This window comes from Ambystoma mexicanum, chromosome 2q, assembly GCF_040938575.1.
Source record: "Ambystoma mexicanum isolate Mex_15411 chromosome 2q, UKY_AmexF1_1, whole genome shotgun sequence".
Classification (NCBI taxonomy): domain Eukaryota; kingdom Metazoa; phylum Chordata; class Amphibia; order Caudata; family Ambystomatidae; genus Ambystoma; species Ambystoma mexicanum.
The window spans coordinates 980,567,158-980,711,336 of record NC_090924.1 but is presented as its reverse complement, the minus strand read 5'-3'; the positions used below and the strand labels follow the sequence as shown (position 1 = coordinate 980,711,336).

At 44.0% G+C, this 144,179-nt stretch overlaps 1 protein-coding gene and 1 non-coding gene across 3 annotated transcripts; one reads left to right on the top strand and one right to left on the bottom strand.

Annotated features, from left to right (window-relative positions):
• Positions 1–48,270: 48,270 nt before the first annotated feature.
• CCK (cholecystokinin) lies at positions 48,271–139,672 on the top strand. 2 transcript variants are annotated; one of them, XM_069648289.1, is made up of 3 exons: positions 48,271–48,401; positions 97,563–97,817; positions 139,299–139,672. In XM_069648289.1, exons 2-3 carry the CDS (start codon positions 97,565–97,567, stop codon positions 139,436–139,438), a joined length of 393 nt encoding a protein of 130 aa, XP_069504390.1. In that variant the 5' UTR covers positions 48,271–48,401; positions 97,563–97,564; the 3' UTR covers positions 139,439–139,672. The 2 variants fall into 2 exon arrangements, with proteins under 2 accessions (XP_069504390.1, XP_069504391.1); XM_069648290.1 differs by lacking the exon at positions 48,271–48,401 and adding an exon at positions 70,327–70,455.
• Positions 61,385–61,519, bottom strand: LOC138570366 (small nucleolar RNA SNORA49). Its single transcript, XR_011303449.1, has one exon. It is a non-coding gene; the product is annotated as a small nucleolar RNA SNORA49 (small nucleolar RNA).
• Positions 139,673–144,179: the final 4,507 nt, after the last annotated feature.

The window sequence follows — 144,179 nt, the reverse complement described above, 5'->3', positions numbered from 1 at the left end:
CAATTGATATAAAACCCAGCCGATATGCAAGCATATCGGGGAGGGTTTCCTTTAATTTGTGAGCAGCGCCTGCCATACGAGCATGGCAAGCGGCGCTCACAAACAAAAGTAAACTCTGCCTAGCATGCCAGCATGCCAGGCAATGTTTACTCACTTCGCACTGCAGAGTGCAAATGCGAACCACAAAAGGTGGTGTTTACACTTGTACGCCACTTTTTGCCCTTTACATTTGCATCCTGCAGTGCAAATGACACTATTTTGGTGGTAGGGAGCTGCTTAGGTTACAGTGTAAACATACTGGGCCCCTGTCGTCAAATTACATTTTTTATAGAAAATGGTCTCTCAGACTGCACAAGTAATGGTTCTGCTCCCTTGACCACTTGGCAGGGGTATTGCTATAAACACCACCAGTGGTTTATTAAATCAAACAGGCATGTTGTGTCCTGCATAACGACACTATGCTATGCCTTGTTATACCAGTGCAGGTGTATGAGGGGGTGCGCCTCAATTTACAGATCCCAACAATACCCCTAGAAGTGTAAGGGGTGCAGGGACAGGCTGCCCATAACCATGTGGTGCAATCTTTTTTGTTTCATAAACCACACGGGTTCCGGACACACTGCAAACCCACACCATCACGCACACTAGACAAGCCAGCCAACACCTTTTACACATTCCACACTCCAAACTCACAATCACACAAAAAGAAGCATTTACCCACTGGGCAAACAGGGATGGAACACTCTACCTCTCCCCATAAGCACTGCATCCTCCATCACCACTTTCAGAAAGAGCCTCAGAACATACCTTTGCCCTCCTCCACTGCTATCACTTGTCTATCCTAATCTTCCTATCCTTTCCTGAAAACATTTTGTAACTTCTTTTTTCAACTCCCACCTTTTCAATATTTGAACCATGTACGGCATTTTGAGACCTTCTGGATAGGACCAGCGCTAAACAAAAATTCAAATGAATAAATAAACCCCCATTCCTGATGGCTTTCAATGATGATAAGGGCAAGACAAGTCTGCACATATATATCACCCTGAGATCGGCTGTCTCCGAGTGTCAATGAGTGTGTGCATAATAACAGAAACAACACTCTGCTGAGGCTACCTTTTTCATATGGCACAAACAAACACGCCACTGCTAAACATATGACAGACCACATTACTAGCCACGTGCCACACAATAACCACAGCAGAGTCATCATCACACCGTCAAATATGCTATCACTAACAGCAATAACAACCACCATACACACACATCAGAAATACAAATATATCATGACATGAAACACTGCAATCACCACTTGGAGGCTATACCCACCAATGTGCCGTGGCACACAGCACATGTAACAAAACAACACTGCAGAAAACATCACATCACCACTGTGACTGAAAGTTTTATTAAAAGGTAAGAAGCTGGCAACCCTAAAGGATCTTTCAGAAAACATCATGGGGACCGCTATATAGGGACTGACACAACCGCTGAAACACAACATGGCTATCTTTAGCCACAGGCAAACTATCAGATCCATGTCTGTGGAATGGAACACAGCCCTTCCAAGGACATACAGAAGTGTTTAGAAGAGCTCGGTAAAAGATCCAAAGCCTTTGGAACTCAAAATAGGAAATTAGCAAGGAGGGCCATAAGTCTCATGCAATGGGCACCATCCTCTTGTTATGCATGCAGGCCCTGGCAGCCCCCTCAAGCCACGCAGTTCCGGGGCCTGATTCGCATTTACCACAGCAATACTTGCAAGAGAGGCATGCATAAGAGTACCAATGGCATCCAGGTGCTGGTGCTGCACATCCTTTGATGCAAGTGCATCCTGGCACAATGCCTGTACCTCAGTAAAGCTCTGCACAATGTCACACTGCAACTGGCTGACATTGACCGATATGTCCTTTAGGGAGGATCTGCTAGGAGCTGCTGGCCAGCTCCCAGTCTGCGTGCCTGCTGAATTAGAAACCCCCATGTGTGTGTGTGGCCTATCGCCATGAGAGGAAGATTGCCTGAACACAAGTATGCTGCCAGTTGAAACAAGATGTTGCATGGCACCTCGTGCACCTTTGCTTCTCAACACTGAGGACTCCAGTAAAGTGGGAGCCAATGGTGCGCCTTGCGATGCACCCTTCTGCCTCTCTGGATATCCTTGAGCATGGCATATTCATTTCTCCACTCATATGAGCCACAGCTGGTAAGGTTCCACAAGATGACATGTGTTGACCCATAGTACCATGGGTGGTCGGCAAGCTTGTCTGCGTAGCACACTTGGAGGCACCCTCAGATATAAATCTAAGACGTTCTTCCTTCTCCTTGGTGGAGAGCTCTGACTGATGCAGGGGGCTGTCGAATATGTCCTCCTCAACTGGTGCAACATCCTCTTTGGGGGAAGAGTCCCCAGGCCATTTGTCAATAGCCTGCAAGCTGTGTGGATTTTGGCCAGGAACTGTTTGGCGGCCACTGCTTCTTTTGCCGAATCCACATCTGAAAAAGATAAGTCAACTTAGATCAACAACGTTTCCATAGAGTCACATAAGGCAGAATGCATCAATTATTTACCCCATGAATGCAGCACTTCACGCATCATCCCTATAACCATAACATACTATAACTACACAGAACATGTCTAATGGGGAAATATCACCCAAAAATGACACATGAAAAGCAACATCCCAGTTATGTCAACCCTCCATTGCATATGTACTGTGTGCAAATGCAATTGATGGCTGTTTCCACCCTCTGCCATGTTGCTTTTAGTACTGACCGCAATCATTTCTTGCATCTTCAGTTCCAACATGATTTTTTATTGCAGGTATTATCCTTTTTGTGCCAACTGATAGAGTTAAGTTAGCTCTTAAGATCACTGATCTTAAAGAGTTAACTTAACTCAACCAGTTGGCGCAAAAAGGATAATACCTGCAAAAACAAAATATCTTCAACTATTGAACACTCAAAATAGTGGTATACACCTGTGCAGACAGCTGAAATATTACAATGTGTTAGACTCGCTAGTAGGTAGTTTATTGATGGTACCCTGTGCATGACAAACAGCAGTTCCAACATGGTGGACCACTAAGACGAAATACATTTGACAAAAAATTCTTCTGGCTTCCAAAATGTCTGGCACGTGCAATGCATTGGTTGCCTGGTTTTATCCCCTTTCTTAATTTATATTTTTTGCGCGCTCATGAGTTCCACAGTTTGTGGAATACAGCAATCACGTATGGATGTGCATAGGGACGAGAGCCCCACAGTATTTGGGATGCAGATCGATCTTTCACTTTTAAGACTCTGGCTGTGCCCACTTGTAATTGGGTTTACAACTGTTTCCACAACCACAGCAACCATGTCGGTGTGGACATTTTGCCCAGAGCAATACCAGAGGTTACGATTAATTGAGCACCTCTTTTGTTTTGCTTTAGTCACCCTGAGTGGGACGGGTATGCCCAGATGTGGGTCCTGTGCCTGCTAGGCCTAGACACCCAAGCTACTCCTCACTGATGAGGCCCAAAATGGTCAACCCGTGTTTGGGGATGCCTGTGGTCTTGTGTAGAAGGCATCGACCTAGCAGTTTGGGCTGGACTGCCCCTTTATAGGCTGGGACCAAGCCTGATTTGAATTTGTTTATAGTTGAGGAACTTCTTTTTGGTGATATCTTTAAATTGTACCTTCGCGACCTAGTTCTATTTCTGTTCAATTATCTTTGACTTGGGTATATACGAAAAATATTTATTACCAAGATGGCTTTTTCAATTCGTACCACTATATGTAACACGTGAATCAGATATCAGAAGTGTTTAGGACGCAGAGGTAAGAACCACCATACCATAATACACCCACAACATTGATTTTCATCACATTGTTTGCAAACAAAAACCTAAATAGCTAATTGTAACAACCATAGGACCAAATTGTGTATGAATGATAGTACGTGTGTACTAAAATGGTTTAAAAAACATTTCTATAATAATTTAGACAAGTTCGCTATTTTTCAGTATGAGCATTAGTTTCTCACGAATACATTGGTCACTTTATTCATGTAATTGTAATTGACAATACAGACACATAATGTAAACACATTATTAAAGAAAAGAAAATTATGCTGAAGAATACGGGGCATTTCAATGCGATTCGTAGGATATTTTGAATTAACACATATTGGGATTGAACATATCCATAGTAGGGACAGACACGGCAAAAGAGCCGAAAACATGGCTGCCATACATGCACAACAACTGAAAGGAAGGTAGGACAAATACACCGAAACAAGCTCAATAGCAACAAGGGAACCCTCAACGAGGACGCTAGTTCACACGACGCTTGAAGCAGAAGAACTATACTTTTGAGGATAAGCCTTTAAACGTGAGGAAAGCCCACCTTAAAACAGGGGCTTGTATTTTTCTGTCCCACGGCCATAAGAACATGCAGTGATGCATGCCCGTGTTTAATTTTTATGCTAGAATTCGCAATGCTATTGAATCTTAACTTTGAATGATAACTATAGTGTTTTAGTGACTGAACAATATGTATCCAACGCGTTGTGGCGCAATTGCCGGGTTCATCCTGGACCGCATAGTATTTTTGAACCAAGCATCCATAAGCATGAAACTTAACTACCAAATTGTGTGATTTGTTCAATTTATGGATATCAAAAGATACAGAAGCAAGATGTAACAACCTCTAAATTACTAATCTGTGAGTAGGCACGCCTGGCCAATTTTACAAGACAGCACTGATATATAAGTAAAAAAATATATATTTTCGTGCAATCAAGGATAAGTGACATACCATATTGTGCTTATTTTCCATATAGGAGGGATTGAGCCCTAGAATTTAATTAAGGGCACGACAAAGCCACTTACCTTGGACACTATTACCTAAAGGGTAAGATCTATACAGATATATATATATATTATTTCACAAATTGACCCTTGCAAATGCTAGGATCCAGGAACAATAAGAAATGTAAACAACCTATGTACACACAGGTTATATAGTCACCTACTCTTCCACCACCCCGCCACTCTCCTCACCCCAGGTTCCATGATGCATATACATAGGAACATCACCTCGAATCACCATATGCCACATTACAATTTGTCAATTTTTTCATTGTATATATTTATATGCTATCACAATGAGTCACTAATACGCACATGTTGCTGTATGTAGACAAACCAAAGATGTTGTTTATTTGTGTTTGTTTTTGTAGGAAGTTAAACCAATCCTGTATTTACTATTATTATATTTTTCCTTTTTTGTTGGCAACCAAAATAGCCTGGATTTGAAAAAGGCAAAGTTCTGCCGAAACACGTGTCACCCACCAAGGGTTAAAAGCAAAAATAAACACTTTACGCACAAATAAGATCTGGAATCTTTATTGCGAGAAATGAACATAGCACAAATATGAATTTGACAGATACTGGCGCATAAGAAGGTGTAAGCACACCCCAATCAAGTGATTTGCATTTGGTCTTTCCCCTTTTGTAATAGTCTGGCAAGTGAAGAACAATGGTCTGGAGGGTTGCCTAGAGCAATGCCAGCGGTTACGATTAATGTGACGTCACACAGTGATCTAACCATAAATAATAGTGCAAGAAGTCGGCATGCACAAACCAAATGCGGGTTGCTCAGGGATGATGCCGAAAAGGCCACCCATCCATTTCAGGTACGAATGCTTAAGAGCATCTATACTCTGTGTTCCCACACCCATGGTTACATCCTTGTCTGACACTAGTACAAAGGATCTTGCCATATTTGCTTGCCAAGGATTAACCTCTATACGTATCTTACATGCCCTATTATGAATCATATAATACTCACAATATGGATACTGAAAGGCTATCTGCCGCATATCCCTAATCATGCTACTTTCTTGCTTTTTGCACGACGATAAACTGAGCCCAGAACATAACATGCTTACAAGCATCGCCACATTCTACGACCACTTCAACAGCTAGAGGTAAGTTTAAAGCAATTGATTCTGAATTAGTTACTTTAGGTCCAGTTAGAACTCCTAATAAGTTTGTTTTGATAACCCTCAATAGATATTAAAGAAGGATCTAGCACAACAATCCAAACCAACTATCAGTATCACTCGAGCACTGCCCACAGTATCAAGGGTAAGTGCCTTTTATGATTATTCAATCAGGGTATTTAACCCAGTATAGTTATCATCTTTCTGACAATCTGACTTGCTTATTCGGACCCACAGGACAGTACAACACACCGCCGTTGGTGAGCTCAATTTATGTTATTGTATTAAATGCTAATGATAGAGCACCGGATTAGTTAATTTCCACAATTCTTACAGATATTCTCACTTCCGCATTTTATGACACGGATAGATCTCTTATTGCAACTTACTTAACTTATCACTCAGGTACCCTGGAGCACAATGCATGGGTGCAAGGCCAACTAAATTGGCTCATTAACCCTTTGACAAACTACTTTTCAGGGATTTTGGGTGCTTCAACCAACTCATCATACTAATTAATTGCAAATGGATACTTATGAAAACAATTAAGGTGGGGGTAATAAATAACTCAGAGACAAGCTTAGAAAATTGGCAAATTCATGCTGGTTCATTGTTTCTAATATACGTTTTCCCCAAGTCTCTACCTGCCTCTTCTCTTTTCCCCAACCATGACCGTGGTATGTATTCATAACACTCAATCATACTAATGTCACTGTTAACATACATTGGTCCAACTGTTTTTACCTTGTTGTTGTGTAACTATCAGCCTTGAGAAAGACTCTGTGTCGAAACACGTGTTGTCTGATAATTTTTCTTTAAAACATGTTCCATAAAAAATAAGAACTTTGTTGAATAATAATTTGATTAACATATTCATAAATAACTGTGAACAAATGCGACCAACGAGCACCAATCTGTCATAACCTATACACTTTTCTGCATTTGGGAGTAGAGCCCCATGGTTCTAGTTGTGCTGCATGCCTTACAAACTGCTTCTCAGGACTACATCGAACAGATAGGCGCTCATACTCAACCACTTGTTTCTGTATATTTGGAAAAGTGCCTGCTGGAAGTGTACTTTGTTCATCTGCATTGTTTTGCGGATCAACATTCAGTACACTTTCAGGTTTTTCTAAATTTCTGGGACTCCAGCTCCTTTCAACAACCGAATACTACAAATATCTGAAGGATTTCTCTATTAGCCAGGCATGGACACTCAAACAGTTGTCAATCGACAATGCTCTCGCTGGCAAAAAGCTCTGGCTTGCTGGTGTTGGACAGTGTGACAGTCCTGTTTTTTCTGCTAAATACTGCACTTACCACTTACAAGACATGTGAACCAAAAGAATAGTGAGTTTGGTGGTTGTGCAAGTAACTGAATGCACATCTTCTGTTGGCATGAAAAAATATGGTTTCATCAAATCCATTCAACTTCTGAAATCAAGAGCACTGCACATAGACCTGATAGCCACTGGCAGGCACGTTTCAGTTGCCAAGGGCATGCAAGAGCAGTTCCCGGACATAAAGCAACAATATGATGTATGGCACACTAAATCAATTTTGAAAACAATTACAGCTGCTGGAAGAAAAGCCCACAAAAAACATTTACATTGGTCACAGTTTGTAAGCAACCATTTTTGGTGGAGCTCAAAAACTTGTCAAGTATCTGTTGATATTCTACTTGAAATATGGCGTTCACTGATGCACCATTGTTCTAACGTACACAAATGAAGTGCAGATGGACCATTGAGCAAGGAGGGGAAGTGTAAGAAAGGGTGGTGGGTTTGAGGCTCCCCGCCTCACACAGCACTTCAGAAGATTGTTTGCGGCAAAACACTTTCAAAAGACATGAGGGGACTCACCCAATTCTGCCACACTGGAGATTTAGAGGTGTTCCACAATATGTGCCCTAAAGTACAGGCCTAAAAGGTTAATTTTTTTTTTTTTTAATTATTTGTGTTTACCAAAACTGTTTGGTTTTACAAAAAGAAAGTACACTCCGAAATTGCGTAAATTTGGACTCCCTCATTGTCCGGATTGATTATTATTCACTTTGTTCACTAAAGGTTACATTTCAGCATTGATGGTGTGGAGGCCAAAACAAGACTGGCTGTACTTGCACACAATGAGAACATTGGAAAGGAAAAAGAATAAACTGCAGGAATGTTCGGAATGCCTCATTACAACAAGGACTATACCAAAAGACGCGAACAGTGGGTGGCAAAGTCAATCTACCAGCAGATGGATTTTGAATTCATGAAAGATCTGACATTGAATGTGCTGGCCCTATGAGCAAAGAAGGGTAACTTCAAATTCCTGGCCCAAGTGCCCAAATGTACAGAACAAAGAAAACACTGCACACCTGTTGTTGTGGAATACCCATAATACTAAGTTATGTTTTTAGTAGTATTATGTTTAATAAAATGCCACAGCCTTTTTATTGTCAAAACAAGTTTCTATGTATTGTGTTATGTATTAACAGTATGGAATGCATGCCCCATAGGGCTAGCGGTTCCTGTAAGACTATTTTATTTAGCATTTTTATGCAGCGCCACTGCATGGGTTTAATGCATTGCTATAATGTGGTACAGCAAGGCATGTGTTGCCAGTGTGACATGGATATGTATATGAAGACAGGCTATTCAGTCAAAAACGATTTCTACATCTAAAATGCAAACAATTTTTTTTACATGTAAAATGCACATTTTATTTTTCTTTTCTCATCTGAAATGCCTCTGTTGCAGTAGACACATTAGAGAATTAATGAATTAACACCATTAACAGTACTAACATAATTCTAACTTTTAATATTGTAATGTGTTCTCCAGTGCAAAATGAGACAGGCTGAAACTCACACTAGACTGTGTGCTGATTTTTTTTCTCTCTCTGTGCTCTGTCCACAGTATTTGCAGGATGCAAAATATGCACCAGGAAATGAGTAGATACAGTTTCTAAACTGTATAAGCCAAGCCATTGTTCAAGAGAAGGAGGGTAGGACATGATAGAATTTTATTGGTTGAACTCGTTTTGTAGGCTGTAACAGAGTTTTCCTGAAGAATCTGGGGGGGAAAGAAAGTTAGAAGACATTTTGCACAGCTCAGAGAAAGACTTGGCTGGTGTGGCTGGGGAGTTTCCTGATTGAGAAGAAGGTCCCAGTGCACTGCTGCACAGACTGGGAAATTCCAGTCAATAAGCCCTGGCTTGAGTGACGGCAGATGCACATCCTCGCTGGGGTGCTTTAAGAGGGAGCACTGAGCCATTTCCAGAAGGCGACCAGCTTGAAGAATTCGCATGCAGAACAAGCTTGGTAATTACCTTGCAGAGTGCGGGGTGGTGTGTGTGTGTGCGAAACCTATTCAGGCAGAGTAGAAGAGGAAATTCCTGGATTTAATCAACATGTTTAATGTTGCAAATTGAATATTCTCTTTCTGCATCTCTTCTCATTTTGTTACAGATAATGCTGTTGCTGTGCAATTTCCATTTGTTTCTGTAAAAAGGGTAAGATGGTGTTGAAATGCAATTATTTATAATACACAAAAATATATGAAATCAGATGTGTAGTGTATTTTTGTTTTTCTCTTTTCTTAGTGCATCTACCATTATAACACTTGTAATATGGGGAAGAGTTTTAAGCAGTGCATTTGTCATTTTTCATGTCGATAAAACAACAGAAAGAATAAGGTAGCTAAAAAAATAAATAATACTTGGCAGTAGCTGTGTGCACGGTTCCATTCAGTGTATAAGTGTGTGTGTGGCTTCTGAATGGAACATAACAATATAGTCTGCTGGAGGTAAATGAGTCAGCAGAAAGAGAGACTTCTGGATATAGTTCACTAATGTAAATAAACTAGTGATATACCACATGTTAGCTCGCTGGTGTAGATAAATCAGTGAGAACAGCCCAAGGTGGCACTCCATATGAAAATGTGGTGTTTCTGAAATGTAGGCCTGAGGTCTCTCTAGTGATCACACAAACAATCCAAACAAAAATAAGGGGTTCTGGATATTGGGGCCACATATAAAACAAAGGAATTATGCTCACCAGAAATACCACCAACAACGCATACCACCAACAAAAGGTATACTAACTAAATATATCTGTGTACTGAAATAATGCATATCCACTATATTTCTATAATACCAAACACAATCTGAATGCAATGAGTGATTATTAGTGAATTATTTTATTTTTGGCGGTAAGAAAATACTGCTAGGCCCCAAATCTACACAAAATACCCAACATATTTATGGTGCGTTGGCCGGGAAAGTGATCACAGAGAACATATTGGGCGTGGCAAGTGTTCCTCACACTGCCATCTGTACATAAAAGGGAATCCATTTCATAATAGCAGTGTTTCACTAAACATGAATTTCAGAATGTCACAAAGGGAAACCACATTCTCAGACCTAGTGCAATATTTAGAGCCAAAGTTATTTGCACAAGGGACGTGGTCATCGAATAGTACCTCAGAATGGCATGACCGCATTCAGGGTGAGGTGCAGAAAGAAAAACTAGACAATGTTTTTGCAGAAGGCAGCATAATTCAGGTCTGCCTTACAAGGTTATTGAATGCAGCCGATAAAAATGCAGAGAAAGATTGTCTAATACGGCTATGCGCCAAGATCTGGTTTATTTTGAATAGGTCCCTGCGAATGCAGGAAAATGATACCCAGCTAATTAACAGGTTAAAGACGGGGCAAGTAAGAAAGAAGAGTTGGATGTATGCCAAAAAGAAATGCAGTTAAAATGCAGAGATTTTGATGCTCAATTGTCCAAAAGCAAGAAAGAGTTTAAGGACAGTGAGCAAGAATTGGTACACTTAAAAGCATTAGTGGACCACATTAGACAAGATAGAGATGAGGTGGTTTCAGAGATGCAAGTTATACAAAAAGAAAATTTTGAAAAAGAAAGTGACCTCCAAAATGTAGAACTTTAGGTGATTAAAATGCTTCAAGAAAGAGACAAGCGAAATACGGAATTTAATGAATGCCAAACGCAAATGTGCGACATGCAGGAGGTAATTAATAAAATGAGTGATGAAAACAACTATTTGCAAAACGAAGCAGACAGGCTCCTTAAAAAGTGTAAGGACTTAGAACAGCAAATGTGCATTCCCAGGTCCCAGGAGAGGCGACAGGGTACTACATTCAATGGAGTGGAGGTGAATTCTATTTCTACCCAAAGAGCTAGTGGTCCAGTGACTGGGCCGGTGACTGAACTTGGTTGCAGTGCCCTTGGGGGATTTGATACTCCCATTGGGGGCCGCCACCAATCCCATAAACCTGGAACCAGGGTTGAGTCACCAGGTAGTGCAATTCCATGCATTGCAACAAGTAGCCCCATAAAGATAATGAAATCTATTAAAGCCCTGATCAAACCATTTAAAAAAGGAGGGGAATGCTGCATTGAGGATCACTTAAAAGCGGTTCATGACATCTTTAAAGCCCTCCAGATTCCTATCGAACAGTACAGGCAGTATTTTCATTTAACTTTAGATGCTCCAACGGCCAGCATCATAAGGGATTAAATGAACAGCAGAATTTGACATGGGCGGAGTTTGAAAAAGAAATTAGGCGTCATTTTTCTCCTTTCCAGTCATTACAGGAGGCAAAGAAAGTTGCTTACACAATCACTGCTGGGCCTAATACATCCCCTCGCCAGTTTTTACAAGACTTAAAAAGAGCATTTTCTCGCTTTGATGTATCTTTTGACCCCAATTCTAATGAATTTAAAACTGCCTACTTCTATGGGCTACAGAAAGACATCATATCTCAATTGGTCTGTGAATTTGATCATGACAAGTCCATTGAGTGGATTGTGCATCAAAGCACAAAACTATATGAGGTACTCTATGGTCAGGGTAGAGAAAGTGATAAAATGAAAGATACTAGACCTAAATTTAAAGAACCCTCAGCAACAGTGATGGAAATCAGGTCAGCCAAAATGTCCCTTGAGTCTGCTCAAAGTCTAGGTAAAAATAATTTGGCACCTGAACAAAGGATTAATCAACAAAGGTCATCACACTCTACACCAATGTTTCAATCACATGATCCTAGTAATAGGGAGAGCTACATCAGCCCTAGGTATTTAGGAGATAGGCCCCGGGCAGGCTATCGGCCTGATATGTCCAATATGAACAATAACCAGAGACAAAATCAAGATCAAAGAAATGATGGTCCCTACCAGACATTGGGGACATAGAGCAAATTTGATCCCAACACCATGATATATGGTAATCAGGATAGACCCCGATATGTGGATCGATTTGCTGATAATGGGAATCAACATAGGAGCCAGTACCCACAACATGAGAGACAGGACATGTGACAGAACATGAATTACACCCCACGGCAGTACAATGATTCCCCACCAGGGGACTATAATCAAAGCATGGGCGCACCCCGCTCCCCTCCACAAATGAATCAAGAGTTCAGAGACCATCCCAATAGAAATCCCTCACCTGAGAGCTATCAGAATAGATCCAATCAGGGAGAAAAAAACCAATATCGATCTAGGCCATAGAGAGAGGATTCTAGAGAGATGGAAAGATTCCAGTGTCTCGAGGCCCAAGTGAAGATGTTGGCTGAACAAATACGAAGGCTCTGTACAGTACAAAAACAGCCATCAAAGGAGGGGGCAGATGGCCATATCAATGACCGGGGAGCTTCTGAAAAGTGACTAAGTACTCAGGATACCTACAGCGCCGAAAAGACAGATTGCTCTGATGTAATTTTGCATAATGACTCTGAGATGTCTAATGATTTAAAAATGAAAATGCCAGTAAGTGAACATGTAACAGAAAGTGCAAATACTTCTGAAAGAGAGGTACGGTTTAACCTAGAGCTAAACTAAACATTGAAGATTTGTACAAATGAAATAAGAAAACCTGAAACTCCAAAAGAACTAGGAGACAGATTTAAGAAAAATGACTCATGCATGGGGAATACCAGTAAACAGGGAGTAAGTGGGGATGCTATCATTTCTTCCCTGAACACTCAGAACAATGACCAAACACAGGCAGAAAAAGGAAATACTCAAAAGGAGGGTACAGGTCAATCACCTGAAGAATTCTTTGAGCCACATATTTTTGAAGAGGCTGAAAGGGCTGGTACCACACTAAATGATCACAAATGCACAGAATTAAACAATGACAGATTGCTGAATGATGTTGTTACACATGTTCAGTTGGAAGGTTGTAGTGTGGCCCCTGATGATACCTGGATGGATAGGCGAACAGTGGCCACACTCCAAAAAACCTCTGAACATGGAGAAATGAATAAAGTCTATCGCACAGAAATGGACAAAAAGGAGGGAAAAATGTCTTTCCATTTACCAATGTGTTTAGCCAAAAGTGAAAAAGGCCTGAGAAAGGTGAGCCCCGGAATCAGTAAGAATTCACACTTCTTATGTGTGTTAGAGGAAGTTGAAGACAGGTATTATGCTCCCATCACTGTAGAAGAAAAATGCCAAACATTTGCAATGATTGACACTGGCGCACATGCCACAATTATGTCTAAGGAGCTGGTAAAGAGTATCAATGAAGGGAGATCCCCACAGAATCAGATCACGGTGAAGGAAAATCAAGGTCCAGTGCATAACTTTAACGGGGAGGAGGTTCCCATTATAGGTATAACTGAGGTTGACATAAAAATAGGAAAACACAGAATGAAACAAGAGGTATTGATCACATCTCTTTGTGAAATTCCATTTCTGATGGGGACAGATTGCCTGAAAAGATTGTTTCCTCTCATAGATGGGGTAAATGGAGTGCTGTGGTCCTTAACCAAAAAACCATTGAGACCTAAGAAACTAAAATCACAAAACAGCAACATAAATGAATGTCACACCGTTGCCATAACAAATGATGCAGTGGAGGTATAGCTCCAGAATAGTTGCATACCTAGTGTCACTGTTATATTAATGTGTCCAGACAAAATTCAGAGCGACAATGAAAAACTACCTGTACAAATATACTTGGACCCAAGGAAAAAATGGCAGACTGCCATAGATGAGCACACCTTATGTTTTTATTTAAAGGAAAAGACATGCAAACAGGATACTGCTCCTAAAGCAGGTTCAGAAAAACACATTACCACTCTTGCTGAAATACACATGGAAGAAGAGCAACCATGGGTTCATGTTGGTATAAGTGACTGTTTTAAAGCAATAAAAGCCACGTTAGCGCTTGAACAGGAAAGGAGCTTCATTAATGAGAAATTGTTGCAAAAAATAATGGAGAGGGAGGAGATCCCGAAATTTAGGATTAAAAACCAGTATGTTTCTGGGTTGGACAGTCCAGACTTTGAAAACCGAATTGCAGGAAGATGCATGCTGAAAATTAGTATTGAGCAGAAAACAATTGACCATAATGTATGGATAGTGAGTGGAGCACAAAATGACTTGGGCAATGACATCATGCACAGAATGTGTATGGTGTTAGATTTTCTTAATCAAAAAATATGGTCACGCCTAGGTGGGCCGGTACCTGAATTTGAAGACAAAAGAAGGGTTTATCACTGTGCACAACTGGTCCCTTATGCAATTGAATTACAAATGAGGAAAGATACTATTATCCCTGCATTAACCAAACAATTTGCAATAACACTGAAATCCAAAAATGGACATCAGATGAAAGATTCTGATGCATTTGTGTGCCTGAATGAATCCATAAAACAGCAAGGCCTGGATTATGAATACATTCCATTGGTAGATATTGGTGAAGGGTCTGTAAAAATTATGATTAATAATAAAAGTTGCCAAGATATTCATTTAGAGGAAAATTCCCCATTAGGAATGGCCATACAAAAATCACATATACTGCAGATCTAAATAACATGGTGATTGGAAATATCCCTGAAAAGTATGTAGATTCCAAGGGTGAGTTGCCAGAATACCTGGACTCTCAGCCCAAAGGAATATTTAAAATTCATTCTATGTACCCTTATGATTCAAGTGAGACAGTGTGCTATTATCAAGAGAATTGTATTACATTTGACTTAAGTGAAAATGAAATGGAAAATCAGCCCATTGAAATGGAAGCTGACATGCAAAACATGTAAAAGTGGCAGCTTTACAAAGAGACACAACCATACAGCTAGAGGAAAGCGCCGGGATTCCCCTAACAGAACATTTTCCAGAATTTTCCAAAATGGTAGAGGAGCAGATCTTACTAACGGATGCGTGTGACAACGATGAGGATAGAAATTAATTGAGGAAGATATTTATGGAATTTAAAGATGTATTTGCAAAAGACGCTTATGATTGCGGGCTAACTAATTTACATGTGGCCACACTTCCGGAAGGGTGTAGCAGAAGTCCAGTATTTGTACGCCAGTATAGACTACCGCTGGCATGTTTGGAATCATTGGCAGAGATTATTAAAAATTTAGAATCACGGGGAATCATCGGGCCTATCCATAGCACATCCAACACGCCCATTTTAGGTGTGTTAAAGCCAAATGGTCAATGGCGGCTATGTGCAGATTTGAGGGAGTTAAATAAAAGAGTACCAGTGTCCAGATGGCCACTGCCATTCATTTATCAGGGCCTAGCTCAGGTACATGGTTCAAAAGTGTTTACCACATTACATCTCACCTCTGGATATTGGTGCGTGCCATTGGCAGAGGAGATACAGAATTTATTTTCCTTTACATTTGACAGGACTCAATACGCATGGGTTAGAACTCCGTTCGGGTACGTTAATAGTGGGAGTGAATTCGGAAGATTTTTGAGGAAGGCCATGCCCGATGCAGCAGAAAGAGGAACCATAATTTATGTAGATGATGTCCTGATAAAAAATGAAAGCTTGAGAAGACATTTTGATGAAATAAGACATGTTCTTGGCCAATTGCAGAAAGCAGGCGCCCAAGTATCTTTACAAAAAGCACAATGGTGCAAGAAAAAAGTGAATTTTCTAGGCCATGAAGTAACTGAACATGGACTAAATCCACAAAAGAAGAAAATAAAGGCCATACAAAAACTAAAAGACCCTAAAAATGTGAAAGGGGTAAAAAGTTTATTAGGAATGACAGGCTCTAACAGAAAGTTCATTGAAAGTTATGCTGAAATCACTCAACCCTTAACTAAACTGCTAAAACTGGATACACCCTAGAAATGGGAAAAAGAGCAGTCTGAGGCAGTAGCCAAACTGAAGGAATGTCTTGTAAAGGCACCATGTTTAGCATACCCCACAAAGGATAGAGATTTCTTTATAGAAATAGGTTTCTCTGAACATTTTATGTCAGCAGTATTATCGCAAAAACATGATTTGAATCACAAAACCATTGCCTATGCAAGTAAGGCATTTTTCCAAGTTGAAATGAAATTTAATGAATGTGAAAAGTCCCTATTAACCATTCTGTGGGCGCTACAACATTTCCGCCCCATTGTTCAGGGAGAAAAGGTGATTATTGAAACAAATCATCAACCTTTGCAATTTTTAGAGAGTAAAAGAATTAGGTCAGGTAATCTAACGCAGTCCAGAATCACTTCATGGACGCTGGCATTACAGGGTTTTCCTGTAGAAGTGAGATATGGACAAAATAAAAAGAGCCCAATCGCTCAAGGTTTAGCAGATTTACATGACTGTGCAGCTGAACAAGTATCAAACGAACTAGAAGTGGAACCTAATTTACAGGAATTTGAACAATCATCACACAAGGCTTTTGATGGAAAGACATGCAAGGAGTTGCCAACTGTATATGTTGATGGTTGTGCTTTTCACATTGAAAATGACAGTAATAAACAATTAGTGTCAGGAATAGGAAATGTCTGGTTGAAATGTGAAGGCATCCCCAGTATAGGGATGTGAATTGGAGGTAGGAGCAGTCAAGTAGCAGAATTGGCAGCCATTTATAAAGCAATTGCTACTGCAGTTGATAATAAATTCAGTGAAATTGTCCTAGTGACTGATTCTGACTATGCACGAAATAGTTTTGTGGAATATTTACCTGGCTGGAAAGCGAGAGGCATGATTACATACAACAAAAATCCACTTAAACATGGGAAAATGATACAAGCCATAGATAAATTGGTGTCAGAAAATGATTTGACAATATACTGGAGTAAACTTTGTGGGCATTTAAAAACTCCAGGAGAGGATAAGGAGTGAAATGATAAGGCAGATCACCTGGCTAAAATTGGGGCTGTGATGGGAGAATTACAACCTATTGAACATTTACTGGGTGAAATACAGATTGATGCAGTAACATGTTCTAAAGCACCAAAGCAGACAGAGCAACCAGTGGTATAATGGAGTTACAATACACCAGACCAAGATTTGATTGAGGCACAAAAGAATGATCGAATTTTGGGAATCTATTATAATCATTTGCTTGATCCTGAACAAAATCCTTTAACAGAAAATGATTGTGTGGGAAAAGAAGAATTGAGGGTGCTATTAAAAAATAAAAAACAAATTAGATTACAGGATGGACTCATGGTTAGAGAGTCCATAACAGGACAGATACAATGGGTGGTACCCCTTTCATTCAGAGGGTTAATGCTACACCATGCATATGATGCTATAACTGCAGGCCACAGAGGTTCACAGAAAACATTGGAAATACTAAAAGATTATGCTTATTGGCCAAATATGTCCCAAAATGTAGAATTATATACTAGAGGATGTCTAGTATGCGCCCAATTTAAACCTGCTTCACCAATGCATAGAGCCCCATTAATGACAAGAGGCCTAACTCTTCCATGGTCAGATTTGCAAATATACTATGTAGGGCCTGTGAAGAGGTCGAGCAGAGGGAACCGTTACATTTTAAGTGTGGTGTGTTTGATGTCGAAATGGATTGCGTGTATTCCTGCACCAGATTGTAGTGCACAAACGGCAGCCACATTGCTAGTGAATCATGGGTTTTCAAGGTTCGGATTGCCACAAAGAATTGAATCAGACAGAGGAAGTAATTTCACTAGTGCTCTAATGAGTAAGGTATGGCAAATACTGGGTGTGAAAAGAAAACTTCATATTGCATATCAGGCGGCTTCTTCAGGTGGAGTTGAATGGGGCAATAGGTCTGTTATGGACATATTAAAGAAATTTGTGGCAGAAGCAGGTTCCAGCTGGGATTTACGTTTACCTTTGGTTTTGATGGCAATCAGATCAACTCCTGCCAAAGCAACGGGTATTAGCCCCGATGAGGTCTTGACAGGTAGGAAAATGGTGTTGCCACAACACCTGCTATACAGAACACATGAGCAGACACTTGTGAGTGCATCCACAGTTCATGAATACATTGATGAACTGAGGAAGCATTTACAACATGCATTTGCTTTTGTACAGAGAAATCTAGAAAGAGCTGCTGACAGTGCCAAATCATATTATGATAAAAAGTCAACAGTAAAGGAATATTGTGTAGGGGATCAGGTGTATAAATTTCATTTTGGAAAAAGTAAACAGAAAAATTCCAAATTCCTAGCAGCCTGGCAGGGGCCATTCCGAATTATAGATAAAATCTCTCCTGTAGTTTATAAAATTTTAAAGACTGAAGGTGAAACAGCAACAGAACAGTTTGTGCATGTGAATCAGATTAAGCCATGCCATCCCAGACATGAAGTTAAACGCCTTGAGCGTGTAGAAACAGATAAAGTCCCTTGAACATAAAAAGTGAAATAAGTGGGTCCAGACAGAAGGTAGCGACAGACAAGTTAAATAAAGATGGTTGATTATTATAATGGCACATAAACACTGTAATATATGTATATATACAAAAAAAATACATAAAATTTAAAAAAATAAGAAGCTGAAGTTTATGGAGTTGGTGTGCAGAATGAAAATGTATTAAATATTGAATGCTGTTTTATGTATGATTGTTTTCTTTTTAACCTGTGCTTAATTTCAGAAGGCGAAAGAAAAAGGGCGAAATGTTTTACAAAGCATGTTTTATTTTTGGCAAAAGGGTGAAATTAGTATTGTGCTATATACTTAATTTGTTTCTTTTCTATTTGATTTAGAATATTAACATATTTGTACCGGAGGTCACGGGAGACGATGGAGTCCTTGAATGATGCCTGCCTCCTGGTGGAGGTGAAGACAAAATAACCGGAATGCCAAAGAAAAGATGACTTCTATAGAAAAGGATCCAAGAGTACCAAGATGGAAGAGCACCCAAATGAACTAAATGGTGTGACATCGCCGGTCGGGACATATCAGAGGCACACAAGTGTCCTGGAGTGTGGAGTTCCACGTTTTTATTGTTTTAATTAATTATTTTAATCTGTTATGTTAATTCTTTGTGTTAGGTATTTGTTTTATTTTATTGTTTTGTGATTGAACTCAAGTGTAAAAGTAAGACACTGAACTATGGACACTTCCATTGGGAGGAAAAATGTAGAGAATGTTATAAGAACTGATGGACTCAGATGAATTTTAATTTCATTTTTACATGTGGATATTGATTTTGTTGGATTGATACGGTTTAAAAGAAGAAAAAGAGCAAGTTGTTTTTTTTTCCCAATTTGCTTGGATCATAGCCGAATTTTCAACCAAAAAAAAAAAAGGAGGGAATATGTAAGACTATTTTATTTAGCATTTTTATGCAGCGCCACTGCATGGGTTTAATGCATTGCTATAATGTGGTACAGCAAGGCATGTGTTGCCAGTGTGATATGGATATGTATATGAAGACAGGCTATTCAGTCAAAAACGATTGCTACATCTAAAATGCAAACAATTTTTTTTTACATGTAAAATGCACATTTTTTTTTTCTTTTCCCATCTGAAATGCCTCTGTTGCAGGAGACACATTAGAGAATTAATGAATTAACACCATTAACAGTACTAACATAATTCTAACTTTTAATATTGTAATGTGTTCTCCATTGCAAAATGAGACAGGCTGAAACTCACACTAGACTGTGTGCAGATTTATTTATTTTTCTCTCTCTGTGCTCTGTCCACAGTATTTGCAGGATGCAAAATATGCGCCAGGAAATGAGTAGATACAGTTTCTAAACTGTATAAGCCCAGCCATTGTTCAAGAGAAGGAGCGTAGGACATGATAGAATTTTATTGGTTGAACTCATTTTGTAGGCTGTAACAGAGTTTTCCTGAAGAATCTCGGGGGGAAAGAAAGTTAGAAGACATTTTGCACAGATCGGAGAAAGACTTGGCTGGTGTGGCTGGGGAGTTTCCTGATTGAGAAGAAGGTCCCAGTGCACTGCTGCACAGACTGGGAAATTCCAGTCAATAAGCCCTGGCTTGAGTGATGGCAGATGCATGTCCTCGCTGGGGTGCTTTAAGAGGGAGCACTGAGCCATTTCCAGAAGGCGACCAGCCTGAAGAATTTGCATGCAGAACAAGCTCGGTAATTACCTTGCAGAGTGTGGGGCGGTGTGTGTGTGTGCGAAACCTATTCAGGCAGAGTAGAAGAGGAAATTCCTGGATTTAATCAACATGTTTAATGTTGCAAATTAAATATTCTCTTTCTGCATCTCTTCTCATTTTGTTACAGATAATGCTGTTGCTGTGCAATTTCCATGTATTTCTGTAAAAAGGGTAAGATGGTGTTGAAATGCAATTGTTTATAATACACAAAAATATATGAAATCAGATGTGTAGTGTATTTTTGTTTTTCTCTTTTCTTAGTGACTCTACCATTACAGCACTGGTAATATGGGGAAGAGTTTTAAGCAGTGCATTTGTCATTATTCATGTCGATAAAACAACAGAAAGAATAAGGTAGCTAAAAAAAATAAGACTTGGCGGTAGCTGTGTGCACGGTTCCATTCAGTGTATAAGTGTGTGTGTGGCTTCTGAATGAAGCATAACAATATAGTCTGCTGGAGGTAAATGAGCCAGCAGAAAGAGAGACTTCTGGATATAGTTCACTAATGTAAATAAACTAGTGATATAGCACATGTTAGCTCGCTGATGTAGATAAATCAGTGAGAACAGCCCAAGGTGGCACTCCATATGAAAATGTGGTGTTTCTGAAATGTAGGCCTGAGGTCTCTCTAGTGATCACATGAACAATCCAAACAAAAATAAGGGGTTCTGGATATTGGGGCCACATATAAAACAAAGGAATTATGCTCACCAGAAATACCACCAACAACGCACACCACCAACAAAAGGTATACTAACTAAATATATCTGTGTACTGAAATAATGCATATCCACTATATTTCTATAATACCAAACACAATCTGAATGCAATGAGTGATTATTACTGAATTATTTTATTTCTGGCGGTAAGAAAATACCGCTAGGCCACAAATCTACACAAAATACCCAACATTCCACAGCTTATAGGGACCAGCCTCCCTCATGACCAGTAGCCCCATGCACTGCCTCCAGGCCTACGGCGCACTGTAGACTGTATCTGCAATCTTTGATCTCGACGTCCTTGCTATCAATGAGACGTGGTTCAATGCCAGCTTTGTCACTGCTTTTGGCTCCCTCCCCAATGATGTCTACAAGATCTTCTGCAAGCATCGGACCAACTGATTTGGCAGTGGAGTAGTCCTGATCTCCCCTGAGTTGATCCCTACCCCTCTCATACCCACCTAGCTCTATTCTGCCTTTGAAAATCTTGTCTGCAAGATGGGTGTCTCTCTGACACTTTCTCTCTCACCCTTTCCACTATGTACATACCTGGCCCTGTGTCTGTCTTTCTTTCTGAATGGGATGACTTCACACCCTCTTCTGTGACTTCTGCCTCCAAACTACTCCTTGTTGACTTCAACATATACCTGGAATGCACTGTTCATGCCTGTACACTCTTCCGTGATCCCTGTGCCTCCCTCACTATTATCCCTTCAGGCCCCAGCCATTCTGCCGGACAAACTATGTATTGGGAACAGGCGCATTGATACCATTAAAATGGAAGTAAATATGTATATATTTTGTTATTATATAGTTAAATTAATACCTTTTTAATACATCACATCATAATATAAAATAATTAAATACATTCTCTCCGAAAATGCAAATCACATTGCGCTATTGGTTCAAGCTTCGATTATTGCTATTACGTCCCAGATTTAATTCTGGAGAACTAGATTATACATCCCTCATGATTCCCAGACATGAATAGATCCCAGAGCTCATTGGTGTTTACTATCGACTGAAGGTCGGAAGCTATGATTGCTTTCCGTCAAAGAGCCGCCATTGCATCACAGTCAAAAAGGAGATGACGCACAGATTCAATAACCAGATCACCAGCAGAGTCTGAGGATCCTTTCTACTTTAGGCCAGCGGCCAGTTATCTCAAATGTTTTAATGACATTGAACTTAATGCGTAGGTAGACCCAAACCATGTGGTTTTCAATAAAGTTCTGAATGTACTTTGGAGTTAACTGGCTTTCCAGTATATACAGGAAAAAGCACTCTGCATGTGCTTTCGAGGCCTAATCAACTATCATCTGCTCATAGATGTGTACATCTAACAGTAACCTCATAAATTGTTTATATTGGCCAAGATTCATTTCCAGTGGGTCTATTCTACGTTTCCCAAACCCTAACCCAGAAAGGTGTTAGAGAGCACCAAGTGAAGAGGATTTAATGTGGTCAAGTTTTGTATGAAACACCTCGTACAGCAGGCCCATGAGATTATTACTCGCAGCATGGGAGAGCTTCCAGCAAAACGTTTTACTCAACAATATGATATGTTTGCTTATGGAGGTGAAGCCAAATTCCAGATAGAGCATTTCAGATGGCACATATAATGGTAAACTAAATAACCGCTTGAGGGTCATTAACTCTATTCTTGAAATAGCTTCTATTAACCCAGGTGCCATGCCTCTGCAGCATAGCAAATGATGGGTGCAATCTTAATTCAGTACAGCTTGGCCACAGATCCCACTGAGTATCCACCTCCCTTATAGACAAGTCAACAAATAACACCTGAAATGTGTGCACTGCAGACTTTTAGCTTTCTCAAATGGGGGAGACCTACTAATTTTGTGTCAAACACAATGCCCAAATAGGTGTATTAATTCACAACTTTGATAGAAGCCCCTTTGAGGTTCCATGCAATGAGTGCTGCTTTTTTATGTGGTGGCTTAAATACCATGATTTTAGTTTTTACCGTGTTTATTCTTAGAGGGTTAACTTCAGAAAAGGAGAAGAGGTTATCCAGTGCAAGTTGCAAGCCACATGGTGTAAGATCAAGGATAACAATGTCATTGGCATAGCCAAACCATTGAACTTCAGGATTGCTCAAGCGTGGTGGTAAACATCTGAGGTTGGTTAGGGCTGGCCCCATGTCAGATAGATACAGATTAAATCGCAATGCAGCCAATGTACAGCCCTGTTTAAGACCTAGTTTTGTGTTGATCCAGCAGTATGTAAAACCATTACTCTCTAGCTGCACTTTGACATGTGTATCCTCGTGTAGTTTCCTAAATGTTTTCAATAGGATCCCCCAACTTAAAACTTCCCCCAGAACCTTTGTAAGGAAATCATTGTAGCAACAGTAAAGACAGACACAAGTGATCACAGTTCCAGGGTGTTTATTACACTGTAAATGCAGGGTGGAAAAACACCTAACCTAAACCTAAATCTAAGATGGGAGCAAGCTTCGAACATCAAATGAAAAATAAAGCAATCATTGTGGCGTCTTTCCAAAGTAAAAGGCCTACACTAAAAAAAAAGCGATTGCCAAATCCTTTCAACTAATTACAGAAAGAGTGTAGGATTGGGTTTTCTATAAAGAAAGAAGTGTTCACAAATAATAAGTCAGAATGTGATTCCCATGCGTCTTACTTCTGCACATTTTGAGCACGGTACAAGGTGGATCTCCTGAGCAGAGCACGTACTCAAGCTTTCCCAGCATGAGCGAACAGTTCCGTACCAGCTATCAGGCTCTTTGATGGTTAAGTCCGTTTTTAATAAAAGTCTCTTGCCCTCGAGGCCTAATATATTCAGTAAAACAAACAAGCAGAAAGTTCCATTCCAAATAGACTTTGGGTGAAGACTTTCCACCCCCTGGATCTTCCTGTTTCAGCTCGGACCCCTAGGCTTCCCTTGATCGGGTTGAGGCCTTTCCTTCGGGTTCTCCCTCTGCCAGGCTTGGATCCAAATGCCAAGGGGAACAATCCAATTGCCTTGGTCTTATAATAGTTCTTGCATTCAGAATTCTTAATGTCTTTTTAAACAGTTATTCCGGCTTTGCCGCTTTTTGTCGGCCTCCCTCTGCCAGGTTCACTCTGGACAAATTTTACAAAACAGTTCCCTGTGGACATCCCTCGGTCAGATTCACTCCTGTCAACATACTGTTCATGGGACTTCAGGCCTTGGCCGATTTTGTCGGCCTCCCTCTGCTGGGTTAACTCTGGCAAACTTTTGCTAAACAGTCTACTGTGGACATCCCTCGGTCGTGTTCACTCTTGTCAACATACTCTATGGGACTTTAGACTTCGCCCCTTCTTGTAAGCATCCCTTTGCCGGGTTCACTCTTGCTAAACTTTGGAACACACTGTTGATGCGCTATTTCACCAGACGGGATTCATCTCCCTTTCCATCACAATCATCTGCTGGTCAAAGACTTTCGATGGTACAGAGGATTTTACAAGACCCCTGTATGACCACTTTGACCTCTTTTTGCCTCTTCCCACGCCCTTCTGGTTACAGAGGTTTCTATCCTCAGATAATTGCCCAGAGTTTCCTGCGTGAGCACCAATGTAGTGCCAGACTTCTGTGTTTCTGGTTTTCCACCTTTTTTATCAATAGTTTTTTTATGCTTTCAAAGTTCAATTAGTCCTTTCCTACCTTTCGTTCAACACAGTTAGTTTTCTTATCGACTCTTCCCTCGACTCACCGGCTGTGAAGAACTGCTTGGCTTTCTCTTTGGAGTCAATGTTGGTACCACAGAGACAAGTGTCTCTCCCTGGCTTGGTAATCAGCGGAGGAGGGTTTTGTGTACTGTTGATATCTGCTGCACCACACGCTGGCTATTGTTCACTGTTTTATAATTCCTTCTGCAGAGGTTTTACGGCCCTTGGTCGGAAAGGGCAAGGTTGCTTCTTTCCTTGTCAGCCTCTCGATATGCACCATCTTTCTTCTCTTGAACTGTTATGCTGGGTTAGCTCTCATGTTGTGCGCTCCGCCTTGCTCGTACTGTGCTCTCCTGCTCCACCTTTCATCCTTGTGGGAAAGGGAAAGGGCCGTCAAGTGTGTGTGAAAAGGTCAATTGCCTGACTTTGCCTCACCCTTGTATTGGGACATGTCAGGTAAACATCTCTGGTGTTAGTCTGTTGCGTTTTGTGTTGTGCGACAGTGTTCATGTCGGAAAAGTGGAGGGCAGTGTTTTGGAATACCCTACGGGGTAGGATGGGGAAAAGGTGTTGAAAGAAGGAGGGTACTGCATCTCACCTGTCGGTGTCCCATACCCACTCCCCAAAGACCCCCCTATCCAGGTGATCCTCCCCCACTGGTCCACCCCCAGGAACTGGATCCAATAGCGATGGCTGTGTGCTGGGCACCTGGATGACAGATCCCCAGGGACTAGCTAGGGAGACACCTGCAGGTTTCTCACACCTTCCACTGTAAACAGTGTTGAATGTGGCACTGTAGTCCACAAATGTCACACATTTAGGGCAACTCTGAATCTTCCAGCCCTGTTGAATTAAAGTAAAAGCTAGTATGTTGACTGACGTGGAGCATCCCTTGCAGAACCCAGTTTGATTCCATGGTTTTATATCTGACATCTCAGCCCAACTTGTTAATTCCTCCAACAAAATGTTCACAAATATTTTAGAGGGAACATCAAGCATGGCCAGGAGTCGAAAGTTACGTGGGTCTGTGTAGGATCCCTTCCTTAATACTGGTACCAGAATACTGTCTCGCCATGACTGCACGAACCGTTTGGTGGTAGCAATAAAGGAGAATAGTTGGTGTAGGAAATTGGACCACAGTTCTACATCAGATTTAATCAGAAGATTGCACAGCCCATCAGGGCCCGGGGCCCGAGATAACTTACTCTGATTGATCAGATTGGTAAATTCATGCTTTTCTTGTATTTCCACATTCCAGACTGTAGAGAGAGGGTCGATTGATCCAGATTGGTGCCGCTGAGGTGTCGCTAATGTAGAAAATCCAGCCTGCCTCAGGAATGCCATTAATTATGGACGAGCTAATCTTATTCTGGCTGTTGATGATCTGCCATACATTTTCTGGAGTAGTTAGTTTGGACACTCCAAACGAAGTTCCTCCATTTTCGCATTCCCATAGCTGGTGATGTTGTCGGAGCTACTTACTGTAGTTTGCCCCTATAGTTCTCCGCTCTTGTGCATAGTCATCATGGGCAACCTCATATATAGCCAAACAGCGCAACTCTCAGTGCATTGCCTTTTTGTTTTCGCTGATCAGTTTGTCTTAACTGTACTTTTAATTTTTCCCCAATCCAGAGTCCATTCTTTAATTACCCGTTTTTTGGGGGAAAAATTGCTAGATTGATGGCTCGAACACGCTCCTCATATTTGGCCAAGGTACAAAGTCCTTTATTGACTTCCTTGTCTAATTGATTAGTTGGATTGAGAGTGGAAAATTGTCCATAGACAGAGTGTGCTATCACTGCAGCTGCTTCAAGTTTAGTGGATGACCATTTTATAAAAGTCATGGCATTGTTATAGGAGACTGTCCCCGTATTTTGAGTGCCAGTTTTACATTGTTCTATATTGAAACTCAAAACGATGGGCAGATGATCGCTCTCATAATGTTGTATTATGGCTAAGTCTGTTATCACTCTGTATAACAGTCTGATGGATTGTTCACGGCAAATACATAGTCTATGAGTAAATATTATAGTATGTTGTTTACTTGAAATATTTTGTTGTTTTTCAGTACACTGATTGGCACTAATATTGTTAATTTTTGTGGCATGGGTTACCAAAAATTAAACTGACTCAGGCGTGCTGCGATCGTTAGATGAACGGTTCTATCCGTATCTGTCCTTGAATCCACCACACTAAGAATTTGAAGGACCAAATGTGTTGAAAATCCACAAAGAAATTATAATATTCACTATATTGAAAGCTTACGCCGGAAAGTAAAGTTTCTATTTCAGAAAACTGTCTTTCGAAGCAGTTGGTCCTCCATCACATTGGAAGAATGGAATCTCAAAACACAATGTAAGCAATATTTTAAACAATATTTATCCACGTGTGGATGGAAAGTGTGCTGTGTGCTACATGATGAACGTTCTGATGGATGAATGTTCAATTTGACGCAAAGAATAGACATTGTGCATTTTAATGAAACTTAAATTTATAGCCAACATAAGAATGTACTTTGTATATTCAATTATAAATTGGGTACTGAAATATGTTTTTTCATTCACGATTTTACATAGTAATCTGATCCCGATGTGTGCCTGTCATGTGTACAGTCTACCGGCCGACAGCTTCTTCAACAATTTTTGGACAATGATGATCAACTACGAATATATTATAATTATATTCTGGGACGGTTGCCAGACAACAATCTGTCCTTTCGCGGTTGAAGCAACAAGGAGCAAAATGGCAACCTATAGGTTCGAGAAACGTGCAGATGTGAAAGCACTAATTTCTCCACTGTGATGGAGTGCCATATGCATAAATTACTCGTCTGTCATGGAACACAACTTTCTGTGAATAATGGAAAGACTTGGATTAATCGATCAATGATCGGATTCAGCATTAGAAGATCACCGTTCACAGTTACACCAAAAATGAGAACGATGTGACGTTCGCTAGCTATGAACTGTGTTAAAAAAGAATAACAACGTTTTTGGGGACTTTACTATTTTCATCTTTGTGTCAAAATGGAAACTACTTGTTACACTCCCGACTATTGTTGTTTTCTGCTAAATAAAATGTTTCTATCACTTTTGTAAAAAGAAACAAAAGCTTTGTGTTTTTTATGGATGTGTGTGTTTGAGTTCCTAATTCTGCTTTAGATAACGTTATGCCGTTGGGGATGACAGGGTATGTTTGGCTACGCTGCTCACTAACGTCATTGGAATTGGTGAAGTTCATCTGGAGCGTCTAGTAATGTCAGCGTTACGGGCTGGCGATCCGAATCAGTGCCACGGGGCACTTGAACTTAGGGCAACAGATCAACGGATAAGAATAGCACAAGATGGCGGTTCCCGAGCCGTCGTTTTCGCATGTGTTAAAGTTAGAAAAACTCAGGTAATTTGCATTGGAAAATTATTTAAGAACGATCGATGTATGCTATGAATTACATGCCTGATCCATTAAGCCAAACTGCCCCTTTAATACCACAAAGTTATTTATCTATAAGATTTCTAATGGCAACTTCTTGTAATGTCAGGAGCAGTCTTCCGCAGTCCCCACAGCATTCTGCAGCCGGCCGACGTCCTTTTGCGGAAGTCTCACTTATCAGCCCAACCCCACCGCGGAGCGGTGAGCGGAGTTGGGAGATGAGTTCAGGAGCAGTCTGCCGCAGTCTCCACAGCATTCTGCAGCCGGCCGACGTCCTTTTGCGGAAGTCTCACTTATCAGCCCAACCCCACCGCAGAGCGGTGAGCGGAGTTGGGAGTTGAGTTCAGGAGCAGTCTGCCGCAATCCGCTGCAGACTCGTAGCAAGACTTTAATGGAGCCCGAAGTGCGCCCCAGGACAAAAACAATCAGGAAACCAAGTACGGCTAGCGCCCACTCCACACTCCCCATATAATCCAGCAAAACGAAGAGCAATTATGAGGAGGGGGCGTGCCAAGAAAGCCTAAATATGCCAACCAAGCCGACAACAGAAACCGGGGTGATCCCGAGGATGACAAAATCTACTTACCCTATGCTGCAAGCAATGGAGAAACAAGCTCACACGCTCGCTGATTCTCCAAACCAAAGAGAAAAAAGAAAAAGTGCAGGCAGCCTCACCGAGACCAGCTGTGTTAAAAAAAAATAACGTTTTTGGGGACTTTACTATTTTCATCATTGTGTCAAAATGGAAACTACTTGTTACACTCCCGACAAAAGGACCCTTTGCCCGCAACACCGGCCGCTCTGTCAGACCACTCCCACGTGCCTGGGTTGGAGGACCGTGAAAGAAAAACCGACGAGTCCAGAATACCGGTTAACGAGCCTTCCCTGCCCCCGCCGGTAGCCGCGAGCAATCCACCACCGGCCACTATGGCGAACGCCCTTGGTGCAGGTTGTAAGAGGATTCAATTCAGCACTACAGCCAAGTCAACGCCTAGTCTAGAATACTGAATGAAAACCCTTATTGATATATCTTTATGTCCAGTTCATGCGTTCTGGATGACTACCCCTATATAACACCCCTCCCTTGGAATCCCCCTGACCCCACTGAGCCAAGAAGTAGTTCTGTTTTGCAAGTTTAAAGGTTTATTTGATAACTTAAACAATATATATTATATCACGCTTTATAATAAATTAATAATTGGATATCACACTTAATCTGGTATGATAAAGATTGACAACGGAGAATCTGGCACTAGCACACTTCTTGATAATCACTAAGGAGTTGACATGAAATGGATAAGATAGCAACAATACTTTTATGGTTTCAAATGGATGCAATGTGGAATGAAATGCAGTAAAGAAAATAACTTGATAGAATTTCAGCAAAAGACAATGTAATCACTTTCTTGGACAATTCACCCCCCCTTTTATGCAATGCAGGGAAATGGAAGGAAGGCACACAATTCTCAGAAATGCAATTCAAATGTAATTCAGTTCACCCAGCAACTTAGACTACAGACGTTGAAAACACAGGCCCAAATGCTTTTAAATGTGCTGGCAATGTAGAAAAAAATATGCTAAAATGCTTTTAATTCCCTCTAGAGGTTTAGGGTGAGTGGTATCTAGTTAATATTAGTCCAGGCTCACTTTAGCAAGGATCTAGGAGTAATTGGTAGGTTAAACGAATTTTTGGCAAATGAAAGCAAGAAGCTTCTGTTTTCACACGTGGAGAAATTTGCAAATCGCGGCAAAATTCGCGAGTGCGTTTTTCACGATTACGGCAAAACTATAGGGGGTAGGAATGCGGTTGATATGAGCGATTAAATAAAGGTCGTTTTTCAGATTGAAATTTTAAAGTTCACAAAGACAAGTGCAGCTTGCAACTAGCAAATCACAGGTGACAGCTTTACAAATGACAGGTGACAGTTAGGATGCAGTTCTACTTAGATTAAAATAGCTTGAATTATATTATTTTAACTAAGAGATTGGTTCTGCACAGTCTACTATGTACTCACACTATATTCTTGAATTAAATGGGCCTTGCCACGGATCTGGTCAGGTTTTAGACTGGACTCTGGTCTCTGCACTTCACAGTGATCTGGGTCAGCTCTCTCTGGTTCTGCTAACAGGTCAGCTCTACTTTGCTGGTCTGGTCTGGGTCTCTGAAGGTTGATGGAGGTAAAGTATGGATTTTCCCGGCAGAGCTTCCAGCTGCAAATGGATTTGAAGGTCCCTATCTGTCCTGTCTCTCTGCTTTTATGTGTTTTGAAAATGGGTGTGTGTGAGCAGCATCACTAGCCAGCCCCTCTCCACTTATCATTGGCCAAGCTTTCATTTCTCCCCTGATTGGGGGAGCTAAGTTGTGTCAGAGTGATGTCATTTTACAGCCTGCAGAAAGTCCACTCCTCCTGTCAACTTACACACAAATCTAGATTTGAACCAAATACATATTTGCAGAGGTACATATTGTTTTAAAATCATATGCACCCCTCACATATCACAGGAGGTATCCCCTGTTCAAACTCTGCTCTTCCTGGGAGCTTGCATTCAGAAATGGCAATATTTTGCACTTTTTAACTGGTTTGCAATACCGGACATTAACCCAAATTTACACACATGTGCGCAAGGAGTATGGACATTAGTTGATGAAGTGTCAGATTTTTCACATGCACACATTTTGAGTAATATCCTCTTTTCCGCTAAAACCCCCCTGAACATGCCACCGGTTCTAAAAACCTCTTAAAATGTGGGCAGAAAAATCACAAGAATTATGGTATCATTTAAATAATTTTCACAAGTCCGCTCTATGAGTTATTCATCTTTTTAGAGTTATGTTCTGGCCCCAAAGGGGTGTGGTTTTCCCCCAGCACAAGGTTGAATTTCTGGTTTTTCCAGTTCTGCCAAGCCAGCTTGCTCTCACAGGCAGTGCCCCTCCTTTGTCCTTCCAGGAGGAAGCTACATTTACGACATCTGCAATAAACCATCTGCCTGGGTCAGGACAGGGCTTTGTTCAGAGCTCCTGTATTCTGTGGGGGCTCCCCTTAATTCAATTATCAGAGAGATGGCATATCCTTAGTGTGGCCAGCAAAAGGCAGATAGGCCTGGGAACACAGCTGTGACTCAAGTTTCACTCCTGATGGGGGGTAGTTGCCAGGCAGAATTGGAATCTCTTTAAGCCAGTTTTTAGCTACATGTCATTTCTGTTCCCCAGTTTAAGTCAAGACATTTTTTTTACATATGCAGCTAGGATGCTGATTCTAAGTTTAAAACTATGACATTTAAACAATTGCAACCTATGTGACACTCAAAGTAGGTCACTCATTTCTTTTAAACATTTAGATTTGTAGTGTCTTTCAGTCCAAATTTACTTAAACTGCTGAAATCCACAGCTCAGCCAGTCTTGCTATAAACCGTCAAGTCACTTCAGAATATAACTTTACATTGGATCCACCTCTCAGTAAGTCTTTCTTTGGCTTGCTTTGGGTTCATTTATTCAGTTTTCTACAAAAAGTAAAATCTGGTGTTGTTTTAAAACGCCGGCTTCTGGATAGTGGTGAGTACTGGTACTGCACCCCTTTTTGGGATTTAAGAAAATGAATTCCCAACAGTTATGGGTTTGCTTTTGGCAATCAGCATTGCCACTCCCAATGGTTTCAGACTACTGTGTGGGTAGTCCACTGGTGGTTTTAGGCAGTGTCCTTCTGTGCCCATAACATCGGCAAAAATGAGTGGCAGCCTATCCTTCGTGCATTTCCCTGTGCATTTTCTGGGAAGCTCTGGCCATCATGATGTTTTCCATGTCAGTACTGCACAGTTTTGAGGTAGGGCTTGGATGCATGGATAAAAACATCCCACAAGCCCCCCTCTTGCGATGGCCATTCTATTTCACTAATGGGACTCGCAAGACCTGGGATGTTTCCTCATCTTCTTCCAATAGATGGCACAGTCCAGCATCTTTTCCTCCATCCGGTCGGATCGATCGGTTCTCCTCGCCGGTCCTGATGGGAAGATTGGGCGGTACCCCGGGCCCGTTGCGTCTCTGCTCCCGGTCTCCGGATCGTCCTCCTTGGCCCGTCTCAAGGTTTTCTTTCTCCTAGGACGACAAAGGAAGAGCGGCAATACCTATTCATGGACATTTCTTCCCCACCATTGATATAGTGGGGTGGCATATAGATTTCATCATAACGAAACATTACATTCTTATTTTGAAAAAAAAACAGTATAACTAAGAGACAGTTTCATGCAAATCACAATATTTTAGAGACTAGATGTGGTATGTTTTATGGTTGGAACTGAATTAGTCTGAGACAGTACCCTCTAGGATTCCAGAGGATTCCTCCAGTTGTTGCAGAGTGTGCCTGGGATGGCAACATTTCAACTGGTTTATGTGGACCCACTTGTCTTCCCCCGCTGCCAAAGGACCTTTGGGGATGTGGATTTTGTAGGCCACAGGGGAGATCTTGTCGATGATCTCAAAGGGTCCCTTCCATGTAGGCAAAAATTTCCACTGTTTTGCCTGGTTTCTTTGGAAGTTGTATAGATAGACCCGGTCCCCCACCTGATATTCCTTCCTGGAAGTTTTCAGGTCATAGTGGGTCTTCATGCTATCAGCTGATCTTTCTAGATTCCGCTGAGCATAAGCAAAAGCATGTTGGAGGTGTTTCCTTAAATTCTCCACATACTCATGAGTTGTGGAGGCATTTATCAGTGTCTGCTCTTGGGTCCTGTAGAGCAAATGCTGGGGAAGCACCATCTTGCGCCCAGTCATCAACTCAAATGGTGACATTTTGGTTGCAGATGAAGGGGTAGATCTGATGGCCATTAGGACCAGAGGTAATCGGATATCCCAACTTGGCCCAGAATCTGCCACAAACTTTTTTAATATGCTCACAATGGTTCGATTATATCTCTCTACTGCCCCAGAAGAAGCTGGCCTGTAAGCAATATGCAACTTCCTTTTGACCCCCAGTATCTCCCACATCTTTGTCATTACTTCACTGGTGAAGTGGCTACCTCTGTCTGACTCAATCCTTTGAGGTAGACCAAAACGGGAAAAGATGTGGTTAATCATCAGGGCAGCTGCCGTTTCTGCCTTGCAATTTGGGGCTGGGAGACATTCCACCCACTTGGTAAACAAGCATGTCACAGTCAACATGTACTTATTCCCCCTAGCAGAGCGAATCACAGGGCCTACAAAGTCGATTTGTAAATCTGACCATGGCAGTGTCATCCCCCTCTTTTGGAGAGGCGCACGGTGCGTGAGGGATGATGGCTGAAATTGTGCACACACAAGACACCCCTTCAAGTATTGGTCGAGGTCCTGCCCCATGTGTGGCCAGTATGCAACCTCTCTTAAGATTTCCAATGTGGTGTGAAACCCCCTATGACCGGCGGTGGCCGCATCATGGGCGTGACTTAACATCAGGCTTCGGAATGAGGTAGGAACCACCCACTGATCGTGGCCAGCTTTGGATTTCCTTACCAGCAAACCGTCTTGGATCCGGAACATTTTTGGACATTTCATCAACACCCTTAGGTCCTCTTTCCCAATGTAATCGGTATCCGTCAGGGGAAAGTTCTCAGGGTCCTCAAGGTGCTGGTAAAATTTACCAATTATGGGATCCCCCTTCTGAGCTGTAATCAAATCAGCATCAGGGGTCTCCTTACTCCATTGGGCGATTGAAAGGTCGTTGTGAGCATTTGTCTGGGACCTAGTGATAGCAGTGACCTGGATTTCCCCCAATAGGGACTCAATCTCAATTAGATCCCCTTGGATGGCCCCGGTTTTGGCCAGCTGATCAGCTAAGTCATTTCCAGTTTTGTCTGGTCCCTCTACTTTGGAATGACCCTTGATCTTTTTCCAATAGATGGTCATCTCATTCGAGGTGACCAGATCATCGATGTTTTGGATCAACTTCCCATGTTTCAAGGGTTTGTTGTTAGCACATAACATGCCCCTGGCTTTCCAATTAACCAGGTGCTCCACGAACCCGTTCCGTACATAATCCGAATCTGTGATTATGACCAGTTCGTGGAGTTGATGCTGGACAGCAGTGAGGATGGCCTGATGCACAGCCATCAATTCTGCCACCTGACTACTTCGGGGACCAATTTTGTATCCAGCGGAGGGTCCTGGAGACTCATTCACCCATGCATTCCCTACGCCGGCCACCAGTTCTTTCTCCCCGTTGTTGTCAACATGGTACGAGCATCCATCCACATAGACAGTGGGCATTCCCTCACACTTGTCCTCTTCAAAGACTTTGTGTGGGGAATTAAGGTATGCCTCCATGTTGTCCTTGATTTTTAGACTTTCGTCCTCGAGACAGTTTTCTCTGGCACAATCATGCAAGTCAGCCAGACCTTGCGCGAGGGGACTCTTCTTGTTTTGGCCATATCGGACCTCCACAGGAAAGCCTTGCATTGACAGAATCCAGGAAGTAATTCGGGAATTACTCACATTTCCGGCCCGGATTCTATCACTTTGGAGATATTGCAGAGGCTGGTGTGGAGTCTCCACTATGATGTGTTGCCCTTGGATAAACGGGCGTTAATTCTTCAATGCCCACACCGTTGCCAGGAGTGCCTTCTCACAATCGTTGAATTTTTCCTCCACAGAGGATAAAGTTTTGCTCGCATAGAAGATTACTTTATTGACCTTGTCATGCTTTTGGTATAATACTGCCGTCAAGCACGTATTAGAGAACCCCGTCTCCAGGAAGAACTCCTTGTTTCTGACAGGGTAAGCTAGGCAAGGCGCTTGTGAGAGGCTTCTCTTGAGTTGTCTTACTGCCTCGGCTTGTTCTGGACCCCATTCCCACTTGACCCCCCCTTTCAAGAGATGAATCAGGGGTCTGGTGATCTCTGCGTAGCCCTCAATGAACTTTCTGCTGTAATTAGTCAGTCCAAGGAGGCTCCTTAGTTCCCGCAGAGTTGTGGGGTCTTTCGGTTTCTGAAGTGCTTCCACTTTCTTTTCCTGGGGACAGAGACCCTGAGGAGTAATCTCATGCCCCAAGAAATTAACACGGGTTCTACACCACTGTGCTTTTTGAAAGGAAAGTTTTGCTCCGGCGGCCCTCAACTGTGTCAGAACATAACGGATCTCCGCTATGTGTTCCTCCACAGATGAACTTTTGATGAGGACATCATCTACATAAGCCAGGTTACCCCTCGCACCCAGGTCTGGCATGGCCTTATGTAGGAAAATATTGAACTCATTACCGGAGTTAAGGTATCCGAAGGGAGTCCGGGTCCATGTGTACTGCTGGCCCCCAAAGGTAAAAGCCAGTTTGTATTGGTCCTCCCTACTGACAGGCACGGTCCAGTATCCATTGGTCAGGTCTATTGCAGTGAATACCTGTGACCCCTGGATCTGGGCCAGCCCTTGGTCAATGTAGGGCAGAGGCCATCGGGAAGTATGGACCCGTTTGTTGAGCTCCCTGAGGTCGGCGCAGAGTCTCCACTGGCCGTTTGGCTTCAATATTCCCAGCACCGGATTATTGAAGGTGCTGTGGACTGGACGGATTATTCCCCGGGACTCAAGGTTCTTAATTATTTCAGTAAGGGACTCCATTGATGCGAGAGGCAAGCGATATTGCTTCACAAACACTGGAGTCATGCCAGGGTCCGTGGGGATTGTTGTTGTGTGGATGTCAGTGCGACCACAGTCATATGAGTCTACCGCAAAGAGATCTTGGAAATCCAAGAAAACTTGTTTCAACTTTTGCTTTTGTTCCAGAGTCACACAAGCATCAGCTAGGTTGTCTCTCTCTTCCACCATCTGCCTGAAGCCTGGAAAGACTTCTGGTTTGGCTATTTCAGTGGCCTCCTCCAGCTGGGTGGAGAAGTCCCTGGTCAGAGTGCTGATTTGGACTGGAGGCTTCAGGTGGGAAAGGCAGCCCTCATGGACCTGGAAAATCACCTCATCCCTCCTGAAGTCACAAGTCACATCTTCCTTACCATAAGGGCAAGAAGTGTACACCAGGAAGTTCCCCCCATGCCGGGTAAAAATCCTGTCCGGTGTTGTATTGTCATCACTGTCACTGTCAAAGCAGTCCTTGGGGATTGGCCCTAACAGTTCATTTCCAAGATCAATGGAGAAATGTCGGTCATCAACCGCCATTCCAATAATGGTGCCTGCGGCTAGAGTAATACTCTTTAAGTCGATGTTATCCACCTCTATTAGAATGGTGTCATGTTCTATGTTGACTAATGGAGTTGGGTTTACCCCCAACCCTTGCTGTTCGAGAGTAGCATTTAGATGTATGTAAGCATCAGGGTTTTGCAAATATTGTCCTCTTTTAACTTTCACTTCCAGGTAGAATTGTCGGGTCCTTTCTGGGATGGTGACTTCCTCTTTGATCTGAATTTCAACTGCATAAGGCAGCAATTGAGCTGACCTAAATGCTTTTTCTGGATCATCAAAGCCCATGGGATTATCCGCTAATCGGGACCAAGCTTTGAAGTTTATTAGGTCCAAACTAATGGCAAAGCGATTGAGAATGTCACTGCCTAAGTAAAAGGCGGCAGGGACGTCTCGCACGACCCAACAATTGTGGACTATGCTCTTGTTGCCAATGGAGATTTTGAGCATGCACCTGCTTGGCAGGAGCTGTTTGGAATTAGGTGCTTCCAGGTCCATTTCCCATTTGTCTATTAGTTTGAATGTGGGAATGGCTGGATCTTTTGGGAGTTGGCGGAACATGGCTTCGCTGATGAAGCTCTTACCGTTGTTCACACACACTCGAGCGAGAACAGAGTCCTTCCCATCATTTAACTGGACAGGGATGAACAACTGCTCTCCAATTTGCTGAATCTCAGCCAGGCTCTGAGCTGATTTCACATCTTTCTGGACTATAGGAGTGGGGGTTTCTGATTGTGGATTAGTATAGAATTTCAGAGTGTTTCCTTCCAGTGTGGAATACCACCTTAAACTGGAAGGAAGGTTGATTTTCAGAAATAGAGAGGACCCCCCATCACCAGTCAGTTGTCCTACTGCTATTACTGTCACGTCTGGAATCTGGTTGTTCTGGAAGTGAAATTCTACTTGGTCAGATTTTTGTTCAACCATGTGGCAGGTGCCGTTTAAACTAACATGGTTGACACTCTGTTTTAATTTTATTGGTCGGCTAGTCTGGGTCCAGAGGACCTTGTTTACGCAATCTATTAGGGGTGACAACCTTCTCAGGAGGTCATTCCCTAGTAAACAAGGGGTACCCTCTGGGGTCACAACTATGACCGGGTGTTTCAACTTATGTCGCCCAATTTTTATGTCCAAATCTGCCGTCCCCTCAACGGGAATTTCCTTCCCGTCGAAGTTCTGGAGTTGTCCAGGAAGAGAGGTGAGAGGAATACGATAATTCTCTCCCCTTCCTGCATTCAGTTCGTCAAAGGCCCTTCTGGACAGAAGGGTAGCTTGAGATCCAGTGTCCACCAGTGCCAAAATTGTACCCTGCCCCTGTACTTGTACCGGGGCATAATATCTTCCCTCCTTCTCCTCAAGGGGGCACAGATAATGTACATTTTTGGACAACTGGTGGGCTAATTTTCTGGTTTTGGACATCGCTAGCGAAGAGATTTGGGCAGAATTCTGTGGAGAGCCTTGGGAATCTGAAAGATAAAGTTGGCAACTGGAGATCAGAGCCATTGTGGGTTCCCCTGGCTCCGGTTCCGGGCCGCCCCCCCCTTTTTGGAGGCAGTCACCAGGATGGGTTTGAACCAGGGGATTTTCTTGCTGTTGGTTCTGGGATGAGATGGTGGGCGGCGGTAGCTCAGTCTCCATATCTCCCCAGTCTGGATTTGCATCCCTAGGGACCCATTTTTCTTTGGGAGGAGTTCCCCCCTCTCTGAAGGAGAATATCCTTTTCCCAGGATCCTCTGAGGATCCCTCTCCCTCAAATTGGAATATCTGTACCTCCTCCTCAAACTGAGTCTGTTTGGGTCTTTTGTTTCTCCTACCCCCCCTCTGCTCCTTAGGAGGCAGACTTTCAGGGGCAAGAGATTTTGTTTCCGGTTCCTGGGTTTCCAGGGGCTGTTTGCAAGTGAGGAAGGAAGCTTCCTCCAAGGCTTTACACCCCCCTTCCCTTTGTGCCTCCTCCCTGGGAACCGGTGAGTTATCGGGGTGCTGCCCCCGTCATTGTTCTGGGGCACCAGCTCCAGAGTTGGGTGCGTTCTGCGCCGGCATGCCCATCTGAGGGTTCTGCTGAGCCCTCAGTATGTGACCCAGAACCCGCGCCATGTTTTGAACCTGGCGCTCTAACTGGGAAACCCGTTCAGGCTGATATGGGGCCCTGTTTTCTCCCCTGTGCGGATCCCGGGAAGGGTAGCTATCCCTTCTCTGGTAGTACCCCGGGTTGGGAAGATTTGGGTACCCCTCCACCCTTGGCCTCCCCTCTCCCGGATTCAGTGGTATGGGCTCAGGGAATTGGGGAAAGAAGGATGGATGGTTTTGGGGCTGAAAGTTGGGTGGATACCTGGGGAAAAAGTTCTGCCCAGGATTTGGAGAATTTCTGCCCTCCTGTGGGAAGTTAGGAGGGAAGTTCCCTGGGTTAGGTGCTTGGCTGGATCCCCCCCCCCTTGGGCTGGAGGAGTCCACACATAACCCAGGATGGGTCGATTTCCCTTGTAACGGGGACTTACATAATCAGGAGAGCGAGGGACCCCATTTGTGGGGCTGCCTCCCTGGCTCCCTGTCTGTGACTGGCCCGAGGACCTTCTGGGCCTAGCATTATTAGGTGCAGGTAGGTTTTTAGGCCCCCCCATCTCCAAATCTAAAACGGGGGTGACCTTTACCTCTGCCACCTTGGCAGCAGCAGGGGTGCTGCTGGCTTTGGGGTTTTTCTGGGCATTAATTTTGCTATCTACCGGTTTCTGCACCTCATAGATCCGGGTAGCCTGTTCAATGACCCAGTCTAAAGATCTTTTCTCGTGAAAATCCCTCACGAGCTGGGTCATTATGTATTTGGGCAAGGCATGAAAAAATGTATTAATGAATTCTCTACTGTCTGTGCGCACCCTTCTGGTGGTCTGCGCAAAAGCACGTTTCAGTTCTTGCACAAATTCTTGTGGGGCCTGATCCTCCCCACATTGCAAATTGTAGGCTGCCTTGCGAGCCTCTTGAGGATTTCTGTGAACAGAAAAATGTTTCAAGATGGCCGCCTTATAGGTGGACCATCTTAAATGATTTTGGTCCTCCAGCCCCGCAAAGAAACTGGAGTATTCCGGGGAGAAGGTCCACTTTACATATTGAATACAGCTTTGGCTGTCCTTCAAATGGAAAGTCTCCATCATTTGCTCAAACAACTCTAAGTGCTCCCAAACAGAATACTTAGCGTTCCTATGGTAAGGCGTGATGACGCTCCTGATCGCCTTAATCTGCTTTAAGGGGTCCTTAAGCAAGGCCCTTTTTGCCTTATTGGCCTTTTTGGTTCGGGTAACCCTTGTCCATTCATCCTCTGACTCAGAGGCACTGCTCCCAGAGGTTCCTGTCTGCTCTTCCAGGTTTTCCCGGATTCTGCGAGCCTGGGAATGGCTGGCAGAATGTGGGGACCTGGTCTCCTGTTTCCTGTGGTGCTCAGAGGAGTCCTCAGATCCCTCCTTGCTGCCAGGATTTTCTGGGTACCCCCCCCACTGACCTAACTGGGCAGAGGTTTTCAGGATGCCCTTAAGGGGCCTACTCTCCTGGGGTTCCCCACTGAACTGTACTGTACTTGGGTGCCCATACCTGAATGCCCACCCCTCCATTCCTGAGTGGTACTGGCCTATGAGCCCCATACTTTTAGCTGGATAGTAATCTGCCATCCCTGTGGCCCTGTGCTCATGTGCGCCAGGGGACATGGGGGTGGTAGAGTCCAGGGACTGGGAGAGATGAAGGCCCCTGGTGTTAGGGCTCCTGAGGTTATGGTCAGGAGCCTCTCTTTCCCAGCGGACCTCATCTCTATCTGCCCCTGCTCCCTGTTGCAATGCAAGAGCCTGCATTTGTGCTTTCAGTTCCTCAGTCAAGGCCTTACTAGACTCTATCAGTCTCTCCTGCATCGCTACCTGTTGTTGGAGCCTATCATTGTGTTGACAGAGGGCCTCATTTTCCCTCTGTGCTTCCTGGTTGGTCCTGGAGAACTGGGCCAGTCTTTGCTGCAGGAGGTTTACCTCCTGAGTCCCATCCCTACTGGCCTGCTCCTTTCTTGCCAGAGCATCTTCCACCCTTCTGGTGTGCTCTACCAAGTTCTGGTTTTCTTTTTGGAGGTCACCCAGCCCCTGGAGGGCCAGGTGATTTTCTTCAATTTCCTTTTTTAAGTGGCAGACTTCCTGGCCTAAAGTGTCTCTTTCCTGACTGAGAGCCTGCATCTGTGCTGCCAGGTCGTCCCTCTGTCGTTCAAAGGCACAAGCTTTTTGGCGCTCCTCATCAAACTCTGCCTGGGTATCCAGGTCTTTCAGAATCAGTTTATTGCTCTCCTCTTTCTCTCTATCTAGCTGGCTTTGCAGGGTGACTACCTGCTCCGCGCATGCCCTGTTGAAATTGATCTGTTGCTCCAACTTTTTCTGGTTCTGCAGTAAGGAGTCCAAACTGTCTTGGTGCTCCTTCTGCAGGGCCAGAAATCTGGTATCCTGGTCTGTCTTTTCCTGTTGTAGGATGCCCATATCCTCTTTTATTTTAATGATATATTGCATACTATCATTTTCTGACTCCTGGCTCCTCTGCAGCCTCTGCTCAGAAGAGGCCAGATCAGATCGGGCCTTCTCTACTGCCATTCGTTGCCTATTTGCCAGATCTTGGCTTTCAGTGCATTTATCCTGCATGTCTCCCATATATAGGTACAGGTATGCTGCTATCCTGGCAATCTTATTGTGTTCATCTTTGGCTTTAGGAGCCATATATAGTTCACTCAGGGCCACATGTAATGGACCCTGATCTCTCCATAGGTCTGACCCTGTTTCAGTGACCTGTCGCGTGATGGCCTGCAACCAGGCATCCTGGCCCTGTTCAGTCCATTCACCTCTCACAAATAGTTTATGTAAGAGGTGCTCTCTGGCTATTTTCATGTCTACTAAGGTCGTCATTCTAGAGATTGGTCTCTGTCCTGACTTACAGAAGTTTGTATTTTATTTTTGCAAAACAGACCTTTTCCTAAGAGCGTTCCTTTGAGGAGCGCTTTACAGCGTAACACAGCGTGGTGATCCGACCGGATATGTGTATCTGGTCAGCTGGCACGCTGTATTAATCTGCACAAATGGTAGATCTAACCCAGACGTCCGGCACGAGCCCCCAATTTGTAAGAGGATTCAATTCAGCACTACAGCCAAGTCAACGCCTAGTCTAGAATACTGAATGAAAACCCTTATTGATATATCTTTATGTCCAGTTCATGCGTTCTGGATGACTACCCCTATATAACACCCCTCCCTTGGAATCCCCCTGACCCCACTGAGCCAAGAAGTAGTTCTGTTTTGCAAGTTTAAAGGTTTATTTGATAACTTAAACAATATATATTATATCACGCTTTATAATAAATTAATAATTGGATATCACACTTCATCTGGTATGATAAAGATTGACAACGGAGAATCTGGCACTAGCACACTTCTTGATAATCACTAAGGAGTTGACATGAAATGGATAAGATAGCAACAATACTTTTATGGTTTCAAATGGATGCAATGTGGAATGAAATGCAGTAAAGAAAATAACTTGATAGAATTTCAGCAAAAGACAATGTAATCACTTTCTTGGACAATTCACCCCCCCTTTTATGCAATGCAGGGAAATGGAAGGAAGGCACACAATTCTCAGAAATGCAATTCAAATGTAATTCAGTTCACCCAGCAACTTAGACTACAGACGTTGAAAACACAGGCCCAAATGCTTTTAAATGTGCTGGCAATGTAGAAAAAAATATGCTAAAATGCTTTTAATTCCCTCTAGAGGTTTAGGGTGAGTGGTATCTAGTTAATATTAGTCCAGGCTCACTTTAGCAAGGATCTAGGAGTAATTGGTAGGTTAAACGAATTTTTGGCAAATGAAAGCAAGAAGCTTCTGTTTTCACACGTGGAGAAATTTGCAAATCGCGGCAAAATTCGCGAGTGCGTTTTTCACGATTACGGCAAAACTATAGGGGGTAGGAATGCGGTTGATATGAGCGATTAAATAAAGGTCGTTTTTCAGATTGAAATTTTAAAGTTCACAAAGACAAGTGCAGCTTGCAACTAGCAAATCACAGGTGACAGCTTTACAAATGACAGGTGACAGTTAGGATGCAGTTCTACTTAGATTAAAATAGCTTGAATTATATTATTTTAACTAAGAGATTGGTTCTGCACAGTCTACTATGTACTCACACTATATTCTTGAATTAAATGGGCCTTGCCACGGATCTGGTCAGGTTTTAGACTGGACTCTGGTCTCTGCACTTCACAGTGATCTGGGTCAGCTCTCTCTGGTTCTGCTAACAGGTCAGCTCTACTCTGCTGGTCTGGTCTGGGTCTCTGAAGGTTGATGGAGGTAAAGTATGGATTTTCCCGGCAGAGCTTCCAGCTGCAAATGGATTTGAAGGTCCCTATCTGTCCTGTCTCTCTGCTTTTATGTGTTTTGAAAATGGGTGTGTGTGAGCAGCATCACTAGCCAGCCCCTCTCCACTTATCATTGGCCAAGCTTTCATTTCTCCCCTGATTGGGGGAGCTAAGTTGTGTCAGAGTGATGTCATTTTACAGCCTGCAGAAAGTCCACTCCTCCTGTCAACTTACACACAAATCTAGATTTGAACCAAATACATATTTGCAGAGGTACATATTGTTTTAAAATCATATGCACCCCTCACATATCACAGGAGGTATCCCCTGTTCAAACTCTGCTCTTCCTGGGAGCTTGCATTCAGAAATTGCAATATTTTGCACTTTTTAACTGGTTTGCAATACCGGACATTAACCCAAATTTACACACATGTGCGCAAGGAGTATGGACATTAGTTGATGAAGTGTCAGATTTTTCACATGCACACATTTTGAGTAATATCCTCTTTTCCGCTAAAACCGCCCTGAACATGCCACCGGTTCTAAAAACCTCTTAAAATGTGGGCAGAAAAATCACAAGAATTATGGTATCATTTAAATAATTTTCACAAGTCCGCTCTATGAGTAATTCATCTTTTTAGAGTTATGTTCTGGCCCCAATGGGGTGTGGTTTTCCCCCAGCACAAGGTTGAATTTCTGTTTTTTCCAGTTCTGCCAAGCCAGCTTGCTCTCACAGGCAGTGCCCCTCCTTTGTCCTTCCAGGAGGAAGCTACATTTACGACATCTGCAATAAACCATCTGCCTGGGTCAGGACAGGGCTTTGTTCAGAGCTCCTGTATTCTGTGGGGGTTCCCCTTAATTCAATTATCAGAGAGATGGCATATCCTTAGTGTGGCCAGCAAAAGGCAGATAGGCCTGGGAACACAGCTGTGACTCAAGTTTCACTCCTGATGGGGGGTAGTTGCCAGGCAGAATTGGAATCTCTTTAAGCCAGTTTTTAGCTACATGTCATTTCTGTTCCCCAGTTTAAGTCAAGACATTTTTTTTACATATGCAGCTAGGATGCTGATTCTAAGTTTAAAACTATGACATTTAAACAATTGCAACCTATGTGACACTCAAAGTAGGTCACTCATTTCTTTTAAACATTTAGATTTGTAGTGTCTTTCAGTCCAAATTTACTTAAACTGCTGAAATCCACAGCTCAGCCAGTCTTGCTATAAACCGTCAAGTCACTTCAGAATATAACTTTACATTGGATCCACCTCTCAGTAAGTCTTTCTTTGGCTTGCTTTGGGTTCATTTATTCAGTTTTCTACAAAAAGTAAAATCTGGTGTTGTTTTAAAACGCCGGCTTCTGGATAGTGGTGAGTACTGGTACTGCACCCCTTTTTGGGATATAAGAAAATGAATTCCCAACAGTTATGGGTTTGCTTTTGGCAATCAGCATTGCCACTCCCAATGGTTTCAGACTACTTTGTGGGTAGTCCACTGGTGGTTTTAGGCAGTGTCCTTCTGTGCCCATAACATCGGCAAAAATGAGTGGCAGCCTATCCTTCGTGCATTTCCCTGTGCATTTTCTGGGAAGCTCTGGCCATCATGATGTTTTCCATGTCAGTACTGCACAGTTTTGAGGTAGGGCTTGGATGCGTGGATAAAAACATCCCACAAGGTGCTGTCGGAGGACGGCTCCCGCCCGAGGCCGACTGGAACGCGGGTGACGGGGCGGGAGCGGTGCACAGCGCGGCGATCAAAGGACCGCTTTACCAATACAGAGACGAAAGTCCGGGGCACGAAAAAGAAGACAGAGTACAGGAAGTACAAGGGTCATTGCAGCCGCGGGTCAGGGGTGAAGATATCCTACTCATCGAGCCCCCCTCTCCAGTTAAACCTGCAGGAGGGCCAAAGAGTTGCAGCACCCTGAGTCCAAAAGAGGAAACCTCCTCCTACGAAAGTAATGGAAAAATCGCAAACCCTGTCCTGAAACTGCACAGCACAGACAAACCTTGAACGGGCCAAACAACAAAAGTTCTGTTTCACCGGCCGGAAAAAGTCAATGACCCCATTGTACAGCCTGTACAACTACTAGTCATCTCGCCCCTGATGCAGACAAAGCTACCGACCAGGCCCAAGGAGCAGGCCACTAACCCGCCCAACAACTGTGTGACCACAAGCGCGTCGATAGAAGAAATTTCTCATCCAGAGTCATCGATCGAATCGGAACACTCCGCTAATAACTCTGAGGAAGAACAGTCAAAGTCAACATCAAAAGGTTCAAAGACAAAAAGTAAGCAAAGAAAACAAAAAAGACGCTAAACTGACAAAAGCAAAAAAGCCAATACCAAAAAATAGTTAGAGAAAGGTGGTGAATGAACCGAAGCCTACTCCTAACGAGTACGAACTGGTTATCATGAGCCAATGATAACGCAAAAAAGGGCTGATATTACCTACTCCACACCGAAAAATCGTCGCCTCAGTGACAATGCAGCAGGAATGCAGAAAGCAAGTTCCAACGAGAAACCAGACATGATCACAATCATGTCAGCAATGTCAGTGGTATTAGCACCCTTCTGCAAATTATATGAGGCAATAAAAGAAGAGATTTGTGACAATACGGCAATCCTGACTAACATGACTAACATGACTGCAAAGATTTCTCACTATGATAGCTATCTAACGGCGATGGAAGACATGATAAATGGGCAAGTACAAACAAGAAACATAAGAATTGAAGAGTTGGAAAAAAAGATCACCAATTTGGAACGACTACTTGTCTCTCCGCCCAAGTCAAAAGACATGCCGCAAATAACGCTTTTGGATCAGGACCAGCTGGCAAAAAAAAACAACACATCTAACATGAAAATTCCACCAAAACAAAGCCAAGATAAAATGGTCCAAAATAAAAACAGAGACCAGGAGAAAACAAGGGCAGAAACGACACACTCGATATTTACATCCAAGGAACCGACAATACCCCATAGCGACAATAAAACGGAAGAAATCATTGTAATCAGCTCCCCAAGAACAACAGAAGAGTTCATGCTAGACAGAGTCCTAATGAACCTATCACAACATATGAATCATAACGTCTCAAGCAGCATAGAAGAAGACCTCACGCCCCCAAAAAAAAACAAAGAGTCACCCAAAAGGGACGACCGCACTAAAGCTGTGAAAGAGAAGGCTCCCCTAGAATCAAACACCGGAGCACCACAAACAAAACAACACGCAAAGACGCCCAGGGATAGGGAACAAAACGTAGACAACGAACATGAAAAAACTACTCCACGGAAAACCAGATGGAGAAGCAGGACAGAGTTCCAAACACAAAAAACAAAGAAAACAACCCTCCTCTTCAAACTTGAACAACTAGAAAGGGACAAAGAGTACCTCATTCTAAACCACTCCACCGTCATCCAGTTAATGAGGAAAACCAAATCCCTAAGAAACATCGGAACCGAAGATTTAAAGCGAGTAGAGCCCCAACACAGCAGAACCGTAGCTAAAACATACCTACACATAAAAGCAGAAGCCATTGAAAATATCGATAACCAAGCTTTTAAAGAAATCGAGCAGATGGGTTTCTCTATAACAGAATTAAAATCCTCAAGCAAACAGAAAGAGGTGAGAGAAAAACTGGACACGAGACCAGAAGAATGAATAAGGTCTGAAAACTCGCAACACGAAAGGCACTACATCCCCGATACGACGAGTCACCAAAGTAAAGAATCGACGTACTCATATTTATCAGGGTTTCCCTGAACAAAAATAAATAAAAAAAAAAAAAAGTAATGTCACTTCCCATGGTGCCTCTATCTATCAAAGATTGATGATTCTCCTTTCAGTGACCTTTTCTGTGAAATCACTTCTGTTGGTGTGACCTCATACGAAAATGTTCATGTCTTTTATTCTTCAGACAGGGCTTTAAGTGGGCCGTGGCTGAGCCCCGGCAGTCTCTGAACCCAAATCCCCAGCACAGGACAATAAAAAAAAGGTAAGGAAAACCATTTTTTTTATAGTCCCATGCTGGGGATTAGAACCCAAGCCCAGCAGATGACAAATCAGTGTCATATCACACTGCCATTTGTTTAACACAAAAAATCTGTGTCAAGCAAGCTATTGAATGAAATAGGGCTCTGATTTGAATCCCCAGCACTGGACAATAAAAAATAAATACAAAACTGACAGTGAGGAAATCCACTTTTTTTATTGTTCCCTGTTGGGGACACTTTAGGCCACGCCCATCATTTTGGCCACCCCCATCACGTATGACACGCACACACTCGTTACAGTCTCCCTCGATTTTGATTTCTCGCCCCACGTAAAGCACTGCCTACAGGTTCTGAACAGATCACTAAAAGGTCAGTGTCCTGAATGCAAAATGGTGCTCCAGTGTTGTTATTTGAGTTTGCTGTGTATGTGTTAAAAAGCCATCTGTCATTAATAAAACCAAGAGGTTGCTCGCGAGGAGGAGATGCACGCGAATGACACTGTGTGGAACCGCAAAACAATCGTCTAAAGTTGTCCCCCGTTATGCAAGCCCCACCAAAGACGCTAACATTTAAACATAACTATATAGCCAATTTACATTTAGTTAATATGTCTACCACTATCCAGGATGTGGAGGAGCTACGTTTGTCTTATATATTAAAGCAATCGGTACGCCATCATACATTAATTGTATAATATAAGGTGGCATTTTTGTACATTGGGTTGCTGTTTATTTTCAGGCAATCGCTGGTAACGCTTAACCTAAATTGCGATTAGACCAGTTAAAGTATTAGGTGACAGGTGAGCAGGTACTATTCCCGCCATGGTCGGTGAGTGTGGGCTCTCTGCGCCCTCTGTAGGCCGACTTGCAAACCGCAGGGTCTGAGGGTAAAAGGAGAACACCAACCAGTGATGGGTTATTTGTGAAATGAACAGACCTGTTTAGGCTGTGCCGTATATGCAGATCATGATAGTGATTCACACATGAGCAAATAAACGGCATGGGCCGCGTGGATCGCCCGAATGCCTGCACGCAGCGATGAATATTTTCACTAGATACGTAAAGTAGAAGTCAGAGAAGAAACGATGCGAGGTAGGATAAGACAGTCGCGTTAAGTCACGAGGCAGTGCGGCTCGTACGAAGAGAAGCCTCAGTTGTCTCGAATATGACTCGGTCCTCCCAACTGCTCGGGAATTAAAGGCTGATATGTGTGCCAATGCCCGGGGAATATGCACCCTTTAGCGTCTAGTGCACATGAAGAAGCAAACATACGACCCCACCAACCACGTCAATTCTGGGCCACGCTGGGTCCAGCAACCTGAGAGCTGGGCGCTGGCCCTCCGAGGGTTCGCCCAAAGACCTCCCATACCAGTTTGATTATTGCCGTATAATGAATATTCAGTTGCGTGTGACCAGTGTCGGGGAGTCCAAGGGGCCGAATTAAGTGACAGGTCACCTCACCCGAGGCAGTGCATCCCTCCCCACCCCACCCACTAGAGCAGCAACGACTCATCCAAAATGAGCACGATTTGTGCAACTCTGTGTTGTTGTTGTTCAAAGCAGAGAAAAGTGAGTTGACGCAGTCTTTCGTTTGCAGGGCAACTTTTTTTTGTAAAAAGCAGAGGAAGGGACGTCAGTCCCCAGCCAACCAGCAGAGCGCCTTATAAATAGTCGCCGCCAGGACCGCGCGGTCTTTGAGTTCCAGAGCGCTAGACCAGAAGATAAGACGCGCTCGCTAATTACAGCTGAAGGCGCGGGGACCGAGAGAGGTAAGCGCTGCGTATCCTTCTCTGTGTGTTAGTACTCGCCGCAGCACGCTCCGCGCAGCGCCTCGGAGGCAGGTCGCGGCACTAGAAGCGGGTGCTGACTTGTCACAATGCCGGTTCAGCTGTGCCACGTTCCCCTGGAGTGGGAAGCCTGGCTGCGTCCTGAAGTATCCGAGGTCAGGCAGATATAGGGCTGTGTTTTACTTAATCCAGGTGGGATTGATTGCGATACCTACAGCAAACAGGATGCAGAGGTTTTAACACTCCAGGCAGGTGGCTGGCCGGTGCCAGGGGGGCAGGTCGCGTGGGCTTATCTGTTCGGGGCTCAGGGATCGGACATCCAGCTGGAGGATCAGGGCTGATGCCACTCTCCGGGCGGGGATCGATGGGCCGGGGGAGTGCGGGGAGGCTCGCCGGGCTGCTCGCTCGGGACACGCGTGCGTTCCCACGGCAGCGGTATGGATCTCCGCGGGAAGGGATTACCCGTGTCTTTTCTGGGTAAGGTGCACTAACTGCCGGGCCGATAACCAGTGACAGGAGCATATGGATTTCATGTATCTAAACCTGCGAAGCGCGCGTGATTTCTTAGCAGTAAAAGTGCGTGCGATTAACAGGTGCATTGAAGAGTTTGAGAACTGCTGGCTGAGGAAAGCTACTGCACGTGGCCGGGCACTTTGGGGAGGGCGCCGAGTTTAAGAGCTTTTCTCAACTCCAGACTCACCTCGAAGCATTACACCTGGTAATTTAGGAACACTTCAAGCATTGGGGCCTGCGACAGCATGAGGCCAACTCGGGTCTGATCCATGCCATCGCCATATTTCCCACTTACGACATTTGCCCAGGGTCAGCTGTGCTTCTCCTTTTCATCTCCTGTTTGAGACCCACTGTCTTTTCTTAAGCCAAAAAAGGCGTAGGGTTGCCGAAGCATATTGATACCTTTTTCTGGTGGCTTGGGCAAAGACACCGTATCATTTTAATTATAGCGTGGTGGGGGGGGGGGCCTGCGCCAAGCGTATTTGGACCATTTTCTGCCAACTTAATCAAAGACCCCCTATATTTGAATTTTTTTGCGAGTCAAATCTGCCCCCTCCCCAGCTCTGCTGGTATCCCAATCGACTCTCTTCACCGTGCCATTTTCTCGCTGCTTAGGAGGAAAGACCAACTTTTACCAATATTTTATAAAACCCTCCATCTTTTTTCCTCCCGCTTACCAAGCGTGTTTTATTTGTAGAAGGCCATTTCCTGGGAACCTGGTAAGGGGAGGAGAGGGGCAGCTCAACGTGCGGTCAACCACTTGTTCTACTCAGCCCCTTGCTCCCCTTTTTGTTCCCTTAATCCAAGCGTTATGTTTAACAGCCATTTTCTGGCAACTTGGGCGGGGCGTGTGGGTAATTGGGGAGGATCCTCTGTGTTGTGGTGGGTTGCCAGAGCCCCCTGCTCGCATGGAGGATTCTTTGCCCTCCTATTGCCCTTGTCTCCTTGGCCCTGTGATCCTACCCGGTGAAGGGTAGGTGCTACTGTTCCATCCTCTTACTAAACAGAAGTGGCTCCCCTGAGGCTGGCGTCCCTTTTGTTCGCCCCATGTTCCCTTATGGCCATGTGTGTGTCAGTGAAAACTTGCCTGGTGCCGGTCCCTTTCACCCCTCCCACGCCAGACCTGTTGCTGTCGCCAGGGCGGGGGAGGGAGTCCCTTCCTTCCTGCGTGCCACCTCCAGGCTCACGTGCCTGGGACCTCTACCTCCGCAGCTTTGCCCCTGCGGGTCCCAGGGTAAGAAGCTTGACTTGTGTTCTCAGACGTCGAGCGACTTCTGCCACGTGCGCGTCATAAGATCCTGGCAGAGCAGCTCCTTCACATGTTCAAACCTTTCTCCACCGTATTCTGCCCTGTTATTTAATACCAACTAGCATGCAGCTGTTCCCTAGGGGGCTGATGTTTTAGGAACCAGACTGAAACCGTGAAGGATGCCAACAAAACACAAACAAACCACAACGACCTAAGCTGATGAAGTGGTTTAGTGTGTCCGATCAACAACAAACAATCGATTTTTACATGTTCTTATCCCTCAGGTTCACATGAATGTGTTATACGAAGGGGCCGGTAATACAGATAGCTTATCCCATGCTAGCGCAATTTTGCACAGTATTGGCACCATTGCAAAAATGCCCCAGAGCAAAAATGCACGGAAACAATACATACAGGGCCTGATTTCCAAACATGCTTTAACATAGGAAAGCCCAATTGAAAACTTTTTGCAAATTGGGCCCATATACTTTTGGGCTATTTCCCCTCGTGCAAATTGCGTTATATCATATCAGGACCCACTCACTATACCATCAACATAGTGATGACGTAATCCAAGAACTATCCATATGGTTCAGTTTTGGAAATTCAACATAATCTGATGCATCTATGTAGGAAGAAATATAAGTGAGCACACACTAAAGAAACAGCTATACAGAAACAAAGATGTGAACACTTATTGCAGACTAATGACTGAAATTGTGCTTCGTTAACTAGAGCTGTAAAACAAATGCAAGGCACTAGTAAGAGCTATGCAAAAAACATGCATGCAAGACAAGCGAGCAAAGTACTGTAACTCTGGCTTGCCTGTGGCAGGTGACCACACGCACCCGGATGTATTCAGATCAAACGATTGCTCTGCAACCTTCGTATTATGGCTAATTGCGGCCTTCCCTATGTCTGCTGGCAAGGTTAAATCCTTTGAAGGGAAACTTTCTTTGCCTAAATCCTGAGAGATAAGTTTTGACACTCGACTTCTGACTTTTGCAACAAAACCTTTAAATGTCACTGTTAGCAAAGTGATGTCGAGGAGAAAGGGTGCAATGTGCTTTCGATTGTTCACGAGCTGTCATAGCTATGTTGCCAAATTTCACAATAACTGCAATTGGAAGTTTAAGTCAAGGGGCATTTGCATATCCCGGCATTTTGGGATGCAAACACAAATCTGGTAAAAAGGTCCAGAGAAGTTGATGCTAATTTCAGCTCAGTCCAAGTTGGTGAAGTTAATCTTTGTAGCTAGAGCGGCACAAATCATTTTTCCCGGACATAGTGACCAGACCGAAGTTAGTCAAGAATTGTGGTTGTTTGTCAGCAGCAGGACGGCAGAGGGCAAGCAATTCATCAATTTCCCAGCAGCATTCTCAGTCTTGTGCTCTTCCAACCAGCTCCAGTCCCCCCGTCCAGACTCTGAAGCCATATTCCATATGCACCACCATCTGGGCCGGGGGGTCACAGTGCTGCTCTACGGAGGGACGCATCAGCTCCCGGCTCTGGCCACCAGCCCCAGGGACTCTCAGCCGCCACCTCCCATCACAAGGCACTGCAAAGGTACATCTAGGCCAGTGTTTTGTCTGGCTGGTAAAAGGATTGGTCATGGTACTCAGGATACTCACATTTTCTAAGTAATACAGCTGTGTATGCTTAAGCAACTTTCAAATCCATGGCCCTGGGTGGTGTGCATCGGGGTACACTACTTCTAGAATAGGGATCTTCACCCTTTCACTCTCCAGATGTTATGGACTACAACTCCCATCAGCCCTAGTCTCATAGTCAATGTCAAAGGACAGGGGTCATTTTAACAAAAATCTGGCGAGCCACAAATTGCAGGCTCCTGTTCTAGAGGAAGGATTTAAATAGGGATCCTCATTCACTTAAGAAATGCAACACCACTTAAGGCAGCAGGCTCTGGGATGCGCCCCCAAATGCCTGCACTGGAGCTGAGCACACGCATGAGAATCATTGCACTAGTTAGTTGTCAGCTTGCCAAGCAAGCATCCTAGCGCCCTACAATCTGTCCCCATCCCATGGCTGGCCTCTCTTATTCTTACGCTCATGCACTCAAGCCCTGTGTCGGTTTTAGTCCTTGGGAGCCCAGGACTTTGACTCGAGGGATATTGGGGAGTGTGATGCTCACTCCCCTTAGTAGCCCTCGCTGTCATACTCCTAGAGCATGCCCAAGCACATCTTCAGATCACCGCACAACCATACACTCACATATGTGTATCACTTAACACAGTAGAAATAACTGCCAAAATAACACTAAGGATACACACAGGACTCAGAGTATTGCCTCTTGCCAACATCAGCTGGAGCCTTCATTCCTCCATGCTTACGCCATCACTCCCTCACACATCTGCAGACCTGCCTCCACTCCCGCTTTTACAGCTCCCCCATTCCTGACCCCTTTCCTTCTACTGCATGCTCAGGTCTCGATAGCCCAGGCCTGGGCCTCCTTACATATGTACTCAGACAAGCCTCGGTGCCGGGAGACCTCTTTGACTTTAGCTGACGGAGTATGAAAGACAATGGGCCTCATTACGAGTCTGGTGGTAACCTGCCGGTTTTTCCGGCTCGGTTACCGCCAGACTCATATTACCATTCTGCCTCCGTGATTCCCGGAATTACCGGGGCATTACAACCCCGGTGACCCGGGAATTCCGGAGGCGGAATTCAGTAAAGTCAAGCTTCTTACCATGGAAACACCGGCACCATCTCGTGATGGTGCCGGTGTTTCCTCGTCCGCCTGCAGGCGGGCGGTGTTAAACTCGCCAGGTCAGACCTGGCGGGAATGACACCTCCACCTGCACACTCGAGATCACCCGGTATGGAAACAACGGTGGCGGCGGGTTTACCGCCACTGTTATTTCCATACCGGGTGACTCGTAATGAGGGCCCATGTACTTACATACATGGAGACACCAATATCAAAGACGCGTCATGAGATGCCTGCTATTTTTCCAATGTCTTACATGCTTATATTACCATCCTGCCATCATCCCCACCTGTGTATCCCAGCTATTATGCATGTACATTGTATAGCAGCAGTTCTGAAACTAGTTTAGGTCCATTTTGAATTTCTATTTCACAGTATGTCGATTGCCCCTAAAGTTGGTGTGTTAATTAAACACGCCTGGCCATCATCCCGTTCTTAATGGCAGCCGATATTGTCTTCTCATACAGTATAATTTGAATCTAGGTATTTTGAACATCAAACCTGATGAGGGGCAACAGATTTGCAAGGGTTTGGGGATTCGTTTTTGCTGAGCAGAGGCACATGGGCACCCCAGGAATGAGGATCTCCCTTGATTGGACAGTTATTTCTTATGTCCTCCGGGGTGCCCATTAGAAAGCACATTGCTACAGATAATATAAATGCCTCTTTTGATTTTTGGAGAGGTTTCCTCCACGTTCTTGCTCTTGGTTAAGGATGTTTTACTCTCATTTCCCAATTCATAGGTTTTGGCTTCAAGTGCCATCGACAGATTCACACTCATTTCCCAAGCACCTGGAATCTGGGTGCATAAACCTGGCATGAAAGGTTTACCATCAAACCCAAGCGGGAGCCCTAGAGAGTACTTAAGGTTGAGGTCCTCCCTTTCTTTTTGTTTGATGTTGCCTGGCAACCCAGCTATCAGGAAGGGACCTGTGTCCCCTGGTTCTAGTATCCGGGTTACTAGAACCGATTGTTATTTGCATACAAAGTCTATACCAGGTTTAGCACCTGTGTTTTCCCCTCCAGGGCATTGTTCTGCTTTTTGCAAGTAGAACTGGGGCAGGACACAGAATTACGGTTCTGCCGGCCCCCTTATACTCTGCCTGAATAATGCACACGCTTGTAGGCAAGCACATGTCCAAAAAACAGACGGATTCCATGGGAATCCAATGTAAACGTTGTTCACCAACGGAATGGAATGGCAGAGAGGAGTCATGCTTCTTGCAAAATAAAGCGAAAAAAAGGTGTAATGGCAATTTTACATGTTTTAACACTTTGTTTACACAGCGTCTTCAAAAGTGGGAAATTGCATAGAGGGGAACCAGTAGCTCACACTTGCAAACGTTGCCAGTCCCCTGCATTCCATTACAACTTTTTAGAACATGAGGTCCATTGTGTTAATTGGACATTCATCCAAAATGATCTTTGTAAATTTCAGTGATGAAATGTGACATAAAGTCAGAGTTTCTGAGACATGCTCTCACTCCCTAAAATACAAGGAATTCGTCAAAGCATTTCTGCAGGAGTCTTCTGAAGACGAATAGTCCAAGGAAGCGAGCTTCTGTGCACAATAGTTGAGTAGCCCAGAGTACAATAAATCTCAGATATAGAAAGGGAACTGTGTGTGATTAGGGTCATTTTGGCAGCCAGCAACATTTATGTCAATGTTTCCAACCTGGCCACTCCTTTTACAAACCGTTGTGATCTGTTATGCAGCCGAATGGTGCCATATCCTGCATGTGCTCGCAACAGAACTGCACAAAATGGAGTGGAATGCACTCTGGTTATTTAAAATGGTCGCCCTGCTACTGATTTGAAACCAGGAGTTGATTAATGAAAAATAATCATGTATAACACGCTTAATACCAGAGACCAGTCTCTAAGCACGGGACCGGGATTCAAACCTGTGTTGCTCTGCATTATCTTGCTTCCAAGACAAACGCATTGTTAGGATGATCCGTCCTGGGCAGGGAGGTAATGCAGCGGATCTCAAGGTTCTAGAAGACCATGAACTAGATTAGATTTACCCCAGACTCACCGGTAATTCCAGACAGGAATGCTGAATCACTAGAATGAATAGTGAGTCATTTACACAATGGAGGTTTGATTCTTACCAGGCGAGTTAATGTACTGAACATTATGGAAAAGTACCTTCTTACTGTAAGTGTGTGAATATGAAGCCGAAGGTAGGATAGCTCAGGGGTAATGTTCTTGCCCTGGAAGCAAGACGACATGCAGTAACACTGGTTCGATGCTCGGGTCTGCTTTATAAATAACCAATTATAATTAGAAAAAAGCCCTTTCAGCAGTGGCTTGTCTTTAATAACATTCTCAATAAGTTCTCTAAACTGAGATCTGAGGTTGCTCAGCGTGTTACCAAGTAAAATCATCAAATGAAATGAGCAAAAGCATTCTTGCAGACTCTGGGGGTCACTTTTCAAACTCGCCGATCTTAAAAGCAAAGTGTAAAGCAAAGGTGTAAACGCTTTGCTTCTATGGTCAGGGAGATTGTCTTGCAGTGTGGCGGTGGAGCCCTGGCACTGAGCGGGATATACATTTCCATTGTGCCTTCCGCTCTGCATTGGTATAGCACCAGTCCTTTTCACAAGCATGTATTTCCATGCTGGTGGAACACCAATGGATTCCTAGGAACATCCACCTCACCTGGTGAAAGCAGACGGATTACATAGCAATCCATAGTAAATACTACCTGGAACGTGTGATTTTCAGGGATCATTTACACTTTTTCCACAATGGATTAGAAATGTGAAGAGTAAAGGGCAATTTGATATTTGTTCTCTCGTAGCATTTCAACTCGGTTATGGAAATGCCAAATATTGCTAGATGCGGACCTTTTGTACAAATAAACATGGTCCTCTCCAGTGAGATTTAGAAGTCATGTAAAATGACCATCTCTGTCTTTAAATTGAGTTTTTGACGAATTACTGGCCAAATGCTGGTTCTTGAGGAAAATTTAAAATGTGTTCAAATTCGGTAAGGAAGGATAGCTCAGGGGCAACGTGCTTGTCTTGAAAGCAAGATGGCGCGCAGCATCACAGGTTCGATCCCTGAGTCCGCAGTTAGAAACCTCTGGGTATTAAGTGTGTTATAAAGAAACAATTCTAATAATTATAAGGTAATGAGCCCTGCACATTTGTAAGACATTGACAATATTTGCGTTTGGTTTTTATTTTGTCACATGAACAGCATTTAAACTCAAAGGGCCTCATTACGACCCTGGCGGAAGACCATGGTGCTATTAGCACCATGGTCCATGCCGGTAAGTTACCGACTCCGCCATGGAGAAAGGGGGAATTACCACCCCATTACAAGGTTGGCGGGGCGGTAATTCCCCCTTCCTCCATGGCCCTTCCCCATTCCCATTTTTGCCCCATAGGGCTCAATGGGAATGGGGAAGGCGCTAAGTACGCTAAGCACCGTAATTAGCACCAAGGTCCCTTTGCGGGTCCCTACTTTAACGACTGGTGTACACCAGCCGTTAAGGTCGGGTCCCGCAAAGGGACCTCGTAATTAGGCGCTAATAGGTTAACGGCGCCGCAGCCTTTTACGGCGCCGTTAACCCATTAACGCCTGGGTCGTAATGAGGCCCAAAGTTTCACAACCTTCCTTTAGCAAGATCATGCTACAACAGATATTTCAGAATTTTACTGAATTTGTGTTCATGTGACTTAATCAAATATAAGACTGTGCTATCGTTTGGATCTGTTCAAAATTGAATTTAGATTCAGTTTTACTCAAAGATAGTGTTCAAAGCAGTCTTTTGTTTAAATGTACTGTAGGCTTCTTGGGTGAATAGTGATGAAGAAAGCATCCTTTTAGCGATTATAGTGCACACTTGTCCACTTGTCTAAGGATTCCCATTCTCCTCTAAACCCATGGCTCGCATCTGCTCCATACCTCAGATGCACCAGTGCTCTTACTCTTCTGCAGCCAATTGCCAACCATGAAGTAACCCCACTCAGCAAGTGAAGCTCCAGTAAACCTCAAAGCAGGATATCTTGTTGAGAAACAACTTGCGACTTTTCTACTTCCAGTTTATATAGAGTGCCACATTCAAGATGGATCCCACACCTTTTCCCTTTTTGCCTGGCACTCTTGGGAAATGTAATTTAAATCCTTAGATGTACTTGACACAATCCGGTGACAAATCCTGATTTATTGTTAAAAGGATGTGAAAACCATTGTATACATAAACTCGTTTTCTAAATGTTGTCCTTTAGGTTTAGAATTATAATTCTTACTGATAAAATGTAGCTATAAATGTTCATATATATACATACATACATACATACATACATATTTGTGAAAGTTTGCATGCTTTGGGTTGGCTCAAACCCCATAACAGCTGGTGGGCTGACACTTTGGCCCAAGGTCAGCATACCAGTCTGGGGCATACTGAAATAGTGAAATTTGACCAACCCCACCCATTCGGTGTGTACCGAGTAGGGTCCGGCCCTGTGCTATCAGTATGGGTGATTTTGGGAGATTGCCGGTTTTGCAATTGTTGGCTCCAGCCCCACAACAGTTGGTGGGCAAAAGTTTTGGCTTGAGGTCAGCATACCAGAATGGGGTGTACTGGCAATAGTGAAATCTGACCAACCCCACCCACTCGCCCTGCACAGGGGTGGAGCAGAGTCCGGCCCCATGCTATCAGTATAGGCGATTTCAGGAGATTGACAATTTTGCGCCTTTTTGTCAAAAATACGAAGTTGGGACACAAGGTCGGCATACCAGTCTGGGGTGTACTGGCGATAGCGAAATTTGACCAGCCACACCCATTCGCCCTGCACAGGGCAGGGTCCGGGAAGCAAATCCATATTACCATATTAGATTTTGCGCTGAGCATTAGTTCATTAGGCAAAATTAAGGGTGATTGCTCTGGCTAAGGCCAGAAATTGCCTGCTCTCAGGTAGCTGTCATACCAATTTAAAGTCTCAAACACCCATACATTGGATTACTTACAGGTAATTGTCTCGCAAGTTGATTGTATAGAATATAGTTGAATCTGGGTTGGTAACAAAAACCCCCAAACTTATTTATGATCCAACCTCTGGTGAGACTGTTCAGGTGATCTGGCAGCCACAGCTTGCCTTAACGTCTCTTCAAAAAACCAAATAGCCCCCTAGTAGGGCCCTACAGAGAATATACGACTCTCCCTATCTCAGTTAGACATCTCATGTCACAGAAAAGGACGGACAGCTAATATTTGTTATCTCCTCAGTCACGCACATTTATTCACAAGGAAGAACTAAAGTGTCCCTGAATAGGTGTACTTTCAATAGGCAAGGATGTATACTGAGAATAATCACTCTCCCCCAAAGGTCAGTTGGTCCCCTCAACTCTGGTGTGTTGCTGCTGTAGCCTACAGCAGTGATGAGCAACACTTTAAGTAACTCGCGCCCTGAAACACTTGTGTGCAGGCGTGTTATAAATGACTTATCATAGCATATCATATCATAACCACCACTGGAAACCACCACCGGCATCCGGCAGAACTTTTTCTGTCCCAGAGTATTGCTCTTTTGATGCTTCAGTGCTGCAGCCGAGTTATTTCTTCATTTCTTTCTTCATACCTTGACCCCCTTTCATTCTCCAGTGCCTCTTGAAAACTGTCCTTTAATGGAACACCAGAAACTGTTCTATAAAGCACTTTCAAACAAGGTTAACACTTTCCCACCAAAGACTGATCTTAGTCACGTTACTGGTCCCTCTTGGTTTCTCTTGGACTTAACAGGCTAGAAAGAAAACCCTTTTACTCACCTACTACTGCTGTTTCTTTTTCAGGGAGGACTCTTTATTGACTCTGAAAGAAACCTTATTTAAAATTGTTTCTTACCTGATACATTGTGGTTCTCTGTGTTACTAAGTATAACTTAATCGTTAGTTGTTTCTTTTTTTGATACCTTTTCTTAAATATAAATATGATCGTTTATGCAAAATAGAGCATGGAGCATTTCGTATTTGCTTTTAATGAAAAGTGTGTACTGGACCTGTGAATCTCCCCACTCCACCTGCTGAGATGCCTGGGCTGCTCTGTCACGACTACCACTTGGAGAGCCTGGTGAGCTTGTAGGAATCATTACTAGTACCTGGGTCAGGAATATGTACATGAGTCCACTGATCACAGGGTCTTAATCACAATCTCCCTAGCAGACACCTTATGCATTCAAAGGGAGATCCGCCCCTTTACATTAACTACCTTCTTAGTGTGTGTATAGCTTTGGAGAGTACTTGAATAGCATACATATTGTTAGAGGTGAGCAGGCAACTGATTCTAGGACGTTCTTTTGTATAAAAGCTGATCAGTTTCTGCAAACTCAGATATTTGCTGCATTCTTCATGCCATTGATCCCTACTATGGGGTGCTAAGTTCAAATGGCATGCAGAGACCAGCAAATGGTGAGCTCCATGGTGATTATTCAGAATTGCGGTACTCTGTAATGGAGGAGGGACATCATAATGAATCTAGCTCACTCTGGGTATGCAGGTATCAAAATCTAGAGTACAAAAGATTATTTTCCTATCTTACTTCAACCTAGAGCCTCTTGTTCTCTCTCCCATCTGGGATCACAGCTGGACCATGTCTTAGGCCAGTTTAGTATGCTTCCTAGGGAGGGAAAAGACAAAACACTTGCTGGGCTTGTCTGTCTATGCTCCACAAAGTGTGCATCTAATGATGGCTGCCTTTTGTTCTAAAAGGAAACAAGGGAACGAAACTGAGAACTCGTCTTGATAAAGTTTCTTAGCTCATTCGTTGACTTGGAATTAGGTTTAACCTTTTTGACTGACTATAACTCCCTTCAGTAATCCGCTTTAAATGGAGTGCCTTGGGGCTCATTTCCGCATCTTACCATTTTCTTCTGATTTTGAAGTACATAGCAACATCCGCATCTGGTGTCCTCCATGTATTTCTATGGGCACTGCCATTTTATGGTGTTTTTAGCTCAATTAACAGCTCAATGATTGCCCAAAGGGTGCAGGATTTGAGCCGATGACGACGCCTCAGGGGGAAGAGGCACAATTCTCAGATAACAATCATCCTAGTATTGTTCCCTTGGAAGAAAGTCTTTCAAGTCATGGTTCCATACATATCACTTCAGCTATCCAATGGGAAACCTTCAACAAGAGACATTCTCAAGAAATACATGAACCCGGCCATATTCAGCATCAGGAAAGTATTTTTTTCCAATTTACTAAAAAAGTGTAATCTTTGGATTGTTCCCAAATGTTATCAACTCCTGATCAAGTAAAATAAGGTTGCGTGTGACAGTGGATATATGTAAACCTATTTCCTGCAATTTACATAAATTAAGTGGACAAATGGAAAACATTTCCACGTGACCAGCCTGTGCTGATCCATCATTTGGACATCATTTAAGATAAACCGTTTGAAATGTATCAAATTGTGCTCCTTACAATGCTGGTGCAATAGATTTAACATATGTTGTCTTCTATAACTAGGCGATCCGTAACAACTCTTCTAAAATGTACAAGACAACCCCAAAAAAGAGCTATCAACTACTAAATAAATTCAGCACAACCAAATACAAAATTCAATTATCTAATAGAATTGAGAAATGAACTTAATAGTACATTTCTGATTATAAAGAGCTGACTCTGACATAATATTTTGATGGCCCACTCATATTTGAAAAAAAAGAGCAAACCTGAAGTACATAACAAGTGTGAGCAGGAATAAAGGTATATCTCTAATTTTCTTGAATAAGATAATGCTGAACACCAATTATATTATTAATTTTTTAATAGGTTTCGACATCTTATATTCAGAATTCTGAATTTGAAACCCAAACAAAAAGAGACATTGGGATATTCATATAGGAGTGCAAGGTGGTTCTTGTAAGCACTTAGATAGGGTTTGATGGGGTGTGAGGCAGGTTTCTGACCTTTGGATTGGCTCAACAGGAGGGGAGCCCCCAGTGAAGCACTAAGAGCAGCCCAGACTAAGGTGGATTCCTTCATTAAATGGTTTGCAGATTATGATTTGGAGAACGGTTCTCAGGTGATTCCATGACAATGCCTTACGACAACACACGTTCCCGCAAATAGCGGGCCCGTTATTAGCTCCATGGTCCCTTAACGGGTCCTGCTAAGGATGGCTGGTCAGACCAGCCGTTCCTGGTGGGACCCGATAAGGGAACTTGGAATGTGGTGGTAGGGGGTTAATGGCACCGGCATCCTTACCGGTGCAGTTAACCCCCTACCGCCATACTCGGAATGACCCCCTGTGTCTAGAGGCAATGGGCCTCATTACAACTAGTGCGGAATGGGTTTAACGGCGCTGGTAATGGTGCCGGCACCGTTGAACCCCCTCTGCACTATTACGAGGTTCCCTCGCGGGACCCGCTCTGGACGTCTGGTTTTTCCAGACGTCCATAGCGGGACCCGCGAGGGGACCAGGAAGCTAACAACGGGCCTGTAATTAACGGGCCTGTTGTTAGCTCCCTCCCTATTCCCATTGAGCCCTTTGGGGGCTCGAATGGGAATGGAAAAGGCCCGGGTTCCCTGAAGGAGGAAATACCGGGCCCTCCAAAGTCAGAATGGCCCAGTATTTCTCCTTTCAGGGAACCCAGACACAATTTTGGAGGCAGCCATGGCACCATGGCTGCCTCCAAAGTCGTAATGAGGCCCAATGTGTGGTAAACTAAGCCACCTTCTTCACATAACAGGAACCAGAAGGTAAGTAATTTACATGTAGGTTTATTCTCCAGTTATAATGTAGAGAAAGCACTGGGACATCCATCCAGCCCAGCACATTATGTCCAACTGACACCAGTAGAACCCAGCACTCCAATCCTGCACTAACATTCCACATAGAATGTCAGTGACATCACCACACCATCATAATAACACATAGCCCATAATCAGGCCCCAGCGCAGATTATGACACAATGCCTCAGGATGTCTTGAAGTGTCTTCTATTTCAAATGAGATGAGTTGTAGATGAGTTGGTGAGGTATTTCTTCCCTCGCTATTCAAGTGGCTGACCACCAACTCTGCCAATCCCTGCTCTTTATGTGTTCACTTACCTAGCTTACAACACTCCACTTTTGCAACAATGAATCAGAACATTCCAACGTGTCTCATGGCCGACAGTCGAGATGGAGAGACCTTTCCCGCAGCATTAGTGAGAGCATCAGGGAATTTTGGCACAGTTCTTACAGTGCGCAATGGGACATTAGATGCAAAATAGTCAAAGTTTGTGCTATTTTAAAGTTAAATCCCCAGACCTAATTGGTTGCATTTCAAGCATTTTAGTAGTCCAATGAGAATCTCTATGAAATGGGGTAACTCTCGCTCGTTTACTACATTTAAGGGATATCCTACGCGACTTGGGTTACTGCATCCTCTGATTGTAGCTCCATGGTCCTCCCAGAGAACCAGAGCTAGATGTAAATAATTATTGGCAAAAATTAAACAACACACATCCGCCCTGATGGTAGAACAAATAGGCAAATGGCACTTGCATTTCAAAGTCTAAGCCAAACTATCATGGGACTATGCTCCAGACTTTGATGTGGCTGTGAAGAAGAGCTTCTCAATGAAAGGAATCTCACCCACCCAGCACAACAAACAAATATCCCCCTTGACATTTTGCAAGATACGTGTAGACGTTCTAGCGGAAAAACTCTAGGCAATCTAGTTAAACAATACAACTTGCTGTTTAAAATAAAGTTACAAGGTTTATGAAATTAAGTCCTTGGTTTTAAATTATGCATTTGACTTGTTTAAAAACATTTTACAAAAAGGTCAACTCGTGTCCCACCATGAACACAAATCAGTGGCCACGTGCAACATTCATCAATTAAGCAAACCTATGGGGCGGGGCAGCCTATAACCACATATGAGGTTGACTGGCCTTAACAATGCAGTCTACTGCCACATTTTCTTCTCGTAGAATCGGCCTGCGGACATGCCAAATGTCCCATGTGCGAATAGTCCCCTAAAGATGATGTCAATTTCAAAAACGCACTAGATCTGTATCATTCATGTATGCAGTCACTTGAAGAATGAAGGGCGCTGCTGTGGACCCCTTGCTCTGTGTGTTCTACTGCTCAGATTGCGACGGAGGAGCACAGCCTTAGATCTGCCTGTGCATTCATCCCACGTTCTTAGGACAGCAGTGGAATGGAAGAAGCACTGGCTTCAAATGTTACTTCTGCCATATGTGTGCAAAATGTGAATTCTGTTTGTGTTCACCATTCCAAGTATTACTATTGTGCTAACTGAACGATGGCACTACAGAAAACTCATATTAATTAGATCCCTGGTCTCAGAGTCAAGATGGCAGCGATATGAACTCCATTCTGCTCCCGACATCCCAAATGATTTGATGCCTTGTTTTAATGTAGAACATTTCACAGTCAAATAAGTGTGCTTAGAAATAGGCCATGCACGTTTTTATAATGTAACAATCCGTATGAAAACTATTGTCTCATCAAGAACAATCCTGTGATCATTGACAGAGGCAGCAGTGCACATTACAACATGGCCTTCCAACTATCTCTACCGAGTCCCCTCTAATGTTTCCTCTGCAGACTTTATCTGAGAATGGGTTGTGTCATCCACATTTCTGATATGGGCCGACATGCAATGGACCCTTGTCAAGAAGACTTTCAACTCGGTGTCAGGCTCCAACACATTTATTGGATGATTTTTTTCTGCATTTCTGATAGGCCCAAAGGTAAACTAACTGCAGCTCTCCACTCGCGGCATGGCGTGGTTCTAGGTGCATATGTGCACTGCCCATGCACAAGGTTTTAGCCATAGCCGCCATGTGACATTAACCACTGTTCCTCAGAATAGACACTCAAAGCAGTTAATAAAAACAATATTGTTATGATCAGTTATACCGTGTATAATTTTTGGAGTAGAAATCTGCCTCTCAGCTTTGATGTCCAAGGGAATCTGACACCTGGAATTTGAGGCACTTCAAAGATGGGGCAAAGTGCTGAAGTTCATATCCCTTAGACAACCTTATTGTATAACCTTATCATTATTTTGTTTTCACTATAGACCTTTACTGGTATTTTTTGTTCACAGTAAAAGCTTACTGCTTGTGTAGCTGAGGGGATCTGTCATTGGTACAGTTTTAGATAATGCTTCAAGTTCCGACTAATAGAAGACTGAAGAAGTTTGTTGTGCTTTTTTGATTCCCCTCGTCTCCCTTTGTTGTTTTCAATTGTGTGGCCCAACCAAAGCAGGGAGTAGAGGCCGTTACTGGAGCTATGTCAATGCTGCGATTATTCCTCAATGGCCTTGCATAATCGCATCCACTCGCCAGGAGGCCGCTTGTGCTCCTCCTTTGGAGTTCCTTCCCTTACTCTATAGGTTTTTTGGTTTGTATTTGTGCAATCTGTTTACAAAAACATAGCCCAAATTTTAATCAAACAACGTACCTCTGCCAATTCCTGTATACTACAAGAACGTCGCAGGACTCTGCCCAACTCTGCATGACTCTGTAATGTTTGTGAAACAATCCAACTGAGCTGACATCTGGCATCTTACTCATATCCATCACTTGATATCCGTATCCGTATCCATACTGTGGCCCTAGGCCTAATTTACTGTAGTATTATTTTGATTCAGAACAAGTGCACATATACACATTTTCCTGGTGGCCTCTGTGATCTTGTCTAAAGACGTCATGATCCAGGTCTTCACCGGCACACAATGATCTGTTATAGAAAGTGGTGTACTGTCCCTGCTTTTACATTCATCTATGTATTGGTACCATGTAACCCTGCTTCTCGGAAAGATGTACGGTGCACGTGGCAATATGGTGCAGATGTCCCGTGGAACAATCTTCTGTGAAATCTCAACTTGTCTTTTCACAGTTCTTCACGGAAATTTAGCCAGGTAGAGACAACATTCCAACACCAGTGACACTACCAGTCCATACGGTGTAAGAAACTGCAAGCTTCCCTTTCAAATGTCACTTACAGAACACCCCCAAATTGGACCCTCGTGCAGGTTTTTCCATTTGAACAGTAGTTTTCCTCGACCTGCAGCTATCCAGATGCTTTTGGCTCAGCTCCTATTATCCCTCACCTTTGACTATACTGGAACTTGTTGGTCAAATGATCTTACAATTAGTGTTGTCAATTTCAGCAATTTCCTATAGTTTAAACTGGGGAACTCTTACTGCACCCATGCGTGCCTTGCCATGTGCAATAGGTCATACCAAGAGCAAAGGAGCTAATTCCCCTGCTTACAGTAGTATATGTGCGAAGGATGGGGCTCCAGGTGGGACTTTGGCCATGCAATGTTTTACTCAATCGAAGTCTGGGCTTGATGGGGATGGCCTGAGTGTCTAGGGGGCTGCAGGTTGTGATGTCGAGCAATGGTCTAACCCCAGCACTTGTGCAAAGAGAGAGAGAAAATGCACACAGAGTTTTACTGTTAATATGTTTCTTATGCGCATATATGGTAAGGACTTAACACAAGCTTCATTATTAATAAATACATAAATAGAACAGGCCAGCTGTGCAAATAAGTCAATAAATAAATGAGTAATGAATAATCAGGAGGCTGTTGCGTTGCAGGGTGATGCTTTGGGGTGTTTCGGGGAGAATCAGTGAAGGCTTGAAGCATGTGGAGGAGGATGGTACAGGGTCTTGCTTGAATAAGTATGGGGACCGGTTTGGGTCAGGGTGCTGCAGTTGTAGCCTGGAATGCCATCACCCCATCCTCAATAACTCAATGACCTTATTCTTACAGATCTGGCTCTGCTGCCCTATGAACCTTGAGTAAACAAAGAGCAAAAGTTTGCTCCCTAGATAAGGAAGCAGGGTGCCTTGGTGTCCTATGCATCAAAGTTAAAGTGGGGGCACTGCTATGACAGAGAAAGGGTCTGAAGGTGAAGAAAGTCTGATGAGCGTAGACCATGTTATTTGAGGGTGTTAGAGTACAGGAATGGAAGGCGCAGTCGAGTCAAAGTAATGGGTTCTTCCGGCTGGGGTTCTTTCTGAAAGATATAGGCCCTGATTCATGGATTATTTGCGCCGTAAAAAAACGGGATTTGTGCGCCATTCTGCCCTCAAATCCCCATTTGTTAAACAGGGATTTGCGGGCAGAATGGCACACAAATCCCGTTTTTTCCAGCGCAAATAAAGTGGTACCTGTTTCTCCCGGCCACTTGAGCTGTGCAGCAAGCTCCCCGTGTTCTTTTTTCTTGTCTCTTAAAATGTGTATGTTGTTGCTTAAGAGACTCACACGCCATTTCTGGCTGAACAGTTTAAAGATTGACTGCATGCAGGAGAGTGGGAGACTGGGACAGGCCTGCATATTATATGATTCTGTTTTGTAGAGTCACAAAAGTCCTTGTTCTTCTTTAAAGTGAACTCTGCCCCCTCATCAAGCGTCTCCTACACCTCAGCTCCAACACCAAGATTAAAGGCAGGCTTTTCCGAAACTTGCTCCTGCTTCTTCCATTCACTGGTAGAGTCCAAAGGAAGTGCCGCCTCCAAGATTAATTCGAATTCAGGCAGAGAATGTGAGCTGCTGGCCTTAAAGAAAAGAAATATACCCTGGTAAATTGGAAAAAACAAAACTCATAGTACCATACCCCGAAATCAAGCTCTACCAATGCATTTGAAAATGAATGGCATAATCAAAACGAGAACTCAAAACAAAATACTTGTGTCCCAATGTCAAACTCTCTCAATGCCAATGGAAAATCTACGTGTTTACAATAGGGAAAGAGACAAGGTAGACACACCGTACAGAACCGTAACCGACGCTCGCCGGTGAAGATGCCTTTGTTCTTCCTCTGAGGCACTGACATTTTTGTGGTGGGGTATGTTCTGCTCCTTCTAGTAATGTATGTTCCTTTTCATGGAAGGTCCCGCACATGCCAACACAGGCCTTTCACGGTTCTTGAGGTGTTTACACGGCATGCTCTGCCTATCCTAGACATGTTTTGTTCTCCATTCAGAGATTGGTGCAGCTCACAGTTTGGGTCTTTGCAAATAATGGGTTCAGACTTGAAACAGCAGGAATGGTTGCACTTGAAATCTCTTCCACTATTTTAAGCACTAAAATGATATTGTCACACCAGCAGATGTTCTATTGTCCAAATTCATTTTTAATTAATGTTTGAAGGGTCTCCATAGTATGGCAGGGCTTCACCTTGAGAGTGTCATTTCACACTGTGGAGGAAAGGTATGACTGTCTACCTAGGATGTAATGCAGCACAACGTCCCCTTGATCTCCCTAATACTCAAGCTATTGGCAGTGTTACTAGCGTGCAGGTATGTGCAAAATGTCTGGAAGCCCCTCTACCGAGAGTGAACACAGCCAAATAACCAGGTCTCTGGGTAAGTTCCCACTCAGGAGGGTCTACAATCACGTTTTAGCTCACTGGACCTTTCACAGAGGAGAAACACTCCTTTGCAAATCAGCCTTGTCCCACCCACTTGGGCAGTCCAGCACTGAAATACTAGACAATTTTCCTTGGAATAAGAGTACCAACAGCAACCGCAGACACATATGTTGGCCTACTCGGGTCTCAGAAGTGAGGTGACACTGTGCCTCTCTAAGCACAGTAAGCATGAGGTCCACGTCTGGATTACCCTGGGTAACTCAGAGTGAAATCCCAAGTCCCTAAACATATATGGAAAAGTTCTGGGGGCCCCTTTATCGAGAACGTAGACAGCTGGTTCCCACTCAGAAGGGTCTACTACCACCTTTTTACTGACTTTACCTTTCACAGAGAAGATATATCTATTTGCATATCAGTCCGGTCCCACCCACTTGGGCAATCCAGCATCGAAATGCTAGGCGATTCTCTTCTGAACAAGACTGCCAACAACAACCCCAGACACGTGTTTTGGCTTAGTCGGGTCTCATCAGTGAGATGGACCTGAGCCTCTCTGAGCACAGTGAGCAAAGGATCCATGTCTGGATTACCCTGCGTAACTCAGGGCGAAATTCCAAGTCCCTAAAAATCTGTGCAAAAGGTCTGGGAGCCCCTCTACTGAGAACGTACACAGCCAAATAACCTGTTCTCTGGTTAGGTTCTTACTCGGGGCTCGGGGGGGTCTACAACCACCTTTTAGCGCACTTTACTTTTCACAGAGGAGAAATATCTATTTGCATATCAGTCTCTGTCCCACCCACAAGGGCAGTCCAGTACCGAATGCTAGGCAATTCTCCTCTGAACAAGAGTGCCAACAGCAACCCCAGACACGTGTTTCAGCCTAGTTGGGGTGAAGCTATGCCTCTCTCAGCACAGTGAGCAAGGGGTCCACGTCTGGATTACCCTGGGTAATTTAGGGTGAAACCCCAAGTCCCTAACCATATGTGCAAAAGGTCTGGGAACCCCTCTACTGAGAACTGTGAGCTAAGACGTGGTTACAGACCCTCCCGAGTGGGCACCTTCCCAAAGAACAGGTTATTTGGCCCTTTTTGTTCTTGGTATGGGGGCTTTCAGACCTTTCTTTGAAGCTAGTGTGAAGGGCAAAGAGAAGCTTACGGTGAGCATTTATTTTTCTGAAGCTGGTGCTCTTGCCTGTCCAGTAGCAGATGTCCGGGTGGAAGGGTCACTGGCAGGGGCATTCCACCCTAGAGCCCAATAAAAATGACATGGCCCATAAACACAAAGTGATTATTGTTTAGTATGAGCAGAGAAGTACGACTGCAGGAGATCATTAAAGGAGAGGTTTTGAAGTGTGGTAAATTAACTGGTTCAGGTTGCAAACATTCATGCCACTACGATTAAACAGATGTCCCTCTAAAAGGGATGAAACAAAAAACAAAATGCTAGTGGGGAACATCATTGCTAAGGCTCAAACTCAAGAGTTTGGGCTGTTTGCTGCCCCTCTGGCAAATGTTGTAAGCAATGTCCACCCTGCAAGTGAGTGCTTCTGTGGCCGAGAATGGTGGTCATGTGAGCCACGTGGACAGGCCGCGTCATGTTAACCTCCTCCTGCTTCTACGTGCTGTAGAAAGATATGTTACCAGTGCTTTAAGTGGCCTGCACACTCGAGCCGGGGCTCTTAAGCGGCGTGGCTGGGCAGGGGGTCGGTGCCGCAATCAGGAGGCAACACTTGCCTCACCTGAATGCTGCCTGTTAGGTCACGCCCCGTAAGAGCCCCGGCTCAATTTTGTAAAAGGGCAGAAGCCATGGTCTAACGGGCACCGTTCAGGTCAGGTAAGTGTTTCTTTGTCTTTTAATGTGCGGCGCTGGCCCCCTTCCAGACACCCTTTTCACTTGCGATGCTGGGATCATCACCCTCTCAGCGAGAGTGATAAACCCCTGCTCCTCTAATGAAAGGGTTGCCTGTCAGGGTGGAAACACAATGAAAAGCTAGGAAAGACTGCTTGCATGCGACTGCTTCAGGCTTTACCAAAGAAAGCCTTGCCGTTTGATGGTGTTGCCACCCCCTGCCAGACACCCCTTTCATTAGAGATGCAGGGAGGTCGGGCGACACAGTGACAAGGCTTACACGCAAGAGCTTCAGACTTTACAAATAAAGCCTTGCATTCTACCAGCCCGGTGGGCCGGGGTGAGCAGGGGACTTCAGGGGCTACGGCTCAAACATAATTTTCCGAGCCTGCTGGGGCTCTTCCCTGGCTAGCCCCAGCCCACTTAAGCCCTGGTTCTTACTCATTACGAGGTTGGAGGTAGCCATGGTGCTATTAGCACCATGGCTACCCCCTTACCGCATTCCGGGTCCGGGATCTCGAAATAGGGACTTACCGGGTCATTCCAACCTTGGAGGACCGGTAAATCCACATTCCGAGAACCATTCCCCATTCCCATTCGAGCCCCCATAGGGCTCAATGGGAATGGGGATGGAGCTAATAACGGGCCCGTTATTAGCTCCCTGGCCCCTTAGCGGCTCCTGATAAAACCAGGCGCCCATAGCGGGACACGCTAAGGGACCTCGGAATATGGAGGTAAGGGATTACAGGCACCGGCACCCTTACCGGTGCCGGTAATCACCTCCAACCTCATAATGAGGCCCAGTGTAATGCTATCCATTGCATGAACCTCGCAAGGAAGAGGGGCTGGGTGAAGTGAACTTGCAAAGTTCAGCTCGGTGGGCTAGCCACACAGAGTCCGTTTAAACAGTTGCATGCATCCCCATGACAGATTTAAAGACTCTGTTGCGTGTATCATATGATACCGTTTTACAATCAAAACTGCCTAACCTATCACTGCCCATGCCATGCAAGACGCGTACATGTGCTAATTAGCGGCTGTTGACAGTGTTAAAGGCAACTCCCTGGAAGAGGATAAGAGAGCAAGGGGTTAACCGGAGATGGATTTCCTGCGTAAGATCTCGGACGGTTTTTCCCCGGGAGGCAAATGAATTGGTTATGATCTGATCGCCCCCAGCAGTGCATGCGAAGATCGCTCGCCTGCGTCAGTGCTGTGCAAATAGATGTCAGAGCGGCTTGGCTGCGCCCCGCTATTTAAGCAGCAGCAGCGCCGGAACCTGCTCTAACTTCTCGCTGCAGCGCCGACCCGGACGGAGCGGAGTCACTTCAGCCGCCAGGTAGGACAGCTCAGCCGCGTGCGTACTTTCCGTGTCTGAGTCGGATTCAGTTTCCGAGGGAGGCAGGGCGCCCTGCGAACACGCGCCCGCCAGTTTTGAAGTCCGGTAGAAGTGCACGATTTCTGCAAGTGGCCCAGATCAGAATAGTTGTCAGTGTTATTTATTTATTTATGTGTATGTCTGCGCAGCTGCGCTCGTCCTTTTTAACTGTACGGATTTCATTGTTTAAAGGTATGTGTGTGTATGTTCAGCCCCCGACAGTCTGAACAGGTAAACTCATCAGTCTACCTTTAGAGATCTCACATGGCACGCGTAACCCAAGTAACTCGACTATTAGGCGCCGTAATGATGCAGAAGTTTTTTTAGCACCAATATCGAGCATACATTTTAGTAAATAACGGGTAAGGCTTCTAACAAAACGCGCGTGTTTAAGTGGCACCGCATACAAGTCGTTTACTTTTTATATCGGACTTTTTTTCAGCTGAATTAAAAGTGTTGCCAAATGTATTTTGGGACAAAGATATGTCGCTTCAGGTGATAGCTTAAATGAATTAGGATCAACATGAGGGCGTTCTTTGTGGATAACATTAGGACAGGCGTGTGTAGTGTGCCCTGACATATCGGCGGTTGATAATATTTCATGGCCATACATAGAATCCGTTTCCTCTGAAACACGGGATTTGTCATGCGATGGGATGAGAGGCGTGGAGCATTTAAAAGTACTACTGCCAAAAAAGTGTGGGTGGTTTGAGGTAGCTGGCAGTTGGGAAGCTTGTGTTCAGTGGCACTACCTAAATCCCCTCTTGGCGTGGCCAGCCAGGACACAATGGCCAAGCATCACTTGACCTCAGAGCGCAGGCTCTTCCTCGCTGCCAGACAAGGCGACTGAGCCACAGGTGGATTTAGTTATTTCCCCAAGATCAAACAATGTCGCTCATTTTGGGAGAGTAAGGATTAGAACCGATGCCTCTCGGTTTCAAGACGAGCCACGAGAAGACATCGCTTTCAAGGCTCCCTGTGCTTGCTAACATCTCTCCGCAATGTGGCTGTTCCACTGGGGCTGACGAATAGCAAGGCGGCGCATCAGAAAGCAGCGCTCCCTCCACCGGGGAGAGGCTTTCCCTGGTACAGACGGAGTGGTGTCAGAAATCAGAGCTTCATCACACGGCTTGTGGAGGGACACTCAACTCGCCCAACTCGGGTCATCCCAGATTTTGCTCAACCCTAATTTAAACTGTCTTGTTGCTTATAGGTCCTTCTCTAACACTTTTATTTTATTAAACAAAAATGGCATTTAGCGATGGTATTACAGAAACTTGCCCTTGTGCAAATACAATAATCACTAGGGGAAACATCCCAGTGTAACAACATAATTGAAGGCATTTTTGCCCCAGGGCAATGTTTACCCTAGTCATAGCCCTTTGCCTGGTACATTGAGAGACTAGGCGTCTTGAACTTGAGAGATGTTTTCTTCAGTGCCAAGTGTTCTTGCATCAGTGCAACGTTTCTGCAATGCCACCCTAGATGAGCAAATGTAGGATGTTTTGCCCTTGGCTCTACTATATTCGTTTTCCATAACAAAACCACATGCTGAGCCGCTGTATCTGAATTGTGTAGTCCCACAAAAGCCTAATTTCTGAGAGCCTCAGCCACAAAAAGAAATGTTACCAACCGCAATGATACAATGCACTGAAAATAGCCACGTCATATCACATATGGAGGTGTCAACTTTCATAGCTCGACTTTGAAGGGTGGGGAGAGCTGCACTCATCATGGATACTCTGAAACCAATGTAAACGTGGCTGGACTTTTAATGGGTGGTGGAGAACAGCACTCATTGTGGATGCTCTGTTTCCAATGCCAGCATGCAGTGTAATGACCACGCCATGTCTCACATAGAGGCGTAAACATTCATGGCTGGACTTTTAATGGGTGGTGGAGAACAGCACTCATCGTGGATGCTCTGTTTCCAATGCCAGCATGCAGTGTAATGACCACGCCATGTCTCACATAGAGGCGTAAACATTCATGGCTGGACTTTTAATGGGTGGTGGAGAACAGCACTCATCGTGGATGCTCTGTTTCCAATGCCAGCATGCAGTGTAATGACCACGCCATGTCTCACATAGAGGCGTAAACATTCATGGCTGGACTTTTAATGGGTGGTGGAGAACAGCACTCATCGTGGATGCTCTGTTTCCAATGCCAGCATGCAGTGTAATGACAACGCCATATCTCACATAGAGGCGTAAACATTCATGGCTGGACTTTTAATGGGTGGTGGAGAACAGCACTCATCGTGGATGCTCTGTTTCCAATGCCAGCATGCAGTGTAATGACAACGCCATATCTCACATAGAGGCGTAAACATTCATGGCTGGACTTTTAATGGGTGGTGGAGAACAGCACTCATCGTGGATGCTCTGTTTCCAATGCCAGCATGCAATGTAATGACCACGCCATGTCTCACATAGAGGCGTAAACATTCATGGCTGGACTTTTAATGGGTGGTGGAGAACAGCACTCATCGTGGATGCTCTGTTTCCATTGCTAGCATGCAGTGTAATGACCACGCTATATCTCACATAGAGGCGTAAACATTCATGGCTGAACTTTTAATGGGTGGTGGAGAACAGCACTCATCGTGGATGCTCTGTTTCCAATGCCAGCATGCAGTGTAATGACCACGCCATGTCTCACATAGAGGCGTAAACATTCATGGCTGGACTTCAAAGGGTGGGGAGAGGTCCGCTCATTAGGATGCTCTGATACCAAATGTTCTATTAAAAATGGATTAATAAAAGACAGCAGAGTCCGCTTTGGGTTTGACTCGAAGGCTCATTAAGAAAAGCTGACGTGGTCTCTGTGGGCTGAAGCAACAAATATAATTGCTCTTCCCGACCTTTAAATGTGGAGTTCACAGCAGCATTAATTACTGCTTTTGATTTAGAGAGCGTTTTTGCCACAAATAGGACCTTTCTCGACAGGCAGTAGTTTATTTACAGCCATGAACGTGACAGAAAACTGCAGATTCTTAATGTAGTCATTTGATTGATGCAATGTATTATCAGTATCTCTGTCTGGGTTGCATATAATGGTCATCAAGGAATTGTGTGCATTTGTGTGTGTGATGATAAGTTAATATATATGGGCATGTACGTGCTCAGAACTGTATATGCAAATATATAAATACACACACACAGACACACCTGCACACACAATATACTCGAGCCCTGATCTGTACAGCAACTGCACTCACCGAACAAAGTTTCAGCATTGGGAAGTCATTCCAATGACAGCTGTGCACTATACCGCAATCATTGGCTTCAAGATGGATGATCCTGTCTCCACTTGCGTCTTAGATCATTCGGCTCCAGCTTTCAGCACAACATCATGGGAATAGCTGGCATGTTATAAACCCGCAGCCCAAAATCAAATCTCATGCCAGCAATCGCTAATTCACTGACAGTCAAATATACAGTACTGAGCACCCAACAAAGAAACACTGTTCAGGATAACGTTAGAGTACTAGTATTTATGCCAAAGTGTTGTCTATCATGTAATGTTCAGACTATGATCTACCGAATTCCCTAACAACCCAATGTGCTTTGAGGCCATAACAATGGCAGTTAGGTCCCCTCCAAATGTCACATAACATGTATGTGTTCATGTCTAGCGATCTATCTATCCATCTATCTATCTATCCATCTGTATTTATCACTGGTAGGACATTTTGCACATGTTAAATCCATATTTCAGTTCCTAATAATATCAATTCCAAAAAACAGGATTCACCAAACTTGTACTAAAGATATTGTGCTCTACATTCCATATGCATGCTCAAATAGGAGACACTTTGGTAATATGGTATGAGTTAAGGGGTGGGGGTAACAAAACAGTGTTCATAGTGGACCTCAGACACACAGACCAGGTTTGCTTAAGTAAAGTTGAAAAGGGCAATGACCCAGTTACTAGAAACTTTGAAAGCAACACACTTTGATTTGGAAAAATATCCTTGAGGATTTTGAACTAATTCAGGCATTTTTGAGAAACATTAGGCTTGTTGGTGCTACTGTGTGCTTAAGGTTGATTACTTTGGTACATCAATTTGTTACAAAATGCAGTCAACTGCGAATACTGATTATCTTCATAGAAACTCAATTGCAAATTACGTAACTAGCTAATAAACATTCAAATGAATTGGCATCCATTTAACAACATGGCGTGTAGCTGACTACCAGGTAGCTCTCAATTTGAATTAATTTGCATGTGAATCAACAAATTGATCCAGATGAAAGTTCTGCCTGTAACATGTAACCGCCAACCCACATTGATGATATTTAAGAGACATGCATGTTAACATTTATTTTCATTCCTATAGAAATCCCTTTTATTATCAACTTTGGCAAACATTAGCCAATGGATTTTCAAGCACATACCGTAAAGACCCATTGATTTATGCATTCTAAATGTCCTAATAATTGCTTTAGCCATTCCTGCGTTCCAGAGAAGTATGTTGATTAATATTCTGCTAGACATGTCAGTACACTAGGTATTATTCCACTGATACCTTCAAGAAATGTAAGACAACCAGAAGAATTTATTGTGTAATGCACAAGTACTTTTGAAGTGTTAATTTAAGAATGCACAAATAAATCCTGATTTGAAAATGTGTATGTGTCTTTATAGACATGTCCATTGTGGTTTTCAAACACTATTTTGGCAAATTGAACTAGCCTTATTTTAATTGTGAATACATGCCTAATATTTTGGTTGTTTCCATGTCACAGCATTTTTATTTGATTTCTATAAATATAAACAGGCTTTCTGTACATGTATTATGTATATCCTTGGAGAAATTCCTTCAAATGCACACACAAATTGCCACAAATAATTCCTTAAAGCTTTCAATATCCAATAAGGACTGCTGTTTCACTTCTAGGACCTCCCTTAGTAATCTACCGGGGGCGGGGGGCAGGGTGGAGGACAGCTGACCCTTTGTATAGTTAAACCAATGTTTCCGTAAACTCATAAAATACATTCCATTCAGAAGTTAAGGCCTTAGAAAACGCATCCGCCACTCATCCGTTGCTAATGTCACTTTTGTATGGTTTACGTGAAATACATTCATGATAGAGAATAAGTCAATCAGACAAGATGACGGATGGGAAGAGGTGTAAAAGGGGGCAGGGTGGGCCAAAGATAGAGGTCCGCAGGAGTTGGATCAATTTATAGGGGATGGCGATAGCTCAGTTGGTGAGGCGGTCCTGTGTGTATTAAGGCTGCACCCAAAGACAATGTGAATTTCTTTATGGCAGAAGAGGGCTGGAAAACTGTTCTAGAGGCCCAGGGGATGCCCAGTCCAGCTGCAGCCTCCTAGCCTTTGCTTTAATAATCTTGATGTGGTGAGTAGTCGGTGAGTAGTCGGTAATTGGATCATTGAGGGGACCTTGAAATTTGGAAAACATGATCTGGTCTTGCAGGCGAGATGCCCTGCTGCCGAGAATGGCTCTTTGGGGGTTGGTAAGGTTCTTCAAGGGGATCACGTGCGCTGAGACCGCAAGTAAAAGGAGTCGCCTAAAAAAAGTTATTGATGTGAAAGTTTGGCTTGAGACTAAAGTTTAATCTGGCCGCCTCATTCTGCGTGAATTGCAGCTTGTCGAACAAAGACTGAGGAGTGAGAAGATGTGGAGTGTGGTGGCGTTGTCTAGTATGGAGAGGATGATTCCTCTGATGAGGGGTACACAGTGGTTTGTGGGGACAAAGGGAGTAATGTTATAGGCAGGATTGAATAGCAGTAACACAATCTGATTAATTTGTATCATTTGTTGATACAAATAGCAACTGCATTCACATGAAACATGACTTTTCTAATCATGGCATCAGGGTATTACTTAGAAGCAGAAGCTATCAGGATTGTCACCAGTGAACATTTGAATCTATGTGCATTTGTCTGCTTCTTGTGTCTGCAATTTCTGGAAGGAGAATAAGTGCAGTGCTCTTTTTCTTCACTGACTTATTTAGTTGTGGTCAAATGTGGGCGAAAATATTTTGTATTCAATTATAATGCGAACATGGTATAGTCTTTTCTGGTATAGCATTGTTCATTTTTATCTCACATTGCTTCAGGAACATTTTCTGAAGCAAATTAGTACTTGGCCTTCTCTTAAGAAGTTGTGCTTATTTATAAAATGTAAAGTTAGCATTAATGAGCAAGAAAACCGGTATGATTTATTTATTTATTTATTTATTTATTTATTTATTTATTTATTTATTCGCATTTGTATAGCGCACTTGCAGCCCATGGACATCGAGGCGCTGTTACAAGTAAGTGTTGGATTCTTGAATCAGCGGATATGCATGAGACCGGAGGTCTTATGGATACACAATTACAGGCATAGTTGCAGGTGAAGCATGATATTCGTAATACAGTAACAGAATGCAGTCAGGTACGTTTCATACAAAGAGCTTGGTTTTAACAGCTTTGCGGAAGGCTTGGTGGGATTCAATCATTCTTATGTGCGGTGGCAGTGAGTTCCAGTGGGTGGTGGCCCGTGTGTGAAAGCTGGCACCACCGGCGCGCACCTTGCGTGTTTTGGGCGTGACAATCGTGTTGGAGTAGCACATTCTTAATGGTCTGGTGGCAGAGTGCTTGGTGATTCTTTGGGTCAAGTTGGATGGAGCAAGTTCATGGAGGCATTTGTGGGTGAGGGCGAGTGTTTTGAAAACAATCCTCTCTTTCACCGGTGTGCCTGTCTTCTGACTTCGGATATGTGGTCTTTTCTCGCGGTACCTGTGGCTGCCTTCAGTGCATTATTTTGAACTAGCTGAAGTTTGGCCAGGTTTTTATTGGAGGTCCCAACGAGTAGGGCATTACAGTAGTCTAGCCTAGATTATTGCCCTAGCAATGGTGAGGCAATTCTGGCGTGACAGGAAAGGTCTGGCAGCGTTGAGGACTTTGGAGTAGTAGGCTGAGGAGGAGGCAATGGCATTGACCTGGCTATCCATTGACAGGTCGGAGTCTAGGTAGACTCTGAGTGTCTTCACGTGATTGGAGACCTTGATGGGAATGTTGTCAATAGTGAAGGAAGCGTACTGTTCACCGAGGTTCCCCAGAGTGGAAGGTGCCCCTATGAGGAGGAGTTCGGTTTTTTCACTATTGAGGTATAGTCAGTTATCTGCCATCCATGATTGGATAGTGGAGTAGATGGTGGTTAGTGTTTTTGTATCCGCATATGATATCATGTCATCACCATAAATGGTGTATTTTCAGGGAGGTGTGGTGAGCTCATTGAGCCACTGCATGCCAAAATCCAGGTCAGTTTTCAAACTGACTCCACAGTATGAAAATACTGTATCCTGAAATGAGTTCCTTGCAAAGGTAGAACATTCCATGTGGCATCAATCTGAAGGCATCCCATTGACGAACTAACATCTTCCCAAAAAATATACTTATTGACGAAGAACTGGTTGCAGTGATTTGTCAATGGAAAGGCCGCATTTTCACAAATAGCCAGGCAGAAAGAAAGACAAATTAAGGCACCATTACGAGTTGGTGGAGAATCAGCAGTAAATCCTCAAAAAAAAAAGAAAATAGCCCTGGGGAATTACCGTTACCGCCACTTGGTCAGGCGGAATTTCTGCCTGATTACAAGTGGTGGTGGAAATCTAATTTCCCATTTATTGTGGGTCCATTGGACCCAATGGGGCTTTTTTTGCGGAATTACAGTGGCAGAATTACGGCTGTGGTCATTCTGCAAATTCTGATGGTTTTTCGGCGTTGAGCGGGAAGATTTACCTCCTGGGTTTTGCTGGATGTAAATCCTCCACTCAAAACTCAAACTCATAATTTGGCGTAGTGGTAAAATTGGCAGTAACTCAGTTACCGGCAATTTTTTCCACCTACCGCCTAACTCATAATGAGTGCCCACAATCCTACTACTCCCTGTAAACGGAGAGCTTTGGCTGCATTTATGCGGAAATCAGAACCGGTGTAGATTGGAGGAGGTGAAAGAAGTGATACAGGACCAGAAAGCAAAGATCTGGTCTGGAGCGGTGCAGGTACTCAGCGCCCATAGGGGTGACGCACCTCGGAGGGACGTTATGGAGGAGAGTGACAAAGCATGGTGGAAGCACCAAGATTTGAGGAGAGCCAGAGAAGGAGAGGTGGATTAGAAAAGTGCCACTGGGAAGTGAAGGGGGTGCATTTGTGAAAAGGTTACTTGAAGGGGGCGGCTGAAAGCACCTAGGGTCGAGATGGCTTGAGGGCAAAAAAGACAGGTCTGCGAACTGGGGCAGGGATAGAGGGGGTGTGGACCCGAGACAGACAAAAAACAGGAAACGATGCCTTGTCTACCCATGCGAAAATAGGCATCCATTGACTGTAGTCATTAAACACATGCAGCCTGGAAGGCTATACTTCCTCAAAGCGGAAACATGAATGGTGGATTTGGAGAAATTGACAACCAACCATCAAATCCTTCATGTTCCTGGGAATCCTGGCTCGGTTCTGTTATTTAGTCCAGTCCCGCAGTACCTGAGAGACATATAGTCAGGTAAGAACAAGCATAATTCTGCAAAGTGGCCGACTAGCTGAGCCCTGCAGCAGGAATATCAGATCCAGGTACAGGGCATTGTAAGAAGTTAGTGGCCCTCGCTGCCCCACGTATCACTTTTACTCACCTTTAATGGGTACAAAACCTCTATTTAGTTTAGCTTTGCTCGAAGGATGCTGAGTTGCAACCTGCTGCAAATGTTAAGGAGCCCTTCTCAAGCGTTGCTATTCTTTCCCAAGTTAAAGTTGGTTTCTAAAGGGGGAGAGAGGTGCTTTATCATACAACACCCTACCTTTTGACAACAGTGCGAAATCCTCAACCAATCCTATTCAACAATAAGCTCAAATCACTACTGTTTCCTAAATAATTTAGGTAAGGTAGAAGTAACATCTTAAGGGAGGGCATTCTCTAAAAATGCATTCAATCAGTCACATTTAATGCACACGAGTGATGACATCAGTGTATACCAATACTCAGTACACTAAGTAAACCATTTCTTATTTTGTTTGTTGAAGAGGCTAGGTTGTTCTTATGTTGTGTTCGGTGGTAGGGGGAGATTTAACAGGAGTATGGATTTCCAGGGAATGATTCACAAAGAAGATACTTAGATTAGCTCTCATTCACTCTGGACTAATAGGGTAGAGTTGCTCATGCCATTTGGCTTTAAAAAAGGGTCAAGCACGTCTTTTGGAAGATCATTTGAAGACTTCACAAGGAGTAACAAGAAGGACTCATTTGGACCCTGGCTCAACAGTCTGCCTTACAGCTTCCGCCAGTAAACGAAGGCCAGGATTTCCAAGAGAGAAGCAAGATCCTCCCCCTAAACATCTCCCAGGGAACAGAGGGGGTGCTGAATCCAGAGGACCCTCTAGCAGCTCCAGAACCGGTACCCACCAGCACACAGTGTGCCCTACTAGGCTCTGCAAGCAAGCTTCCTAGGTGGAAAGTGCCAGAGATCTCTGAACTGAAAGAAGGACTTGGCCGTTGCCTGCAACACTCTCCTCAGCTTTGGGCCGTCTGCTTTCAAGGATGACACAAGCCCAGCGAAAAAGATAGGAGGAGTGCATCAATCAGCGTCCGACATTTTTGAGACTGTCAAGCCCGTCGAGCTGCAACCAACTGCTGTTGTCATGCTGCAGTCGCTAACACTGTCTGAGATGCCCTGATCAGTGCTTCAGACCCACACACCAGCTCTGAGGCATCAATTCCTGACCCTGATCCACCATGTCGGGCAGCCCCGCAGCCATCCATCCAGCTTCGCTCGCCGAACAGCCTGCCGCCTGATACCCACAGCTGTTTCCCATCTTGAGCACTGTCGCAGAAACTGCAAAGCAGCCTGAAACCGACTTAACCCAGCCGAACACCAAGAACTTCTACAAGCACAAGGTGCATTGTGGTTCTGTCCCCGGTTCTTCTCCAAAGGCCACTAGTGGCATTTTACAACCCATTGCTCCCTTTGTGCTGAAACCAAGTATCCTTGAACTATTGAGATTAATTACTTTACCGACCAGCCTCCTGTCAGTATCCAGATGGCATCCCCTTTCCTTCTTGAAACTGTCTGTACTCTGTATTCCTTTACAGGGTGGGTTGTATTTTGTAATGTGCTAGAAGTGTCTTTTGTGATAATAATAAAGTAGATATTTTTATTCAACCTTGACTGGACAGTCCCTTTTATCATTGGTTAAATGACCACGACCTTGGGGAGATAAGCCTGCAGTTCCATTCACGTTACCAAAATTGGACAAGGAGGTTTATAATTAATTTGTGTTTCCAATCAGTTCGGATCCATTCTGGTGTACTACGGGTGTAGAACTGATTGATGGTTTAGAAACCAATATTCATCCCTGGACCACTGGTGCCCAGGAAGTTGATTTGTCACAGCACTTGTCAGAAATCCCCCTCATTTGCTACTTTGCCATGCCTTTGTACTTCTTCAGAATCAGTGTGGTAGGTGTGTGATGAGACACTGCTGATAAATTGAAAAGTAATTTTAGTTACATATTTCTGGATTAAATGCTTTGAGGGTTTGCACCAGATTATATCCTGACCTGAATAATGAGTTTTTAAAAGCATGTCAAGTTTATCCGCACGCCTTCTAGAAATCATTTTACAAGTGTGACATTTCATGTCAGAGGCTCAAAATAATTCATTAGTTTAGGTGCTTAAGTTATAACTGATTTGACGAAGGAACAAATTAATCGTTTTACAAATCAGCGTGCTGACAAATCGTTTATCTGCACTAAAATAGCAATTAATAAACGTTTTTTTCCAAAAATATCCAACCAAAAAAGGTCTCAAAAGAACATAGTTTTCCTTAGAGGGGAAGCAGGCTGACATTTAGAGCTACATTTGTGCAGCAGTTTTCAGGGGCAGTTTTAGATATCTGTAAATCTGTGCTTCTATCTTTATTTACTTATTTATTTATTGGTCATTTGTTGGGCGCTTATAAAATGAGCAAAAACTGTTTCAAAGCGCCCACAGGGCAACAGGGTGGGAACAGAGGAAGGTGGGCAATGAATTACAACAAAGATACATTATTGAATTAATAGCACAACAAATAATGAGAATAACGGTGGAGGGGAAGACGAGCCTACTATGCCTTGTGAGTGTTCAGAACGTGCAAGTGCAGAGGAGAGAGGATTAAGGGATAGGTGCTGTGATGCTCATGGAGAAGTGATTGGGGAAGTGGTTAAGAAGAGAAGAAAGTAAGTGCATCCACCCGTGGGAGCCTAAGTAAGTGCAGTCAAGTAGACAGCGGCTGGGATGAGAGATGTGGGGGGTCAGAGCCCTGAGGTTACATAAGGGCCCTGCACATCAGTCACGCTACTTTATGATTAGCAAGGAAAAGAGGAGGAGAAGGAAGAGATAAAGAGAAAGGTCTTGAGGTTTTTTCCAAGCTTAAGAAGGTCCTGTTCAAGTCGCAGAGGGAGAGGGAGGTATTCCACAGAAGGGAGCCTGCCCAGGAATATGATTAGCAGCCAGCTCTCTGTTTAGCAAACTGCTTCACATGCAGGGGGTTGGTGGCAAAAGGAACGCCGGGGTCTAGCAGTGGGCTATTTGGACAGGAAGTGTTGAAGATAGAGTGGTCCCCGGCCCCAGGTGCAGGTTCACATTCTCTGCGATGTGTTTCCTCAACTATGAGTCAGTGCCCCATGTATATGACGGACGTGTGTGAGAGTGTGTGTGTGTGAGAGAGTGTGTGTGTGAGAGAGAGTCATCGAAACTCTGGTGGTGCTAACTCTCAGGTACTTCCCAGAGGGGAGGCTAGCGATGGTCTTCATCACAAGCCCATTTGTCTTTGACCCTTGGCAAAGCTGGAAGCGCATTTTGACAGCTTTACAAAGAGTCATATGTGGCCGCATCACTAAGAGCATGCTGCATCGCGCCGTGCAAAAAGCATACACGTGTGAGTGACATTCTTTTTGGCTAATAGGGTGAAAGCCCTGCTGTGTGCCAGGTGCAGCATGTCTACCCTGGGGCCCCTAAGGCTAAAAAATCCAGCTCCTAATATATTTTTGATGAATTAAAAATGCTGCATTTTTACCCATAATGTACAGCTAATTGATGTCGCCAAGTATTCTGCAATAGTCTGAACATACACGGTTGGGGAATATTATTTCCCTTTCCTCAAACCTATAAATTGTTCAAAGGTGGGTTGAAACTAGAAAGTGCGCTATAACCTTAAAATAATGTCGCTATACAGAGACATAGGCACACACATGGCCAGGAGTCGATGCAGACAAGGAGGCTGGCAAAGACAATGCATCTGCCACAGACCATCAGGCCTGTCAGACAGACCATCTGCCCCACTCTCCTTCAGAGAACCACATTTGCAGAATTTGGGTCGGGCTTTGTTACACTTGGCAGGCCGATGTGGTGAAAAGGCGCTTTGTGTGTGACATATTCGCGTTAGCTTTGCTTATTAAAAGTGCTTGATCATCGAGCAACAGATTGTCAGAACTCTAAAATACCCTCCCAATCCCCTCCATATCAATCTGGTATTCGCAGATTAGTCAGCACAACTGCCCACAAGGCTTTACTTTTAAAGTCCTGCAATGGAAGAGGTGATCAGGAAAGCTTCTGTGCAATGTGCTCCTCCTTCCATCTTTTGCAGTTTTCTCTTCCCTCAATGGCAGCATTTTACAACCCCTCATCTCCACTTCTAGAATGTCTGGCATCTCTCTTTCAGCGCACATGCACCCGCTCTCTTTTCCACTGTCACATCTAGCGCCCACTAATCTCTCCAATGACTTTCTCTTCCATGTCTTGCCCATCTCTGCTTCTCCACTCTAGCAGCTCCTATTAGCCATACTCCCCTCAGCCTTTCCTCTTTTCACGTCACAGTGTACTCACAATGTACTGCGTCTCCTCCTCTTCTCCACTCTCATAACGCTTCTCCATCTGACGTCACGCTTCGGCAGTGATTGCTAATGTCATGATCACATTCAAGATGTGACATGACTACTGAGATGACATCACTACAGAGGTGAGGGTTTCCTTATCTTAATAGAGGCCACCTTTAGTAGTTTACTAGCTAGTGTAAGCTTACTTTTAGTAAATGCAAAAAAACACTAGCAACAAGTGATGTTAGCAGAGTGATTTAGAAACACTCGCCTATACAGGATATTGAAGCCTACTTAAGCAATATAACCCGAGCGTCGGGGGCATTATGCGAGGGTTATATTGCTATTAGTACCCCGGCCCACAAAAATTGCGTGACCGGGGCACGAAAAGCTTTTTTTTTGTCCCGAAACACTGCAGCGTTTCAGGAGAAAAAGAAACAAAAAAAGAAAATGTCCGCTGCCATGGAAAGGGAAAACGGATTCCGTTTTCCCTTTCCATGGCGGCCATCGGGAGCGGACGCGCTGGGAACACAAGTGTTCCCAGCGCGTCCGCTCCCGAAAAAGGACAAAAAGAAGGTAAGTGGGGTTGGGAAGGTGGGAGTGGGATGGGGGAGAGAGAAAAAAAAAAAAAAAACACGTACCTGGGTCCCCGGCAAGGGACGAGGGAAACCTCCAGCCGTGTGGAGGCGCTGAGCAGGGGTGGCCCCGCTCCGAGTCTCCACACGGCTGGAGGCTTCCCTCGTCCCCTGCTGGGGACGCAGGAACAAGAAGATAAGTTGGGGGAGGGGGGGCGGTGGGAGGGAAGGGAATTAAAAAAAAAGACTTACCCCAGTCCCCGGCGAGGGGCGAATGGAGCCTCTCAGCCGCGGGGAGGCTTCGAGCCTCCTCATTGGCTGAGGGGCTGCCATGCCCCTGCCGGGAACAATGGCCGTGGAATCCCAGCTGAAGGAATTCCCGGCCGGGTACACTCTGCTTGGCTCTGCCGGGTACTAATATGGAATCTAAACTCAGTCTCACCCTTGCCAGCCTTTGTGTGCAGTGCTCCATCAGTGTGAGTCTGCTTCATTAACCACTGTGCTAACAAACTCACCATGAACATCCATCAACTGCTTGGCAGACCTTGCCCACCATGGTACCCCTGCAATGCCATTCACCATGAATGCTCTGCACCCATACAGTAAAATAGTGTAGCTAAAAAAAAGGCACAAAGTTCAAGTTCCCTTCAATTATCTTAATCTGGGCCATTATCTCGTACTAATTTATACCAAGGTAAAAATATTCTTTGCCCCCCTTTGCCAAACCCTTTGCGTATTTCTTCTGGGATATCTTGACCAAAACAATCCTTTATCCTTAGTAATGTATGTTTAGATGTAGTACTCGCACATGGCAGGATTCGCAAAGAAATCGTCCAACATAGCCTTAATTGATTGGGGTTGTTAATGCCAACTCAGGAGGGAGCGTATAACATGGACCGTGTAACTGTTTGCATTGCAAAAGAGATGGTCCTGCGGAGGGAGAATGCAACTGACCAAGAGCCTAAACCGTGACAGGAATATTTAAAGGTAGAACTTGACACTGGAGCCCGAGTCACAGAAAATGTAACTAGTGAAAGTTGACTTATGCCTATGGGCAAGTTAAAAAATATGAACAACACACAAGAGACAATACACTCATTGCCATACATCCATAAATGCACAGCAAAGCTACGTTCGCCCGAGACAGGGAGGGATTAAACGACGGCGTCATATAATTTAAACTTCAAGGAGCAGAGGGACAATGCATGCACCTGCTGTACATCCTACTAATTCATTATAGAGTAGTTCATGTGTCCTGTGGTAGAGATCCTATCTGCCCCCTTGCACTGCAGCGAGCAGGATTTGCTATCCCTACAGTCCAGATCATGGTGGGCTCAGTAGTCTGGCTCACGCATGCATGGAACAATGCCGGAGGTCACCACTGGTAAGCACCCGTCCCTGCTTCCACATTGGGGCAGTCACTAAGCTAATAGATAGGGAAGTGTCATGCATGCGTCAGGCACTTGTATATTGATGCAAGGCCAGAATGCACAGCTTTTGTACTGCATTTTCACTCTTTCCGCATTATGGTTGTTGTGTGCCCTGGGGAAACATCGCTGCTGTGCGAAACGTGCATCCCTGTCCTGAGCTCAAAGTCTCTTAAGGCTTCATGAATCGGGCTCACTGCCTAGAAATATGCTGCTCGAGCACCAGGAGGCTCCTGATGGCAAACACCTTTTCTAATGGTGAATGAGTAAGAACTTATCTGTTTACACTTATATAGCAACATTAAGATACTATTCTCCTGTAAGGGGTTTCCAGCATAGCGTTGCATTCTTCACCGTAGCTAAGTCAGTAGATGGTGCATTAAAACATTATAAATAGGACTCCTAACTCTAAGCTGCTACCTTGTGTGCTACCAGGGCAATGTGGCAACAATATCAGGCTTTAGAAAACCTATACCAAAACGCCAATGGCCACCAAAGATTCTCCTGACAGATCATTTGGAGCCTGATTTCATGAGCACTTTTCTTCTTTGTTTCCAGCCTCAGCATTGTCCCAGAGCAGAGGTCTGCAACCTGCGGCTCCAGCGATGATTTGGACTTCAAATCCTATGATCATGTATTGATGGCTATGTTGGCAATGGCTTATGTGAGCTGTAGTCTAAAACATCTGGAGAGCCAAAGGTCGTAGATCCATGTCCCTGAGTGTAGATGTACGACTCAGCAAAGTCAACCCTCACTCCGGGTTATTTAGTGAAATTCCCACCAGTCATGTTGATGGCAGCAGATGTGTCTCTTTTTCGGAGCTTTCCAGGTAGGGTGCATGTCGTGGCGTTCAGAGTTGCAGTGAGTGGTTGTCTGGTGCTTGGCACTAAGAACTTTTGACCTTGGAGAAAGAGTCACATTTGGTTGTCTCCCATTGCTGAGCAAGCTAAACCTCTGTACCACATTCTGGGTTTCGAAGTTTTGGTTGGCATTTGTATTTCATCTTTCACCGAGGTTCTGTTCCAAACACTGTGCACTTCTCCAAAGCAGAAGTTTTGGGACGGAAGATGCTAAATTGTCCTTTCCTGCGAATATTATATTTCCTGTGATGTCCCTACGTAGTGGGTCTGTGAGAAGATGCGGTCTCATCCAAAGGAACTTGTTGGCGATGCCTCCTTCGTCTTCTGGCACCCTTACATTTAATCCTCTTGTTGCAGCTTGAATGTGAGATGAGACATAGGACTGGTTCCACGCCTTCTCCAACTCTAACCTATATTTCCCCGAAAAGGAAGAGGATAACATTCTGGATAAAATGGCTGATCATCAACATCAAAGGAGGTTTGCTGCCTCACAGTTATGCCCTGTGGAGATATTTGGTAGGCTTGCTAAGGAGCGTCCCTGTGAGTTCTCTTGCACAGATTCCAGGTTGTGCTTTCTCCTAGTGGCACCAACAACTGGAATGCTGAAGCAACATCTGGAAAATAACACCCCCTTCTCCACATGAGTAACTCCACCATTTAAAATAAATCTCAATCGCTGTTGCTATGTCATAATGAAACTGCTCCCCTTTGGTGATTACGAAGGTCCATTCTATGACCACTCACTATCATAAAAGTGAAAGGCTCTGATTTTCCACACATTCCTAATACTTACATTGGTTTAATGGTGTTATTCAAACATTGTCAAAAAAACAGAATCAAAGATGGGCACCACCATGGAAAAAAGAAAAGGGAGTAAGTCAATGTCCAACTTCCATAGCAGCCATGGGCGGAAGGAGCCCAGAACTGGAGACAGAAAAGGTGAGTTGGGGATGTGGCAGACAAGTGTGGCGGACAGGTGGTGATGGCAAGGGGGAGCACACACACTAGAAACAAATTAGCGGAAAGGTGCCAGAAGCCAGCCAAAAATGTGGCAGAGATCGCTGATTTCCACCTACATTGTCTGCCTCTTAATTGGGTGGAATCTTTCCCTTTGGTATGAAAATAAAATAAACTTTACACTGTTTAATATTAACATTATACAAACATATTGCAATGAGCTCAACCTTTATATAACACTCCTGTACTGATGAGTTCAATATGAAGGCTATGGAACACTGTTAATGGCTGTTCATTCGATGTACAATTCTGTGTAATCGGGATAACACTTTAAGTGTTATCTGTCATCAGATTTAATGTGTGCATACTGAAATGATAATATGAGTAATATCCTGCACATTGCCGTTAAAGTGGAATGTTTGCAGTCCTGAAACAAATGCTATCGAGTGACACTTGTGTTGTACTTTTTTGTGTTGTGGCCTTAACTTATCGTTGATGTCTTTTTGGACAATTGCCACCTATTAAAATGGAGTTGGAACTAGAACAGATAAAAAAAGGTACCAGTCATGATCATGCTGGCCAGCAGTGAAAAAGAGAATGAGAGACAAAGAGACAGGGTAGAACATAGCCTGTGTGCACATATAGAGTGAGTTAACTTTACAAAAGGTAGAGTGCGTCAGTGAGGTCGATGGGCGTTTTTTATGGTTAAGCGTGTACTTTTACTATTGCAACGAACTTCAATGAGGAACTGATGAAGAGGACTAGGATGATGAAGTCCAATGGATGAGATGTGTTCCTCCAGAGAGGATTCTGGCTGCTGCATGATGAATGATATGATAGGTTATTTACAACGCGCTTAATACCCAGAGGTTTCTAAGCACGGACCCGGGGATCGTCTTGCTTTGAAGGTGAGCACGTTGCCCGAGAGCTATCCTCCAGAGACTGTGACATGGGGAGAGTCAGGACTTTGGGATGCCTGACAGGAAGGCTTTACTATAGTCTAGTCTGGATGTGGGCCGCTGCCCCAGCTGGTAAATTCTGGGATTTGGCCTTTTATCTTTTTCGGCATGCAAAATTGATAGTGCCTCCTTTTTATTGTGGTCTTGATCAAGTTTAATTTTTCTATCGAACAGTAAACCTGGCAACTTCGCATTCATTTTTGGGAAATGCTCCGTATTGCAAAGGTTGGTGGTGAGGTCTGTTTCTAAAGTGTAGATGTGGAGAGACTGTGAAGAGGTGGGTTGAGTTTTATGTAGAATGACGAGATCCAATTTGTATGGTTTTTAATCTTTGAGAAAGGCAGACAGTGTCTTTGTCGATAGTGATTCAGAGATAGAGTTGTGTACCGGTGTCCATGTCTCTAATCATCTTTCCTAATATTTCGATATAATGGTGAAGACTATGGGAAGAGGTTGCAACCTTGTGAAGCTCTTTCAGGTGTTGTCACAGGAGAGTATTTAAAGTCTGCAATCCTGTCCCATTCATCTTTTAAGGGGATTGACGTGAAGTAGTTTAAGGGTCATACAATATTTCACCATGTTGAGGGGTGTTCTGTGATCCAAGGTGTCAAAAGCAGTAAACAGATCTAAGAGTGTGAGCATGCAAGTCCCTCGGTTGCTCAAGGTATGTAGCAGAAGGCATCCCCATATGTCAGGTGGCGGCTCAAAGCTATCCTGCTAAGCATAGACATCTATTTATCCTATTGTCCCAGTGCCAAGTCAAGGGCCAATTCGAGCTCTAAAGGGTAAAATGTTGTCCTCTAGACATAAGTAATTTGAGCCTCTTTTGGGAGAGTTGGTCTATCCAAAGCACTCAGCCATTGAGGTGAAGAAGAAGGGCACCCTGCGTCACCCTTTCTCAGCTCTCATGCTGGACTTCCTTTGCATCTTTTACTCATGGTGGCCCTGAATCATGCTGTTCCATCTTCATCTTGTATCCTGGCTTGCAACATTATGTGTTACTACTGACTTCTGAAATCGTATTCGCTCTCTCTGTTGCTTTTCCACTCTTTTTGACTGCTTACTGTCTGTTCTCTCCTCCCCTCTCCTCTCCCTTTTCCCACCTCCTCCCCTCCTCCCCTTACTTTCTTCTATGCACTTACTCTATCAGAATTGTCCCTGGACCTACTATGATAGCAACCTCGTCTGTCACTCCCCTATCCCCTTACTGTTGCCCCCCTCCCTCCAGCACTATCTGAAACGTTGTCAGGCCTAGTACGATAGTCACTTGTTTTGTTCCTCCCCTCCCTTTCTGCACCCCTCTCCCTCACCTTTTGTTTTCCTCCGGTTCTACCAGAAATGTCGTCAGGCCTAGTATGGTAGTAGCCTGTCAGTTTCCATTTCCTTCCCACTCTCCCCCTCCTTCATTATCTATGTCTTAGCACTTGCACAATCTGAAATGTCGTCAGGCCGAGTACGATAGTTAATTTTTCATCCTTACTCTTCATGGCCTGTAAGAATGTTGTTGTATTTTCCCTTGTTCCCTTCCTTGCCTTAAAGCGCTTTGAAACACATTGTGTATAGGCGCTATATAAATAAACGATCATATCATATCATACCAACTCCCAGGGGACACTGCTAGTGACTCTTGCTGAGCTGAGGATCAGAACCTGTCACTCTGTACCAAACCTTCCTAGGCTGGAAGAGCAGAACCTGAAAGGACTCACAATTTCCTAGAGCTACTGCCGTGGGTCTCAGAGCATCTGGAGAGTCAGAAAAGCCAGGTTCCCTGTTCTACTGCATCGAGCCGGTGGAACTGTAGCTGTAAACCCTGCGACAGATCACCAACGTCACCACATCGTACCACTGGACAACAATTTGAAAAGCTGGAGCTTTGCATCACTGATCAACCTGTAACAGCAGTTAGAAAAGTCTCGAACCGACTCAGCACTCAAACTGACCTTAGTAAGCTATCCGAACTGCATGACCAAAATGCCACACTTGGGCTGCACCAGTCCCCCCATCGAACCAGCAAGATGCCAGCTCGTATTTGGATCAGCACGACTCAACACACCGAACCTGGGTCATCTTGCACCGCAGTGCACTCAAAGCCTGGTTTGATGCTGTCTAACTGCCAAACATTGGACTAAGATACTTGCAACTGCCCCCAACCCCCGTCCTCCTTTTGGGGCCAGAGAGACTGACTATGTCCCTTGTGCACCGTTTTTCAGTAAAAAATATCCTTTTTGAGTCCCTTTTTGGATTTCTTGCTGTTTTTCCTCCCTGCATAATGTCCACAGTGCTGCACCGCTACATACTTTCTCTGTCTTTCCTTTACAGGGGTGGGTTTTTATAGTGTTTTGATAGTTCAGTGTACAATTGATTTGTGTAATTAAACTAGTGAAACCTTCATAGCATAATTTACAATTTCACTTTCCACAACTTTCTTCAGATGCTGTGTTCAAGTATATGTGATACAGGAGGCCACACTTCTTTATTAAGCAGCAGGTCAAGCTTGTATATCAAACGTCATTAATAACTCAATGGGGAGACACATGTAAGTGTTGCTAGTATGACCGCCGCATGTATTCTTCGATTTACAAGTCATGTTTCTGAGCTGGGGACAAAATCATAATTCCCATGATTCTCACTTTGAGTTATTGGGGGGTGCAAAGCGAATATCTGTCAAACAATCCCAGACATCATTGTTATCAATGGGTCGGTGTTTCTACTAACTATAATCCATCCTTAAATTTGACCATATTACCCTTGGTTTCAGAGATACTTAAACCACCTTTGTTTACTTCATCAGCAACAAAATTGCTTAGTCACCACGTCCTTTTAAAGGGTTGCATATTTGTTTGTATCTTTCCAGTTAACCAATTTACATTTTACCCAAAAATGTTGACATCTGCCGAAAAAGAATACAAACTACCTCTGCAGATTCTTAGACTTATTATAAACGTTTTTTTTTTTTAAACTTCGAAGAACAGTAGCATGGCAATACTGCATGTAGTGTTTTAAAATAGTTACTCTATCCTACCACAATATATTTTCACTTACAAAATACATGTTTGCGTGGGGCATGGCCCAAGATGCTGGAGGTGAAGGGTGACACCTACTTAAGATCCTTGGTATTTGTGAGCCATCTGAGGTCGGTGGAAGGATGAACCGCTCCAGAGAACAGTAAGAGCCACTGCGGGTGGTGGCAGCCCAGAGGAAGAATAACCATCACAGCTCTGCTCAGCAAGGTGAGGAGATAAGTGCGAAGTTGCCGAGAGGAGTAAACGCAGAACGTCTGCAAGCCATATGGCACAAGGTGGCCTCCCTCACTGATCTACCCGCAGGGACCTGAGAATCAGGTGACAGTGGGGGTCTATAGGTCGCAATGCAGCCCAGCAACAACGTAGAATTAGAACAGAGAGGACCATCTTTGATTGGTGCTGAACTTCGTGATTTACGCTCACACAGTGAAGCCGGTTTGGGAGCAGCCATCTTTTGTGAGGGATACAAAGTTTAACCCTATACAGCACAGCAATTTTGAAGAGCCTTGTGGAGCACGCAGTTGTGCCAAAACGGATGTGTTGTCTATATATGAAACCGGATCGAAGCCCAGCTGCAATACTCAAAAAAGGCTGCTGAACTTGTGTGAGAAGTCTGATGTGAATTTCCTGTTTCCGGCCATGGAAGTTATATAACACTGACAGAATCAAGGGCAAATGGCGTCTATTAAGACCAAAAGAAAGGAGAAAGGTGCTGATTCTGATTTCTTTGAACCATGTAACAGGCAATCCACATAAGAGGAGTCCTGACTAATTTCTCCTTTCCGAGACCCAGCACTGGTGGTCCCCTGGGGCACATTGAGAAATTAGTGTCGCAGATGGAAAATACAGTCAATAAAATGAGTGAAAAAGTGGCTCAGCTGGAAATGACAACTTCCACCCTCAAACCAAGAACTTCCAAATGAGACCAGAAATGTTCTCAAATGGCCCCAATGGGTGAAACAAATGGGAAACTAGCTTGAAATGGTTGTCAAGGGCAACTAAATATTGGAAACCAGTGTTGAATACCTGGAAAACCTGGTGCATGCGAAGCAGATGAGGGCCCTCAGTCTCCCATCTGGTGTAGAGTGGACAACCCAATAGCTTTTGTCGCAACCTGGCTCTTGGACGTGCTTGAGCTGGAGGTAGAAGACCCTACATACATTGAGAAGTACTTGAAAATTAAAATGTGTGCCATTATTAAGCCTTCTGAATTCATGCTCGGACAGACACTCATAATCAAGCTATCCTATATGCGTGATAAGGAGAGAATCTTGAAAGTGGCAGCTCCTTAGGAAAATCTGAAGTATAGACGATATTGGATTCCCATTTTTCCAGATCTCGCACCAGTGACGGAAAGAAGGGGGAAGAAAGCAAATATCTGTAAAAAATCCTTTTTGGCTAGGCGGCCGAAGGCAGGTTTACTAAGACCAGCTAAACAGAAGGTTACTTGGGAGGACAAATAATATATTTTCGGTGAAGCTGAGCAAGCATAAGAGTTGTTAAAAGTGATCCTGGTGAACACTGCAGGAGTTCAGAGGGTTATTCTGCTCATTTATGTTTTTGGTTAATGCCGTGAGCTTAGGGCCCTTTAGGAACGTGCATGCAATGGATGGGTTCACACAGAATAACTCTGAGTCCAAATAACCGAACTAACTCAGGAAGACGGCAAAGTACTGTTTTATTAACAATGATCTAAAACAGGGAGTTACAACGAACATCAACAGACGGACACTCAATTTCTCTCAGAGATCTTTTTAGAAGTTCGAACTCTATTTTCAATCTTGGTTCACGTGACAGGAGACCACGATTTGGTCCATTTTGCAGGTTTTAAATGTTCGAAATTAACTTGGCACTCTTGGTGTTCTTTCTTTGCACCTTAACAAGAGATGATTCATCAGTGCAATCTCACTCCTTTCCAGAATAGATAGCCGACATTGGCTGCTTCAGTCTTGACTCCAGTAAAAACAACCTTGCCATGCGGCTCCACGATTCAGTTTATTCTCGCTGCAACACAATTTTCCCTTTCCTCTTCATGGCTCCTGGTTTACTAAAATTCATGATACTGATGTCCAGCTCCTATACAATGGCAGCTTCGCCTGCATTCTAATCACTACAGATAGCCAGCTTCTATGATAACAGTCTACTTGCGTTTCAGCATCTGTACAATTATTGAACGGTTGATTCTCTGCAGCACTTTTGCACGTGTAATATTTTTCATATTTAAAAGCTCTCTTGATTCTTTACTTCGTCATTAGTTTCTGTTGGATCGATTCATCCTCTTCAGCCAGTATCATGAGACGTCTCTTATGACGCCACTTACTCTTTTTTAGATTCCTTCAGGGAGTTCCTCTCTCAATTGTCATCCTTTTGGGGATACAGTCAATAGGGTTGTCTCAATGCGTACCTTCTTTCAAACATACGTTGCGGTATTGGCACAACTGCTGGTGTCAAACACGGCACAATCTCAGGCTTCCAACATATGGGAGGTAGGGGCGGGGATTCCTGCAGAGGCATGCAGCTGCTCCTCTACAGCTGTTACATAGCTCTATGGGCTCTTAGTTGTTACATAGGGGACACGTCCAAAAGATACCGGCCATTAGTAACCTGATTTGTAACTAATGTGGGTGAACATATACAGTTTGCTGTACCTGTGGAACTCGGGCTGAAGAAGCCTGTGTATGAGTTTACTTATTTGTTGCTGAACCAGGGAGAAACATTGGATGGTTTGTGGGGTTCATTAAGTGTTACATTTACCCTGCTGACCTTAGAAACAACTCAAAAACAGAATCAAGACGAGTGACAGTTATTGGCAGTTATTGGCCCGGAGGAGCAGCAGTAACTTCGAAGTGGACTAATTTTGTATATGTCTGGGTGCTTGAGCCAACTACAAGTTTAGTTGTGCGCTTTTTATTCAAGAAAATGTTTTCTTTTGATACTGGAGCTTGAAGAGATCTCCACCGCCTGACATAAAGTGATTGTATTTATACCTCCCCCATTTTAAAGAGGACAGGCACTGCTACCTTTTTGATTTTAAAAATTGCAATAAAATGATATTTTTAAAATGAAAACAATACATGCCTGACCTTTTCAATAGTGCAAATTATGAGGTCATTATGAGTTGGTCAATAACAGGGAAAACTGCAGCATTTTCAGTACAGCGCCATTTTTACCCCTACTCCATTTCAAAGTGAGTAGCGGAATACCTCTGATAGTTCTATGGTATAATACCAGAGGTATTTTGAGTAGGATTTCCAAAAAAGAAGGTTGAGGCAAAAATTGTAATTTAGCCCCCAAAGTATTTTTTATCTTTTGTCATTGTGCAGGACGTAAGCTCAGCTGCCTCCCTTTATTACAGTGAAAAAGGTTTCCAGATAGGGATATTGTGAGGGTGAATTGATCCTTTTGTGCATTTTGTAAAAGGTACAGTAATGGTTTGAACCACTACTGTGGCATTAGTAACCCATTCCAATGGCCTCAAAGGGGTGTAACAGCACGGCAGCCCTAGTTAACGGCCCGAGCGAAGCAAGGGCTCCAGGACGTTACCCTCCGGTGTAGCCCATGGAACAGGTTGCTAATGCCACTAGCACCCCAGGATACCAAAGCGGATAACAGGGGTGCTAAAAAAATAGTATGTTCATTAATTAACAGGGACGCTGCGTGCCTCCTGTTCAATGAATAACGTACTTTGCCAAGATGGCCGCCATGGTTGTAGAAGGTGGGCATCCGTACAGAGCCCCTCTTCCTTCATCATTGTGGCTGGAAAAATGAGAAGCAGTAAGGTGCTGCATGCGGCGGCGGAAGGTGTCACCAGTACCACAATCAGGTAAAAGGGGTTGAGGATGATGGTAGTTGGTATAAAAAAAAGAAAAAGAAAAGGGTGGGTGGCAGGAAGATGGTGTGGTGGGTGGGGGAGGCAGCCTGCGGTCTCCATGGAATGCAGGCTGAGATCAGAGGTTTCAGCCCGCAATCCGCCGAACCTGATTGGCTGCAACCCCTGCCCAGGGTGCTAATGTACATTATCAATTTCCACCATTAATTTGCTGGTCCAAATTGATTAAAGCATTTTTTTTTAAAAATTAGGAAAGTAGTATTTCTGGAATATCGCTGGCATTATTATTTGAAAACCACTGAATTTGCACTGGGTCTGATGCAAAATCTGAATTGGGTGGATTTTCAGGCATACCAAGAGGTGAGGTGATATGTACCGTCAGCGGTAATCCTGAACAAAACTCTGCCCAACTCCTATTGCGTGAAATCACATTTCTATGTCATTTTGCTTGAATGGTGCTAACATGCAAATGTGATTTTCGCATGTTTCGTGGTGGCGTGATCCAGTGACAATATCCATGCATTACTACCGTTATTTTTATGAATACCAGGAAGTGTCCATACTCTCTGCACACAGTAAAATCAATGCGGGTGGGGATGCATATGTCCATTTGCTGCACAGAGCAAGAGGCCTAGGTGGATGTGGTCAACCTGCCCAATGCAGAAAATAAAGGGACATCACATGCATGTATTTAGCGCACGCAGCATGACTCTGCCGCAAAATTACAATCCATGCAGGATCACAATGATCAGCGCTGCCTTTGTGGGTCGTATCTGCACTGGCTTAACTAAAAGAAATGGTGAACATTAGCCTCGTTTGATTGAACAAACTAGTGTAAAATGAGAAAGACTAAGGCAATAATGGCCACATCAGTGCGCTTTACGGGATGGTAGTGGTCGGATTGCTAGAGTTACCTGGCCCGAAAGACTTAGGCAACGATGCCCATATTAGCGGGCTGTACTGGAGGGTAACGATCTGCTTGCTAGAATTAAGTGGTCTGAAAGACAGAAGCAATAATGTCCACATAAGAGTGCTGCATGGGATGTTAGCGTTTCGCTTGCTAGAGTTAACTAGCCCAAAAGACTTAGGAAATAATGCCCCCATTAGTGGGCAATACTGGATGGTAGTGATCCACTTGCTAGAGTTAATTGGCCCCGAAGGAATTACACAATAATGCCCACATCAGAGGGCTGCACTGGATGGTAGCGGTGCGCTTGGTAGAGTTCACTGGCCCAAAAGCTTAGGCAACAATGCTCACATCAGTGGGTTGTACTGGATGGTAGCGGTTCCCCTGCTAGAGTAAACCTGCCCGAATTACTTTGGCAATAATGCCCACATCACTGAGATATACTGGATGGTAAGAAACACAAACAGAAATTGGACCGTAGCTATAAGGTTGGACAGAGGCTAAATGCACAAGTCTTATACAAATGAATTAATTTTATTACAAAATGCCATCTTAAAATCCATCATACTATAAATTCTTTATTTTTTTTTTTATTATTTTTTTTTATTTTGATATAGCTGAATAATTTCAACTTTTCAAAAAGAGAAAAGAAAAGAAAAGGAAAGGCATAATGAAAACAGTAAATAGCAACAAACTAAAATCAGCAAGTACAAAATACATGCATATTATTGTACATCGATTCTTCTCTAAAAATTGCAATTTTAGCAGCATAAAAATTACGAAGCAGTTGATAAACAAATCTGGCTCGTAGCTTATTTGGTTCGACATTACTTAGTTAAGGCAGGTAGAATTGCATCCAAAAATTGCACTAATGATTTAATTGTAGAAAATTTCATATCAGCACATACTGCTTCCCAAATTTGTGTGCCGTTTTTTTGTGTTAATCACAAAATTATTTTCCAAATAAATTTAATGCACCATTCATTCACTTCCACTCAGTCACACATAGCACCTACACGTTGCCTAATTACATGGGTAATTGGCTCCTAAAAACCCTTTTCCCATAGTTAATCCAACTATTCTGAATTCACCCTTCTAGATTACAAATGTGTCTCTGTTAAACAGCACTAAAAGCTTGTCAACTTGTGGACGCGTGTTTCGGTCGGTTTTCTATGCTTTCAATGTTGCCCTCTATTGATCCGACCTTCTTCAGGACGATAGGTGGGGCGCACATGCTGCCTCAACCCTAACAGTCAAGTGGCGGATATCATCTACAATACTCTCCAATTTTAATTAATGAGGGTAGTGTAAACCACAGGATCAATCCTTAGTGCTCCAGTGATTAGCTGAATACTCAGAGGAGCTTCTACAAATCCCGCAAGAAAAATATAGACCAGCAGGTGGTGATTGGTAGAGAGTACCCAATAACAACTCAGAATGTAGGCTGGTACCAGTAGATAAAGACTGCTGTCTGATTGGCTGGGTGCTTGAGCCTGGTGTTCATGCAGTATATAAAACGAGAATAAAAAGAAGTGAGGAAAGTTGTTATACCTCTACTGAAACCATGAAATATTGCCGAATGCGGACAGGTTTTTGCTTGTGTTAAGGCCAGATGTAAAACTGTAGGTGAAGTGCTCCTATGATTGATGTCATTGCTTCTGTTTCCCCTCAGCCATGTACAGACGGATCTGCATCTGCGTGCTACTCACTGTGCTCTCTGTGAGCTCTTCTGGACAGCAGACCGCAGGCTCCAGTTATGGCGGCCAAGTGGCTGCAGAACTTGAGAAAAGCCTCACAGACCACCACCGGCCCGTCCGCACGCCCTCCTCTACCGGTCAGCTGAAACCATTCCAGAGGATGGACCGAAGCATTGAGCAAAAGGCCAACCTTGGAGCTTTAGTGGCCAGATATATACAGCAGAGGAAAGGTAACAACCAATTGAAAGTGTGATGATCACTAAATGGCGTGTCTCTGAAAAGCTCTACGAAATTGAGTTTGTTCCTTTTGCTTTCGATTGATCAGTTGTTTAGTTCAAGGTTGAGATTTTTTTTTTTTTTATAAAAATGTGCCTGGCTATTCAAGGGCACAACACTATCCCGTGCAACAGAAAATTCATACAATCCTGGATTTTGCATCATTTTTCTTTATGGCAATACCCCGGGTCTTTTAGTTGTAGCCTCGGATAGAAGCTCAGGGGCTACAACCAAAAGGCTATAGCCAGCCCCGAATCCCACCAGTCCTGACATTAGCATATCCCCGAATCTTTTCCAGACCTAGCAACACCCGTGATGTTGAGGTCCATAACTTAACACACAGCGTGGTAAGTCCCCTTGCCACTTATCCAGGATCTGCTTTCCATAGATGGGTATTTTATATAGCTTAGACCTCACTCTAAGGAGAAGCAGAACACCATCACGAGGTCCTGTACATAACACATTGTGGCATGTGGGATTCTGGTTGAGGGCAGTGGGGGTGTAATACATATCATTGCAATCTTCGTCGCAGGAACATAAATTGCATCATTTTCTCAAAAAGCCTGAATTGCAAGGAAGAGACCGCCTACATTTGCATTTTCCTGCACTTTGGTCCCTTTTGTACTATTTTTGCATGCGCACTACAAAGTGCCAAGTGGTGAACCTGGCATAAACAGCTAAACGGTTTTTCGCACTTTATAGTGAAAAAAGTCTAAATGCCTCCTGCAATTTATGCTTGTGGGAAGCACTTAGGGACAGATTCAAAGGCCAATGGTGAGCCAGAAGGTGAGAGAGCCGGCCCACCGACCCAACGTCCTCACCTACGGCCCCTCTCTGCATCTTGTTGTGTCCCTTACTGAATGATGCGTGCTGTTTTCTTAAAGCTCTGCCTTAAAAAAAGAAACCTTGAAACTCAATTTTGATTCTTGGGTGAGCCTTTCATCTGTGCACCCTCCTTTCTGTGCTGCATCGTAGTGCTCACTGGCAAACTCAAATTTAGGTGTGCTTTCCAACTTTATATCCTCCATTGTGCACTGCATTCTAGTGCTCTCTGGCAAATTCGAATTTGGGTGTGCTTTCCAATGTGTTAATGATGTTTTAATGTGGGCATTTCCAGTTTGCCCATTGATTTTGTCTGCCTGGCCCCCTGGTGATATTCTTTTGTGCACAGTGCTTCTAACCTTCTCCCCTGCTATCCACGCTCTTCACCCCCTTGTTGTTCTTTGTCATCTTTGTTTTTGCCTCCATAGTGCTCTCGGTCTCTCCTATCTATTCTAAATGCTTCTCCATCACCCATCCTCCCTCTCTCTTGAAGTCTGGAAGGAAGAAGTTTAAAAAGGCACTCAGAGCTCCACCGCTGGTCTGCCCATTGCAGACACGTACATCAATGCTTCCTCCAGACAGATCATCACCGACAACCTCTTTGCTGTTCCTTCTTCTGACTTATGGACTCCCAATATGGTTTCTGTCCTCTCCCCTTTTTCTTCCTTACCCTTTACTGGTGGCACCAGATGGGAAGTGCTCTTGGCTGTCTTTGCATCTTCCAAGTGCACCATTAACATCTACCACAATGGCACTATCATGGCCCAGGGCTCTCAGCCCAACCTCCTCCTTCTTGACAGGTGTCTTCCATCTCTTTTCAACTTGCCCCCTTCTCCTGCCACCCCTTACTCCCTGATCCCCTTTGAACCCTCCCCAGTGGTGACACCCCACCTGTGTGCCCCCTCTCAAAAAACATTTAAAGGGGAAACCACCTTCACTTAGCTACCCTCAATTCTCACTCTGCTATCAAACACTCCGCACACATCTGTCTCCTCCTTGAAGACCTTGACCTTGATGTCCTTGCTCTCACCGAGACGTGGTTCAAGGCCAGCTCCATCATTGCTTATGAGACTCTTCTCCCTGAGGGCTACAAGATCCTGTCCAATCCCAGGTCCTCCTGGCTTGGTGACAGAGTGGCACTGATCTTTCCTGAATGGGTTCCTGCCTCTATCATCCCCACCCAAACCTACTCATCCCCTGAAAGCCTTGTCTGCAGGTGTTCTGTCTCACCTTCCTTCTGTCTTACTCTCGCAACCATCTATAGGTTCCCCTAGACCCATCTCCCTCTTTTGCTTGGAATGGGCGGACCTCTCCTCCTCTCTTCTTGCCTCCTCCCCCAAGCTTATCTTCCTTGGGGACTCAACATCCATAAAGAATCTCCATATACGGCTACTGCACTCTTTCGCAACCTCTCTAACTCTATTTTCCTCACTATCCGCCCCTCCGGCCCAACCCACTCTGCCAGACACACCTTGGATGCTCTCACCTCAACAGACATCCCACTCTCCAATCCTCTAACTACCCCTCTCTCCTGGTCTAACCACTCTCTCCTCTCTTCCCACCTCGACCTCCCCTGATAATTCCTCCGCCCGCACTGCCAGTCTCCTTCTCTGTCATTGGACCGATGAAGCGTATGTCAGTCGCTGCATTTGCCTCTTCCTTCATCCCTCCTCTGACCCCTTGATTTGACTCTCCTTCTGACTCTGTTCTAGCTAACCCCCATCTCTATATCTCTAACACCCTGAACATTCTTGCCACCGTCATGAGGATCCGCACGAAGCCTCCCTCGAAATGCAACTCTTGGTATGACTCCCATTTGGCAGCTTTGAAACGCACGTGCAAAGCTGCATAGCAGAAGTGGCAGGCATCTAGCGCATCCTCTGACAAACTGGCCTGCCACCTACTCCAAAGGCAATATCGTCTTCCCATTGGCTCCAAGAAGGGGGCTCATGTCCAAGCTCGAATCTCTGGAGCCACCAACAACACGGCTGCATTTTTTAAAAGTCTGCAAGGAATTTGCCAATCCTGCTGCAGTCTCCTCCTCTCCTACACCCTCCCAGGCCCTCTGCACTGCACTTTGAACATCCTGTCCTCATCGTCATCTGCTCCCTTCCCCACCGCCCCTTCACTTGCCTCCTTTGGCCCCCCTCTTCCCCGCCCATACTCTCCACCTTCTCTCCCATTGCACCAGACAAGATCTCAAAAGTGGTTTGCTCCTTGAAAGTCACTTCTAAACAGGTGCTGCCCTGCCCTTCCAGAACCATCAAGTACAACATCACCTCTCTCGCCCCAGCCTTGGCTGACCACTGCAACCAATCATATGCCACTGGCTCCTTCCCTCAACCCCTTAAGCACTTTCTTGTGCACCTTCTCCTTAAAAAGCTGTCTGCCGACCCTTCTTGCTGAGTTAACTATCAGCCTATCTCTATCACCCATTTTTTAGGCAAAAACATGGAGAAACTGGTCATCCCCCAACTGACCCTCCACACCAAAATGACTGGCTACCTCCATGAATACCCGTCTGGTTTCAGGGAATCTAGAGGTATGAAAACTGCTCTCCTGAGCACCCGTGAAGACCTGCTCTCAAACCTGGACTCAAATACTCCATCTGTTCTGATCCTCCTTGATCTTTCTTCTGCCTTTGACACTGTCAACCACTCCATCCTCAAAAAAAAATTGTCTCTATGATACCATAGGCATCACAGACCGGGCACTGGCGTGGCTGACCTCCTTCCTTTCAAACAGACCCTCCCAATTACAAATGGGTCCTTGCTCTGCACCACCTCACTCTCTACCTATTGCATCCCTCAGGTCTCTATCCTTTCCCCATGGCTCTTCAACATCTACCTGGCCTCTCTGGCCCACTTGATCTCAACCTTCTCCCCTCATTTCCAGTTTTTTGCAGACAACGCACAGCTCTCCGTTAAGCTGCCTTCCTCTACCTCCTCCCCCTCCTCTCTCATACCTGACTGCCTGACTGCTATCCAGGCATGGTACTCTGCTAATGAAATCTGCCTTAATTCCAGTAAAATGAAGATTCTTCTCATTGGAGCTCCTGCTCCTTGTTTCCCCCACCTACTCTCTGACCACGCTCCTTGGACCCCCTCCCCTCACCCACCTGTGAGGCAAAAAACCAGGGTTTCATCTTTGACTCTTCTCTCTCTTTCTCTCCACACATCACAGACCTTGCCTAGAAGTCCAACTTTCAGCTCAACCTCCTCAGAGGCATTCTACCTTTCCTCACCTTCCCCCAGAAGTTCAACATCTCCAGATGCCTGGTTCTCTCTAGGCTAGATTACTGCAAAAGCCTCTTCCTCAAACTGCCTCTTTCCTCCCTTTGTTCCCTTCAACTAATTCAGAATAGGACTGCAATAGTTACTCTTGTCCTCAATCCCATGGACCGCATATCTTCAGTCCTAACATCTCTCCACTAGCTCCCAGTGACTGCAAGGATTAAATTCAAGACTCATCCACACGGCAGTCTGGGGCTTGAGACCTCTCTACATCCAGCTTTCCTTCCCTAAATACCTCCATGCTGGAGTTCATAGGTCCTAAGGCTCCAACTCTCTGAAGGTCAAACGTTTCTCCAAGCAGAGAGTGGGAGGTAGGTCCATTTCCTCAGCTGGTTCTCTCCTCTGGAACGGCCTCTCTGCCCCCTCAAACTTGAGCCGGATCTTCATAAGTTGCGGAAACATCTCAAGACTTCCCTTTTCTCCTCTTCCTTCCCTCTCTGCCTCCCGTGCTAACGTTCCCTCTGTTGCTGCAACTGGGGCCTGGTCCCTTCAGTGTCATACAGGGGCCAAACCACCCTCCCTACCAGCATTTGCCATTGGGCACCCTTCCCTGGACTAGCCCTAACCACTTATCCTCCCTCCCCCCCTCTCCTTGCCCTGGCACTTACTGTCTTGGCTCCACCAGCACCTGCTCACCCCCTTCCCTCGGGCACCCCACTCCGGCACTTCTCCCCCTCCCCCTCTCCCCTGCACTTACCACTTTGTCTTGCACTTGCATGGTAGGATTGTCACATGGTCAATATAACAGTTTTTGTTGTTCTACTTTCTTTCCTATGCCCCCCGCCACAACTTGTCTTGTGGCGCCTGGAAACACTTGTGTATAGGCGCCATGCAAATGTCCAATAAATACATTTTGAAATTAGGTCCTTAGAGTGGATTTGTATTGAAATTTAGATTTAGAAGGTCCTAAGAAAGGCAGATTCCATAGGAATCCATTGGTTTTGTGTCAGCATGAACATGTCATGCTGGTGATAAAGCATCTGCTTTTTGTAGGCAGAGCAGGAACTCAAGGCAGAAACAGTGCACCGATTCAGTGTCACAGCACTGACAGCGAAACCCAGGAAAATGACCTGAATTGTTGTTAAAGCAGGTGTTAAACGTGTACACCAGCTATTTGTGTCATTCTTGTTCTCCAGGGACTTGGAAATAAGAGGCCCAAGGGGATTTGCCCAGAATCACACAATTTAAAGTTCTAGTATGGACAACCTGATCCAACTCACGGTGCAGTTCCCTGCGGCATTCACATTTTGTCCCTTTTTCGTTTTCACGGGCATTTAACAAACATGTTAATGCAGACACGTATACTCATGGTAGTTGACAAAGTTGTAACCATAGCTGCAAGACACTTATTTTGTTGCGCTTCATTGGGTGAGCAACAAATGTTTACAGCAGTTTTTCCTGCTTCCCACACTGTTGACAGGCACTGATTAATGTGTCAACATTGTAAGAAGCTGAACACAGAGCTCCCGTCACCATAATATGTAGTGACAGGATGAAGTTTAAAAACTCTTTCCTACCAAGTTTATTATTGAACAGAAGAATAACCCAGAATTAGAAAGCTGTGATATGTGACTGCTGATCTGAGTTTCTTGCTAATGTGTAAGTGAAACAGGTACTGTTGGGATGAGAATTCATTACCCTGAGGCGGCTAGATTCAGTTCCAACACGTTGGAAGGGCAATTCCATTACTCGGGTGTGCTTTCATTTAATCCATTCTATTAATTGGACGTTTTCGATACGTTTACTGAAGATAGTAAGTACAAATATATTAGATGTGAGCAAGCATATATTGTCCCAAAATATTGCCCCATTATTGCAGCAAGACATTGCCTAGCAATGAAGCATTTCAAATTTGAATAAGTAGCCTATGGCGTCTGTCTAACATCGACACAGACTCCTCTACCTTCATACGCCTCATTTTATTATCAGACACCCTAGCACCCTACAAAATGGTTTTATTGATTCTGATTTCCTAGCACATGCAAACCAAAGTTCAGGTATCTGGATGTACAGCTTGCTCTGTCGGTCACGACGGAGGGCGGCCTGCATGGGGAAGGAACGCAGCTGCAGAGTGCGTATTTGCTGTCCAGTATCGCCTCTCTGTAACCTTGTAACCTCGGAAATGAAACACAATGTTCCAGAGAGGGCAATCACAGCCTAAGAAGTTTTTCTATTTAGCGTGAGTTCTTCTGCAGTCTTAAAATGAGGAATTCCCTGATCAGTGTTGTGTGATATTAAAGGAATTGTAATATTTGAGAGTATCTCAGAAATCAGATTTTCAGATTTTTTTAACTGGCTTAATGGTTTCTAAGCGCGGGATCAAGATTCAAACCTGTGTTGCGCCACATTGTCTTGTGAAACACTTGTGTATAGGCGCATTACAAATGCCATATCATATCATTACAAATGCCGTATCATATCTTCCCCGGACTAACCTGAGAAGGAGCCGCATGATTCAGCATCAGTTCACTCCGGGGCCAGAGGCAGTCATGGATGTGCGACCCTTCAGTTTCTAAACCCCATTATTCCGGTTCATCAAAGGCCCTGAGCAGCACACACTCATCCAATACGGAAACCCAGTACAGGCGTAATTCTGGGGTGGGGGGTGGAGGGGCAAAGGTAATTTCCTTTAGATGTCATGTACCCCAACATTTTCAGCAAAGTTACTCCACTGTACCAGTTTGTAGCACAAGCAACAGCTGTGAGGAGTGAACAAATCACATTTCGAATCCATGCTTCCCATGCTTATCCATATGCTTCCCATGCTTATCCATATGCTTCTCATGTTTATCCATATGCTTCCCATGCTTATCAATATGGTTCCCATGCTTATCCATTTGCTTCTCATGTTTATCCATATGCTTCCCATGCTTATCAATATGCTTCCCATGCTTATCCATATGCTTCTCATGTTTATCCATATGCTTCCCATGCTTATCAATATGCTTCCCATGCTTATCCATATGCTTCTAATGTTTATCCATATGCTTCCCATGCTTATCAATATGCTTCCCATGCTTATCCATATGCTTCCCATGCTTATCCATTTGCGTCCCATGCTTAACCATATGCTTCCCATGCTTATCCATATGCAACACCTACAAACTTAACAGCCCCTTTAATCTCGAATACTTCTGTAGTTTCTAGCCATTATCATTTAGACATGGAAGTGCCATTGAACAATAGCCTGCTGGCATCCCATGGCCCCGTACCATCTGAGCATACTGTAACAGCCTTCTACTATGCCGTATCCATGATCAGTGCTAGAGTGGTTGGGAACTTTGCTCATTCAGAGATGCGGGTGCAATAGACTACAACTAGTGATAGTAACAACATTTCTTCATTGCTGTGAACTCCTTCTAAATACAAACAGATCTTGAAATTACTCTGGTCAACACGTGTATTGCACTTGACCCATATGCACTTCTTCAGGATGTTATTGTCTGTGTTTCCGTTTCCTTCAGTGCGTATTTGCAGCATTTATCATTGGGCCTCTGTGTTATTTGCGTCAGAGAGACCTGCTTTAAAGCCCTGAGCTAGATATTGAAATAGAATGACCTTCACCAGAGACAATGACCAAAGCAGACTGTCACAATACAATATCGTGGCTATTCTCCATTTGAATGCACTAAACTTGAGACCCTTCCTATAACATGCTCATTTAATGAGCTACGCACGTATTATTTTGAATGCTGTAAAATACCTTAAACTTCCAGCAAAGAGTTTACCATTCAAATGAAGTGTGCCACCCGAATGGTTACACAGTTTAGCAATCTGTAAATACATCCTACGTTCGTGGGCATCCGTGACATTTAAGTGCCCGCCTGCCCAAGACAAGACTGAGCAAGCAAGGGCGTAGGGCCATTAACAGCAAAGCCCACCCGTGAACGTGGGAGTTTATGTTATAAGCACCCCAGCATGTTGTGTGGGGGTGTTTATAATGTCTAAGAGACTGTGCACCTCTGCAGCAATGGGAAGGTTGACATTGTCAAAAAAGGACATGATGGGCACGCGACGGGGGCAGTGGAACAAGTCACTAGTCTCTGTCCATGATAGAAAAGAGGAGGAGGGAGTTGACATGGCAGCAAGCAGCCTAGGATATGGCCGACGATGGAGGTGTACTCGTGGAGGGAAGAGAGAGGGCTCGAGGCAGTGGAGGAGATGATAGAGTGAGGGGCAAGCAGGCCACTATGGGAAAAAAAGACACCCATCCTGGGGGCGTGGTGTGGGGGCTATAAGCTCCCTCCAAACACAGGATTACCTGTAGATTCACACCTGGCATTGGAGTGAGCTGATTGGCTGGTGTCCATATGTCGGTTGCTAATGCTCTTGTAACCGATAGCAACAGTTGCCCTGTATTGTGTACAACAATAGATGAACTTTCTCAAAGTCTTGGCAATGACATTGTTAAGTGGCATTGCTAGAAGGTTTGAGGGGGGCTATAGCCGTGGGTCCTTTGGTTGTAGCTCTGGATAGAAACTCAGGGGCAACAACCAAAAGGCTAGCTATCCCGCGTCCTGACAGTCCCGACATTAGCGTCGCCCTGGATCTTTTCCAGACCTAGCAACACCCCTGGAGCAGAGACACAGATCTCAAAACTATGCCCCAGGGATGGGGATCATAGAGTATCAAATATGGAGCTCACAATGTATCAAACAGATTGTTTACCAACAACAGTGGGCTATGAACTTAAAACCTGCTAGCCCCAAGTCCCAGGAAGACCTAGGACCAGAGTGTGAGAAGCAAAGTGCCCGCTGCTCCCACAATGCCTTCTGTTGCAGCATTGGACCCAGCTGGAATCCAGGAAAGCGAAGGATCCCATCCACATGACTGTTGGGTGCACATTAATAGGGGCCTTCAAAGGCCATGCTATTGTTACTGTGCACACCTTTTGCTGGGAAGGCAACAGAAGAAGTTAATCGCTTGCATCCGACATGGGACCAGCCTGCAGTTCATACGTTTGAACTCAGCCCGTCATGCTTCTGAGGTCAATAACTAAGTGTCATTATGATGTAATGATAAGATCGATTAACCAAAGCAAGATAAGGTAATTGCTCTGAAATACCTCTGTCTACCCTGAACCTGAGGGATAGCCATAAGCACTATTGAACTGTTCACTTGCACACAAATAGGCATCCAGTCCCTACCTCAATACAAACACCTGGCAGAGTGTCTGGAGGCGTTCATAAGTATCTGCAATTCTTGAGCATTGAATCAGAGTTGCTTGTGCGATATTGACCTCTGAAATCCCTGATATGGTCCAAGTTTATGTTGTATGTGATCTGCGTAGACACTGCATGTTGGATAACTATATGCCCTCCATGAATGCTGTTGGGGTGTGATAGATGAGTAGCTGTGTGATTTATGTTCAGTGCTATGGCGTGGACACGGTTGCTCTGGCGTGTGGAGGGTCTTATATGGTCTTTATCACTGATGAGATGTGCTGACCTTGGGGTGAGGGGTTTCAAGGTGTCCTGTCAGGACCAACATCAAAGCATAGACCATAGGCCAAACATGTACTAGTCAGATTTGAAGTCTGGGGAAAAGAAGGAACGAGAAGGAAATAACACCTTTTGTGTTAGAAGAATGTATGCAATTTAAATCACACAGGCAGGAGATGGTCACAGTTAATGGTGTAGGTGGAATTAACATACTCAGATACGGTCATCTGGGTAAGGTCACTTGAGAGAATAAAAAAGCTGTAGTGAGGACACTGCACCTTGAGCTGTTAAAGAAGGATGCAATGATTCTGGATGCACATGATAAGTCTCCTTGGTTGCCACTTTGATAATGTTGTTTAAAAAATTCAGGATTCATCATCTGTGTTCACAAGCAATGACCAACATCCAAAACATTTCGAGAGGTCCAAAGACACGCTTTACAATTCGAGAAGTGGATTTTTAAAAGATGCACTCTACATAGCACAGAACTGTTCCGCAGACAATAATCTATAGGGCTGGTCAAAAATGGGTCCATGATATCAGACTTAACTTGTGAGTGCTCCCCATGAAGACTCTTCCCTCTCTAAAAAAACATCTCAAAGCATAGGCTGTCACTGCAAAATATAGGCAGAGAGTGCCTTAGTCTAATTGATTTGCCAGGATCCCCTCACTACTTCCTTTGGAGATGAATTCCTAAACAGGGATTTTCTGTGGATTTAGAGAGATAATCTGTGCAGCGATATTCATAATTACTTTTCAGAATCTCACTACTTAAGTTTAGCACAGAAGTTTTGAGTCACAGTTCACAACTTCCAAGAGTTCTCTGATCTTCTCATACTGCCCTCTCTTCTGGTCCACTCTTAGCCTGTTACCAGTACATCCACACCCATGCAGTTAAGACACAAGCTTCATGGTCTTTAGTACTCCAAAAGTAGTGAAAGACCCTTCAGACAAAGCAGAGGTCAAACCTGCTTTGGAAAGTATCCAGGCATTGGCGTGCACAACAATGACAGACCATCTTTATTCCTGAGAATTTGAGAAATGTTTCTTCATTGAGAAGGAGGCAATGTGCTCAAGCAGATGAACATTTGGTGGCATCCAACTTGGTGATTTAATCAGAATTTGGGAAACATGATTAGTGGCCCTTCTTGCCTCTAAAATCGCAGATGCTAATATTCCTTCAGTTTGTGAAGCCTCATTTTTCATCAGGGTGACACAACTCAAATCCCAAGGGATTTGTTTTGGGGCTCACAAAGTCCTAAGCCACACCTTCTTTCATAGCTACATCAGGAAATGAGATTCATTGTGAATTCTTTACCACTGTTGACTAAATAAAGTGGTCTTTGATCTCTAGGGAGCAGAGCAATCTACTTGCATTCCATTGGGCATGAGACAGAAGCCAGTTATTATTCGCCCAAAGGCACGCATAGCTACAACTGGGAGTTATCCATACTACACCCCTTTTCCTTAAACATCATCTGTCATGGAGGTTTCAGATAAACACACATTGGTGAGTTTAAATCAGTGAGTGAAACAATACTTTTCGTGACTGTTTAAAAAACTCAATTTTAGAAACCGTTATTCAAGATCCAAATTAATGAATATGTAGGTTTTAATCTATACATGCTAATAAAACATAACATGTGTATCTTCTGTAACTGAATAATGTTAAATATGTGACACAAAATGAAACCTCACCATGGTTGCCCACATGCACATGTTTTGGCTGTTGATCAACACTTATTCAAAGGACCCATCCTCCAGTGTTCTTTTAAAGGTTTCACGGTGGGTAGTAAGAGATGGTGATATTAAAACAGGAAAATACAGTTGATACCCAATTTTAATAGCATTTCAATAGAATTTAATTGTGCAAAACATACAGGCCTCAGTTCTCAGTGGAACTCTACATTTGGAAGCAGAAAATCAAGAAACGAGGTGTTTAAAACTAAGTAAATTGAATTTACCCCCTTTATTCGGGGCTTTAATGCTAATATCTCATATGGATCAGAAAAGAATGTCATCATAAAATGATGAAATGAGGATGAAGAGGCAAAGGTGGCAGATTGATACCAGCACCCTCATGTATTCCTCCGATACAACAACATTATGCAATCAACTAACAGTCCATCAATCCACTTCTGATGTTCAGAAGATCACCCGAAGAACTACCATTGGATCTCAAAGATATCCTTTGTGAGTCTGCCAGAGAGAAACCGATTTAGCCCACAAGAGAGGTGCACAGAGTAGCTGCTTCTGGGCCCTCAGCTACTCCTCAGGCATTGGCCAGTGGTGATGGCTTGCCTTTAAGTGGCTCAGTTGATTGGGGCACTACAGACTGTAAGGGTAGAACCTCTACAGTGAGTAACTCTTGTGCAGTGCTGGGCTGCCAGTGCTGAAGAGCCCCATGCACTGATTGACATAGTTGATGTGACTAGAGTCATAAGACTGAGTCTGCGCCCAAAGCTTCAGGCATGCAGCCTGAATTAAGCGGCTTAATTTTCTTGGTGAAATCCTTACCTCAGGAGTACCCTTCCAAGTGAGTGGGCCCCAGGTGCCAGGACCATGGAAGCAGCCAGGCATCCTTTGGTGCTACACAGTGGCCATATTGAGAATCCCCTGAACTAGCCTGACATAAGGATTAATTGTTATGGACAGCAAGTCTTTGTAGAATGAAGGAGCAAATATACTGAAGTGAGACAAGTCATTACAAAATAAACAATAGGACATCCAAGATCAATTTTTACTACGTAAGTGGGCTACACAAAGGAATCTGGTTAACACATTGAATTTACATTTCTATAGATACAAAAATATAGTCAATAGTTGACGACTTCAAATATGCATTTTGACACTTAAAATTTGGGGGTTGGTCACCATCAATATTGCCATTCAAAATGTGCATATCCCATAAATCCAACTCTTCACGGATTATATGACCACAATCCCACTGGGTCGATATTTTTGTCAAACGTGGTGCTGGTTCATACCATGAAGAGTCCAAACATTCACTATTAAAATCACCTAAGAAAATGAAATGGGCATTACATTCAGCTGACCAATAGGAGAAAAGTTCACAAAACGAATTCATAACAAGTTCCAAAGATTGCCTTCTTGAGTTAAAATATGCATTTATCACCTCACAGATAATTGAAGCTTTAGGGGTAGCTCCGGGCCAGGTGATCTTTATTGACAAAATATCAGGACAGCCCGTCTCGATTTTCAGGGGTGAGATGCCCTGATTAATTCAAATAGCACATAACAGTCTGCCAAATGGATGACCATTAGGACATTTCTCAGCGGCAGAGACATGAGTAGTAAAACCATCGATTATTGGGTCTTGGTTATACCAAGTCTCTTGAAAGCAAATAATTTGTGCCTCCTCGCCACCAAAATTGCCAAAAGACATGAACCATAAATGCGAGTGGCCCTGAGTATTCCAGCTAGCCAATTTTATGTTTTCCTTTCATTGCCCATCGGACCACTGTGAAACACTTCCACTTACAGATTTTACAGATTCCAACCAATTTTTCTGCATTCTTTTGTTGGTTACCTGTTAATCCTTCACTACTAGAGACTATATATAGAAACTGCACTGAATCCGCAACTGGGCCACTCACCGATCTTGCTCCTTGGCCCAGCCTCTCTCCCCTGCACTGCCTCCCTGGCAACCCCTGCACTGTGGGACTGTCTCTGTACCCCTACAGCCCCCCTTCCCAGAACTTGTCTGCACTTACCTTTCACTTGCCACCAGCTGGCCCTTATTATTCTACCTTGTATTCTACTAACCCTGTACTGCACTTCCCCTCTCCCTTTCCCCCTTGCACCTTTCCCTTCCCCTCTACCCATGCACTTGCACGATCTGAATGACACTTGGCCTAGTAGGATCGTTGACTGTCTCCCCTTGTTCCCCCCTCCCTGCCTCGTTGCGCCTTGAAACACTTGTGTATAGGCGCGTTACAAATGCCATATCATATCATATCATATAGTGGGACTTAAATCCTTCTCATCATTGGCCATCTGTTTTCCTGATTTACCACTACATTGCAATAACCCACTGCCATGATAAGGCCCAAGGTACACAAACACGTCATATCCCATTGCAAATAGGAAGTGTGTTTCCTCCTGCACTGCTATCCTCACCAGATTAAAACAAGAATTTAACTGCAGCAGGTCAAGCCTTCTGCAGCCTGGGCAAGACTGGGCAATATCTGATGAGGTAATCATTCCCAGTTTTGGGATTTCCCTAAATATGGATAAGATATGAGATTTATTTAACGGAAGCCGAACGTTGTCATTAAAGACGCATTCAACAAAGGGGGTGTATCCGTCATTCCGATTCAGGACCTGCAAACAATCTCCAACCGTGCAATATGGTCAACGTACAATGGGGCCAGATTGAGTTACCAACGGTATGCCCGCAACATAACTGTCCATCTGCCCTTCCAATTCTCCATGTTTAATCTGAACGGGCACTTTGTTAGTTATCGCCAATGGCGATCTACTCGTGTTTAACACTCGATTGTCGTTTATGGTGATAGAAGACCTGAGGACTTTTTTCCTCCTTTCTTCTAAAGTAAAGAAAGGAGGGGATAGTAAAGCACCCTCAATATTACTCATGCTAGTCTCCCAAGGATTGACAACAGTATTCAGGGCCCTCTGACTTGACCTTAAACCATCCTTACTCCATTTCGCCCACAGTACCGGTGGAAATGAAACTGGCAAGACGTTATCCTAGTGTAAACACTTCAGACAAGGAGCTTGCAAAGTTAACTTAGACCCGGCATGTATGTACATGATCGATTTTTAAGCTGGTAAATGTATTTCCCTCACCCTGTGTACTAGTTGCACTATGCATCCGATTGTTACCCACAAAAACCACGGGGAGGCATGGCTGAGAAACCTTGTCACTCTAGTGACTAACCTTATGACATTCGTTCACAAGTACTAGATACACACCTATTATCAGTTTGAGAAAGCATCGTTAAGAGGTCAATAACAGGCATCTCGTCATTCCACACATGGTCTGAGTCGGTTTCCATATGAACCGTTAAGATACTAAGATCAAGGAAGATGTCCCATTGGACTTTGGACTAGCTGTCGGTTTCAGGAAATGGCTAATAGCGTGTTTACCCCTAAGTGGACTGGGGCCTTTCTTTTTACCCTTCTTATTATGCAATTTGGGCCCTTTCTTCACCAGGTCTTTTGCAAAAAGGGATGCTGCAGTAACGTAAATATCGAGTTTCCAAATAAATTTCCGTGCACCTTTGTTCTTATATTTTGTAAGGTTCTTCACATTTTTGGACTTCACCCCAGCCCCCGTCATATTCTCAACATTCAAAACCACACTCTCCATATTCCCCGATTCAACAGGCTCCTTAATAACAAAGATGTGTCAGGTGAGACAATGGTGACGTCTTTATGCACAACAGCTCCTACAGTAGACAAATCTTGATCAGGAGTCGATAGAGACAATCTAGTCCTCACGCCGCATATGCATATGATATCGTTTTTATGGGAAGGAGGTTCTGCCGGTGTGCAAAAGGTTTCAGTTCAAATCCTTGTGTATTTTGCACCAGGCCTTTTATGGGCTTGGTCCTGAATATCGAAGGTATAAGTTCTGCCCTTATGTCCCCAACAACCTTTAAGGTCCCTGACGACATGTCGGATTCTGGTACTGCGGGTAGGCTTCTCTCGTGTCAGGGGTCATACCTTCTCAGTGGCTCATGGTGAACTGTGGAATTTGCTTCCGCTCCATCTCAGTGGGACTTCTGATCATCTTTCCCATCAGAGGAAATTGAAAACACATCTCTTCCTATAAGCTCCTAGTTAGTTTTGTATTTTGCTGATTGTGGTTCCTGCACTAGTGCCATGATGCCTTTTGGCGAACGAGCGCTCTATAAATTCTCTATCAACATCATCATTATCAATGTGTTACCAGCATCCAGTCTGGGTTTATTCCGAGTAATTACTTCTATGGTAACTAATATGGGTTTTGGCATGCAATTAAGCACTCACTCATAAACGCAGGTGTTTCGAAAAATATTACTAGCATGACTAAAGTATCTGGATTCACAAATGAACAATATACAAGCCATTAAATGGGTCCTCACACTAAGGCAAGGGACAGTCATAGGAGCATATACATTCTCACCATCCCAAAAGACATTCATTGTCACAGGGGAAATAGTCACCCCTTATACTGAGATGCACGAACCAGAAGGGTTAGTCACAGGAATGGCCAACCCCAACACAATCCCTATAGATATTCAAGACTAGCAAGATTGCCCATGTGACTACCGCCTTGGCAGTCACATGGGCATTCATACCGCCAATGCTTGTGGTAATATGTAGGGCCAAAAAGGGGGTAGTTCAGGGGTCCTCAGACCCCCACCACACATACCACTATAATTGACCCCTGCAGGGAGAGCAGTATTGCCCTTACCTTTACAGAAAATCCTACCCCAAAAGGGAACAAACTTAAAGAGCACTTCAAGCACCCAACTGGTCCCAAACATTTAATATAGGAAAGGAAGAGTTTTCTTCAGGGGAATGACATTGAAATATTTCAAGGTCCCTGGCGAGCAAGGAAATGCATGTTTTCTTCTACACTGATAACGAGGATCCATTTCATATTGTGACTCCCACGCGTGCAGCCGACGGAAGCCCTAAGGTTACAAAGACACACTCACAAACAAACCTCATTCTACCAACATGGCAGGGATTACAAATTAGCACGTTCCCTAGGACAAACAAAGTTTAAATGTCTGTCAGTCAGTCAAGTGTTGTTTATTTCGATAAAAACCACAAACCAAACATAGCAACAAATCAATTCATCAGTCAAATTGCAATAAATAACATCCATAAAAGACAAAATCTGTTACATGGAAAAATAGATAAGAACTCATATTAAGTTGATTAAAAACACAGTAAGACTGTTAGAGCCCAGAGAGAGGCTTGCAAAAGCATATATCGCGAACCTTTCAATTCATCATACGAGCTAAATTACACATTTGCTGCTATAAAGGATGCTCTTGTTTTCCAGGCACTGCTCATATAATTAATTAGCATATTTTCTTTGAGTTGGTCATTGGACTTTTTGCAAAAGGTCAGTGCAATGTGAAAGTTCCTTATACCTTCTCCAATAAAAAGTGGTTTTAAACAGCCGGACCTCATTGATTTATTTAAAGGACAGAACAGAAAAAAGTGCTGCAGAATTGTCTTCATTATTTTACATTAATGGCATTTCGTCAATTGATTTGGCCCCCCATTTTGAAGCAAATGTCCTAAGTGGCATATTCCCCAAATGTAGTTTCAGCAGAAATATGCAGTTTTACAGTCCCATCTGTCTCTATAAGGCTCGAAGTCACTGGTATCTTTAATGCACAGGTATTCAGTAACAATGCTGCCTTTTGCTATCGTGCTACGGATATCTGAGTCGTCCGAGAGATCTAAAGCTTGGGGGTGAGGCCAGACCTCGGGGTGATGCAATCTAATCAACAGGTCTCTCACATATTTAAACTATGCCAGGGGACTCCAGGAGATTAATTATAACCACGTAATAGTCCTGACGGGTGTCGCTCCTCCAGATTTTCTCCCAATATACTAATGGTTTAATCTTTGGTTTGTAAGACATGCATCTCAGGCCCTGTTCCAACAATTTTGGAATTATCGATGTACTATATGGCAGAGACAGTAACCTCTTATTAATTGGGTTCTCTCTGATTTTAATTTGGGTAACATCACTGTGTCCCCACAATTCAGCACCATAAATCGTCGATGCAACTGCCTGCATCTTCTAGACCTCGAGGGCACTTGATATTATTCTGACCTCAAGTTTCCTGGAGAACTTGAGCATTGCTTTCCTCTTGTGGGCCAGCATAATGGTACCCTTCTTGAATTGTAGTTTCCAATAAAGGACAGAATCAATCCTAATGCCAAGATAATCAAAGAAATCCACAATGTCTAACTTTTACTGTTCAGAAGTAAATGCAAACCTAGATGTTTCCTACATGCAGGGGGATGACATATAATAATCTTTGTTTTAGATGTATTTCATCTCAACCTCTTGCTCTCAAGATGATAATGGAAAGATGATAGTTGGATCTGCAACCCCATTGGTGTATTTGATAAGACATGATCAGCTTAAAAAGGTGTTGCAATTTTCTGCTCTCCCATCTGTTGAGCGTCTACCGGTGGCTCCGAAATTTTTGTTATTAAGTCATTAATACACGGTGAGCTGGAGCAAATTATCAGCACACCTGGCTAGAGGTGGGCTTGTATTACCAGACTTTGACCAATACTATCAGGTTGTGCTGGCCCATTTTCTGTCCAGACAGGCCCCCTGTGCAGATTGGCGGCACCCTCTATACTGTCCTCAGTTATAATGTTTGCGGAGAGTAGTTGGCTCAAAGAGGTAAATGTGGTGACATGTACCATGATGGCATGTCGTAGGCTCGCCATAAAACTAGGTGGCCAGAGCTATAACCCCCTTTACTGCCAGCTACATACATACTTTGGAGATTTCTTTCCAGATGATATCTTTGTACTGTTGACTACCTTTAAAGACAGGGGAGGGACGACTTCATTAAATATATTCATGTATTTTAGAATCTGGAATACCTTTAAAGCAGTGTTCCCCATATTCCCGGATCAACCCCCCACGTTTCAGATACTTCAGGATATGATTATGGCACAAGGGGAAGGTTATTTGACTGCCAATTTATTTTGGAAGGTCCTACGTGCCACTCTAGATAATGGGCAGTGTGCTAGGAGACAGTGGACAAGGGACGTGGGTTAGGCTGTCCTGGATGAGGATTGGTTGTTCATTCGTCACTAGACAAAGCGGATTTCACTGAACTCTGGGTATAAAATTATTTACTTTAGTTATTTGCATCAGGTATACTACACTTCAGATAAACTACTTAGATACTATCCAGAGGCTGTTCATGAGTGTAATCGCTGTAGTCAGGTTTGTGCAGATTTTATACACCGGGCGTGGGCAAGTTCTGCTGTGATGAGTTTTTGGACTAAGGTATTTTCAGCTGTGAGTGGTAGAATTGGGAAATAATTGGATCCTGCATTGGAAATAGATTTGTTGGGGTTGACCAAAAAAAGTCCCAAGTGCAGTGCGAGAATGTGTGCGCCTCATGCTGGTCTTGGCCCGCAGGAGAATCGATGTGCCGTGGTTGGGAACATATGGCCCCGAATCCAACAGACTGGTTGGCAGATGTGGCCTAGTGCCATGGCATAGAGTTAGCATGTATCCAGCTGTACCAGTGAAGATCCAACCTCCGGACATATGGGCCCCATACCAGAACTATTTAATGACTACACCTAGAAATGCAGAGTGGGTGGAGATGCAGAGCAATGATTCAGCATAAGTCAATATTTGATGGGGCATGGGACACGAGTGGGATGTTCATGAATTTGAATGGTGAGGGCATTGTATTACTGATATGTTGGGATGCTGCACCACGTAGTGCAAATCTTGCCATTATTGTTTGTTATTGATGAAAATGACTAAATGAAAAATACATTTAAAAGGTAATGAATAAACAGCGAGCGAAGCAGGGGTGCCAAAACAAACCCCTGATGGACTCCAATAGGAATGTTAAATATTTAACTGGGCTTGTAGGTACATTTCCTCTAGCCCAAGCATAATTATTGGTGTATAATAAGTGGTTAGCAGATATGAGAGGAGCAGCAATGGCTAGCTACTCCAGGGAATTCATAACCTAGGGCAAATGCAGCTTCAAGGTCAACAAAGGCAAGATATATCGGTTGCTTTTTGAGAATAACAAATGTATACAATATTAAAAGTAGGGGCAATACCTGGTCAATTGTTGACACCACTTTCAAGAACCCTGCCTGCAGGGGGGAAATCCCCCTGTGCTCAGTGCTGCAGGGGGGAAATCCCCCTGTGCTCAGTGCTCCAGTCTTACAGCCTTGTCTCTCCCTTCTTATGAATCAGAACCAACATGGCACCCTGGCAGCTTCATGGGAGAACGCCAGTGCAAAGAAGCTCATTAAAAAACTTTGCAATATAAGGAAACTACATTTTCGACTGTTCCTTAAACATATCCGCAGGGATAACGTCAGGGGCCATCGCTTTGTCCACTTTCTGCGATAAAACAGCCACCTCAACCTTTCAAGGTGAAAAGGGCGTGAACTTACGGGCATCAAAGTCCGATGGGGACATGATTTGGAACAGATTAGCTTCTTCTGCCTCACTTTTGTAAAGAGAGTTACAATGGGATTACCATTCTTCTGAGGTTATCACATTAAGATTATCAATTGCTGTACCATTTTGGGAGTTATAAACTAGCTTCCAAAAGGTTTTCTTATTCTTTGACTTGGCAGCCATACTCAGATTGTACCAAGCCACTGGGCGTGCTCCACCTTTTTCTGGTCTATTAGTTCTTCATATGCTGCTCTTTGCCTGGCCATGGATTCTCTGCAAACCAATTCACCCGATGTAACTGCCTCGATCAAGGCCTTCTTTGCTGCTCGGCACCGTGCATCATACCAGTTAGTGTGATTTGCTTTGGGAATTTAGCAGCATTTGACGTTCCTAAAGCTTTTACTACAGTGACCAACTTATTATTAAACGTAATAGGGTCTCGACTCTGTGGAGACTCTTCGTATTCAGACAGTGTTGGTAGATGAACATTGCATAAGGTTCGAATTGTATAGGCCTTATTTGATTTATACCAACTCCTCCTTATGTGAACAGCTCTGTCAGATTTTATAGATCCTGACCCGTTCCTATCTAGATACAATAATGTACATAGAAAAGGGTTGCAATCACTTTCCACTTTCCATAGCACCGTGAAGTTTAGAACATTACTCCAGTGACTTAAGCCTAAAAAAATATAATCAACTAAAGAGGAGCTGGAGTGAGTTCTGAGTTGGATGGGCAGGGCTAGCACCCTGAAACCTCCCGTTACATACCCTAACTGCCATAGAGAACATCAGTGATGACACATTTGTTGCCTGAAGGTGAATAGATCAAGGGGGGTTACGGATGGTTGAAAGTACACCACATATTTCGTTTTCTTCTTTCATTAGAGTATCCAGAGATGGTTCCAATTGCATGTTAAAGGCACCAGCAATTTTCAATATATTACCTGCATTCCTATTAACAAGTAATAGTAGTAGATCGTTTACTAAGCAAATCAATAGTTGATTGATGAGGTCTAAACTATATATCGATAATAAAGTAACTAGGATTACGTTGGAGAATTATCCTAATAGTGTGCATATATAGATGTACTGATTCAATATTAACGTATCTAGCTTGCAGAGATAGCTTCATCCAAATAGCAAGTCCCCTTTTTGGCCTGCCTCTGAGTCCTTTTGTTGCCATGGTTTTAAATAATTTAAATCCTGGATGATTAACTGCAGCCATTGCCCACGTCTCCTGTAAACAAATGATTTCATGAGATCTTACAAAGTCACAGCAATCTGGATCGTCTATTTTGCTATGAATACCCTGTACATTCCAAGAAAACAAAGAAATGTTATTTATGGGCCATATTTGGTCGGGCTAAGATAGAGTAGAATTTGTTACTGGCATAGTATTGGAATTGTGAACAGGCAAGAGTGTCTGCTGTCAGTGACAGGCTACACACTGAAATGGGTGCTGGGGCTTAGAATGAACAAAGCCCAGGTTTGAGCGTTCTTTGGATGCGATCGCAGGGACTGGCCCAGCCTCCACCCAAAGAGGTGGAGGCAGAGCTGGGAGGTATTGTTGCAGTTGAATAGTAGAGCCTTCAGGCAGGAGACTTCGAAATTCAATTGAGAGTAGACCCTGCGCTAAGCCCTCATGTGCCAGGATTATTTTAATATTGTCCCATGCTGTATCTGTTTGGTTAAGCAGTCTTTTTGCTTCTAGGATGTCAGATCGTATGACAGATAGGCATCCTTTCCCATGCCTTAACAAGTGCATACATTTGTTCTTGAGGGCATCCCCTCTTTCGAGGGAAGACAGGCAAGGTTTAGGAACGTGGGTCATGAAGGGAGTACTCTGGTCTCATGGCATGTTGGATGTTTTCAGGAAACCAGACCCACCTTGGTTCTGGTTGATTTTCGCAGTTATGCTCAGACTGTTACTTTGCCTGCCCACCCCGCCCCCCCCTCCGCCCAGGTTGCCTGGTGTCTGCGATCTCATACTTGAGATATTTGACTTATTAGATACATCCTGTGCCCTTAATATATGTGTACCAATTGGTTGCTATTAGAGGTTGATTATAGGGGGGAGGGGTGTAATATGCATTACCCCTAAAATGATCTGGTATGCAGGGAATGGAAGCAGGGTTAGATGTTGTATCATTGATGGGGACGCCAGGCAACTTATAATGTGCTTTCACTGAGCTTAAAACTTAATTTAGGTTGATAGTCAGATTCTTCAACTGGTCGATTAAGCTAGAAGCATCTTTTTTTGACACATAAAAAAAGTCTTTCAAATCGGAATAGCTGCAATGATTAGTCTCAGGGGGGCACCCATCAAATCATCTGTCGGGGTACTTTCAACTCATTTGGGAGGACGAACGGTTGAAAGCATCTTCTCCACACTGTCGGGGCATAATGTGTGTTAACTCTGGGGGAATCTGAGCCTCCCCCAGACCAGCTCTTACGTCACAAAGTTCTTGGCTCTGACCCATAGCAATATGAACAGTTTCATCATTAGCTAAGATATTATAATTATTGCTGCATTTGATTGAAGGGTGTACCCCATGGTGAGTACCAGCCACCACTTCGTAATTGTGGCCTTCCCATGCTTACCAAGACTCTAACTCCAGATTCACATGCTAGGAGAGCAGAGGCACCCCGACTAGGCAATGAGAACATGGTTCCCAAGGCATGGGAGGGAAGCTCCACACTTTTCCATGTGCCTTCTGGAATCCAAGATGGGGGCAGGATTCATGTATTCTCAGGACGGGTTCCTTCCATGCCACAGATCCACCAACCCATTGCCCAATCACAGAACAGCAAAAGCTTCAAAACACAATTGTTCCCAAAAACATTAAGCACTACGCAGGGGGTGGAGCAATGCTGCTATAAAAGGAAACTAGCTCAGTCAGGCAGTGTAGGGTGTTTGAGTAGGTGCTGGAGGGAGGAGTTTGGTGGAGAGTGGCAATAGAAAGGAGTACTGAGAGGAGAACTGGAGGAGTACAGGACTATGTAGTGAGCAATAATTCTCCTGCTGTAATTCCAATCATTATTGGTGGTAAGCTGGACAATTTTCCTCCAGTTCTTTGCTGACGGTACGTACTTCACTTTCCAAAACACACTGTATGTCGTCAGTGAGATAATCTGGCAGGAAAGTGTTGGTAATTACCATAATTCTTACTGCACCGCTATAATCGTAATGAGGTTCTATGTACTGTATGTTTACTGTCACTGAAGACTCTATCTGGATAATCAATATTATACATTTCCTTTGCTGAACCCCAACCCACTTTTCAGGAACAGAGGACTTTCATAGTTGAGGGTGTCATGCATAAACACACAGAAGTGAGTTTCCACTGAAACAAGATGTTTTTTTAAGTTTCTTTATCGGTTCCACTCTCACTTTCATTCCTTACATTTACTGTGCCTTGCCTGAATCATGTTATTTCCTCCAAATCCTTTGATAGAATCCTTAGTTTGACACCAACCTTGGTCTTCGCTTCTGTCTTTCATCTGCACACTTCGTGCCAGCTACGACATTGATGTCACGGGACTTCGTGCCAGCTACGACATTGATGTCACTGGACGCAAGTCCGTAGACTGCGATTTATCGAGAAATGATTAGCGATTATGATGCACAGAATGGCAGCATTTATAAATGATGGCTCCAACCATTGTAAGATCATTGATATTTAAAGACTGTTGAAAATGTGAAATACAACATTGGCAAAATGGTCACCACGAGGAGGATCATATATTCTCATTGCAATACTAGTATAAGGTAGCCACCCTCTAATCAATGGCAGCTGGTGATTGTTTTAACCCGTGGGACATAAATGTTGCCCAGTAGTCAGCACATGAAACCAAGCATAGATAGAGCCCCTGAACTAAGCAAAACAGTATGATGGCGGGTGGCAGAATAGTCTTTAATTAATGGATTAAAATAGTGAAGTTTAATAGCACACTTTTCGTTAAAAAAATAGTGAATGGACAATTTAAAATCAGTTATAACGGGTGACACATGAAAACATGTAATAAGTGCCGGGTGCACAACTATGCATACATGCATTTTTCAATGCAATTTTATGATGCCTGTGTCCACAATATATAATTGTTTTTCTCTGCTCAAAGGAAGATATTGTCATGTTGTGTGTGCAAACATATGCAAGTGTTGCCACTGTAAGAAGATAGTGCCATCCTGGGTATGCACATACATGCTTGCAGTGTCACTGTAAGACGCCAGTCATGTTGGCTATGTCCAATAGTGCCACTATTGCCAGTGTAAGAAGAAATTGGGCCTCATTACGAGTATGGAGGTAGCCATGGCGCTTTTAGCGGCATGGCAACTCCCATACCTTTGTACCAGGTGTGGGTTCTAGGAATGAGGAATTACCCGGCCATTCCAACCTTGGAGGGCGCAGGAATTCTATTTCCTGGGACCCGGACCCGGTACATCCCCATTCCCATTGAGCCCCTATAGGGCTCAATGGGAATGGGGATGATGCTAACAACGGCCCTGTTAATGACAGGCCCATTGTTAGCATCCTGGTCTGCTAGCGGGTCCCGCTAATAACGCCTGGTTTTACCAGACATCCTTAGTGGGACCCACAAGCTGACCTCGTAATGAGGCAGTAGAGGGTTACCGGCGCCGGCAGCTATACCGGTGTCGTTAAACCTCTACCGTCTTCCTCGTAATGAGGCCCATTGTCATAATGGTTGTGCCGTTATATTCCAATATTACAACTTTAAGCACACACACGCACAGTGGCTATGCCTAAAAATGTCAGCATACACACAGTAGGAAGACACTGTCATGCTTGCCATGCCAATATATGCCAGTATTAGCTCTGCTCAAAATAATGTCATTATCACCACTGTAAGAACACAATAAGGCCCTTATTCATGGATTAGTTGCACCAAAAAAGACGGGATTTGTGCGCGATTCTGCCTGCAAATCCCTGTTTCACAAATGGGGATTTGCGGGCAGAATGGCGCACAAATCCCGTTTTTTTTGGCGCAAATAATCCATGAATCAGGGTCTAAATGTTCTTATGCCCAATAATACCAACATTGACAGTGTAAGTATCCTAAACAATAAGTGGGAGTGACTAGTTAGTATACAGAATGCACAACTCCACAGGAAGTGATCAATGATGGAATGGCACAGCAAGGCAATAGAAGCCCTTATTTTTTAATGAGATTACAACTGGCTCAATTCGCTAGATAGGCATTAGAGCACTTGCCTGCATGGAAAGTAAATGCTGAGATGGAACTCTCGAATTCCAATAATACTAATGAAGTTGACTAACTACTGGCAACCTTTCTCACCTAACAGCACTATTTGACTATTCACAATTATTTTAAAAAAATAGTATGCACTTTACTAAATAATGGAATTCAGCTTGTGTTGCTGTGTACTTTAGATCCCCTGTAATGTGCTTGTAGTGTTGTGTTTTACTTTTTAGATAAAATTCTACACTTAACAGAATGCACAGTGATGCAAACCTAAAATCCATGTTTAGCTCAACATTTTGGGGCAACTTCTGATCCCTGTTTACTCGACTACTACAGTAATGTAAAGACTAACACACACTACCAAGGAGCCTGTTTGGTAGCTCCCGAGTTTAGTCATTCTTTGACTTAAGCCAGCCAATTGCTGTTATGCATGATGATTTTAAATGAACAGCTCAAAAGGCCTTACTGGGCTAGCAACCCTCAATCATCTACACAGGACTGGTTTACTAAAGTGGTCAAATGTATATAGGCACTTATACCAACCCATTCCCTATTGAAACATGCACAATATACTGTAAGAAAATATACTGCAATTTACATAGATGCCCCTAGATAAACCTAAATCACATGCATGAACTCTTCTCAATAATGTTTTTTAGATCCTCTTTATTTTAGCGATTACAGACCAGTGGCAGTACTTCTGTGGCTCTATACAATCCTAGAACATGTGGTGTCTTCCCAGTTACAGGATCTTGTCGAAGCAAATTCTATTCTAAACCATTTGCAATCAGGCTTTCGCCATAGACATGGAACAGAAACAGCATTATCATCTGTTTGGGACAACATACTTAAACATGCAGATGATGGTAGTTTTACCAAATTAGTTATGTTAGATTTATCGGCTGCTTTTGACATGGTGGACACCTGACATCCTGATCCACCATTTAGAGCAGTGTCTTCAAACTTTTTTGGCCTGGGCCCCCCCTGAGCAAAGTTTGGGCGGGCCGGGCCCCCCCAAAAATGCCAGATGGACAGTATGTAGAAATCGCTATGAACTTTTGCGTGCCGTCACCGCACCCTACTCCCAGTACAGACCCTGGGCTCTCCCCACCCTACTCCCACCACTATCCCAGTGCTCCCGCCATCCTGCTCCCACCACAGTCCCATAACACAAGCATACACACATCCATACACATTTAAATAAAAAATAAATCGCCACAAACGTACCTTCTGAAGGGGCCTGCGTGTGGTTGCTAAAATGCCCCGCTCCAGGTTGCTCTGCCCGTATGTGCGAGGAGGCACAGGAGCACCCCCTCGCACATACGTACATGCAGTGCCCCAGCCAGCATTTCCAATGAGCTATGCAAGGCTGGCGAAGCAAAACACCGCCAGCGTTGCATGGCTCAGTGATCATGTGCGGCTGGGGAAATGAACTGTCAAAGGCAAACAGTGTTTCCCTTTCACAGTCCAGCCAGCCCAGGAGCACTCCCTCAGCTGGAAAAAGCAGCTGAGGGAGTGCTCAGTGTTTCACTGGGCTGGCTCCTCGGCTCCTCCATAATGGGGGAGGTGGCTAGTGGGCAGACGCACCCTCACCCATTATGGATGAGCCGGCAGGCTTAGACTGGCCTATAGGGCAATAGGGCGATGACCGTACCAAAAATGCAAAATGGTAGTGTAGGCCAGTCAAAATGGGCCACTTTTTTGGCCAATGTGGGCCAGTTTGAGGAGTTACTTCACTATGCAGCTAGGAGTTTTGACCATTGTTGCTGAATAAATATTCTTTAAATATCACAATTTGTTTACATTTGAACAAAAACAACCCCTTGGGTACTAATCAAACAGTCTGTGACTAAAGGACTGAATATCCATTTGCAACTGCTGGCCCTTTTTTCATTGGTGCCTAAAACCGTTTTATGGTCCAGTCTGACCACGTGAGCCTCCCCTTCCCATTTCCTCCAATCTAAAAAAAAAAAACCAAAACTTTTTTTTTTGTTTTTTTTTTTGCACATTTCATGCTGGGCTCTGGCGGCCCCCATGGGATGCGGCCACGCCCCCCGGGAGGGGCGCGCCCCACAGTTTGAAGACCTCTGATTTAGAGAGACTTGTCATAATCACAGACTCAGCAGGCAGATGATTTTAATCCTACTTGGCCAGAAGGACATAACAGGTTAAACAGGCTAAACTTGGCCCTCATCTATCCATCAGACAATGCACATCCTGTGGAGTCCCTCAAGGATCACCACTGTCTCTGCTGCTGTTTAACATTTATGAGCCCACCATTTAATGATATGTTTGAAAGATCCAAATTAGGTGATGGTACTCTGGTTTATTTGAATCTAGCTGACAGTAATGTGAGAATTTCTGGATGAAGTGAAAACTTAGATGCTGGACAATGCTCAACAGCTCAACCCCAACAAAACCTTCTAGGAACTAAGTCTAGATTTCACTATTCTGATAATTTACCATCAGCTCTGATGCTGTATCATATCCTTATGGATTATGCCAGCAAAATCTAAAACCTTGGATTTGTTTGGCAGCGTGATCTTGGCTTGGAAGGACAGATACACTAGGTACTTAAAACTGACTTTCTCACACTCTGGCCTTTACACAGAGCAGTATCATTCATTGACCCTGAGCATCTGCCTAGTGAAGTAGGGACCCTGATAAACTCTAAATCGACTATATTAATGATTTGTAGGCATGTAGTCCAGCTCATCAAATCAAAGGATTGCAACAAATTTAAAATGCAGTGGTCCATTTTATTTTCAACTTGTCCTGTCATTATTCTACTTCTACTTTGCATTGATTTCTTCTTTGGCTTCCGGTGGACAGACAGATTGATTTCAAAATCCTCTGTCTCACTTTTAAATGTCTACATAATCTGGCCCATATGTATCTGCAGACCAAATTTAACATATACACTCCATCGAATACTTTACATTCGACAAATAAGAGGTTGTTGGACATCCCTACATCTAACTCTGTACCTAGAGAAGACCAGCGATTTGTGGTTATTGCCTGAAGGTTATGGACTGCCCTACTGTTGAATACCCGGGAGTTGGAGCATTTTTTGCAATTCCGGAAGGCCATGTAGACCTGGCTATTCTACTAGTACAATAAATTTGCACATGATGTCTCCATGAAGTTGGCATTGGTTGTGTAGTGTATTTTGTTTGTGCCTTGATGCCAGGCTAGGGCTCGGGCAATAGGACAATGCCCAAACTAAAAAACGCAAAATGCTAGTGTGGGCCAGTTTTTTTGTTCAAAGTGGGGCACTTTTATGTCCAGTGTGGGCCAGATTGATGAGTTACTTCACCATGCCGCTAGTAGCTCTGACCAGTGTTGCTATATGCATTTTCTTTAAAATGCACAATTTGCATCACATTTTATCAGAAAACTCCCCCTTGGGTACTATTAAAACAATCTGTCCCAAAATGAATGTATTGCCATTTGCAACTGTGGGACACTTTTTCACTGGTGCCCAAGACAATCTTATGCCCCAGTCCAACCATGCTTGTTAAAATTTAGTTTGTCTGTGGCAAGTTATAAATCCTCATCACAAATCACTCACTGAATGCTCTCACACTCTCCTGCATTGTTAATTTCGTTTTATTAGAATAAATAATTAAAAGAAAATCATTACAATTATCACTATGATTGCACATAAGACAAGCAATATAACAAAGAATATTAATGCGAACACGTCTATCATTGCCTAGCTTATAACTCTACTTATAATGAATCAATCAAATCAAAATTCCAAAAAGCTTCTTAAGGGCAATGTGAATGCTAATTGGCTCTCACTAAAATTCCTTATGGCTGTGTGCCAAAAGCTGAAAAAGAGATTTGGTATCAATTGAATTGACCATGATGTAAACATAAGCCAAATCCAAATAAGACAGTTCTATGGGTTTGAGCTGCTGTAGAGAAGGGTTTGATGCTTTCATATGCAGCTTAATAAAAAAAGAATGCTCTCAAAATGTGAAAAGGAGACATTTTTGGAGCCCCGGCCATCAAAAATCCAATTAGGCCTGCAAAACCCAGGTCAGAAAAGGGGGTAAAAAAGAGAGCCTTCCTTCTTCATAAGCCATGATGGAGACTCTATCCAACTTGGATCCTCAGCTCAGCACTCTGTGGTGATCTTGAACAGCACTTCCATCAGCCCTCCCTGAAGTTTTCTTTATATTACCTCTATTTTGCTTATGTTTCATATTCCTTGGGAATATGTTTACCAAGCCATGCCCTCTGAGAATATATTTACCTAAAAATATTCCCAGAAAATATCCAACCTTGCCCATGTCTGGATGCCATATTAGGAGTGCATCCAATGGCTTAGAGCACATCAGAATATTGTTTATTATTATGATAACATTGGGGAATATTTAAATAAACAAATCAGCCACTGAATCCCATCCCAGAACCTATGCCTACAGTGTTCTCTTGTGTATCAAAACAATTTATAGTCTGGCTCATAGCCTGGAATACTTGTAGGACAGTGAAGGATTGCATAATTATTCACTTATAAAATACAATTTAAATGCAAAACTGCCTCATTTTACTGAAATGCTTTCTGCAATATATAGGCCTACCTATCTAAGTCCCATGTGTGCCCAAACTATATAACAGGCCTAAACAGTATTTCCTTTCAGTGCAGCTAAACTACATGACATGTATAAGGCATTGTTATAAACTAGAACATGTTGTATTCTCTTTAAACAATCAGAAAGTATGGAATTGAGGCTCTAGTCATCATTAGCATCATGGGGTGTGGGGCGCCACAGCGAATCAGCTTGCTCAGAACACAGACTGAACTCCATAATACATGCCCTCATTCTGAGCAAGATCAGAGCGGTAAGAGCCTGACCGCCCTCCATTTTCCACCACGTACCATTCAGTCTCTGCTCCTTACCATCCTCACCCCAGTAGCTTGCTTCCTCTCGTGCCCTTCCCACCTCTCGGGTCACCATGGAAATGGAAGAGGGCCTCTGCATGGTAGCCCCATATTCCATCTCCATGACGCCAATCCGAGGTAAATAGTTTGAAGGAACAGGATGCAGCAAGCGCACCCCGTTCATTTAAACAATATAGATTGCTACCAGAATCCCTTGTTTGTGGATTAAAAACCCCTGGTAGCAATAACCCCCAATTCAGCACGCCGGATTGCTGGTAATGGCACCCAGACCAATCATTAAGACCCATGCACTTGGGTCCTGGGGGATGCCCACCCAATGAGGCCTTCCAGATTATGTGCTATTACTATAGTAGAATCCTGCCATTAATGCTTCTCCTTTGATCTGTTCACACTTTCCAGATCTCAAACAAAACAGCATGGCTGGAATGAAAGCTGCAACCATGTGTAAAGACTCAATTCCAATCTTCTCTTTGTGATTTGTAAACCCTATGACAGGAGTAATGGACCAGCTCGTGTTATCAACTGACTCTATTATGTGCCCTGATGACCTTTGCTCTGTTTAGAGGGCCTCACTTTCGGATTGTGATTGTTAGCTTGGTTACTGGTCATCTGCCAACCCTGAGCACAGCTTTTATGGGGGGGGGGGGGACTGTTTAATGCAAGAGGTGATTTTTATTTCTCTATACTCATGTATAAATATATTACCTCTAGTTATCTCTGGTTTCATATAGAAAATAAATTCCTACTGCAAAAAACCTAACCCAATCATTGTGGGGGACAGAGGCATGACATTTCCAAGCCTTTTTGCCATTATCCAGATTAATTTCCTCAGATCTCTCCAAGATTTAAAGATGCAGCGCAATTCCCAAAATAATGCTGTGCACACACAAGGACTTGAGGCTGCTACACAAATCTAATAAAAGGTACCTTTGGAGAACATTATGCTGCGGATGTGGAACCTTGGTACGTGCTTTCATTTAAGAGGAAGGAAGCAAAAAAGGGGAGAGCCCCCACTTGAATATACAATTTTGGATGGCCAATCCTAGTGTCCAAAAACAGAAAATGAAAGCTAGGGAAACACCTACCTAGAAATCCAATAACATACAGGCAAAGTGAGGTTAATTAAAAAAATAAAAAGTATGTTGCTGCTTTTGCATTCATGCAGCAATTAGGGCAGTATTGTTGTACTTTTCCTGCCTTTCCATTGTTGTTGTAGAAGACTCATGCAGCGCAGGACACATTTATTTTAGCATTGAATATTGGAGAATGGGTGCAAGGAAATGTGTGTGCATTTGCAGAAAGACACAAAATCAAACATGCCCATGCCATGGAATATCGTGTGAGTTTTCCTTGCTCTTTGTGAATATACCAATACACAAGAGATGCTCATGATAATATTCTTGTGATGACATTTGAGATATAGGTTCCCGCAATTATAACACCAGTTTTCAGTTCATATGCTTGATTAATGCATATCAATCCACAGTGCCTTGAAAATGTACTTTTAAAAGTGTGCTTTGCAGCCAAGGCAACACAAGAATTAGCGACCAAGTCATTTCAATCAGAATTTTATTCCCTCTGACCCAGTACTTACTTTGAAAAAAATAACTGTCAGGGCCTAAATATTTACCAGAATACTTATGCGACTTTGGGACTTTGGGATGGGAAGCTCCCAGTCCAGTGTTGCTACCACACCGATACACCGCCTATGGTAGATGTGCAATTTTGAAATATCAATCATCTTAAAATAAAATAACATATTAGTTGTGTCTTGAAATGAGAAAACACATGCTTAGGTGCTTCTTTACACACATCATCATTAATGGTTGCTCTGATTTTCTACATGAAAAGTGGGGCATGTTGGCCATCTAGCTACAGAGAAAAGGGGCAAATGTGCTCTCTTTCTATGGTAATGACAAATGTAGACAAAATGATTGCTAACCTGATAAATGTGCCTGTCAAACACTTCAGCAAGATATATGCTGAGGCTCATTGGCCCTGTCGATCTCGTTGCCAGGTGAGGCCACAGCTTTGTAGGGCTTGACGTCATTCATATGGTTCCAGACCGATTTTCTGTTGAGTTTCACTGTTCTTTCAGTTACTGCTTTGAAGGTATGGGGGCCTGTGAATCTGGGTGCATCCCAGCGGTGAACAAAATTGCAAAAGGAGGACATGGTCAACAGGAATTATAGGTGGTTACTTAAGTAAGTCCTCTTTGGCATTGGCACTATCGCTTTCTCTGTTGGCTTCAGGGCCTGCCTGATGTCGTTGTATCTGGCATGAGATAGAAGCGGCACTAGCAATCAAGGAAGTAAAATGACCATACATTTCCTGACCCGAAACAGTCGCACTTCGCTCTGCATCTTTGAGCACTGTAGTGGGAGGAGCCAAGGGAAGTTGCATGCGCCGTCCTGTCACCACCTCATGTGGGGTTAAATGATGGTCGGTCCTGGGCTTGTTGCACAATGTAAACAGTGCTAGAGGTAAACAATAGAGCCAGTTCTTGTTGGTACTCTTTTTAGTTTTGGTAATACACTCTTTCAGAAGGCCATTAAGGCATTCACACAACCCGTTTGCTTGCGGGTGATAAGCAAAGGAGAATTTGTGTTCAATGCCCATCAACGTTGTGATGTGCTTGAACATTTTGTTGGCGAAGTGAGGGCCATTGTCAGACCACAGGACCTCACACGCCCCATCATGGGAACACTTCCAGGACCAGAAATGTTGCCGCTCTGAGGCCGTCAGGATGAGAACACAGGCCTGCCTCAATCCACTGAGAGAATGGGAATACACCAACTATCATGTAGCGATATCCTTGGCAGACTTGAATCATGTTGACATAGTCGAGGTGGAGGAGCAGAAATGGAACAACTGGGCGAGGTATGGCTCCCCTCACAACTCTCAATGTATGTCCTGCAGTAAACTGCTGGCATGTCAAACAATTACTCTTCAGCCACTTGTTCTGCCAAATTAGGACAGAACCATGTTTTTCCAATATGTGCAGCAAGCACCTCCTTCCCTGTATTTGTTGGATACTGTAACTGTGTCAGTGCTGTGTGCAACAATGTGAATGGCATAACCGCCTTCCCTGTGTTATTCTGCCACCATAGGGCATCTGTTGGGGATACTGTACATCCCCTCCTAGTCCACAGATCCTTCTCTTCCCTAGGTGCAGATCCCTGCAGCTCCATTAATTGTGTTGCTGGAAATAGATTGTACCCCTCCTTTAGTATCATTGTCTTTGTATAGTCATGGGCATGTGATGAGGCCTCAATTTCCAGGAGTTCTCCAAAATATGTGATGCACTTTGCTTCTATGTCTGTTGCTTAATTTCCCCTTGAGACCAGGTCCTCCCCTCGTGTGTGGGCTGGCCATTTTACTATTGCTAGTTGCTCAGGATGATGTATGACATCCACTAATCTGCCCAATAGGATTGCATGCTGTACTGGTGAATCGTCAGCCCTCCTGAAACCCCTCCTCATCCATCGTGACAGTCCAGATCAAAATGTCATCTACGTACTGTATGACCATACTCTCCAACTCTACATTACCTAGGTCCGTCTGGAGGACCCTATTGAATATGGAGGGTGAATCTCAGTACCCTAGAGGAAGTCTTGTATGTTGCCACTGTGTATTTCTATACAGAAAGGAAGTCAAGTCGTGTGAGTCTGGGTGTAGTGGTATAGAGATGAAAGCATTCTTCATGTCTATGACAGTGAAGCAGGCAGCTTCTGCTGGAATGCTGCACAAAATTGTCAATGGATTTGGAACTAAAGAATATTCTGATTCTACAATATGATTAAGAGGGCGCAAGTCCTGTATAAAACGCCATGACCCCTTTTGCTTTCTTAATGGGGTACACAGCTGTGTTACATGCTGATTCGGATGGTACTAGTATGCCCTCTTTCAATAGTGCTCCAATTGTCTCATAAATGCCCTCATCTGTCTCCCTTGAGAGTGGGTATTGTTTGACTCTGGGTAAAATTGCTCCTGGCTTCAGCTTGATCTTCACTCCTCACACCCCCTTCAAAAGCCCCACATCATAGGGACTAGTCGTCCATAAGATGCTGGGTACCTTGGCCAGATCCTCCTTGCAGAAGGACGGTGGTGCTTTCAGCGCCATCACCATCGCCATCCTCTTTGGTACTTCTCTGTAATGTATCTTTATCCAATATGTGACACTCATTTTGAACACCATCTCATGGTGTAATGTGTTGTCTCTGAATAATTCTTCATCTGTCACTTAGGTCAACCTGTATCCCTCAGCTATGGTGATCACTGCTTGCCATGATCGTCCTGTGTTGTCCATCCCGTGTACTGCTATCCACTCATCTCCCACAATCACTGCCTCCAATTCTAGTGGCACTATTATCCCCTCTGTCTCATCCAATGGTATCTCTAGTCTCAACAAGTATTCATTTGGAATGTGCCACATCTTCCCTTGGATCCCTGGAAGTCATGCTATTCCAATCGCAGTCCCGTACTGGAAAAGCTGCTCTTCCACTGGCACCCTCGTACCTTCCATGCACAATATGCTTGAATGATTTCCCTTACATTGAGAACATGCATCCTTGGTGTGGGGCACACTATTCCCTTGTCTGTGAATTAAATCGTCATGTTAATTTTTCTCATAATGTCTCTCCCCAGTATGTTTTCAGTTGTCTGTCGAGAGTAAAGTAATCTCAAAGATAAATCGTGTTTCCCTATAGAAAGTGAAATATTGTCTGTGAAAGGAACCACTTCTGTAGCCCCAGAGAATCTTTGAGTATTCATGGCATTGCCTGACAACCCATAACTTCCCTCTCGGATGCATGGTTTAGTCTACAAGAAAGGAAAACGTTTTTGTCACCTATCGACACCCCTATGCATGGTTCCTCCACTGGGGGGGGTGTAATCAACAGGATGGAACACATCAAGTACATCTTTGGGCTGTCCATTGAGGGTATAAGGACATCCCATTCGCTGAAAATGATTGTTTCCCACCATGGTGACCCCTTCCAGGTTCCTAATGGGGGTCGTTCCTATGGAGTCTGTCCGTGCCACTGTCCCGTTGCTCGGCTGTACACTGTTCTGTATCAATGACACCTTCTGTGCGTTACCTTGAGTCTGGGGCATCTGTGGTGTCTGTAAATACTATGGTATAGGTGCTTGCATCTGTGGTATCTGTGCCAGGGGCTGATGTGGCTGTGGGTATGCACTCAGTGTTGGTCCTTGTTGTTGTTGTGTTTGGTCTTGTGTGTAATACTCGTCCTGTTCCCCTTGATATGCTGGCTGGTACTGCATCCCCCCATTCTGTTGCACCCCCCAGCTTTGGCACACTCTCAAAATGTGCCCTATCTGTCCGCATAACCAGCACTGTGGTTGCTCCCTCCCTTGCCCCTGAAAACCCCCAGAATACTCCCCTGGTCCCTGCTGCACCTGCTGCCCATATCCTCGAAATCCTTCTGCTAATCCCCCTTGGTTGTGATGTATCTGCAGCCCATACTCACCTCCCGGGGGTTGGCCCCCCTCTTCCTCGAAACCCGTGCTGCACGTTCCCCTGCTCCATGAATCCTGGGGTGTGTACTGTTGTTGTGGTGTCCCCTGTCCTCCTGCACTTGTCAGTACTGCCCCTTACAAGGCATACTTGAATAATTTCTTCTGCACTAGCTTCCCTTCCTCCTGTTTCCTTTCCTCGCTCTTCTTCCTCATCTTCTCTTGCAATAGCCTACAATGCTGTACTATTGTGAGCGTTATTTCTTGCCAAGGTTTTGCCTCCATGCCTACTAATTTCTTAAGCTGCTTCTGTACTGGTTCTGGAAATTCTTGGCACAATATGTGGTAAAATAAAGCTATGGGTTTGTCCCACAGTTCTCGCGTTTCAAGGTGCCAAAGCTCTTGAATCGCCTGAATATAGTTGAAGGGGTCTTCGTCTTACCCCATCTTGCGGGCCATAATCGTACTAATGTCTGACGTGTCTGCGCTTTGTGTCCCTAGAGCTTGCTATATAGCAGCTCAGCAGTTTCCAAATTGTGAACCATCATGTGCCTTGTCCTGGATGTTCACTCCTGGGAACCCTGCCCTTCTCCATACATCATCAGCAGCCTCCGCGAGAATCGCCACTAGTAGTCCTTTCATGTTCTTCGCTGCTAATCTCTGTCCTGCTGTCATTCTTTCCATTTCATATATCCATTTCCCCATAACCGTGGTTAACAATGGTAGCCTACATCTCATGTGTTCTTTGTCAATGTGTTTCTATGGTATATATTGAGGTTGCCCCCCTCCCTTTTCGAGTAGGGGCAGCTGTATGAACCCTACCTCTCCGCTCGCTCCTCTAGTCAGTCGAATCTGCTTGTCAGCGTCTCTAATGTCAGTGTATGTGTCTACTGGTGCTCCCGGAGTCAATCATGCACAGTTATCTGACCCCCCTGTGTCCCTAGTGCCAAAACATGGCTGTCTCCCCCTTTCTTCGTCCTGGGAGATCTCCAAGTCTCTCAATGTATGGGAGCAAGCTGTCAGGGTTGTGTGATGTGGCTCTGGCCCATTGCATCCGATCATCCCTATCATCCTTAGTCATCCCTGGATTCCTTCCCCCTTCCCATGTCACACTCTTTTCCACGCTGTCCTCTGGGGACCTATATTTCGGTCACCCTCTTTTGTCATCCCCACTTCCGCCTGCGTCCTCTTCAGAATCTGTTTCCATATTGCTGCAAAAACAGTCCATGAAGCTCAGTCTCCTAGAGGTCGTGTCTTCTCCCAGTCTTCCCTCTGGAGGCGATCAAGTCTATGCCACCCCTATCCCCATAGGATCCCATGCCCATTCCATCTGATACTGCAGTGGTCCTGCTCGGCAGGGCTGTGCTGTCTGGCTGCGCTCACCTACCTCCTCCCCCATGCTCAAGCTGTCTACTATGCCCAGTGCCCATTGTGCTCTTATGTCCCTGATCGCCTACTCCTCCTTCTCCTTCCAATTGCGCTCTCTCATAATCTGCTCTATCTGCCACTTCCTCCGTTCCTCTTCCACTAAGACTTGCTTTTCCTTTTCATCTGCTTCCCTTCACTTCTCAATCTCTTCTTGCTCCTCTCTCCTCCTTTCTTGCTGCTCCTGCTCTTTCTCTTCCTCTGTATGCCTGTCTCTGCACGCTCTTTTGCATCTCTCTTCTGCTTCCCTCTCTCTTCTGTCTACATCCTCCATTATATCTGCCCAGCCCTTTGCTTCGCCGATTACCTTATTGACTTCATCCCTTTGGTTGCTCCCTCTACCTCTCCTATTGTCTTCCCATCTAGCTTTAGGAGAATCTTTCCCCTTCACATTCGTTTGTGGCTGTGCTCTCTAGCCCCTTCTTTGTGCCCCTCTGCACCCCACTGCTTGATCCCTTTTGCCAATTGCTTGCCCCATTCCTTTCTGTCCCTCCTCATTGGTATATGGTGGTTTCAAATATTGGGTTTGAATACCCTTCTGCTGCTTTTAGGGTACATCCCTTGCTCATCGTCTGTGTCCTCAGAGTTTTTGCTTTCAGGAGTGGGTGGGGGAGTAGAGGGTGGGCGTGTGGGCTCCTGTGCCTCCTGCTGGCTCAGCATTCAATGACGCCTCGCCGCATCCCCCTTGACCTCTGTAAACATCTTCCACAACTCGAATATTGCCATGCAGTTTGCTAACTTCTTCCCCTTAAAGGTGCACTGTAAGTGTGTCAGTAGTGATTGCTGCACATCCTTGGAGATACTTCCACATTGTGGCCACGGTTTGGTCCATTTACCCTCAGTGCTTTTTGTCCATTCTGCGCTATATATTCACAAATGTTGTCCTTATAGGGCTGAAAAGTCTTACAAGTGCTGTAGGGGTGTGTCGCCCCTGCACTTCAATTGATATATTGGGTTTATTCTTACTTGACCTCAAGTTGAGGTTTTTGACAGTCCGTTATTAGGAGAAAAACACAGTGTAATGGCAATTCTTTCAATTTAATTTGAGCCTCTCTAGCTCCACAACAACCTGTCAGGCGTGCTCCACGCATCGCCCTTGTACAACTCTCTGTCTCCTCAGGCACACACACAAGTCTTGCGCATGCACCTTCCTGCACCACCACTGGGCAACCTCCCCTATCAATCTCAAGTTTCTCAACACTGTGTCCACAACAAATCGTGCTCTCCAAGTCCTATGCACAAACCTATGGGTGATGTCACCAATTCACCAAGCAAGGTAGTGCTAAAAATCACTTACAGCACGCACAATGCAAGCACCCCGTTTGCCCATAAAATACACACAACCCCAACACAAACCCCACAGCTATCTAACCTGCCTCCTAGCAGAGTATACCAATATTCTTCTTGTGTTCGATCTGTACCTACATTGTCACCTTGTAGATAACTGACTCCGCGAGACTTAACCAGACGAATCACCTTCCGCAATCTAGGCCAGCTCCGTTTGCTAAACCTTATGGGGATACCATCATCTATGACAAAAACACACAACCCACAGGAAATCTAATATTTACATAACATCTGTCATCCTTGCCCTCGAGTCAATAGTCTAGGTTGTTCACCAGAACATTTTACCTCGAAACCGAACGTGCCCTAACCACAGAAAAAGACATCTACCTCCGCTCCTATCCCTACTAAACTTGACAATGATAGACAATACTTGACAATACTATGTAATGCTCAACAATGCGCGATACCACCTTCGCACCCCCAGTTACTTTCCCTCTCCCCTTAGTTGTTGTGTGGCTGGGTCAATACTTACACTCCGTGATCTGCTGACGCTGCTTGGCTGCCACGTCTCCCAAAGCTGCCACAACGCCCTTTTGGTCTGCTGGACCCATAAAGGACCGCGGGCAGACCATTTCCCAGGCTGGCTCCTGACAGCCTTTACACTGGGCGGGCTTTCCCCACTGTATGGAAACCTGCGAGGTGTCCCGCAGCCCTTCAAGCTCTGCGGCGGGAGAGTCGGCTTTGTGCCAGACTAGCGTATCTGAACCATCGACTCTGCTACCAACTTGTTGGGATGGTTACCAGGTATGCCAGAAGTTGTCTGGGGATTAGTCCAACTCCCAAGGGCTGAACAACCCTTGGCCCAGAATAAATGGAGGACTCAGCCAACGGCAAGTTAGCACTGTGGTTTATTACAAAAAGCCAACAGGGATCATACTAGACAATCAGGATTCTTCAGTACATTTCAACTTCTCAACTTTACAATGTGTGCTCCCCAGTTTTGTTGCTACATGTCGTCATTACCTGGGCCCTTCCCGAACATACTATCCCCACTACTGATTAGATGCTGAGAGTGGTAACCCATATAGCTATCCCCTATAGAGGTTATTCTACTGACCCTTGGATGTCAGGTGGCTGACCTGCCCCGTCCCCAAGAAACTATCCATTACATTGTTGCAGAGTAGTAGACTTACCATTGGCCTTTGCCCCTTCCCATCCACCCATGGATTTCTGTCTTGTGATTGGCTGCAACTGGTCTCACCAGGCCTTGGACCCAATTCGTTTTCAGCCCTCTGTGCACCTCTTCAAGGTGGTCTGAAACAACTACGTGTCTGAATTGTATCTGGTAGTATACCACATTTGCCTATGTGACTGTGTTCCCATGTTGCAACACTTTTTCACCTCTCGTCTGGGTTTCTGAGAATGGCTCATCTTCCCACCACGGGTGAATGCCCATTGTCTAGTTCGGCTTTATCACATGGCTGTGGGCCACACAATTGAGCTCTTGGGTGTAAATTTATGTAGATGTATTCTATTTTCCTGCAGCTGGTCCCTTGTCATCTAGAGTTTGGAATGTGACTGTTTATCTCTGACCTTGGCTGTTAGCTCGATCTGCGCTTCATGCAGCCTGATCCTGCTCCTTCTGTCTGGCGTTCTGTGGCTTGAGGCCTTCTGTAATTTTCCTTAGACTGATTTCTACATGCTCCTGTGGTGCCATGTTTCCTATATATTTAGTCACACGTGGTCCTACCAGGTTCCATATATACTCCTGTAGTCCCATTGGGTTAATTTCCGTAAGCATCTGCAAGTTTGCTCAGGATCTCTTGTTGCCTTGTGTTTCTGCGTTACTTCATTTGGCTAATGAGAAAAATAAAAAAAGTTTGACTGTATGCATATGTATCTGTCCTCTACCTACAGAACTGTGCAAGCATGTTCTTCGTGTATGCAAATGTGTGGTTTTGTAATGCTACGCAGGGCTGCAAGTGTTCTTCATGACTAACACTGCTATGTCGTGGTGTCACTAATGCCGTCAGCACAGTGGTTTCTTGGTACTTAATTGAGACAGTCCATTATGGTGTTCGGGTCCGCGATCTCTGTCAGATTCTCTGGATCTGGAAGGATATGCACTGGATATGCTTAAAATAGCTGTCTGAGGTGATACATCCCTGTGTACGAATCAGGCAAGGGTGCGCTTGGGCTTCGTCCGAAATATGAAGAGTGGCTTTGAGTGTATTTTAATCTTCGTCCCGTCAGGTTCATGGGGGTGAGATGGGGCATTCCTGGTACCCTCTCTTCACCTTCTTTTAATGCACATATTAACTTCTGGTAGACATCCTCAGCTCTATGTTCTGACATTGCAGACATATGCAGAAAACAATCTGATCTCTCTCAGCATCAAGGATAGTTATGGGAAACACCCACAAGTTTGTACACCGGGCACATGCACAACAATGGATGCAAAGGAGTGTCCTGTGTATAGAGAATCATCATAGTGTGGCCACACCCTACTAAATTCACTTCATGTGATCCAACTTCCTTGCGGGTCATCCTAGACTCTAGCATAACTTTTTTATTCATGATTACCAATACATGAAATATTAGTACCCAGTGAGATATGTGTGGCAGCCTCCCAGCCAATGGGAAGCCTGGGAACAGGGTCTTGCCACATAGGGAAAGACCATGCTCCGAGCCTCCTGAAAGCGGGAGGCCGTCATCTTCCCTTGCCGGGAACGAAGGTAAATGTGCTCCCCACGTCCCCTTCCCCTTGCTGCCCACCCCCCTTTCTCCCATATCCACTCCCCTCTCTATGCCAATACATGCTTTACTTTTCTCGCCATTTCGCAAGTCGAGGAAAACGACTGTTATTACCCTGGTACAATTAACCAGGGTCTAATAGCAATAGAACCCTAGGAGGAAGGCCATTAGTGGTCTGGTAATGCCTCGGGGCTTTCGTTAGAGCCTTCGCTTCGCTCAGGCTTGTGACTGTTGGCCGGGGAATTATCAGACCCGTAATGCACCCCTCCTTTGGTTCTATTGCTTAAGTAAGAGAGACACAGAGCAAGCACCTTTCCAATCTTTCCAAATGAGTAAAACCGTGTGATTATTCACTCCCATTGTTTTGGACCACAATGCCAATCAGCCCTGGCCAGTATAGTAAATGGTGAGGGATCATAGGAATTATGGTCAAACACATCTGGGGAGCCACAGGTTGCACACGCCTGCTCTAGCTATTGGTATTGGTGATCAGTGAGGTGAACATTTGAAATTACAAAAAAGCAATATGTATTCATGTTAATGAGAAATACCATAGTAACTCACCTTTAGCTTACATGCTGGTTCATAAATGTTAACTCTGCTCTTTGTCCAATTTGCCAGGTGGTCCGTCTGGCAGATATGCCATTGTGCAGAACAGGCCCCCCGTCATAGACACCAACCACCGGATAAACGATAGAGACTACATGGGCTGGATGGATTTTGGACGCCGCAGTGCCGAAGAGTATGAGTACAGCTCCTGAAAGAACACAACTCCTGCAAACACGCTGCTCTCTTTGTACAGAAGAAAACATAATTTGTCGTCTTTTCAAATCAGTGTTCTAAAATATATTTATTATGTACTTGATGTAAATGTGTTTGTAAATCTATACGATGCAATACACATATGCAGAATTTCCCACGACAATGTTCCTTCACTTATGTTTTCTTATCATGTAGTGTTGATACCATATTAAAATGATTTAATTTGACATCCATTGTGCTGTCCCCACAAGTTGTTTGATGCTTCGTAATAAATTGCAAAAGAAAAACAGCTTCTGCTCTGCAGTCTTTAGAGCCAAAGAGATAAAAATGACTTGTGCCGCAATACACAAAGTAACTATACATTGGTTTCTCCAGGAGAGCTGCAATTCACAAAGTAACTATACAATGGTTTCTTCAGGAAAGTTCATTTGATGTTAGAAGGTTTCCTATAAAGCAAAGTTGCATGCTATTGATGCGTTCGACGCAGTCCATGTACATATATGCCTGTAGTTGCTGGATATGTTTTAAAAAAAAATAACATTGTTAAACTAAATATAAAAATGTTGCTTAGCTGAACACATCATTAGAAAAAACAGGCAAGCCCTCGATCCTTAGTTACATGTTATACCTGCTTTATTATTCTTTGCATGGGCGAAACGCACCACATTGTGAGGTGAGAATATGATGTTACTGGGTGCACATAATATATATATTCTTTTTTTGCCCATGATTGCTCTTAAATTTCTCCTGTCTAGGACAGTCTTGAAAATTAGACGTGCCCTTGGGACGGCGATACTGAGCAGATCAGAAAGAGAAGAGCGCTCGATGTTCCCTTTAAACGCCCCGTTGGCAGGGGAGTGTGCCCGTGATATTCGAAATCCACAGAATAAGGTATCTAGTGAAAACATTGCTGAGAAAATATATCCAATGATAATATCGACCCAATCGTGTCAAAAGCAATACAATTAGCATTGCAATAATCTTGCAAGGGCAAAATCTAAACCAGCTGCATTTTGGAAAAGACCATTAACCTGCACTGCCCTATGAAACACACAAAATGGAGATAGACTAGTGCAATATTTAAAGGCCCCACTCCCCCAGATTCCTGGAGGGCCCAAGGTGCTGGGTTTTAAAAAAAAACATTTTGCCGGTGGATCACCAGGACTTTGGTGTGGAAGGGAACCACAGGATTTACTGTCCCCATCAAATTAAGGCAGATATATACTCCATATTTTAAAACGTGATCACATTCTTTGGGATCCCAAGGTTGCTCAGGGGCTTAATCAAAGTCACAGAGAATGTGAGAAGTGCCCTTTGACTGTGATAAGCAAGAACTTTCAGCTGGGATATTATGCCCTGTGTATATCATTGCTGTGGCAATATTTCTGCTGGTGGCATTGTTGTTGCTGCATCATTGTTGAATACATTAATATTGGGAATAGTTTCACATATAACCACACATATAACATAGACAATCATTCCAATGAAATAGATGAACATGCATAATATCCATCTTGTCTGACATGGGAAGCCTAAACCTGTTTTATAAAAACAATAACATGGCAGATGACAATTGTATTGATGGTGTCTATCCCTGGGTACATATCACATCCTATTACATCACAATGTAATCTAATTAACTATTAGAACAGGAAAAGATGTTTTGTCTTTATTTCATCACTTGGATGATATTCCTACCAGAAATCCCACACATGGGACAGAAGCACATCTGAGAGAGGCAGTTCCTGAGAAGGGTGGCTTTATAAAGTTAACATGTGTATGCAGTGGAGAGTGGGCTGGTTGGTGATGGTGTAGGGGATTTGGAACATAAACAGAGGACGATTGGTAGCATGAAACATACATACATATGATGTACGTTAATGCCTTCAGCAGTTGCAGTTGTGTAATATTTGGTACTGCAGGCAGGGCAGTCAGCAGCTGAGGAAACAGGGAGTTTGGAATGCCCCTTTACACGCCTGAAAGTAGAGCTTGACCATGTTCTTGAGGAGTTCTGCCTTGATGGTGGGGGAGAGCATTTCGGTGATGGGGCAGTAATGTGAAGGAGTGGAAGCAGGAGGGGTTGCGGGGTGAAGATAGGTGGTTGAGAGATGATGAACAAAGAGCTCAAGAGGGGGGAGTACAGTGATGCAGCCAGCAACAGAGCGCAGTGCAAGACCATCAATTGATTTGAAGACAATGAGGAGAAACTTGACATGGGTCCAAGTTGTATTGAGAGCAACGTGGAAAGTTGGAGAGAATCAAGGTAGGTTGTAATGAGTGCAAGTCGAAAGTGAAGTACTTTATTGAGGGAGGGGAAGGCTGAGGAGTAGGCTAAAGCAGTAGTCAAGCTTGCTAAGGACCGGTATTGAGATTAGGAAATTTGAGATTACAATTTTGGCTGGGATGTGAGTGAGGTGCAATCACATGTTCCTGCTCTTTAGAGAGTTAAACCTGTCCACAGCAGTGATTAAAGTTATTGAGTTTGAGTTCACTATCAAAGAGTACTACAAGTTTGCAAGTCAGGTTAGGAGAGAGTGAGGAGGTCATAAAGAGAGGAGACAGGGGAAGGAAAAGTGAGTTTGGATTGCAGGCCTATAGAAAGATGACTAGCCTCAAAGAAGTTAGGCATCAGATGGCTCAAAGAAATCCAGTGATGGGCTTGAAGAGACTGTTTGTGATATGCTCGCTCAGAGATAACCAGTGATGGAAATGAATTGGAGGTTGTTGGCAGAGAGGTGGGATTGAAAGGAAAAGGATGAAATTAGTTTATTCATGGAGGTGCTGTAGAGAGGAAGAGTGGTGGGCCCAGGACTGGTCCATGAGAGAAGCCGGATGAGAGGGAGGTGGGGAAGGAGGTTTTGGAGTTCTGGCAGATGTAAAAGGACTAGATGGAGAGATCGGCAGACACCCAGTCAAGAATGGTGTCCTTCATCCTAAAGGAGAAGAGATTTGGAGATGGGAGTGATGATTTACAGTGTCAAAGGTGACAGTATGAGTAGAATGAGGAGTGAGCAGAGGAGGGAGTGTTAGGCAGTGGTCAGAATGTTGGGGACGTGGCTGAGAGCTGTTTATATGAAGTGTGTACTGTGACATCCAGATGGAAACAGGTTTAAAAGTGATTGTTCCTCAAGATGGTTGACAATGCGTTTCAAACTACCCTCCTGAGACTTTTATAGCAATACTCTAGAGTATAATACAGGAGGCAAACTCCCTCCACTCTTGTGCATAAGCACAGGTGGGGTAGGAGGCTTCTTAATTATATAGAGTTGTTTGGCACCGCACTTTGCAGGAATTAAACCTTTTACAGATCTGCATCCTAGAAAATACACAGTTCCCAAGACTTGACTAGCTGTGTGTTATCTGTCGGGAGAAGTTCATTGCACCTCCTAGAATAGCACACCTGTGCCAACCATCAATGCACTGAAAGCTAATATGTTAGTCCATACATGGAATAAAGGCACAATAACCATACACTAAATGGCATGCCAATCGTGAGGTTCGAATTCCAAACAGTCTGGTTTATTAAGCAAAGTATCTCAGTTGGCCGACCGGGTCTCAACGCCTCACGACGTGTGTTCCGACACCGTGAGATGAGAGAGAGTGAACAGCGCTAAAGCAGTCATATATATACATAATACATCATCCTTTACAATACCATTCGGCCCGCCCTTATACATGACGATCAAGCTTGGGTTCAGTAATTGACAGTTATGACAAGTCTTCATTCAGTCTAAACATTAGTATTCTAGTAGAGGTTACAGAGACAGTTTTCTGTTATGGGGAACACAGGGCACTGGTGCAGGGGAGGATATCAGGTTCTAGCAGGGAGACATTCCAACCAACTTTATCTAGTTGCTGTGGCTCATGAGCTAAGGGTCAGACAGTTCTGAGGCAGAGAACATTCCATCCTCTGTGAAGGAGCACCGTTAGTTGCATATAATTCACATTTAACTGTCTTTTACAACAGCGCTTGAAGACAAACCGGCACCTAGGCTACTGATTAGGCATGGCTCTTGCACAGCTTCAAGGCCTCAATGAGAGGAAAACAATGTATTTCTGTACAGCTCTACATTCCTGTCTACGTTAGCATTTCAGAGTATAAGCTGTGGCCTCACACTGTGTGTGAATTTGAAGCATAGAATATATTTGAAAAGCGTTAAGAAAAAACAAAATGGCCGGCATTTACAATAATGTATGTCAAGAACCATCAAGAAATAATGTCAAGAACCATTCTATTTTGAAGTGCAACTAGCCTGATTGCTTTTTGTTCCAGTATCATTTTGTAAAGTATGTCAGTGGTTCCATTCATTGTTTTTTCTAATACCCGGGAAAGTTTTCTGATATTCCATGAGTTTATTGCCTGTCCCCAGAAAGGTATAAAGGATTTTGATATGTCTCCAAAAATGTGCCCATCAGTATCATCTCATTGTGGCCGAGATCTAGATATTTTTGCTATTTCAGAAATGTTGTTGAGGAATACACCAGGTAATAATATCCCCAAGTAACAGATACCTTCCCACCTTCTAGGTAACGATGGATAAGCTTGATTTCCACACACAAAATAGACAGAACCTCCTATATATAATGGTTTCTCTTCGTGCTCAAGTACAGCAGTATTCATGCATCTGGTAAATGTTCCCACCGGGTGGGAACCTTTCTTTCATAAGCAAAATAGAACAGAATGTGGACTACGATTAATAGTATAGGAGGGGGCATGGCATCTTTGTTACCAACCGGAGC

Bases quoted from the DNA above. Each gene is read 5' to 3' on its own strand.
- CCK (XM_069648289.1), top strand. From the start codon at position 97,565: ATGTACAGACGGATCTGCATCTGCGTGCTACTCACTGTGCTCTCTGTG. The intron at 97,818-139,298 runs GTAACAACCAAT...CCAATTTGCCAG, and splicing joins ATATATACAGCAGAGGAAAG to GTGGTCCGTCTGGCAGATAT.